This window comes from Pipistrellus hanaki, assembly GCF_964339955.1.
Source record: "Pipistrellus hanaki genome assembly, chromosome: 1".
In the NCBI taxonomy this organism is placed as follows: domain Eukaryota; kingdom Metazoa; phylum Chordata; class Mammalia; order Chiroptera; family Vespertilionidae; genus Pipistrellus; species Pipistrellus hanaki.
Window position 1 is genome coordinate 50371639 of NC_140503.1, and position 121896 is coordinate 50493534.

Genomic DNA, 121896 nt, shown 5'->3' on the forward strand with positions numbered 1-121896 from the left:
AAAACTTCTCATGTATATAAACATTTCTAGAAGGTCTATCATCCATGATTTTCATCAGATTCCCAAAGAGTTTAAAAATATTAAGGACTACTGTTTTATGTTTTCAGTTCTGGTATATATCCTATATAATTAGAACTAGGTCTAATATGCTAATTAGACCAAATGGCAGAACGACCTTCCAAAACGACCAGTGGGCAGGAGGCGGGGCCACAAGGCAGCCTGGACTGCGAGGGCAAAGCCCCTTGCACGAATTTTGTGCATTGGGTGGGCCTCTAGCTAAAATATAAATTAAGATATATCTAATTCTTATTCCAGAGTTTAGGTTTAATTATTTCCAGCACATCCACCATTAGTTTCATAAAAATCTTGAGTTCAATAGGCCTTAACTCAGCTGTGGGGGCCCTACCTGAGTCTTACAACACCTATTCCAATACTCCAGAATGTGAATGGAGAACACCAGATAAACAACATTGCTAGCAAAATGTTCTCTTAGCTTCTTTCTGTCTAGACGCTTTGTACATTACAGAAGCCTTTGGTAATTCTATGCTTTGTAGGATAACATAGAGACACACTTTTGCAAGTAAAATACCATATCAGATAAAGAAGAGAGAGATATGTCATGTGTAAGAAAATAGACTTGTTCTGCAGTGCCATTTGAGGACACTTTATTTTTTCCTTTTGACTTTTGGTTTACTTTATTCCTCTGTGTACTGCAACTATGTGCCAATTAAGCTCAGATGTGATTGGTTTATATGGTTCTTGCTTGTAATAAAATACCAAGTTGTAGGCAGCTCTATCTCTACCCTTAAGTATCTGGATGTCCTTTTGAAAATCATCTAACTTCTCTGGGGCTAGGGTCCCTTATCTCCAGGCATGAATGAGGACATTGGATTTTATTAAATGTTATCGCAAGTTCCCTCCAGGTTGGTAGTTTTATGGCTTTGTATTTCTAGGAATGCACCTGTGTTTATCATTCTTAAGTTGATGCAACAAACTCCTGAGGAGGAGAAGCACTTTATGTTCATTCAGGATGACAAAAAGTAAATAAAAGAAAAAACATTGATTGAGCACTTTTGGCAACTGGGAAGGATGCCTCTTCTGGAAGCCTTCCTTCCCCCAACTCTTCTCCCTCCTCCTGAAAAAGACTGACTGGTCAGATTCCTCTGCAGGGCTGGTCTCCCCAACTGCCCTCCCCTGCAGGCCTGGGTCCCCCTCAACTGTCCTCCCCTGCAGGCCTTGCCACCCCCAACTGCCCTCCTCTGTCACCCCAGTCACCCCTAACTGCCCTCCCCAACAGGCCTATGTCCCCCAAAACTGCCCTCACCTGGTCAGGGCTCAAATTTATTTGATATACAGAATCCTCTACTGTACTGTGGAATCTGTGTAAATTATTATTTCAGTTAGTGATCCTTCATTTCTGTCTGGTCCTTCTTCATGTCTTTGAAAGTCTCATTAGGATCCTTGAGCATCCTTATAAACATTGTTTTGCACTTTGTATCTAGCATTTTGTTTGCTTCCATTTCATTTAGTTTTTCCCCCCTCAGAAGATTAGAAAAAAGATTTCTCTTTTTTCATTTGTGACATGTTTCTTTGTCTCGAATTTTAGCTGCTTCCCTGTACTTGTGTCTATGTATTGGGTAGAGTTGCTATGTCCCCCGGAATTGGAAGAATGGCCTTGTGTAGTAGGTGTCCTGTAGAGCCCAGTGCCTCAGCCTCCCCAGTCATCTGAGCTGATCATTCTAGGTGCATCCCTGTGTGGGCTGGGTGCACAGTCTTGTAGTTGAGCCTTGATTGCGATTGTCATCACTAGGAGGAGTTGTCTGGGGGTCTGGTGTGGGGTTGGGACCCCAATAAAAGCCTAATATGCTGTTGCTTGCTTAAGAGAATGTAGTAAAGTCTGAAGCCTGAGCCAGGGCAGGCCATTCTTATGGAAAAGCTGCTGCAAACAGCTTAGTGAGGCTGCAAATTGGATGGGGTAGGGTCTCAGGGAATCACCAGAGCAGAGTAGATAGTGTGAGCCAGGTTGATGGAAACTCAGATATGACTGCCAGTCAACTCTGCGACAGGAGAGGCCTCAGTACAGGAACAATCATTCCTGCGAGCACTCCTGCCTGGGAGAAAGACACCCCTAAGTTCTTGCTTCAATGCCAGACAATCAGTTCCTCCCCATATATCCCTGGATCCTTCCAACTCACTGCCACAGCACTGGAGCTCAGAGGGAGTGGGACTTTATAATTTCATGCACTGGCCCTTTAAGAGGAAGTGCCTCTGTGTCACTCAGACACAATCTCTGCTGGTTTTTATAGCCCGAAGTTACAGGGGCTTATCTTTCAAACACTGGAACCCTGGGCTGGGGGTTTGGTATGGGGATGGTTATTCTGTATTTTAGTTGCAATTTTGATGTGGTTATGGGAGGTGGCAAGTACTAGCATTTACCTATGCTACCATCCAAAATTAACAACTTTTGTGCTTCAGAGGATACCATCAAGAAAGTGAAAAGACAACCCACTGAATTGGAGAAACTATTTGCAAATCCTAAATCTGATAAAGGCCTAATATTCAGAATATATAAAGAACTCTTAAACCCAACAATAAAAAGATGAATCACTGAGTGTACACCTGAAACTAATATTGTATGTCCTCTCTGATAGAAAAATTAAAAAATAAGTAAAGAAAAAAAAAAAGAACAACCCAATTAAAGAATGGGCAAAGGATTTGAATGAACATTTCTCCAAAAGAAGACAAATGGTCAATAAATGCATGAAAAGATATTCAACATCATTAATCACTTGGCATACGCAGATCAAAACCAAAATAAGGTATCATTTCACACCATCTAGGATGGCTATAATTTAAAAATGAATAATCACAAGTATTGGCAAGGATTTGAACAAATTGAAACTCATATACACTGCTGGTAAAATATAAAATGATGTAGCCACTTTGGAAGATAGCTTGGTCACTTCACAAAAATTAAGCCTAAATATAGAGTTACCATATGATCTAGTATTTTCAAAACTGAAAATGTGTGTTCATGGAAACACTTGTACACAAATATTCATAGGAGCATCCTATCTAATAAAAGCCTAATATGCAAATTGTCCCTTCAACAGGGAGTTCAACTGCTCGCTGTGACAATCACTGACCACCAGGGGTTGGTGCGGAACATGGTGGGCATCAGCAACACGGCACTGGCCGCCGGTGGCAGTGGAAGTGCTGCCAGCCCTAGTGGGCACCGATGAAAATGGGAGGCAGCAGAATGGTGGCGCTGGTGAGCGGAAGGTGCCAGGCCAAGGCAGTGTGAGCAGGGTCTGATCATCCTGCGGATGGCAACCTGTGATGGTGACAGGGGCAGGCTGCCGCCTGGCTCCCAGGTAGCGAGGAAGTCAGGCAGGGGCGAATGAATCAGGCAGAGGGGAGCACATGAGGATCTAAGGGCCCAGGTGCTGCCCAGGGCCCAGAGGTCGGCTGGGACCTGCCCTTCCATGTTTGTGCTTTGATCACCAGCCAGGCCTAGGGACCATACCTGTGCACGAATTTCATGCACTGGCTTCTAGTTATTTATAATAGCTAACGAGTAGAAACAACCCTATTACCCATCAACTAATAAATCAATAAACAAAATATGGCTCAGCTGGTGTGACTCAGTGGTTGAGTGTCAACCTCTGACAGTTTGATTTCTTATCAGAGCACATACCCGGGTTGTGGGCTTGATCCCCAGTGGGGGCATGCAGGAGGCAGCCGATCAATGATTCTCTCTCATCATTGATTCTATCCCTCTCTCATTCTCCTTTTCCTCTCTAAAATAAAAACTTAAAAAAAAAAAATGTGATAACATCCGGACCGCTGGCTCCTAACTGCTCACGTGCCTGTCTGCCTGATCACCTGTAACCACTCTGCTTGCCAGCCTGATCAACCACAACTGGCCCTCCCCCTTCTGGCCTGATCACTCCTAACTGCCCCTCCCCTGCAGACCTGATCACCTCCAACTACCTCCCCTGCCAGCCTGACTGCCCTCAACTACCCCTCCCCCTCACTGGCCTGCTCACACACACACACACACACACACACACACACACTGCAGCTGGCTTGCTTGCCCCTGATTGCCTTCCCCTGCCGGCCTGTTCACCCCTAACTGCCTCTGCCTCAGCTCTGCCACCATGGCTTTGTCCGAAAGGTCGCCGGGTCTAATTAGTCTATTACCCTTTTATTAGTATAGATTGAGGAGAGAGAGGAAGAGAGAGAGAGAAAGAGACATCGGTTTGCTGCCCCACCCTTTTATGCATTCATTGGTTGCTTCTTATATGTGCCCCGATCAGAATCAAACCCACAACCTTAGCGTATTGGGTTAGCGTATTGGGACGATACTCTCTAATCAACTGAGCTATTCAGCCAGGGCTATTAACAGCTTCTTCTTCTTCTTTTTTTTTTTTTTTTTTTTAAATATATTTTATTGATTTTGTACAGAGCGAAGGGAGAGAGATACAGAGTTAGAAACATTGATGAGAGAGAAACATCGATCAGGTGCCTCCTGCACACCCCCTACTGGGGATATGCCCGCAACCAAGGTACATGCCCTTGACCGGAATCGAACCCGGGACTCCTCAGTCCCCAAGCCGGCGCTCTATCCATTGAGCCAAACCGTTTTCAGCTATTAACAGCTTCTTATATCCTCCTCTCTGAGCTTCATTTGCCTGCCAGCTTGATTTCTTATAGAGCTACGGCAGGTTTCCCACTGACCATATCATGGTTGATACAGTCATTTTCCTGCCAGGCAACTATATACTGGTTTCTGTTTTATTGAGTTATAATTGATGTATGACACTGTATTAGTTTTAGGTGTACAACACAATTTAATATATGTATATATTTCAAAATGGTTGCCGTAATAAGGTTAGTTAACATCATCACTTACATAGTAACAATTTTTGTGTGTGATGAAAACTATTAAGATCTACAGTCTTAGCAAATTTCAAATATATAATACAGTATTGTTAACTATAGTCACATTACATCCCTAGAACTTATTTATTTTATATTTTAGAGAATTATATTACTAAGTATGGTAATGAATGGTAAGTGAGAGTTGAATTTCTAAAATATTGGGCCCCATATGCTGGATATGAGTGAAAAAGACTGTTGGAATTTATTGAGATATATTAACAACATGTATACCAGAAATAACCGGACTGTGTAAGTTTTTTATTAATACAATCTTTTATGCAGATAAAGAACACGATATATTTACTCACTTAATAACATTAAACAGATTCTTGTGGGAACACAACTAAAATATGTTGAGAGTGTATTATTTGCTGGGCACTGTGTTAAGTATTGTCACAAACATGATCCAGAAAGCAATGCCTAAGAGAGAGACTTTTAATCTCAAATTGGACAACTGGGGCCTTTGAAAAGCAGTTTCGTTAGAGAGATGAGCCAGAGTTGGGAGGATTAAAGAGTGACTGGGCAAGTATGTGTTGACTCTTTTTTTCAGTCCCGCAGTAGAGGGAAAGATAGATGAGATAGCTTGAGGAAAGGAAAGGTAAAAAAAAATCACAGTAACTTAGTTTTTTTTATTATATAACATGGGCCCAATATAGTTTGGAAGAACAAAGAAGTATAACAAAACAATAAATAGATGTATAATCTTTAAATAAAAATAAACTATAAGTCTATATTTTCTGCTTAAATTATATCAAAGAAACTTAGATACTAACTTATTGGAAAATTAGTATACAGTTTAGATTTCTAACTAATCAAAGTATAGTTCCGGTAAGGGTAAAGAAAGAAGTCAAGGTCAAAAAGTGACTTTTCTTCTAAGGCAAATGTTTATTGAAGGGAAAGTATTGAAGTGATTGAAGTTACTTAGTACTGCTTAAAGATTAGTTTCCTTATCAGTAACAAGAAACTTTTGTTGATGTTGTTAATCCTCATTTGAGGACATTTTCCCAATGATTTTTAGAGACATTTTTAGAGAAGGCAGAGGAAGTGACAAAGAGAGAGAAACATCCTTTGGTTGCCTCCTGACCTGCAGCCAACGTACATGCCCTTGACCAGAACCAAACCCTGGACCTTCAGTCTGCAGAACTACGCTCTATCTGCCGAACCAAACCGGCGAGGGAGATAACAAGAAACTTTTGTTGACAGAAGTAGATTAGAAACTTAGAATAAAAGCAGGTGGCACTCCTGGTGATATAATATATAGCATGGTGACTACAAATAAAAATACTGTATTGTATGTTTGAAAGTTGCTAAGAGAGTAGATCTTAAAAATTCTCATCATAAAAAAAATTGTAACTATAGGTAGTTATCAGTTTGATATATATATATATATATATATATATATATATATATATATATTACACCTGAAATTAATACTATGATGTTATATGTCAACTGTGTCACAATAAAAAAATAATAAATTAAAAAAACATATAGGAGCAAATAAAAAATATCCATTCCCATTAAAATTGAAATTATGAACTTCATTTATATTTTAGGCTTTTCCTCCACACATTTGGCACAGATTTGCTGCACCCAGAGAAGCCAAAAGTCAGGAGAGGGAGTATGATTCACTTCTCTTCCCTTTCATTGCATTTCTACTGCTTCTCCCCAGCTTTATACATCTCTAAGGCTGCAGTGCAGAGCAGAGAGGAAAGCGGGGAAGGAAAACTTACCGTATTTTTCGGACCATAAGACGCACTTTTTTCCCCCCAGAAGTGGGGGGGAAAAGTCCCTGCGTCTTATGGTCCAAATATAGCCTACACATATACTGTAAAAAAAAAGTTTTTTTACTTGCCCGGCTCTGTGTGGTCTCTGTGTGCTTGCCCAGCTCTAAAATGATTCTAAATGCTGCTGTTTACTTTACAGGGTTGATTACATGTGTTTATGACTGTGATGTTGGGTTTTAATGCACGTAAAATATTTTAGGACACTATTTGTTTCAGAATCTTTTTTTCTTCATTTCCCTTCTCTAAAAACTGGTGCGTCTTATGGTCTGGTGCGTCTTATGGTCCGAAAAATACGGTACTTTCTAGGAGTTACATTACTACTAGATATTTACATTTGTCTCTTTCTCTCCTAGAGGATGTTTGGGTTATTTTCAAACCCTGCCATCATCACCACCGCTGCTGGGTATCTGAAATTCATCTCTATTCCAGCTGGTCATTTGTGATTTGTTCCATACACTTGAGGAATATGGGGGGCCACTTTGGGCCTCCTTGTACTGAAGCTTCCTCTCAGGCAGGAACTTAGACAACCGCAGGCTAACTTTCTCTCACATTATCCACCCAGACCTGATCATTGAGGAATGTCACAACTCCTGCTGTGACAAACTGAAAGGGCAGCTCCTTCCTAAACTATAGCCAATGGCCACTTCCTCTAAGGCCAGCTCTCCTCCTTCAGATTTTTCAGGTATAATTCTGACACCAGTCTTCTGTGTCCCATACACTGCAGGGATCACAGCTCTTCAAGTGGTTTCCCTAAGTTCTTCTTTCTTGCCTTAAGGTAAAAGGGAAGCACGCACAACCTCATGCTCTTGCCACCATTGTGGTGTAATCACACTTATAATTTACATAAAAGTCTGTGTTGTTTTTCATTTTAAAATGAAAAACAAATAAGATAAGGCACTTAAGGAGCCAACAACAGTGCTGGGAAGATAATAACCACTAAAAAAAATATTACCTATTATTGCTAACTATCAGTTTTCCTGAAAAGATCATCTATACAGTTGTTAAGAAATGGGAAAAAGTCAACTTTTAAAAGCCTAGATAGCTACACATCAGTAAGTCAATTCCCTTTATTAAATTATGATTTAAAATATTAAGGATTGTCCCCTGTGTCTTAAATTTTTACAACAGAGATGGTCTGACATATCTAAGGGAGGTCAGTACATTTGCAGAAGCAAAGAAAGTATTACCAAAATATGAGCAGCTATAAAGGAAAAACTAAACACACATGGGACAGCATTTTGAAAACAGCATTCAAAAAAAAAACCCAAAAAAACAACAACACCAGGTTAGGTCAATAGAGCAATTTTTGGTGCCATCTAAATACTTTTCTATAAACAAGGTAGAGTATAAGTAGAAGTTGCAATAGCCGTAATTGTTCCCTGCAGATCACACAATCGGCATAGAAGAAGCGATTTGGTGGGGTCTTAAAATGGCTGAAATGATCAGATTTCTGTGCTGGTGCTCATGCCATTCAGACCCAATCAGAGATATTCCTGCATTCAGTATCCATCATTCATTCAAAAAGTATGCACCTACTATGTGCAAAATGCTTTCCTAAAGCCTGTGATGAATATTAACAACGATGACACAATAATTGACCTCAAGGCATCCCAGTCTAGTTGTAAAAGGTAAACAGAGCCTGCTGTCTTTCAATCTAGAAATGTGGTGGAGAACTATGATAGGTAGGTAGACGGTTAGGTCCTTGCCATTAGGAGGAACATCTGCTGTTACTGTTCAATTACATTTTCAAATCCAAGATGTCTGTTTTCAAGTTTGTTACTGCTGGGTAGTAGATAAAAGATGCATACAGCCGAAACTGGTTTGGCTCAGTGGATAGAGCGTCAGCCTGGGGACTCAAAAGATGCATACAGTAAAAAAATTATTCAAATGTTGCAAGAGTATTTGTTTTAAGATATCATGTATATATTCATTTCTTATATACCAGGACACAAGGAATGCCCAATTTTTGAAGACACTAGTTTTTACTTCATTAGCTTATTACTTTATTTCCTCAATCAGTTTACCTCTCCCCTCATGGCCTGCAAGATGCAGAGCTTGGTAGATATATTCTAAGTCAGCATAATGCTCTGGCAGATGTCATTTCCTGTTTTCTTTACAGAATTTCTGCAGTACTTTCTTTAAATAATTTTTCCGCGATATAATCTATCTTCCTTTTTTGTTGTTGTTTTGTTTCCTCCATTTCTTTCTTTCCTGAAAAAAAGCCTAATCACATAACCCAGTAGAGATATAAAAATCCTTATTTCAGCACCTTCTAATCTGCTACTGAATTCTTCCCAGACCCATGATTTAACATCTGTGTTCAATATTCTAACCTACCAGAGGAATGGATGGAGCTCAGTTTAACATGCTTCTTTCAACCTGGGAGAGTAACTAAAAATAAGTAAGTAAATAAATAATAAAATAATTGAGTTTGTTAGCTTTCTGATTTAAGATTTTTATAATGTAAAAATTTTGACATGAATTCCCCAGATTTCAGAGTCACCTATATTCAAATTTAATCATAAAACCACCCCAAAGACAAATATAAATTACTTGTGGATTACTCAACCTCTGCTTCTCCTGATACAGACAATTGAGTTGATGTTGTATTTTACACAGTGAAAGGTGGCTAATGATTAGGTTTTTATTTGAGATATTGTAGCCCAAAGAGAAAGAGTACAGACTTGTTAATAACTATTTTTAATGTCATATTTAAAATAACTTTAAAATTGGGTCATACTGAGTGATGCTTGAAAAATCCCCAGCTAATTTTAATGCCCCAGCTTTAAATAATACTAAAACGCAATGGCTTCATCTTGAAAATTTGACAGCCAAATTGATACTAATTGAAGCAATGTGTGCAATTTTCCTGGAGTTCTAAAACAAAATGGAATTTGAAACTCAGCTACAAACTAGAATGACTATCAAAAAATTAGATGATTAGAAAATTTTACAAGACGCACTCATGTAATACAGCAGAGAACATGTAAATCTACAAAGCATTATATGAAACAATTTATGTGAATTTTTGAAAAGATATAATATCTGAGTGCACTTAGCAGAGATGATGCAACACCCTGAGACATGTGGGGGCCTGAATCCAGGATGGGACAGGAGGAGAAACTGATCCAGTTATAGAGTTGAGTCACAGGGGCAGCAAGAGAGTGTTCAAATGGCAAATTCACTGCTGATTCAGATTGAAATGTTTTTCATCCCAGTGGAAAAGGGTACAGAGACTAGAAAATAATGAAATCGGGAGAGGCATGTTTTTGGATTTCAGGGGCAGCAGTCTAAAAAAGCTTTGGGTTTATGGAGCACAGGATTCAGCCCCTCAGTTCACATGAATTTGGCTCAGTGCTCCTGCTCCAGAGGAGGAGCTTGAATTCTGAACAGTTGACTGAGAAAAATCCATTCCAGTTGCCTGGGATCACACACAGGGGTGAACAGAGGCTTCAGCGTTGGGGCATTTGAGAAGCCAAGCCACATCCCAGGCATGCAAAAACCCAGGACTGATCCCACAGTCCATCAGCTCTTGTTTGAATCTGATAAAATAGTGCCTTTTAGGTACAAAGATAAAAGCAATGGCTGCAAGATGGTGAAGACCCTGATGAGGCTAAAGGTCGTGCCTTCAAAAGAGCAGGGCCAGAGAAGGCAGACACCTATGAGTTCAGTCCTCAAGAAGTTATTCATGAAGTAGGGAGAACTGAGTACCCAAAAAAGAAATGATTTGTACTTTGATTGAATTCATTGCTTCTTATTTGATATATCCAGTTAGGACAAGAGTGGTGCCCCCTTCAGGATACTTGGTGAATTAATTTTTTAAACCCAAAATGTTATGAGAGCTAATAGTAATAACTACATTTACTGAGCCAAGCATTTTTCATTAATTATTTATAATGTTCTTTTTAAAAAAATGTATTTTATTGATTTTTTTACAGAGAGGAAGGGAGAGGGATAGAGAGCTAGAAACATTGATGAGAGAGAAACATGGACCAGCTGCCTCCTGCACACCCCCCCCCCCCACCAGGGATGTGCCCGCAACCAATGCATATGCCTTTGACCAGAATCAAACCTGGGACCCCTCAGTCCGCAGGCTGATGCTCTATCCACTGAGTCACACCAGTTTTGGCTATAATGCTCTTAACAAGACTTACAGCTATTTTATAGGCGAGGAAACAAAGACTCAGGTACAGTAAATGGTCCTCAGGCACTCAGTTAATAAAGTGTTAATCTGGGTCTGCTTCCAGTAAATCAGCAGAGAGGAATAGATTTACATCTATATCTATAAAACCCTAATATGCAAATAGACCAAACAACTGATCAACTGGTCGCTATGACATGTGCTGACCACCAGAGGGCACGCGGAACATGGCAGGCATTGGCTGAGTTGGGATGGTGGAGCAGGTGAGTGGAGGCGCCAGACCAAAGGGGGCACTGGTGGCTGTCATCAAGGTGAGCCTCTGGTGGTTACTGAAAACTCTTTGCTCCCACACACCACAGTCCCACTGGGTGCTCGCACCTGCTGCTGGCGTCCAGTGCTGGTCCTGATAGCCCCTCAGGGCTTCTCTCCCCCAGCAAGGGGTGCAAGAGGGGGACAGCCGCCTCTTGCACCCCTTGCTGGTGACAGCCCAACTCACACTCACTGTTAGCACCAGAGCCATCACTGTCAGCACCCACTGCCCGTGCCAGTCCTGCTCACACCTGCAGCCAGTGCCAGAGCCACTGCTCTCACCCACTGCCAGCATCCAGCACTGGTCCAGATCACTCGGTGCCTTCAGCAGGTGCAAGCACTGGCTGCCAGCCCCAATCACCCCTGAGGGCTTCTCTACCTCCCCCTGCTCCTGAGGGGCAATTGGGGCAGCAGCCGCTGCTTGCACCTGCTGCTGGAGCCAGCACCAATTGCTCTGCTCTGTAAGCAGGTGTTAGTGGGGTCGGGGCCATCAGGGCATGGGAGCTGTGGCAGCAGGAGCAGGACTGCCAGCTGGCTGGGGACTAGGGGCTGTGGTAGGATGGGGTGAGACCCGCCCCTGTGCCCACAGCAGGAGCCTCACAGCCCACAGTTCCTTTCAAGGTGCACGAATTTGTGCACTGGCCCCTAGTTATAGAATAAAATATGTACAATTTATAGCCAGTTAATTTAAATAAAATATACATATGTATATAAATTTACCTTAATAGATGTACTAGTATATGTAGTAAAATGAAAATGAAATATAGGCTTCACTACCATAATGTTCTAGTGTGCACTGGACCCTTTTCATTCAGATACTAGTGAAATCTTTAGATAATGTCTACCCTGTTCAATTTCTTATTTTCTTTTGTATCCAGCTTTTTACTCCCACAACTAGTCTACAGACAGACATATTACCCCAGTTCCCACACAAATTCTAAGCAAAGTAGAACTTGTGTTTAAACTCGGCTGGTATTCAAATTTTAACCTACATTTCCTCCAGGCCTTTGGGTCACACCCAAAGGATTCCATGGAGCCTCCTCCCAGCAACTCGCAAGGACCTGACATCAACTAATACCTAATGATAGGAAAAGCTAAGGAATGAGGTTATATTATTAGCTAGAATAAATAAAAATTTAGATGAAAATGACAGTCCTTAAAATAATAAAGGAGGTGTTATGGATGTCATACTGCGTCTATTTACAAAGAGGTTTTAATTACAAAGGTATATTCATAATTAAAATCTACTGTTCACCGGAAACTCCCTTTCTAACTAATTTTATTTCTTTATAAAACTGCTGGTTATTTCATTTTCCCAGTGAAATAATTAATGATTATAGCGACAGTTTTATATTTATAAGAATATATGTTCTGAACTATATTCCTTTATAGATATTCTAGCCCTATACGATAACTAACTTTTTCTGTATTTAAAGTAAAATAAATTTCTGGCTTTGACAATCCCATTTTTAGTTCCAAAGTTGGAGAAACCAGAGAGGACATGGTCTCTCTTTTCAGATTCCAATCTCATATTTTTCTCGGCTCTTTGTTGGCCAGATTTAGATCCACAGTTGTATTTTCCATTATTATATTATCTACCTTATCAGAGGAGAATTTTTCCTCAGGGCTGGCATGTATCTTCAGAAATCTCTTTCTTTTTATTAGATTCCACACACACAAAAAAAGTCCATTCTCAAGTTATTGTAACCACTACCATTAATTTGATTTGGTGGTTTTCTTTATACTTTTCACAGAAAATCATTCCCCCCTCAGAAATCTTGTCCTCTTTAAAATTGTGTAATATCTTCTGAAGAATAGTTTCCAAAGAAGTTTTGGAGTTTTGCAACATTCTCTAATCAAATGCTAAAGAAATCCAGCCTGATATAATAATTCTATAAGACCAGAGGTGGGACAGCCTGGGATCCATGCTTGAGATGAAATGAGGAAAATATTTCAGGAAAACAAGAAGAACTGAAAACACTCAAGATATGTTCAGAGGATGAGGGCACTAGTTTATATGGAGGGTTTGGAGAATGAGACGCGAGAGTTAAATCTGAAATGGAAATGTGGAGGACTTACATGCCCAGCTAAAAATTAGATTATTTTTCTGGAGTTAAATGGAAGTCTTAGCTGGTGTTTAGAAGGTGAATTGACATTATCAAAGATTTATTTGGGGAAGATGTGTGATGGCATGAAGCAGAACTATTAGAAGGAGGACTAATGACAGAAAAATGTTTGCAGTAATTTAAGCGTGGGAAAAGAAGGCCTCCTGCTCACCAGAGCAAAAATAGAAATGATAGATGGGAAACCCATTTCAAAACACAGGGCTTGTTTGGATGTGCCTGAAAAAGTTAAACATAGAACTGCCATATGACCCAGCAGTTTCACTCCTAGGTATGTACTCAAGAGAACTGAAAACAGGCATGCAAACAAAACCTTGTATACAGATGTTCATGGTAGCACCAAAAAGTGGGACCAATTCAATTGTTCGAACAACGAATGGACAAACAAAACGTGGCATAGTCATATGAGTTAAGTCCCCATTACTTTAAGAATTTTATTTGGCAAATAAAAGGAATGAAGTACTGGCACGTCCGTCATAGGTGAGCCTTGAAGACATTGTGCTAAGTAAAATAAGCCCTACGCAGAAAGACCAACATTGCATGGTTTTATGTATTTGAAATATCTAGGATAGCCAAATCCATTAGGGACTGGGGAAAGGAGATGAGGACGACTAAAGGATACAGGGTTTCTCTTCAGAATGATGAAAACGTTCTGGAACTAGATGGCGATAATGGTTGCACGTCTGTAAATGTACTTACTAGTAATCCTGGCATCAGCTTGCATTGTGGTTTGACTTTGCTCTCTGTGCCAACCTGCTTCTTTTTACCCCCCACCTATAGGTAGCAATCACACGGGTATTCTGTAATAAACATTTTGCACTCTAAAGTCTAACTGGAAGTCTGCTTCCTGGAGTACCCAGCCTGTAGCACCCAACATCCCCAAATAAAATGAAAGAGTGTAGATATTTTACTGAGATGGGGTTAGAGTGGTTGATGGTAGTAGAAAATGGGGCATTGAGTTCCTGGCATTTGAAATTTGCTCTTTTCCATATAAGGCTTCACTCTTAGAACTTCAGATGGTAGGTAGAAGCTCCCTTTCTCTCCCTCATTTTGAACATTTCCCTGTCTTTGGCCTACTCTTATTTTCTTCTGTACAGTCAACTTCCCCATTTTCTTGGGGTCCGCCTTCTTCTCTACAGAACTCACTAACTCCTAACTCCCACCCCTCTTGGGACTGATATACATCCATTGCATGAGCAAACTCTACCCGATCCCACCTCTGTATCACCTTTATGGAACGTGGGGGGCAAAGGCAACCAATAGAAACATGAAGTTCATGCTGTCTGCTGTGCCAGGTGAACATTTTCTACTCTCTGACCCAGGAGTTTTGTGTCTTCTGCCAGCATCCCAGAAACTGTGGAAGGCTGACTTTTAGCATGTGAGTACGGATCAACAGACCCTTTACTGCTCTTGACAGTTTTGTTTTGTCCATGGAAAGTGGAGGAAAGAGTATAAGTTGGAAGTGTCCATTCCAGCTGTGACTGAGAGTCTTCTAAGTAATTATAATCATGCGCCTATCTACCTTGAAGTGCAAGTTTCTTTAACACAATTACCCTACACAAAAAATTCATAATTATGTTGGTATTGCTTTGGTTTTATTTATTGCAAACTTGGGCTGTATGTTAAAAGAACATAACATCCTCCTTGACCTGGGTTAAATTACAAAGCATTCAGACATTAAGTAACAATAAGGGAAACTCTGCTCATATTGCTTTCCCCTATTCCTGAGCTCCTGTTCTGATTAAAGGAAGGAGAGTATAGAGTTGGGAACACTAGTGTTATAGTAATATATATATATATATATATATATATATATATATATATATATATATATATACCAATTTTGAGGTGATAATCAAATACCTAACTACAATTTTCCAATACACACTTATATGGAACTTGGTAAAAATGTTAGAAACTAGAGATGAAGATGTAATAATTTGAATGTCAATCACAACCTTGGCTAAAAAATACTACTTATTTTTTTTCTTTTTCTTTTTCTTCTTCTTCTTCTTCTTCTTCTTCTTCTTCTTCTTCTTCTTCTTCTTCTTCTTCTTTTAAATAATCTTTATTGTTCAGCCCTAACTGGTTTGGCTCAGTGGATTGAGCATCAGCCTGCAGACTGAAGGATCCCAGGTTCAATTCCGGCCAAGGGCACATGCCTGGGTTGCAGGCCAGACAAGAGTGGCAAGAAATATTCCAAGTGATGAATAGCAAGAACCTACAACCAAGATTACTCTACCCAGCAAAGCTATCATTCAGAATTGAAGGGCAGATAAAGAGCTTTACAGATAATAAAAAGCTAAAGGAGTTCATCACTGCCAAACCAGTATTATATGAAATGCTGAAGGGTATTCTTTAAGAAGAGGAGGAAAAAGAAAAAGATAAAGATAAAAATTATGAACAACAAATACATATCTATCAATAAGTGAATCTAAAAATCAAGTAAATAAAAATCTGATGAACAGAAAAGAATAGAATTAGGGGCATAGAAAGGGAGTGGACTGACAATTCTTGTGGGGAAGGAGGTGTGGGGGATGCGGGAAGAGACTGGACAAAAATCGATCACTTATGGATAAGGATGTGGTGGGAACCAGATGGAGAGGAGCTATGGGGGGGGGGGGAACAACTATAATAATCTGAACAATAAAGATTTTTTAAAATATATATTTCTTTATTGATTTCAGAGAGGAACGGAGTAGGGAGAGATAGAAACATCAATGATGAGAGAGAATCATTGATAGACTATCTCCTGCACACCGCCTACTGGGGACCAAGCCTGCAACCCAGGCATGTGCCCTTGGCATATGGATATACTAGATAAGAAATATAAATTTAGAATGCATGGGGAAAGCCAGGTGGAGGCCTCAACCTGTAGAGGAGTGGCTCCCCAAATCTGTGGACCTGTGGCTTTTCATTTACTAGAATACACATTTGCCCTTTAGCAAAGCAAACAGACATATCAAAGGTAAGGTTTGGTAAAAAGTAAAAGATTATCAGGTTAGGAGACTGCCTTGAGCCACCATTGTCTCGACAGAACAATTGGTGCATAGCTTTTAGCCCTTTCTAAAGCCCCAAGGTTCATCAGCCTTCTGATGGACCTCTCGCATTTATTATGCTACTTGTTGGTCTTTGCCTCCAGGGTCTTATACAGTGCCAGGGCAAGGAGGGGACTCCTCCTGGGAGTCCATTGTCCTATCTCCATGTCTCTTCAATTCTAGAAGCTTTCGGCTGCTTTTGTGCCAGTTTAGTGTCTGGGAATCTATGCTCCATCTGTCTAGATTCCCCGAGGGCATTTCTCTCTGGCTGCTTTTTTTTTTTTTTTTCCTTTGCTTTCTCCATGATGGCACTAGCTGAAAGCAGTACCCTAAATTTCTAAGCCCTGGGCCACACAGATCTTGTCATTCCTACCCTCAATCCAACAGAATATCCTTAGTCTGAGGTAGAACTTTGTTCTTTCCTTTTTCTTCTAAGACATGCTATGTATGCCTGGGAATTTTATTCTCCCTTTCTTTTAACTTCCCCTTTAAGTTTTCCTAAGGACTTACACTTTAGGATTGCAAAAGCCAAGGAGAACTGTGGGCTATTTCTGCTTTCCTTTCTGCGGCATACTGCCTTCAAGGCAATGATCACAGAGCTCCATGCTTGAATGGGAAGTAAGAAGAGGGGAAATTCAGAGCTGAAAACCCCATAGATTCATATCTCAAAATAGCTTCCAGCCACATAGATTTGGTCATAAGCTAAATAAAGATGAAACCATGAAAATTAAAACAATATTTTTTTATTTTATTTCATCAAATCCATTGTTCTATCATGCACTTTAAACCACACTTCTGCCATTAAATTTGTCAAACTATTTCAAACTATGATGAATTCATTTTCTTTAGAACTCACAAGAAGAATATTGCTATTTTCATTCTTTTGGCAATAATCATGGGCAATCTTGGGGCTAATCTTGCTCTTCAAATATTCTGATGTTTTTGTCCATACTTTTTTAAATTACACAACTAATATGTGTTCGTTATAAAGAATGTGTTTGGGAGCTTAATTTTGTATCATGTCAGGTAAGTATTTGAATTAACACTCTTACTGAAAACACCAAAAAATGCTGAATAAAATAGTTGTATTAATTAAGAGCACTGAAGAACTGACAAGATCATAAAAAACTATCAACCCCAAATCCAAGGGAAAACCAAAATCCAGAAAGACAAGTCACAACACCAAAGCCACTCTTTGGCCTGAGGGTTTTTATAATTCCTGAGAAACTTGAATTTGGTTTTGGCAAGCCTGCAGGGTGGTGGAGACACTAGACAAATCCCAAGAGGGAGGTGGGGTGTCTCGTAGGAAATTTACTCAAATTAAACTGAAGCCTCAAAAGGCTATGCTCTCGGAGTACAGATAAAACAAGTACATCTGCTCTTACATCTACTTCCGGGGCCTGCAAAAAACATTGCTTTGATCCTGAGAAGGCAGAAGAGGAGAAGGAGAAAAAGAAATTAGAACCTTCTCTAAGAATTTGTGATTACACAGCATATCCTTCCACGAATGTGAGCCTGGATTTATATCACCTGGTCGTCCAAAAAACCTCAAGCCATGAACTGGTTTTGAGATGGTCATGGACTGTAGCCTGGCAGAAGCAAACACAAATACTCTCTGGAGAAGCTACTGTGGTAGGCTGAATCACCCCTCCTCCCTGCAAAACAAAAGATGTCCATGTTCAAATCTGTCACCTGTGAATATGTCCCTTACTTGGCAAAAGGGACATTGCAGATGTAATTAAGAATCTTGAGATGGGCCCAAACTGGTTTGGCTCAGTGGACAGAGCTGTCGGCCTGCGACTGAAGGGCCCCAGTTCCATTCCGGTCAAGGGCATGTACCTTGGTTGCGGGCACATCCCCAGTAGAGGGTGTGCAAGAGGCAGCAAATCGATGTCTTCTCTCATCGATGTTTCTAACTCTCTATCCCTCTCTTTTTCTCTCTGTAAAAAAATCAATAAAATATATATATTTTTAAAATCTTGAGATGGGGAGATTATCCCAGATTATCCAGGTGGGCCCAATGTAATCACAGGTTCTTATTTTATTCCAGAGAGGCAGGAGGATCAAAGGCAGAAGTCAGAGTCATGGTAACTGAAGCAAATGCAAAGAAAGGGCCATGAGCCAAAGAGTATAGGAAGACTCTAGAAACTGAGAAAATAAAGGAAATGGTTCTGGTAGATTAAAAGCAGGGCATTGTTGTTTTCTCTTTCTTACAGTTTGTTTGGCATTTTTGCATTTTTATGAATAAGAAGGGTTAGTAATATATTTTTTATGATTTGAGAGAAGTATCTTAGAATGAGAGAACATTAACAGGTAAAGGGTAGGTAATCTCTAATTATGGCAGAAATGCCTTTTATTATGAATGGAGAACAATTGATATTCTCATACATAAAAACAGTGTCCTATGAATTTGACTAGCATGAACCCATACCATCTCATTATTCCTGAGTGAATCAAATTCCTCAACCTGTAGTTCCTAGGAGGGGGTACTGTTTAGGGGAAGAGGTATAAATTGTAATAGCCATAAGAACTGACTGCAAGCAGTTAGCCACACCAATTCTCACTACAAGTTCCTAGGTAAAAGATCGTATTTTCAAGTATAAAAAAATATTATCAAATTACTTTTTTATATAGATACTATAGATTTATTTTTGCTTTCCAATTATTTATTTATTTTTATTTGAGAGAGAGAGAGAGAGAGAGAGAGAGAGAGAGAGAGAGAGAGAGAGATTGACCTGTTGCATCCTGCACACACTCCAATCAGGGATTGAACTCAAAACCTGGGTGTGTGCCCTGACCAGGAACTGAACCCACAACCTTTTTGTGCATGAGACAATGCTCCAACCATCTGAGCCACATGGGCCAGGACACTTTTTCAGTTATTTTGACAACTGAGTGTTTGAACCTATATGTTAACCTCTGTTAACCAATGTTGTTTTAGGCATTGTCTTTTCATTTGCCTTAAAAGGATTCTATTTTTCTCTTTCCCATTCTATGGTATTTTAAGGCATATTTAGTATTTAAAAGCCCATATATTCAGAAATACCAGCACTTTTACAATGTTTAAGGTAAGATGCAAGCAAATCAGATGTCATTCGACCTCTTCAAAACAAGATTTCTCTCTCTCTCTCTTTCTCTCTCTCTCTCTCTCTCTCTCTCTCTCTCTCTCTCTCTCTCTCTCTCACACACACACACACACACACACACACACACACACATGCTAACCTGGAGTACCTCTCAACTCAGAAGGAAGGATCTTAAACCCAGTAAGTCCCTCCTAAGCTATAAATGCCAACTTTGCTTGGGTTTCTTGTTTAATTCTCTTACTGATGCCCCAACACTAATCTTTGGTTGAAGTTATCAATACTTTAGTAGACCTATGTCAGGCATTATGCAAAGAAAGGGCCATTCATCTGGCTTTGAAATAACATTGGTTTTTTCTAATTAATGCTCACTTTTAGGAATAAAATCAAGGTTGAGAATTTAAATGATTCAGCCAGAAACTGACAGATGTGGAAATTTATTCTCAGCTTCAATGATTCTGTTATGTCACTCTTCAGATAACTTTCTTCAAGACATCAATTCTCTGAAATTAAAAATATCCTGTTAGAGTTATGTTCTCTTGTATATTTGTGTGGATGGAGTTTCCTTTTCTTTCTTTCTTTATTTTTAATCAATCTTTATTGTTCATATTATTACAAAGGTTTCTCATTTCTTCCCCCCTCCACCAGGTTCCCACCCCACCCCCCGCCCCCTCCCCATCCCACATTGTCCTCATCCATAGGTGCACAGTTTATGTTCAATCTCTTCCTCCCTCCCTTTCCCCGATAGTAAATCCCTTTTCAGATAGTAAATCAGTTACTTAGCATTTTCTCATATCAATAATACCTCCACATGCCCAATGATACATTTCACACAAAAGACATTTCCAAATATGTCAACCAGCCTCATCCAGGCCCCACCCAAGGCACTCACAGATCAACACCCCAGCCCTATACTAACTCAACACATCCAGATCTAAGCCTTCATCACTTGATTCAGCAGACCTTCAAGTTCCCACAAAAGTTTCCAGCCATGTCTGAGAGGCAGCTGTGGGGCAGGGGCAGGCGAGGAGCGAGCTGTTCCGGGCCTGGCTGCTCCGGGCCTGGCCTCTGTTGCTCTGGTTTGTTCCACAACCAGCTGCTCCGGGTCTGGTCACTGCCGCTCCCGACCTAGTTGCTCTGGACTTGGCTGCTGCTGCTCCAGGCCTGGCCGCACCCGACCCGGCTGCTCTGGGCCCGGCTGCTCTGGGCCCGGGAAGTTTCCTTTTCTTATAAATCTGTTTGAAAATTGATATAATAGGCATAAGCTTGCCTTTATTTGTAGCAACCATATTCATACATTATTTTACTTGGATCATGTAATTTATTCTTATGCACAGAAATTATATCTGCCATTACCCTCCAATCTTTGCCTTTGGAAAGAATATTCAGAAGATAGGAGGAGGGTTATCAGTCTGATAAAATTATCCTGATTGAGAATATATATATATTTTCAAGGCTTACACAATGTGAGAGTTTAACAACAAAATAAATAACATCCTTCATTTCCCTGACACCAAAGGCTCTTCCCATAAGACCAGCTAAAGTTGTTAGCAAGAATCATATGGGGAGCTGGGCTGGTGTGGCTCAGTGGTTGACCATTGACCTATGAACCAGGACATCATTGTTCAATATACCTGTCAGGGCACATGCCCAGATTACAGGCTCAATCCCCCAGTGGGGGTTTTCAGGAAGCAGCTGATCAACAATTATTTCATATTATTGATGTTTCTATCCCTTTCTCCCTCTCCCTTTCTCTCTGAAATCAATAAAAATATATTAAAGGAAAAAAATCATAGGGGAAAAAATATCTCCAGATTATCTTTCCATCCTCTACTTTACTGTACAAAAACTTAATATTTCTTAGATGTTATAAAGGGTTAACATCCAAAACACAGAAGGAGCTCATACAACTTAACAAAAGAAAGACAAAAGATCCCATTAAAAAATGGGCAAAGGACTTAAATAGACATTTCTCCAAAGGGGATATAGAGATGGCCAAGAGACATATAAAAAAAAAAAATGCTCAATGTCACTTATCATCAGAGAGATGCAAATTAAAACCACCATGAGATATCACCTCATACCTGTGAATGGGAGGACAACCAATTGATGTGTCTCTCTCACATCCATGTCTCTCTCTTTCTCTCTATCTTCCCCACCCCTTCCACTTCCTCAGAAAATCAATGGGGAAAAAAAATCCTCAGCTGAGGATTAAAAAACAAAAGAATAAAGAAAGAAAGAAACTGAGGCACAGAGAGGTGAAGAATTGGTCTGAGATTATAAAACTGGCAAATGGTAAGGCTGGGATTTGAATCCCGCATTTATCTAAGCTCTGAAGCCCGGGGGATTTCCCTGAGAGTGAGCCTCAAGCCAGAGCAGCCCAGGAGTATGGATCTTTATTCAGATAAGAAACCAGAGGTTGAAGGGAGAACATAGCAGACTCTTCTCCTTAAAAGGAATAGCTAAAGTACCTTTAAAACGAGAGAATTGTAGCACCAAATGTCAAGCTGAACATACAAAGTCAGCTGCTTGGCAAGTTTCCGTAGACCCATGAAGATGTGTATTTGAACTATGAATTAACTAAGCTCTCAGCTCCTGTACTATTATTATGGATAAGCTCTTGAGTTTTCTTACTAGTCCCTTCTGCTTCTTCTTGAATTTTGCCTTTTTCCCCCCTGGGCCCAAATAATTCAATAACTCCATTCATAAACAAGTAATGGTTTGGCTTCTTTAGGGTAGGGACTATGCTATATGTTGGAGACACATAGAACAGTACCAGGAGCCAGGGGTGGGAAGGGTAGATGCAAGAATCTATAAGTATATAACGAGATAGTGTCTGGCAGAAGACTGTGGTGGTATTATAGGACCACAGAAAGGAGACAGCTAACTCAACCAGGTAGGTAGGAGTGGAATGGGGAAAATATAAGGGGAGACTTGTGAAAGGATGCAATTCTTGACATAGGATTGAGCCCTTCAGATGATAAGGACCATAACTAAGTGGGCAATACTTTTTTTGGAGGAAGAGAGTCACGCTATAAAGTAAGAGGGTGGCGAAAGCCTCCTCCGAGGGTCTGAGAACATAAATCAGTTACTGGAACTGCATTGGAACCTAAATGACCTTTACTTCCTGAGTTCTCTTCAGGTCTATGAAGTCACTTTAAGCATGTTTCTGGATTTCTGGGTGGTTACTCTGGATTTCCCAAAATAAGACCTGGCCAATTATCTGTTCTTATTGTGCCTCTCACTCTGGAGAGCCATCTGAAAATCTACCCAGTTTCAATAGGTTATTGCTCCTACCACTACTAAGCAACTATCTTGTCTTCTGTAAGCCTTTTCAGATCATCTTCTCACAGTTTCTGCTTACTCATTGCCTCTACTGGATGCTGTTGTCTAATGGTTTCTGAGATCTGCCTTCTCTTGTGTGTCAACTGCTGTTCTTACTGCCAACTGCCTAACCCTTTCTCTTTATCATATTTACATTCTCCAATAAAGAAACCATTTGTTAATTAATTATTAACCTCTTCTTTGGGCAAAACTCTTGAGGGAGGGAGGAAGAAAGAGAGAATATAACAGAAATATCAATTGATCAGTTGCCTTCTGTATGCACCCTGACTGGGGATCAAACCTGCAATCTGAGCGTGTACTCTGACCAGAAATTGAACCTGAGACCTTTTGGTGAATGGGAGGACCTCCAAGCAACTGACCCATACTGGCCAGGGCTCCAGTTTGGGGAATTTTTTTCTTTCACTGCAGTTCTACTTACTCCTCCCTCCCTCCCTTTCCCTCTCTCTCTCTCTCTCTCTCTCTCTCTCTCTCTCTCTCTCTCTCTCTCTCTCCCTCCCTCCCTCCCTCTCTCTCCTTCCTTCCTTCCCTCTCTTTCTCTGCAATTCTACTTATCAACACCCCCTTCCTCCTCCCTCCCTCCTTTCTCTTTTTCTCTTTCTCTCTTTCCTTCCTTCTCTCTCTCCCTCTCTCTCTCTCTCCCTCTCTCTCTCTCTCTCTCTCTCTCTCTCTCTCTCTCTCTCTCTCTCTCTCTCTCTCTCTCCCTTGCTCCCAGATGCTCTTACCTCCTTAATCTCCTGGCAAAATCTCAAGGAGCAAGGAACCTGAAAGGCAGATTGCTGGGCACAACTTCAAGGATAATAGTGACATTGCATTCTAAGGAGCTAAAGTCCAGGAGGTTTTATTTAAAATGCGACTGGTGCCCACTGGAGTTGCCTGAGAGAGAGATCCTGTCAGACAACTTCTTTATGCCTAGGAATACTCCCTTGAAACCTGTCTGGAATGAATGGGAGGGAGAATATAAGGACATAAACCAAATTAATAGACCAATAAATTATCTTGTCACATATTTTTTTTTTATTTGTCCCTGTATTTGTACTTCACTTTTTTTTGAAGAAGAAGAAGAAGAAGAAGTGGTGTTAGAAGTTTAAGTTTATTTTTTTTAATAAATCTTTATTGTTTATATTATTACAAATGTTCCTCTTTTTTTCTCCCCCTCCATTGCTCTCCTCCACCAGGTTCCCACCCCACCCTCTGCCCTTTCCCCACCCCACATTGTCCTCATCCATAGGTGCACAGTTTATGTTCAGTCTCTTCCCACACCCCCCTCTCCCCTTTTCCCCAAGAATCGTCAGTTCACTTCCCTTCCATACCTCTGATTCTATTATATTCACCAGTTAATATTGTTCATCCAATTTTTTTTTTTAATTTCCTTGGTTTTTAGATTCACTTGTTGATAGTTACGTATTTGTTGCTCATAGTTTTTATCTTTATTTACTTTCTCTTCCGAAAGAACCTCCTTCAGCAATTCATATAATTCTGGTTTGGCGGTGATGAACTCCTTTAGTTTTTGTTTGTTTGTTTGTTTGTTTTTTTGTTGTCTTTTTTTTGTGAAGCTCTTTATCTGGCCTTCGATTCTGAGTGATAGCTTTGCTGGGTAGATTATTTTTGGCTGTAGGTTCTTCCTATTCACCACCTTGAATATTTCTTGCCATTCCTGTCTGGCCTGCATGGTTTCTGTTGAGAAATCAGCTGACAATAGTATGGGTACTCCTTTATAGGTAACTACCTGCTTTTTTCTTGCTGCTTTTTTCTTGCTGCTTTTAATATTCTCTCTTTGTCTTTTGCTCTTGGAATTTTAATTATGATGTGTCTTGGTGTGGTCTTCTTTGGATTCCTTTTGTTTGGAGTTCTGTGCACTTCCTGGACTTGTAAGTCTAATTCTTTCACCGGTGGGGGAAGTTTTCTGTCACTATTTCTTTCAGTATGTTTTCAATATCTTGCTCTCTCTCATCTTCTGGAACCCCCATAATTCTGATGTTGATTCACTTGAAGTTGTCCCAGAGGTTTCTTACATTATCTTCAACTTTCTGGATTCTCTTGCCTTCTTGCTTCTGCAGAGGAGTATCTTCTGGCTATTTTTTAAAAAAAATATATTTTATTGATTTTTTACAGAGAGGAAGGGAGAGAGATAGAGAGCTAGAAACGTTGATGAGAAAGAAACATTGACCAGCTGCCTCCTGCACACCCCCTACTGGGGAATGTGCCCGCAACCAAAGTACGTGCCCTTGACCGGAATCAAACCTGGGACCTTTCAGTCTGCAGACCGACGCTCTACCACTGAGCCAAACTGGTTTCGGCGTCTTCTGGCTCTTTATATTCCAAATCTTTGACTTGATTCTTGCGATCTTCCATTCTGTTTTTAGGACTCTGTATAATATTTTTTATTTCAGACAATGTATTCTTTATTTCTTATTGATCCCTTATTATTTCTAGTTGATCCCTTTTCATCTCCTCATAGGTTTTATTGACCTTTTCTAAGAAATTCTTGAAAAATCTTATAAGCGTAGTTTTGAACTCTATATCCAATTGCTTTTTGTCCTCCATTTCTTTTGTTTGTGATCTATTTCCTTGTCTCAGCATTTTCTCAGCTTTCCTGAGTTGGTAGCCTTAAAAGTCTCTGTGTTCTGCTTGGATGGGGCGGAGTTTCAGGGTGGAGCCTACAGCCTTGGCTTCCCTCAGCCCCGCCCTATGAGGCTCCTGAGTCTCAGTATTCCTCAGGGTCCTTCAGTACTCATTGCAAGCACCTCTGAGAGAAAGGTGCCCTCGATTTTCACCTGCTACCAAAAAAGTCTAGTTTCTCCCCCAATGAGCCCGGAACTGGGGTTCAGTTCAGTTGGAAGTGGGATTGGAAGTGTGGTTCAGAGCAGTCTGGAGCTTTAGTCTCCTTCCCGCCAGGGCAATCCCATGGCACAGCCAACCATCCCTTCTCTGTGCACAATGTGTGTGCCTCCGGGACCTCCTTTCGCCGCTCCCCCGGGTTTCTGCCTTACAGCTCAGCTCCCTCTGTATGAGCCTGGGTCCCCAGGGTCTGGCCTAGAACTGGGGTTCAGAGCAGTCGGAACTGGGGCTCAGCACATTCCGGAGCTTTTATCTCCTTCCCGCTAGGGAACGCCAGCCAGGCACTCAGCCTCCCCCTCCTCTCTGGCTCTGTTCTCTCCTCGCATGCAGCGTGTCTCCGTACCTTAGGCTTTTACAGCTCCTCTGCTTTTCCTTCTGGTTTTCTCTTTCCTTCTCGTTGTAGAATTTCCAGTCAATCGACTTTCCTGTAGTTCTGGGTAATGTCCATTTTATATTTTAGTTGTATTTTATTGAAATTGTTGTGTGCGGCTGCGGTTAGGTGTTTACCTGTGCAGCCATCTTGGATTCTTTGTACCTCACTTTTAAAAAGATATATGAGCTGATATGTCTAGTGTTCCAATTAGGTTATGAACATATTGAAGATTAGAACAATACTGTGTTTACCACTTATTTTTAAATCTTTCTGAGGCCCCAGCAGGACAATGTGTACATAATAGGTACTAATATGTGCCTTGAAATAAACTGAGGAATCTGAATAACAGAATTTGACTAGGCTCTGCCAGTTCAGACTGCACTGGTGCTGACTTCCTCATTGTAGGGCTTGAGGGCCTTTTCCTTGTCACTTTTAGGGGTAGGCAAATATGCTTTTTCTTTACCTGCTTCTGTTCAGAGCTGCTGCTGGCCTGAATTTCCGAGATATCAAATTGGTAGTTGGGACCTTTCTAGCTGTAAGTAAAAATAAACACTTCTTTTAAAATGCAGACAGATGATATTAACTTGAGCCTTCTTTAATAAAAAAAGAATTGCGGGTCACAACACAAACATGTATGTGGTTCCAACAACAGTGGAAAATTTCTAAGTGAAATCAAAGCAGTACCTGGCATTCATTCTCATAATATCTTTCACTTGAAGAGCCAAGTACATTATGAGAACTTTATCCCGGTAAACCTCAGAGACAAATAAAGGAACCTGAGTGAAGTTCTTTTATAGATAGGACCACAGGGCCGGGTAGTGACAATATTGTAAAGAGCCAGATGCCTTGCCTAGTTAGGCTACTTTGCCTGAACATAATGCTGTTTCTTTTGGTTGCTGTTGTTTTAGTATATTTTTATTGATTTCAGAGAATAAGGGAGAGGGAGAGAGAGATAGAAATGTCAATGATGAAAGAGAACCATTGATTGGCTGCCTCCTGCATACCCCACATGGGGGATTGAGCCCTCAACCCAGGCATTTGCCCTTGATTGGAATGGAACCCTGGACTCTTCAGTCCACAGGCCAACGCTCATCCCCAGAGCCAAACTGGCTAAGGCCCTCTTCTATAATATTTTTAAAAACATACATATTTTATTGAATTTTTTACAGAGAGGAGGGAGAGGGATAGAGAGTTAGAAACATCGATGAGAGAGAAACTTTGATCAGCTGCCTCCTGCACACTCCCCACTGGGGATGTGCCCGAAACCAAGATACATGCCCTTGACCGGAATCGAACCTGGGACCCGTCAGTCCACAGTCCGACACTCTATCCACTGAGCCAAACTGGTTAGGGTGCTCTTCTGTAATCTTACTTTCTCTTTTATTGGCCCCCATTCTCTCTACCTCACTTTTTCTGATGCTATTAAAATAACGAAGACACAATTATATTACAGCATTGGAACTTACTATACAGCTCTTCTAGGAATACATGCATTTTGAAAGCCATCAGCTTAGACCAAAGAAATTAACCATTACTTTCTGATATGAAGAAATACTTTTTTGAAGGTGAAAAGCCTTCCTCCCTCATTCCCTCCAGTAATAATAACATGTGGGTGATTACATATTCCTCTTCCAGCTCCTAGGAAAAGTTTGCCATGGAAAAAGGCAGAGGAAGTAATGATCAAGGGGAAAGAGAAGGATAAAACATTTTGTTTTTATTTCTAAGGGGAAAAACAGGAGAATAGGATAAAACCTTATCTTTTCTGCATCTGTAAATGACCATAATCTGTGAAAATGAAATGTACACTTTAAGCACTTAACCAATATTTACCACTGACAAAAACCTATTTTAGGCCTCATCTTTTGTCAGAACAATCATCACTAATAATATAGAGGAAGTCTTGTAGAATGGTCTCCCTCTCCTATACACTTCACTAAGGATCCGAGCATGGAGCTAACACTGGGCCATGCATTACTCACACAGCCCATGTGACCTGTCACGACCTCACAGCACTGCTCATGCTGCTCTTGACCTGAAATTCTCTCCCCTCAGTGCCCTGCCAAATGAACTTCTGTTCACCCAATGAGACCCAGTTCAGATGCCGGCCAACAGGCTTTCTCAGGCAGCTCCTTTACCCCGAGCTGGACCAGTATCTCCCTCCACTATGTCTCTCTAGCATTAGTAGACACAATTCTGTTTCAGAGCTCATCATCTTGTAGAATTAATATATGTTAATATGTCTCTCTGCTCCAAAGAATGTAACCTACTACAAGTAGGAACCGGGTCTCTCTCTTTCTTTATATTTTCTGTGCCCAATACTATTATGCATGTTAAATGTAGGATACATGAATATGCTATAGTCTGGACAGTATAAAAAGTTTACAGTTTCATAAAGGAGACAAGGTTTATAGACATAGGAGAGGTATAATGTATTAGGCTAAGAAAATTAGATAATTACCCATTTCAAAAAACATTTACTAAACACCTAGGAGTAAAGAATTATTCACTAGGGCTACTAGAATAAATACATAGTCACTACCTTTGAGGTTGCTCACAACCCAGCCACCTCATAGATTGTCTTTATGTGTATTGTACAGCACTCCTGTGGTTTAGATATCAATTTCCATGTTGTTCCTCATAACAACCCTGCGAGGTAGGTCATTATTTTCATTTTTATAGAGATGTAAACAGAGGGTTTGAATTCCCAAGTCTTCTGACTCCAAGACTGAAGTCTTTCTTTCCCACTACATCAGTGTTTCTCAAAATTTTCCATTTCCGAGTACATTTTTACAGAGAGAATGGACTTATATTCCTCAGGGTTGGGAAATAAAAGCTCAAAAAAAAAAATCTAGAGTGTAATCTTAAAATTCATGCTTACTATGATATTTTCCATTATTTCTCACTGAGTCAAACAGAAGGTCTGAGAAAAATAAACCCCGTTGATTCTGGGTCCTTGAAGGACCTTCGTACAGGGTTTCAACACCAGAGGGAAGCACATACAATTTCAGAAGCACATGGCTACGCTGCTACCTTTATTCAGGGCGTTTAGGTTTGGCTGAGTCCCAACACAAGATTTAAGTAAGGTAACTTCATCATGTCTTTTTTTTTATTATTATTTTTTATTTTTTAAGGTTCCCAGTGGCATAATTGTATTTGCAGCCATAGACTATAGCAGCATGTACATTCTGCTCCCAGGTACTGAGCAATGGGGTTTGGCCCTGTCCTCCCTGCAAGCGTTCTCATTCTGGCAATCAGATCTCTTCGGTCCAAACTAACTGCCACCCCTCTCGTTGCCAATGGAACCTAAAGAAGTCCCAGAAGTCTCCTACTATCTGCTGCTGGCCCCTGAAGGCCCCAAAGGCTGAACAATCTCCTCTCTTCAGCACTGCCGCTAGAGGGCAGCTCAGGGTTGCAGCTGTGCCGAGCCCTCTAGTGGCTGCTGGGGTGACATGGTTCTTCTATGGAACCCATAAAAAACTCAAAAAGTTGTACTCAGGAAGCCAGCCTAAGTGACACCCGGTAGCGAACTTTTTAAAAAAGTTTTGGTTCTCAGCTTCGCTTTTTTAAGGCCTCTGGCAGGTCTCCGATACATTACCTTTCGTGGATGAATCTCCCACTGCCTAGGATTCCCCCTTCCCAGGGCATGGCAATGGAGAGCCATCCTTCTCTCCGGGTCAGGTAAAAAAATAGAAGCTGGGAGACTTGGCAACTTCCCCCGGTGCCTTTTTACTTCCTTCATCTCCCCCACGAATACAGAGCTTAGACATACATTCAAGATTTTTTCAGTATAACCATGGCTTGCAGGTTCTGGAATTAGACTTCCAGGCTTCAACGCCCTGGCTCTTTCGTTTACTAATTGGGTAACTTTAATAATGCTATTTAACCTAAGCTTCCGTAAAATATGGAGACTACCGTAGGACCTGCAATATACAGTTTGGGGAGGAGTAACTTTGATAATGTATGGAAAGTGCTAGGTCTGGCACCCTGAAAGTGCTCACCATTAGCTATTTTTATTCTTCAAAGCTTCTGTCTGGTGCACAGCAGGTCTATCAATGTGGTACAGGAAAATACTGTCTTTACCCAGGACTCCGGGCACAAATGCAAATGAATTCATAAACAACTTTCATTTTCCTAAAGTGGCCATGCTAACAGGTTAATGGAAAAGGGGGCCTGCTTGTGTGAAACAATCAGTGCAAAGGGTATTCAGGGTGCAAAGGAATCCAAGAGGGAGGCCTGGATTTTGCACACAGGTGTCCTGCCCCCACCCCCATCCCTTTCCTCCGCCCCCCCCCCTCCACCTCCCACCCCCCAGCCCCACCATGTGCAAGCATTCAGGGTGAATCTGGGAGTGGCGTCTAAGTGCACAGTGGTGCAAAAGTAAGAGGGTTTCCGGCCAAGGAAGTGAGCTGAGCTCTCTCCAAAGGCCAGGAACCCAAGCCAATCAGATTCCCCGCCCACCAGGAGTCTAAAAGGTGGCAGAGCCTCATGGCCCAAAGTCCAAGCACAGCAGGAAAGTGGCCAGGGAATCTTTGTCAGGTAGAGAGAGACCTGATTAGACACTGTCAAAAAAAAAAAAAAAGTTAAAAGCTGAAAAGCTCCTAACACCCACGGGCCCAGAGAGAAAGGTCAGTGAGAGCTTAGCAGCTGTTCCATCTGGTGCCAGGGGCCTTGGCTGTTGTCTTCCACCCCGGGCCGGGCCGTGCAGGCCTCCCTGATGAGCCCCACCTAGAAAAGCCAATTCTGCTCTTAAAGGGGACTTGCTTGTTTCTGGTGGGGGATCTTCTTCCTCTGGGTGGGCAAAGCTCTCTCTTACCTATGAATGGGGAGAGGAGAGGGAAAGGGGCAGAGAGTGCAACCAGGGGGGTCCCACTGGCTCCAAAGGAAGGGGCGTGTGGCCTGGAGCCTGCGCCTCCCTCCATGTTGAGAGAACCACCACATGCATGTATGTCAGAGGCAGGCGGGGGCCTGGGCTGCCAGGGACCCTGACAAGCCGCGACTTGAGCCGTGTGCCTGGGAGCCTGGGCTGGCGTGAGGAGGGCGGGCCGTGCCGGGAAGGGGGTGCTGCGGGCGGCGAGGGGAACAGCATGGGCGAAGGCACGAGGGAAGGAAGAATGGATCTGCTGCGCGTGGAGGACGGCATGGAGACTCCCCTGATTGGCGCGGGGAGCGCGTGCGGGGGGATGGCGGCCGCGGTGATTGGGCGGCCGGAGTGGTGCCAGGTTTGGAGGCTCCGAATGCCCGGCCGAATGGGGAGCACGCAGCCCGGCTCCCCACGGGCGGCTCCCGGCCCGGCCCGAGTCCCCTCCAAGGTGGTTATTCATCCCCACGGGGGCTTTCTGGGGGGCTCCTGGGAAGCCCGCTCATCACCTGCTCCAGGCCCCCCTCCATGTGCCCAGCGGGAGAGCCACCCTCTCCGGTGCAGGGGAGGGGCGGGGGGGGGGGTCATGTTGATTAATTTGACTTTCCTTGCTTTGAAGATGGGGGGGAGAGAAATCCCATTTCCAAGCCAAATATTAAATGTGGTTCCTCCTCCTCCCCCCCCCCCCCCGCCGGCACCTCCCCCACGCTTCCCGGCTCCCCTCCGCCCGCGCGGCCAGCGGCCTCCTCCCCGCCCCGCGGCGGCGCGTCCCGGGCCCGCCTGGCCCGCGCCGCCCCCCGCGCCCGGGCGCCCCCTCCCCGCACCCCCCGCGCCGCGCCGGGCGCCCCCCGCGCCCCGGGCCCGCGCCCCCGCCCCCCGCCGGCGGCCGCGCGGCCGGTGCGGTGCCGCCTGCGCCGGGCCGCAGTGCGGCTGCGCGCACGGGCTGCCTCCGGGCTGGCAGCGCAGCGGCGGCCGCGCGGCGGCGGCGGGGCCGGGAGCGAGCGGCGGCGGCGGCGGCGGCGGCTCGGGGAGCGGCGCGGCGCGGAGCGGAGGAGCCCGGGGCTGCAGCCGCGCGGGGCTCCCGGAGGAGAGCGCCCCCGGGGCCGGCGAGGAGGGCCAGGCCGGGGAGTCCCCGAGCAGCCATTCTCCTTGGATTTGGGGGTGCGGGCACTGCTCGTCGTCTGACGCCCCCTCCTCGCCGCCACTGCCACCCCCAGCCGCGGCCGCTGACGAGAGGGGGCGGCGGCGGGGGGCTGCGGGCGCCGCCATGCCTCTCCCGCGGTGAAGCGCCCCGGCCGGCTGGAGCGCCTCGGTCTCCCCGGTGATGTCCCCCAGGCGGCAGGCAAAGGCGACTCACTCGAGCCCTGGGGTAAAGGCCTAGCTTATCCAGCTTCCTTCCTTCCTCCTCCTCCTCCTCCTCCTCCTCCTCCTGGTCCCCTCCCTCCCTCCCTCCTCCTCCTCCTCCTTCTCGCCCCCTTCGACCTCCCTCCCCGCCTCTCCCCTCACCCTGCCCCGCGCCCCCATCTCCCCTGCTCCCTCCCAGCCCTCCAGCCGCGATGGCAGAGGAACAACAACAGCCGCCGCCACCGCAGCCCGATGCCCAGCAGCAGCAGCAGCAGCAGCTTCCCCCCGGCACCCCCGGCCCCGGGGTGGCCCTGCCAGCCCTTGTGCCCGGGCTGCCAGGGACAGAGGCCAGCGCGCTGCAACACGAGATCAAGAACTCCATCTGGTAAGAGGATCCACCATCGCGGGGCGGAACAGCCCGGGCGCATTTCTGCTGCTGCAAAGGGGGTGGGGGCGGCGGGCAGGGGCAGAGGCGGCGATGCATCCATTGAACGTGGGCATCCAGGGTCGGGTGCACGTCTGTGGGGCCCGGGGAGGTGTGGGAACCGTGCATCGGCCCTGGGGCTCCGTACATCCCTCCCCAGGGCTTTTACCCCCCCTCCATGGTGAGGGGTGATAAACACATTATTTGTGGTTTTCACTGGTGTGCAGAAGGAAGGAATATGGGTCGACGTTCAGTCATCTTGCAGGGTGATGGCATGGGTTTGGGGCTGAGGAATGTGAAACGTGTTTACTCCTGGTTGCATGCAGTCACACACAGGGAGGAAGAAGTGTATTGTTGAATTTCCACCAAACAGACATTGCGCGTAAGAATATTAATAGGCGGCACACAAAACCTGATGTGTGTCTCTCTCTTCCTTTCGGTTGGCTTAGCTGCTGTCGCTGAATGTTTTCTGCTGTTGCTTTATTCAGAGATTACATTTCCCTTCCAAGGAGTTCATTCTTTGCATTGATTGTGAAGAAAAGGCTTCTTTGGTATAGGGTTTTTTTTGTGTGTTTTTTTTAAGGTGATGGTTTACACTGTAAAGTGATTTTTTAAATTTAAAAATATATCTTTAAAATAAATGTTTTACCATTTCGTGTGTCTTTTTTAGAAACCACAGGTAAAATGCCCTTTGCAATATTCCTGTACTTTTTTTTTATATGAGAATTTCCAATATTTCCGCATTAGATTAAACTCTGAAAGACTGGTGCCAGCCTTTTAATAATTAAGTACACCGAGTTAAAGTCTATCCTTTTTAGAGCCATTGCAAATATTCTTTGAACATGAACTTGCATTTTTAAAAACTGAATTTTTTTAAGTGCAGTGCTATTTTAAAAATGGGAAGCAGTATTTGGAATTTGGTGTAAGAGACTACTTTTAATAGAACTTTTAAAATAGAATTAAATGTGGTATAAAAAAGCTCTGATTTTAAAAATGAAATCTTGCATGTCCAGCATTGAATATGACTACTAGATCAAAACTCCTTTTATATTGCAATTTAAAAAGAAATGTATTATAAGATAACGGACATTGCAGTACAATATTTACACATTTGAAAACAGTGACAATTTCTAAAATACAAAATTAAGGTTTGTTATATAGTAATTTTTATTATTTTCCTGGTGTACATCCATACTGTCAAGATGCTGATATGAAGTAGGTCAGTGCAGGCTTTAATAGTCTTATTCTAGAGTAGTGGGAAGCTGTGTACCTTGCTTTCAGTTTTAATTTTAAAATGAAGTTTAAATGCTTTAAAGGTAATTTTTTTATTTTTTATTTTTTTTTTACTTTGACAATAGTCATGTTGTGGCAACTTGAATAGGTCAGAAAAATAGTAATGTGTGTGTACTATATGTGTGTGTGTGTGTGTGTGTGTGAGAGAGAGAGAGAGAGAGAGAGAGAGAGAAGGCTTTATTCTTCAATGGATACACTCAGCTCCCTATTCAAGCTGTAATTTAAAGGAAGAGATGGTTAAGCTTCTGCTCCCCAGAAACCAGAGTGCCCCCATCATCCCTCAGCAAGTTACTTGATGTATCTTAAGTGTCCCTGAAATCATCACTAAATTGAATAAGCACTTTGGTTTTTTCATTCAGATAAGGGGCACCCAAATTAAAAAAACTAAAATCTTTTAAGAAAGACATATTTAAAAAGTTGAATTAGTAATGTATATTTTGACTTATTATGAGAGCAATGGGGGAAAAAGAACCTTCGTTTTATAGTATTTTAAAAATAAGAGTAAGTTGTATAGATAACTGAACTGTTTGAATAATAATGATAGTGGAGGCTCTTTCTGGTGAATCATGTGATTTAATAATTCTTTCATTGATAATTTATGTTTACACATCCATTACAATTTAACTGCACTGACTTTAATGTGAGAAATCCTGTCCTGAAGCATAGTGCACTTGAGTTTTTGGTACTTGCTCTGGAAAAATAATGGCCAGCAAACACTTTAATTTCCAAATGTACAATTTTAATCTTTATTTTAAAATTATAATGGCACACTTACTGGCATTTAATGTTCATCTTTAGAAGTCCTATTTGCAAAAATGGTTTCTTTATATTATATTTAAAACTTTGTAAAAACAGTGATCATAAACAACATTAGGAAATATATGTAACGTATAGTCTCATATCTAATGTTTCACAAGACTGGATTTATAGATTTATCAGGTAACTATATAAAGACATTTAAAAGTGAAATACCTGCCGAGACCGGTTTGGCTCAATGGATAGAGCGTCGGCTTGGGGACTGAAGGGTCCCGGGTTCGATTCCGGTCAAGGGCATGTACCTTGGTTTCGGGCATATCCCCAGTAGGGGGTGTGCAAGAGGCGGCTGATCGATGACTCTCTCTCATCGATGTTTCTAACTCTCTATCTCTCTCCCTTCCTCTCTGTACAAAATCAATAAAAATATATTAAAAAAATAAATAAATAAAAAATAAATAAAAGTGAAATACCTTCAATACCATCTATGAAATATGGTGTCCTAAGAAAAGTATATGAACTTTAATAGCTGACAACTCGATTTTGAAAATGAAATTTCCTTTAATAAACACTTCCATAATTATTCAAAGTGTAAGTATAAGGTTTTTTTGGGATACCATATATATATATTAAATTAAAATCTCTTTTAATAGATAAGATTACAATTCTTTAGGTATCTCATTTTACATTTCTTGAAGTAACAATGCCTTCTTACCAATTTTTTTTAATCACCTGATAATATTATGAGAGATTATCCATTTTGTTGCTTCCTATATCAATCTGTGGTAACATTACTAATGACAATTTAAAATTACATTAAGCAGAAATTGTTAAATGAGTTTTGCATTTGGGTTGATTCCAGAGTATATTGGACTTGCAGATCACAAACATGTCTATACTTGTTCTCCTATTCTGCAAATGTAAATATAGTAGGCGATGTAAGCCGTTAGCTGGACAATAGAGTTATTTATTATCTCAGTTCATAATTATTTGTTCTTGTTTGTTAAACTAAAGTGCTGTGCGACAAAAGTATGTCCATGATCATTTCAAGCATCAAATTAGTCTTTGAAAAAGAAGATTAAGTATTCAAAGTTGAAATGATGGTACTTAATGGGATCAGAAATTATACCCCTTAAGAATTGGAAATAGGTATTTTAAAGATAGTTCTAGAAAATAAAGCTACTACTAACTTGATAGTGGTTTATATTTAATGTATTTATGGCTAGCTTCAAATGAAGTCCAAGCCTGCATGTACCTTTCTTGACCTTCGTCATTCCTAATCCATCCATAGATTCCAGCTCACTTGTACTACTTGCTTGAAAGGGGATTTATTTGCATAGTTGTGTTTAATACTGAATGTAGTATAAGAAATGTCATGTATATTTTCTAAGCAATAGAATTATAATATAAACTTTTCATAAAAAAAGAAAACTACTAACCTGTGTCCTTTTCATAAATGCATATTCATAGTGACAACCTAAAACAAAACCACAACCTAATCCCATTGCAAACTTTTTTTAAAAAAATATATTTTATTGATATTTTACAGAGAGGAAGAGAGAGGGATAGAGAGTTAGAAACATCGATGAGTGAGAATCATCGATCAGTCGCCTCCTACACACCCCCTACTGGGGATGTGCCCCCAACCAAAGAACATGCCCTTGACCGGAATCGAATCTGGGACCCTTCAGTCCGCAGGGCGATGCTCCATCCCCTGAGCCAAACCGGTTTCAGCAAATTCAGGGATTCTTAAAAGAATTAGTGGTTATTAATTATTGTTTTTACTTATGTAACTTTATTTTCAAGTAAGGCCTTGTAAACCATTTCTTAAAACAGTCTTAGAAGGTGTGTCATTGTTCTACCCACTTAGTAAGAGTGAAATTGAATGACAAGTAAAATTCCTCTGATTCATTATCAGACCCTGGAAACAGTGCGGGGACCAGAGCTCCTGTCTGTCTTTCAGTCTAAGTCTCATAGATTTCCGAATCTGGCACGTTTTAAATTTACAACTATAATCAAAGGAGAATTACATATGTGGGCCGTTTGGGATGTTATCTGAATTCTAATTTAATCCCAAATTGAGCAATTTTGTTTAACTTTCTTATTTCTCAGTTACAGTGAGCAAAGTATGGTGATCCTAAGATTTGCATAGTGATTCCATGTTAGTCCTAAGTTCTGTCCCCTGTCCTAGAAGTTAGTAGTTTTGTCCTTGGCTCTGGGTCAGGCAGCTTATTAACTCTGTCTGAGAAACAGTTCTATTTCCTTCAACTGCGGTGGGAAACATTTACTGCAAAGCTCCTAACTGTAGAGTTTACTTTAACCGTAGCCCATGATCTTCATTTTACTTTAAAGTTAGAGACTGACTAGAACATCCACTGGCTTTCATATATTTTCCATTAATTGGTTGACACGCTCTCTGCCCTGAGCTCAGTCTGTCTTACGTATCAAGCGCACCAAAGACTAAAGGTGCTTTTTGCTTGTCTGTATTGAGGCCAGCTGTGATGGTTGTATCCCAACACTAAGTGTTTCTGATTCCAGAAAGAAGGCAGTTCCTGTTCTCCTCTATGATTTGAAACTGATGAAATTGTCTGCTCTATTGACCAGAAAGGCAAGTTAAGCAATTTCAAGCCCCTTGACTTGCTGGCCTTGATTAGCTTAGGCAACGTGTGTGTGTGTGTGTGTGTGTGTGTGTGTGTGTTTATGTGTGTTTATGTATGTTTGCATAAATAATTGACCAATTTGCTTTCCCTATTGGGAGTTGTCTTTAATACGGTGACAACTGATGTTATGGACAGAACTGATTTAGTTTCTGTGTCACTGTTAGTTTTGGTCCTATTGTGGGAAATGAGCTTCACAGTGGTAGAAAAGACAGACGTGTCTCATTTGTTGTGAAACAGGCTTTGAATAAAAACTTATGTCTAGTCACCTTTGATATTAGAAAAATAATGTTGCACATTTAAAGTGTTCAGATGAAAATAGTTAAAATAAATGTTGACATTTACTCAAATTGGAGCACTTTGTGCAAGATCATTGTGTAAGTACTTGCCTGAGTACCTGCTCTATATGAAGTACTATGCCAGAGACTGCCATCTGAGGGATGTCCATTCATTTGTAATATTAACCTAAGCAAAAATGTGCAATAAAATATCTCTTTTATTCAGTTAGGGATCCAGGGAAGGAGGTGACAAGTGCCAGAGTGTTGATTGTGGAAAAAAATAGATCTTAGTTTCCTTGTCTAGAAAACTAAAGGTTCATATTAGATGACCTTGAAAGTTCCTTTAGGCTAAATTATGATTCTTGTCACTAAATTAATATTCACTACAATAATAAAGCATACCATAAGCACAGTGAATACTAACAGCATTACTACTCATATGCAATTCAGCAGAACATTTCCAGTGGATGGATTATTAGGATTTGTCAGCCTTCCCTGGGTTCTATCTCTAGAAGACTATCTGAAGGTGTTATTCACTTACTGTTACCAGGTGCACGAGTTCTTTTATGTGAAATTCAGTCTGCAAATATTTACTGGGAGTTGTGGCTGACTATACAGAAATAATGTGTGTAAGGCTGTGCTGTATCCCTGTCGTCGGGAAGTACACTAGTTTCTAGTTGAGAGATTGCACTGGGGGGTTGGGTGGGGGTTTTTGTGTGCTTGATTTGTTTATAAACTGGTGCTCAATTCTTAATAAACACCTCAAACAGGAACTTTTTTCTATACTAATGATTTAATATTTTTAAGGCAGTGTGTGAATATTATATTGTAAATGTGGTTATGTAAATAAGGAAGGTGTGTATTCTTTTTAGAATAATTCAGGCTAGGGCAGACGTTTTTTGTTTTTTTTAAAATATATTTTATTGATTTTTTACAGAGAGGAAGGGAGAGAGATAGAGAATTAGAAACGTCGATGAGAGAGAAACATCAACCAGCTACCTCTTGCACATCCCCTACTGGGGATGTGCCCACAACCAATGTACATGCCCTTGACCGGAATCGAACCTGGGACCTTTCAGTCCGCAGACCGATGATGCTCTACCACTGAGCCAAACCGGCTTCGGCTCGGGTAGATGTTTTAATGTGCAGTTGTGACAGTATTCTTTAAGAACAAGACAGTAGGATGGTTACTACTCCATATCTCCGACAAAACTAGACCACTCTTATCCAGCTCCTCCCTTTTCTTCAGTCTTTCTGTATCTAGTCTCTTTCTCTTTTGCCTTCTCAAGGGTTCTAAGAGTTGAGGTTAAAGATGAGCAGCATGGAGCCGTAGGAAGAAGAATCTTCCTGCCTTGGGCAGGATAGTAAATGAGGAACAATAAGCTCTGAAGCCTTAATGCACTTGATTGCTGACTATGAGATTAGGGTAGTTAATACCTAATTTTAACCCACATGAATAAAAATTAAAATGGATTATTTTTTTTCTTGAGACATTTACTTTTTTTTCTGTTTCATGGCTATGTGTGTCCAGTTTATAAGAGGAAATAGAAAACAATGAGGTTTGGTTAATTATGCACACAGTACCTCTATCAGGCATCTATTGTGGTAACTCCTCTATACATTACAAAACATTGTGTGGGTGGTGACGTTTTGTATTTGTCATATCATAAAACAAACTGAAAGCACACATATATTCTTTGCTACTTGAATCTCCTTTTAGTTTTTGAATTCAAAGTGTGAGAGGTCAGAGTGACAGATTGAAATCTGTTAAGTCTTAGAATTTTGGAAGATAAGAATCCATATGATGTGAAACATATATATATATATTTTTAAACAGAATTTATTCATAATCTGGATTTGGATAGAAAGGGTTTATGTGGCAAACGATACTTTCTTACTCATTCCAACAAAGCATTAGCAAATTCACTTAAATTTGAATGCTAAATTAATTAATTAGTGATGCTTACCAAGGGCATGGGAATAGGAAGTGATGGTAGTACATATGCTCTACAATATCTTCCCCTTTCTTTCTGAAATCTGTAATTTTTAGAATTTGAGTTCTATTATAGGTATAGCACCAGAACTATTGGTTATCTTAGAGGGTATTAGTCCCTAGGGCTATCGTGTTTATATTTATGATACCTAAATTTAAGATATAGACATTTTTCTACTTGTATTCTTATATTTTATGGCTTTCCTACTTTGGTCACCTGATTTTGCCAAGTAGCTACAGGATGAGAATAGGGGATTACTGTATGAAGTGGCTACTTCAGTTTGCACTATCCATACCCTTTTTCTTTGCTTTCATTATCTTGATTCTCTAATTATATGCTGGTCTCTTTACCTGCTACCTTAAAAACCTTGCTCTTTTTTCTATTGATATAAGTGTCTAACTTGAAGATCCAGCTAATGTGCTACCCTTCAATGAAACTTTTTCGAACTGACAGGGAACATGACCTGAATTGTATAAATTCTTTTTTTTTTCTAGGAGTTTAGACTGGCCTTACCTAAGATGAGTCTATTTTATTGAATTTTTTACTGAATTAATGAAATATTCCCTATGTAAACCTTTCTAGTATGTAAAGTTCATAGGAATTCAGGGACTTCATATGCTTGAAACAAAGCAATCACTACATATTAAGTAATTTATAATATGACCATAAAATATTGTGCCGTAGCCAAGAATTTGCCTTTTTTTTTTTTTTGCAGTATATATGAAATTTAAAAAATTTAATTTGACAAGAGTATCACTTCAGTGATATCTGGCTTGGAATAAAGTTAGTATTTCTGGGAATTTGGGAAATTTATTTGAATAAGATGCATTAGTTGATGTAGTAAGTGAATCACTTCCCTAATTTGATTACAGTCATTAGATTTATGCAGTGTGATCTAAAAAATTAACTGTTAGATTAGTAAATGCTTAATTCCTTTTTCTGAAGGAGGAGGTATTACAAGGAGTGTGTGGCCAGTATAGAATTTGGTAGTATAGAATCTATACACACACATTTTAAAGAAGTGAGATGAGGTCAAAGACTAATACATACTGAATTTACAGAAGATAGAGGTCAAGGAAAACTGAATTCAGTACATTGTATTTTGATATCTACTATATACAGGCATAGGAAAATTAAAAAGTAATAAGATACTTTCTCTACCTTTGTGTGGTAGTTGTGTGTATCATCAATTGAATCTAACAAAAGAAAGATTTTATTAATGCATTGATGGTATAATTAGAAGAGAGAGGGGTTCAGTGAGGGCATAATATTGTTATTGGGAAAATTCAAGATGGTGGCCTTAACAAAAAATCAGGGGATGGGCTATTGATCCAAATACATTTATCAATATGCTTACTAAGGAATCTTTATTCCCTCTAGCAGGAATGACATTAAGAATTGTTGTTAATAGTAAGCCTTGTTAGTAATGAGAATAATTAGAGAAAAGTAGCTTAGGACAAAATTTGCCTGACCGAGGAGTGGAATTTCTACCAGTATCAATCCTTTTCCTAAGTTTTACTGTACAAAGGTAGAGAATGAATGTAAAGTAATAATGGAGAAGAAAAAAAGGTTGGGGGTGGGTGGGAACTCAGGCAGAGGACCAGGAGCCGTCTAAGCAGCCTTGCAAGAGGACTGTTCCCTGAATTGCCTCTCAGTGATGGACAGTGCTTCATGAAGAGTATTAGAGTATTTGGTGAGGGGTCCTCTCAGTCAGCCCATATCTCCACTCCTGTATCTTGGCACCTGTGGCACCTACCTGTGTACTTATCCATTATCAGAGGCAGTTTATGTTTCCCCTTTTGGATTCATCTCTTTCCATATATTTATGGAATTTGTTCTAACATATACCCTGTTTTTGTCAGCATTATCTAATTGTTTTTTCCATTGGCTGCTTTTCCTGTTACTTTATACATTCATGTGACGTCCTTAAAGCAGCAGCAAACAACCTTGGAGAAAAGGTTTTGCAGTAAAACAAAGAGTTGATCTCTCAGTGACCTAAATAGTTCATCATAGTCCTAAGAAAAAAATGTCATTAGGTAAGTGAATTAATGTAAATACTCATAAGATGAAATACAAACAGTTAAAATGCAAAACATTTTACTGTCAGTGATAAAAAGAATAAAGCAGAAAACTTTTAAAAATATGTTCTTATTAATTTTTAGAGAGAGAGGAGGAATGAGTTAGAAACATCAGTTGAGAGAGCTACATCATCAATCAGCTGTCTTCTGCACAACCCTACTGGGAATTAAGCCAGCAACGGGGGCATATGCCCTGACTGGAATCAAACCAGTGACCTCTTGGTTCATGGGTAGACATTCAACCACTGACCAACAGTGGTTGCCGGGCAGGAAACTACTGTTTTTGACCACTAAGAAAAATATTTTAAGAACTATAGTAACCATTCGCTAGCTGATCTTGTCCAGGGTTTTACAGTTTTCCATATTCCTTTCTCTTCCCTCCAGTCTCAATTTCTATCCTGCTGTACAATATGTAAGCCCACTCATATTTTTGGTGGAGTAGGTGTGAACATACATCATACAAGCGTCAACTGTTTGCACTTAGGTGGTAGAACAATGTATGATATTTTTCACCCTACTTTATTATATTTTCCAAGTGTTTTTGAAGGAGCGAGTGTTATTTTTAGTTTGGAAAAATACCCAAACAAGTAAAATAATGCCCTTTGTCTGTCCTGCTGCTTTTCCTTTTAGCTGAAGTCTGTCCACTGAGCTTCCACCCACACACACTCATAGATCTTCTCTCTGCTCTTGTCCCTTTTAACTCTTGCAGTCTGGCTTCCTGCTTTTCTTGCCAAATCAGTGGCCCCTTTTCAGTCTTTATCTTTCATTATGACTCTAACTTTTCTTGTCATTGATTTATTTGCACTTTTGAAATTCTCATTCGTTCCTTTTTCAGAGGTGCCTTTGTATCAGCTACTCTGCCTGGCATTGGGGATTCTCTGAGCAAGAATGTGAAATCCTGTTTCATGTACCTTATCTCTAATTGATTGACATTTTATTTTTCCTGCTCCCTTCCTAGATGCTCTTTAATTGTGAATATCCAGACACTTATTTCTCAGCCATCTATTGTTTTTCTCTTCACGTTGCTAAAATCAAGAAATAGTTGGGTTGGGCTTGGCCAGTGTGCTTATTAGCTGGAGTGTGCTTATTAGCTGTGCACTAAAAGGTCTCGGGTTTGAGTCCCTGTTAGGAGGGCACATATCCAGGTTGCAGGTTCAGCCACTGTAGGGGTGCACATGGGAGGCAATTGATCGATTGGTATTTCACTCTTACATCAATATTTCTCTCTCAAATCAATAAAATCATGTCCTTGGGTGAAGATTAAAAAAAGAAGGAATTTATGGACTGAACAGAAAACTCTACCATATCTACTCATTCGTTCTCCAGAATACAGGGAATGACCACTATTATATTGAACTTGGCATTTTCATGATAATCTTTCTTCTGTGTCATGGTGCCTTGCTACTTCAATTTGCTTTCATTTCCAGTTCTACTTTTAGTGGTAGATGTCACTGTTCCTTCAGTCTATCTGACTGGCGGTATTGATTTTCATACTTGATTTTTCTCTCATTCTCATGCCCAGAATTTTAACAAGTTGCCAAGTTTGCATTGTCACTTACGTTTCCTTATTTTTTTACTTATACTCCAGGACCATAATTCAGTGCTTTACCATTTCATACCTGGATTATTAAGCAGCAACATAGCTGCTCTCTGCTCCCCAACCCCCACTGAACTATGCTGTATATTACTTAAATAAATCTTCTAAAATATCCTTTTTTCATGTAGTCCCCTCCTAAAAACATACAACTTCACCTTACCCACCATATCATGTCTAAAATCAGGTTTCAATGTGAGTATAATCTAGTCTAATACAATCAATCCAACCCTATTTCTTGCAGTTAACCAACATTTAACTCCACTTCAGTCCAGTGGACACTTCATTTTGTAGTTATGCTTTTATTCCTGCTTTATACTTTTGTGGATTCTCCACTCCCTGTCTCTAAAACCTACTTAATCATGTTTTAACCATTTTAAATTATAGCTCAAATTACAGTACTTTGAAACATTCTTTAGCTATGGCTAGTCTAAATTGGCCCTTTCTTGATCTCATGTATAGTGAATTCTGTACAATTAAGTACTTAAACACTTTTAATATTTTTTAGTATATATATTTTTGTCATTTTATATTTTTAAATTACAGTTGACATACAAGATTATATTAGTTTCAGGTATACACTTGTGAGGTGGATGGGTGGTGCTCTGATGTGGTCTGAAGCTCTCCACCAGGTGCACTAGCTAAGGGGCTTCCCAGGAGGTGCAGGTCAAAGTCAGCTACTACCTGTGTTCTGCCTGGGGCTACCTAGCATGAGCTACAAAGCGATCTGCAAATGGCTGCTACTTACGCTGGGCTTGGAGGTGCTCAGGAGAGGTCAAGCTGCAAACCAGGGCTTGCTGCTGCTAGCTGGGCCTGGGTCCACTTAGCAAGAGATACAGGGAATGCCGAGACTAGATGCTGCTTGTTTGAGAGATTTTAGGAAAATCTGAAGCTTGAGCCAAGACAGGCCATTTATAAGTAAAGGAGTCAGCAAGCTTTCTCTGCAAAGGACCAGATAGTAAATATTTTTGGCTTAAATTTTTTTTTTGCTTTGAGGACATAGGATCTCGTCTCTGTTGTATCAGGAAAGTAGCCAGGGACAGTATGTAAATTAATGGATGGGCAGATTTGTTCCACTTGAAGGATTTGGCTCTTGGGCAGCAGTTTGTGGATTCCTATATCCCATCACTGGGAAAACTGCTCAAAGAATACGGATAACCGTTTCAATCTTCACTCCCTTTTATTGACAAAGAGTAGATGATAGTTATCTGCTTAATATTAATTATATTGTAATTCTCCCTTGGATAAACCCAGGATTATGTGGAAGCATATTAGAATGCAAACTGAGTGAGGAATACTCTTAAGTCATCTCCCAGAGATGATGATAAAGTATATTGACTTTTGGTTTATGGTCTGACACATAAAAAGCTTGGGAGGCCTCACTCCTGTCATCACTAGGAAAAAAGCTGAACAAACTGAAAATCAACAACTCTTCATAAATGCATCAGAGAATTGAGGTTGCAGGGCCCTGGAAAACGGGAGGCAGACAGGCAAATAGAGAGAATCGCTACTTACAGATAGCTGGCAGAAGCCCAGGAGTAGAAGCCCAAAGCTAAACCACTATAGATAGTAGCACTGTAAACTATAATTTGCTGGAGGCACAGTGTGAGCTAACTTGAGAATGTCCCGGAAGGTGTGTGATTTTAGGGAAATCACACACCTTCCTGAGTTTCACCTCCTGGAGCCAGGTTTTCCCCTGTGATATGTGAGAAATATCTTTATTTTCTACTTGGGGGGAGGAGGAAAAGGGTGACAGAGGTAGTGGGAAGAGGAAAAAAGTAACCACCCTATATAATAAAGAGGTAATATGCAAATTGACCATCACTCCAACACACAAGATGGCTGGCAGGAGAGGGCAGTTGTGGGTGATCAAGCCAGCAGGGGATAGCAGTTGTGGGGAACCAGGCCTACAGGGGAGGGCAGTTGGGAGGAACCAGGCCTACAGGGGAGGATAGTTAAGGGTGAGCAAGCCAGTAGGGGAGGGTCATTAAGGGCGACCAGGCTGGCAAGGGAGGGAAGTTAGGGGTGACAGGGCCAGCCAGGGGAGGGCAGTTAGGGGCAAACAGGCTGGCAGGGGAGCAGTTAAGTGTCAATCAGGCTGGCAGGGGAGTGCTTATGGAATGATCATGCTGGCAGGCAGAAGTGGTTAGGGTCCATCAGGCAGGCAGGCAGGCAGGCAGGCAGGCAGGCAAGCAGTTGGGAGCCAGCAGTCTTGAATTGTGAGAGGGATGTCTGACTGCTAATTTAAATGGGCAGTTGGATATCCCTCAAGGGATCCCAGATTGGAGAGGGAAAGGCTGGGCTGAAGGACACACACACACACCCACACACCCCGTATACGAATTTCGTGCACCGGGCCTCTCGTCCTATATAATAAAAGGCTTATGTGCAAATTGACCGAATGGTGGAACGACTGGTCTCTGTGACGCACACTGACCACCAGGGGGCAGACACTCAATGCAGGAGCTCCCCCTGGTGGTCAGTGTGCTCCCACAGGGGGAGTGCTGCTCAGCCAGAAGCTGGGTTCACTGCTGGAGAGGGCAGCAGCGGTGGCGGGAGACTCTCCTGACTCTGTGGCAGCACAAAGGATGTCCTACTGACAGCTTAGGCCTGTCCCTTCCCTCCCCACCATCGCCCCACCCTAAGCGGCACTCAGACATCCCCTGAGGGCTCCTGGACTTCAGGAGGGCATCTGCTGGGCTGACGGATCCCCAGGTTCATGATTTTCGTGCACTGGGCCTCTAGTTTTGAAATAACCTAGAGCTCTCTTCTCTTTAACAAGGCTTGCCTTAAGGGAACCTGTTTTACCACAGTCTAACCAGCTGGGGGATGGGAAATACCCAGCTCCAGGCCTCTCTAATTTTCCATGTGGGGGAAGGGAATCACAAGATAATAGCATCCCTTGCCCTCACTTTATCACCACTTTATTTTTTTATTTTTTAAATATATTTTATTGATTTTTTACAGAGAGGAAGGGAGAGAGATAGTCAGAAACATCGATGAGAGAGAGTCATCGATCAGCTGCCTCCTGCACACCCCCTACTGGGGATATGCCCGCAACCAAGGTACATGCCCTTGACCAGAATCGAACCCGGGACCTTTCAGTCCCCAAGCCGACGCTCTATCCATTGAGCCAAACCGGTCTTGGCTATCACCACTTTAATAGGTATAATAATAGGATAACTGATGAAACAACCATAAATCTCAGACTAAGCTTTAATATGAAACAGAAATATGGACATTGGCTTTTGTTTTGGCCTTGATGAAGACAAGATTGGACTTTTTCATGGCAGAATGGATGGAGATGGGAAATTGGAAACCCAGGAAGGGAAGCCTTTTATTTCCATCCAAATAAATCTTGCCACATCACAGTCTTCTGTGCATGGGTCTGTGAAATGCTTTTCTTGGAATCCTGTAGAAGAACATGATTTCCACCGATATTACTAGTATACTTGTTTTGCAAGAAATGTTAGAAGTTCTGATATAAAGAAGGAAACTGATATAGGTCAGAAACTCAGATCTATATAAGGAAGAGTGAGGCCTGGCTGGTGTGGCTCAGTTGGGTGAGTGTCATCCCTGCACCAGGAGGCTGCTGGTTTGATTATCAGTCAAGGGACATAGCTGGTTTGCAGGCTCAATCCCCAGTAGGGGACACGCAGGAAACAGTCCATCCACATCACTCTCTCCTTGGTGTCTCTTCTCTCTCACTCCCTCTCCTTTCCCCTCTCTGAAGTCAATAAAAACATATTAAAAAAAAACAAAAAACGTAGAGTAAAAAGGAATAAGTGAAAATAAAATCTTTTTTATATTTTCTTGATCTAACAGATAAATTTGTTTTTCGTGATTATTAGCTATGGATAAGTGAAATGAATGATAGCAGTGTTATAAGAGATCAGGGGAGGAATTGAGCATAATTTTAAAAGGTATTTGCACTAACGGTGAAGCAGTATAGTGTTTGAAATGTGGAGTTGGATTAGTTATAAAAGAACATTGAAAACCTAGAGTAACCCCTAAAATAATTTTGAAAGTAAGTATAATTAATATTTTAAGAGACTAGAGAACAAAGAATCATATAAAATGTAGAATAAAATCAGAGAAGGCAGAAATAGAAGTCAGAAAAAAAGGAAAATGAATAGTACATAATTACAAATATGGTACATATTAATCCTATGTCAATAATCACTTTAAATGTGGATGTTCTAAATATACCAATTAAAAGACAGATACTATCTACATAGATTTACAAAAAATACAAGACCCAAATATATGTAGTCTACAAGTATATCATTTACAGACTTTGGCACTTCATAATTTAGTAACCAATTATTTGTAACATACTTCAGAATATTTACTATGATAGTTGCAAGCAAATGGTGAGGTAATTAAGGTATAAAGAACTCAAGGGAAAATGGCCATATTTTGTGCCCAGTTTAATGTATAAATTATATAATTTCCTTCATTTAGAATTAATTTTACAACTAATTATTTAGCACTTCTTATGTAGATTCTGTTTGTGTGTGTGTGTGTGTTTAAACTGTGTGAATAATGTACACACCATTAAATTTACCTGTTTTAAGCATGTAATTCATTGATTTTTAGTTATGCATTCATCACCATCATCTGGTTTTAGAATGTTTTGATTTCTTTTTAAAGCATTTGAAAAGTGAATTATATTGACTGACTGGATTGATTAGAAGTGGAAAGGTTATTTAATTATATCATTGAAGGTTCAAAGGCAATGGGAGAGAGAATTTTTGTTTTATATGTGAATGAGACTTAATAATAGGTCATGGGTTTTTAGAAACTTAAAAGATGAAGTTGCTTTTGATTTTTTTTTTTTCCTCTGAGGTCTTTCCTGAAGTCTTTATCATCTGTGGATCAGGCTTTCATTACTTTAGATGTGACAAAAAGCTCTCTTCTATTTAGATAGTTACTACTAAAAAAATTAAGGAAATACTGCTTTGAGCTTCATTATAACTGGCCAAATACTGTGTGAGTCTTCCTCTGGCGCACCTTATTTTTAGACATTTCTACTTCAAGTATTTGTAATTATAGAGCACAATGTGAGCTGTCACTTTTCTGAAACATTTTTATACAGTGAGCTGAGAGTGCTTTCTTAAATTTCTCTTTGAGATGGTAAGAAAATTTCTCTGCCAAGCATGAACACTTAACAAAATAGTTACTTTAAAAACCTTGCATATATGTATTTCCTCACAGGCAGGGCTCATGTTAATATAGTACAAGATGTTTACAAGCGGATAATTTAGAACTTCCTAGTTTGTCTTCCTAAATGTTTCTCTATCTCTTTTGTTTTATTGTCTTGCTCTCTCTTATTCTTATCCTTTTTCCCCTCTTCTTTTACCTGTTTCCTACCCCCTGTATTTAAAAAATTATATAATTTATTAAAATGTCATGTCTGCTTTTTTTATATTTATAATATAAGTTGATAGTTTTTTATTTGAAAAATAGGTTATGCAAAATCATTTTAGTAGTGTAGTGTAGTGTAGTATAGTGTAGTGTAGACAATGTGTGAATCAGCAGACGAGTTTAACAGGAGTGTTCTAGGTAATGGTGTGCTTACTTTAGTCTGTGACTTATCTCACATAGCATAATACCATCAAGTGCATGCATGTTGTTGCAAGTGGCAAGATTTCATTTTTTTTTATGGCTGAAAAATATTCCATCATATATATCATAATTTATTCATTCATCCATTGAAGGACGTTTAGATGGTTTTCACATTTTGTTGGCTATCTTGGTTGTTGTAAATAATGCTGCAATGAACAAGCAGTGCACATATCTTTTGAATTAGTGTTTCTGTTTTCTTTGGATACTCAGAAGTGGGATTACTGGGTCATACAGTAGTTCTATTTTTAATTTTTTGAGGAACCTCCATACTGTTTTGAATAGTTGCTGCAAAGTTACATTTTCAACTTAACAATGGTGCTTAAGGGTTTCCTTTTCTTCACATACTTATCAGCACTCATTATCTTTTGTCTTTTTTTATAACAGCCATTTTGACAGGTGTGAGGTGCTATCAAATTGTGGTTTTAATTTGCATTTTTCTGAGGATTAATGACATTGAGCATCTTTTCATGTACCTGTTTGCCACCTGTGTGTCGTCTTTGAAAAAAATCCCTGTTTAGATTTTCAGCACCTTTAAAAATATATATTATTGATTTTTTGCAGAGAGGAAGGGAGAGGGATAGAGAGTTAGAAACATCAATGAGAGTCATCTATCAGCTGCCTTTTGCACACCCCCTACTGGGGATACGCCCCAACCAAGGTACATGCCCTTGACTGACTGGTATCGAACCTCGGACCCTTCAGTCCTCAGACCTACGCTTTATCCATTAAGCCAAACTGGTTTCGGTTTCAGCACATTTTAAATTCGATTGTTTGTGTTTTTAATAAGGGCTCTGACTCTTAAGTAAAAGAAAACTCCCTCTGGCTTTTCAGAGTGCAGCTCAGGGAAATAGAGCCCAAACAGAGACCAACAATCGAGCAGGATGGAGTAAATAGTGATTGGAGTACATGACTGCTGAAGCAAGTGGAATTTGGGGTTCTAGAAATGAGGGAGATGCTCATAGAAAGAGCTTCAGAAATCTCCTCTGGGGTCCTCAATTCTTTGGTGAATTACTGAACTCCACATGTGTAAGTCTATTTTCAGGAACAACTAATGGGTCCTGAAAGTCAACAGGAGATTCTGGAGGTTACACAGTGCTAAGAGACAGAATTTCAACTAGCCAGATTAGAAAGTTTTTGCTGAGCAACTTAAGCATTACTTGAGACCCCAGAAAGTCATATTTTAGGACTAAGGCTAATCTACCCATAGAGTAAGAGCTATTTTTAGACCCATTCTAACAAAGCCCCAAACTAGCCTTCAGATGGATCAGTTGAGCTGGCAGTGAATTAACTTCATGAAGAACAAAACCGACTTTGAAGGACCTCCAGACATTCAACAACATAATACCTACAAAGTTTAGCTAAATAAAATATTATTAGACATAATGAAGAAGCAGGAAAGTGCACTTATTCAGAGGGGGTAAAAGACCCAGAGATGGCAAAGATGTGGGTTTAGCAGGCAGATATTTAAATTTTTCTCTGGTAAATATGTTCAGGGATTTAAAGGAAAAGACGGGTATGAGCATGCACAGATAAGGAATCTCAGTAGAAATGGAGGTTTAAGTAAGAATCAAATAGAAAAAAAACTAGAACAGAAAAATTCATTATCTGAAATGCATAATTCACTGAATGCATTTAATGGGAAATTGAAGGGGTAGAATATTAGAGGGATAGAATATGTGTGTAAATGGAGTCCCAGAAAGAGAAGAGAGAGTGGAGCAGAAGAATATTTAAAGATACAGAAGTTGAAAGATTTTCAAATTCGATTAACATCCTTAGAGCTGCAGAGGTCATCAAACCCAAAGCACAATAAACACAAAGGAGGGCTTTAGTCAAGAGGGCAGAGTAAGTAAACGCTGTGTTTGCTTCCTCCCATGACCGCATCAAAATTAGAACTAAAGTACGGAACAGACATCGTAGAGAACCGCTTGAAATTTAACTGAACAGAAATCCTATAACTAAGGATATAGAGAAGAAGCAACATCGAGATTGATAAGAGTTATGGAGACACAGAATGGGCTAATTCCACACCCACGTATGATGGTTAAAAATCAATAGGGTTTGTTGGCTGCAGTGGTCCCCCTGAGGAGAGGATTTCAGTGCTGGGAAGAGAAGTAGTCCCCATAACCTTTGTCTGTGAAAACTAGGGGAGATTTTGGCTGAGACAGAGGCTGCTGGAGTCCTAGGTGTTACTTTTTAGTTGTTGTTTTTTTCATCCTCACCTGAGGGGAGATACGTGTGTGTGTTTCCATTGCTTTCAGAGAGAGTGGGAGGAAGAGAGAGAGAAACATTGACGTGAGAGAGACAATTGGTTGCCTCCACCCAGTATGAGGACAGGGAGCAAACGTGCAACCCAGGTACGGGCTCTTGACTGGGATCGAACCCGTGACCTTTCAGTGCATAGGCTGACTCTCAAACCACTGTGCACACTAGCCAAGGCCCAGGTAATACTTTTTATTTGTACTTTTTTAAAAAAATCTTTATTTTTTAAAGTTTTACATATGTCCCCATTCTCCCCTATTGACCTCCTCCAGCCTGCCCCCCCCAACCCTTCACCACCCTATTGTCTGTGCCCATGGGTTATGCATATACTGTAGGCCAGCGTTTTTCAACCGCTGTTCCGTGGCACACCAGTGTGCCGTGAGATGTTGCCTGGTGTGCCGTAGGTGCAGACAAGACAAGAATTTTATAATTTTTCACTATTTTGTTTACTTAATATTTCATAATAAAGTAATTATAAAATACTTTCTTTGTGTTTATTTGATTCCTATTCAAGAGAATTACTTTATATATAGTCAATATAGGCACAGAGTTAAATTTTTTAACATTTTCTAATGGTGGTGTGCCTCGTGATTTTTTTCATGAAACAAGTGTGCCTTTGCCCAAAAAAGGTTGAAAAACACTGCTGTAGGCATACAAGATCATTGGTTGATTACCTCACACCCACCCACTCTCTCCCAGCCTTCCCTCCAAGATTCTCCATTCTGTTCCATGCTTCTACACGTTACTTTTTTTAAATGACAAAGGTTAAAGACAGAGAAAATCTTAAGCTACAAGAGAAAGTTCATTATCTACATGTGAGCTCCCATAAGACTGACATCTGATTTCTCAACAGAAGCTTTGAGGCTACAAGGGAGTAGCATGAAATATTCAAAGTGATGAAAAGCAAGAACCCAGCTACGTTATCATTTAGAATCGAAGGCCAGATAAAAAATTTCCCAGAAAAGATAAAGCTAAAGGAGTTCATCACCACCAAACCAGTATTACAGGAAATTTTAAAGGGACTTGAAGAAGAAGAAGAGGAAAGAGAAGAAGGAAACTTAAAATATGAATAAAAAATAATAACTGCATATCTATCAATAATTACTTTAAATGTAAATGGATTGAGTACTGCAATCAAAAGTCTCAGGGTAGTTGAATGGATAAAAAAACAAGACCCTTAATATGCTGTCTACAAGAGACACTGCAGACCAAAAGACACACATAGACTGAAAGTAAAGGGATGGAAACAGATATTTCAAAAAACTGGAGTAGTAATACACCAAACAAACTAGTCTTTAAAACAAAAGCTATAACATGAAAAGAAGGACCCCACTTCTGGGTATTTATCTGAAGAAACCCAAAACACTAATTCAAAAAGACATATGCACCTGTATGTTCATTGAAACATTATTTAGAATAACTAAGTTATAGAAGCAAACTAAGTGTCCATCAATAGATGAGTGGATAAAGAAGTGGTACATATATACAATGGAATATGACTCACCTATAAAAAAGAATGAAATAGTACCATATGCAACTACATGAATGGGCCTAGAGGGTATTTTAGTAAATTAAGGAAGACAGAGAAAGACAAATTTCACACGGTTCCACTTATATGTGGAATCTAAAAAAATAAACTCTTAGCTACAGAGAACAAACTAATGGTTGCCAGATAAAATGGGGGTTGGGGGGTGTGATGAAAAAGGTGAAGCGAGCCCTAGCCAGTTTTGCTTAGGTGAAGCGAAAAAGAAGTATAAATTGCAACAGTCATGGGGATGTAAAGTACAGAACAGGGATTATCCTATATAATAAAAGGCTAATATGCAAATTGTCCCCCTAACTGGGAGTTCAACCTGGAGTTCAACTGGGAGCTCGACCGGGGGGCGGGGCCAGCTGGCCAACTGCCCTCTTCCCCTCCCCTTTGTCAGCACCGCCCCAATTGCGCACGCCCCCCTCCCCACCTGTGCATGAATTCATGCATTGGGCCTCTAGTAGTCAATACTATCAAAATAGCTATGTTTGGTATCAGGTTGGTATTGGACTTATCAGGGTGATCATTTTGTAAATTATATAAATGTCTAACCACTATGCTATATATCTGAAACTAATATATTATAATATTGAATGTCAACTGTAATCAAAAAAAGTTTTTAATTGGTAAAAAATAAACACAAAGGATGGTATACTAATGCATCTCAAATCAAATTGCTGAAAAGCAAGCATAAAGAGAACATCTTAAAAGTAGCAAGAAGTTGGGGAAAGACATATTGCATTATACATAGGGGAACAGTAATAGGGATGAACACGGACTTCTCATGAAAATAATAGAGACTGAAGACAATGGAGTATATTCTTTAAAGTGATGAAATAAATAACCTGGAATTATAAACACAGCAGAATATTTTTCAGCATTATAAGCAAAATAAGACATTTGCAGAGGAGCAAAAGCTAAGAATTCATCACTATTGGACTTCACAGGAATAATACTAAAGAAGTCCTTCAGGCTAAGGGAAACACCAGTCAGAAACTCAGTTCTAAATGAAGGAATGGAGAAGGCCAGAACTGATGTTTGTATTGGTAAATATAAATATTTTTTCTTCCTTATTTTCTATGAAAATTCTATAAAACATTGCCTTAAAACAAAAATTGATTGTGCATTTATAACACAAAGAAGTTAAAAGCACGGCACAATGGCACTGAAAATAGTAGGAAGGCAGGTTGAATTGCATTGTTGTAAAACTTGGAAGCCATATAATATTAACTAAAGGTAGACTGGTAGGTTAAGGATATATATTGAAAATCTCTAAGGCAATCATTAAACAAAGTGTTATGGCTAAAAAGCCAATAGAAGTGATAAAATGGAATACTAAAAAAAATACCAGATGAAGCAAGGCAACCATATTAATATGTATCTTACATGTAAATTTACTAAACACTTCAGTTACAAGGCAGAGATTTTCATACTGGATAAAAATGCAAGGCCCAGTTATATATCTATAGGAGATGCACTTTAAAGATACAGTTTAAATATAACGGGAAGGAAAAAAGCTAATTGTGAGAAAACTGGAATGACTCTATTAATATCAAACAAAATACTCTTCAAGACCAAGTGTATTACCAGTGAGAGAGAGGAACATTTCATGATGATAAAAGAGCCAATTCATCAAAAAGACAAAATCTTGAATATGTATTTGTGCCATATAAGGGAGCTTCAATAAGCATCACACAAGACCCGATTAAACTAAAGAAGAAAAAATGAAAATATTGTAGTTTTACCAGTTAATAACTGAAGAATTATTATTTTTAGCTTTTTATAATAAACTGCCATATGGTGTCAACCTCTTTTTCTCAGTGTCATCCTGGTCACTAATTTTTTTTTGGGGGGGAGGCGGGGGGGCGGAACTAAGTTTCTTCACTACTTTACATTTGTTTATTCAGTTTTAATATGCATTAACTCTGTAATTGTGCAGTTAGGTCTTTTACCTGGTATTGGTAGTGAGAAAATAGGTTTGTAGATTTGAATTTTGGTTCTTATCTTCTAGATTTGATTTCTTTGTAACTCATTTTATAATTAAGATATATAAAATACTATATATTGGCACTCAATACAGGATAGCATTATTATCTGGGAGAGTTTTTGTTTTATATTATTAGATATATACACTGAGTGGCCAGATTATTATGATCTCTGAATGGGTAATAATCTGACCACTCAGTGTATATCCTATATAATTAAAGGCTAATATGCAAATTGTTCCCTCGACCAGGAGTTCGACCAGCAGGCAGGCTGGCCAACCATCCATGTTTCCTACACCTGGCCAGGCTGGCTGGACCCCACCCATGCACAAATTCATGTACTGGGCCTCTAAAATACACACACGCGTGCGTGCGCGCGCGCACACACACACACACACACACACACACACACACACTGAGTGGCCAGATTATTATGCATTCAGAGATCATCATAACATCATAATCTGGCCACTCAGTGTATATTTTTTGGTTTGTCTCTTTTAGATGGCTCTATTATTAGAGCCTTCTTGTTGTTCATTGCACATACTATAAAACTTGGGTCTCTAATTCCTTCCCAAATGGAGAATAACTGTACTTTACTTTGTAGTCCCTCCTTCCTTTTATATACTACAGATCTATAAACCAAGCTTACTGTGTTTTCTCAAGTCTCCTAAGCAGTATATTCATAAGCCTAGCAGTATATTCCCCAGCTGTGGTTTTCCAAATGGGCTATTCACAGCTTAGAGGCACTAGGCTGCTTCTGTTTTTGATTGAAGACCTAGGAGACTAATGATGTGGACAATAGTCATAAGTCAGTGAATTGTTGAAGGACTCATTGTTTTAGGGCTCCTCTTTTAGAGAAGGTATAGGGAAAGATTAGTTTAAATCTCAGTCGTAAGGGAAGAAGACAGGAACAAGGAATTTGACCTTTTTAATATGTGAATAATTGAATCTGAGGATTAAACTCTGTGCTTTTGCTCATCCTATATAACAGAAGGCTAATATGCAAATTAACCAAACAGCAGAATGACTAGTCACTATGACGCACACTGACCACCAGGGGGTAGATACTCAATGCAGGAGCTGCCTCCTGGTGGTCATGTGCTCCCACAGGGGGAGTGCCACTCAGCCAGAAGCCCTGAGCCAGGCTCATGCCTGGTGAGCACAGCGATGGTGATGGGAGCCTCCTGCCTCCGCAGCAGTGCTAAGCCCTCAGTTGGACATCTCCCAAGGGCTCCCGGACTGTGAGAGGGTGTAGACTGGGCTGAGGGACATCCCCCACCCCGAGTGCACAAAATGTGTTGTAATAGACATTGGTGCTGGCTCATTGCTGGAGAAATAGTAAAGACGAAGGAAAAACAATGACAAATTGGTTTGGCTGAGTAAAAGAATATTGATCACGTCATTTACACGAGCTATTTAGCATTCATGCCTAAATACTTTGCCACAAAAAAACCAATTATGCATATCATTATATTTGTGTCAAATTAAAATTATCAAATAAATTTCACGTCTTGCAGTTCAGTTAATGTGTACTCAGACATCCTAACTGGTAGTCAAGTTACATGGAAATATGGACATTGACACATAGTTTTAAATGTTTGGTGTGAAAAATAAAGTATTTGTTTTAAAATAGTTTGTGGATCAATCACTTGTGCCGTCAAGAGGAAGCAACCACACAAATCCAGAGTATGTAACATTCTGAACTCATCTGTGCTGGGCTCTTTGCAAAGTAAATAACAGGAGGAGAAGGTAGAAGGACTGTTCTAGACAAAAGATACAGGAGCCACTTACAATGCATGAATCTGGATTTGATCTGTTCTGGGATAAAAGCTCTTTAAGGCATTCTTGAGATAATTAGGAAAAATGTGAATTCTGAACAACATAATATTGTGGAATCATTCCTGGGGAAACCTCATTTATCATGAGACCTATGGATGAGGAACAGCCTGTGAATAGGCCACCCTGAAGTAGATACTGCATGCCCTGCTGACATCCTTACTGAAACCTCATGAGAAACCCACTGAGGCAGAACCCTCCCACTAAGCCACTCCCAAGTATTGACACACAGAAACGGTTAGATAACAAACATTTGTTTGTTTAAACCACTAAGTTTTTAGGTAATTTATTATACAGCAATAACTAATATATACACCACATTTTATGAAGCTATTATAATCTTGGCACCCAAACAGATAGAATATAAAAATGACCTTTAATTCTATCCAACTCAAACGTAGGAACAAAAAGTAAAAAAATAAAAATAAAATAAATAGAAAATTGGAGACAAATGTATAAAAAAGGTATAATAAATCTTAGCTAGCTTGAGTTTATTATTGAGTTCAAGGTTAATCCATTAGAAAATTTATTCATAGAATTTTCCACTTTAACAGGTGAAAAATGAAAAATTGTTGATTATCTGAATTGATGCAGGAAAAGAACTTTAATAACATTCAATATCTGTTTATGATAAAACTCTTGGAAAGCTAGGAATAGAACTTACTTAATTTGACAAAGGATACATACCTATTAGTGAAAAAGACTTATAAGACACCCTTTTAAAGTTAGAACCAAAATGGGGATGCTTTTTATTACTATATCCACATTTTACAAAGTTCTTAACATATCAGAAGTAAGGGAAAAAATAAAATAAGTAAAAGGAATAATTATTGTAGGCTAATATAATAGCTGTGGTAAACTTATTCTGCAGAAAAATTACTGAAATTAAGATAAGCTGGTAACAGTCTTTTGCATTTGTATATACAATGATAATTTTATGTAAAATGTAATTTGTTGATTTAGGAGAAGAGAAACATTAATTTGTTGTTTCACTTATTTATGTATTTATTGGTTGCTTTTTGAATGTGCCCTGCCTGGAGATGGAGCCCACAACTTTGATGTATTAGGGTGACGCTCTAACCAACTGAGCCAGGCCAGGACTTGTAAACAAATCTTATTAAATAGAGATGTGCGAGTCTGTTTTTAGAAGATTTTAGGACCTTATTGAAATACTTAAAATAATTTAAATCTAAATAAATGGAGAAATATACAAGTTCATTGAAATAAAGACTACCATAAATACTTTTAAATTTCTTAAGGAGGTCTACAGAGTCAGTGTAGTTTTAATTGAAATAGTGTTTTTCAGTACACCACACAATGGAATTTTAAGCTTTTTGTGGAAGAGAAAATGGCCTAGAATAGCCAAATGCTCTTAAACAAAGAAGAGCAGAGTTTAAAAACTTAACAATACCAAATGCTGAGACTAATTACAGTTATGATTACAGTGTCAGTGGCACAGGATTCTAATTTTTCCATATACTTACCAACACCTGTTTCATTGTTTTTGTTTTGTTTTGTTTTTAAAATAAATTTTTATTAATTTCAGAGAGGAAGGGAGAGATGGAAATATTAATGATGAGAGAGAACCATTGATCGGTGCCTTCTGCACATTCAGGCATGTGCCCTTGACTGGAATCAAACCTGCAATTCTTCAGGCTGCAGGTAGATGCTCTATCCACTGAGCCAAGCCAGCCAGGGCTGTTTTCGTTGTTTTTTTGTTTTGTTTTGTTTTTTGATGATAGCCTTTCTGCTGACTCAAGGTGGTATCTCATTTTTTAATCTATGGACGTCCATTTGTTGAAGATCTATCTTTCCTCTGTGAAATTGCTTTTGCACCTTTGTCAAAATTCAATAGACCTGGTGCTCTTTTCTGATCCACTGACCTAGGTGTCTATCACTCTGCCAATGCCGTGAAGATGTCAGCTTCATAACATGAAGTGGGAGGTTTTCTCACTTGTTTTCTGGGAAAGATTGTGCACAATTGGAGTTAGTTCTTAAACATGTGGCAGAATTTTTTTAGCATTTCTGGGCATTTATATTTAATTCTAAAGTGTTCTTAATTTTTTCAACATAATGAAAATGAAAGGATAAGTCACAAACTAAGAGGAGATAGTTGCAGCACAACTGAAAGGTTAGTATTTAAAATATATAAAGATGTGTAAAGAATCTAAGTAACCTTAAATTCTTTACACATCTTTATATATTTTAAATCTTAAATTCTTAAGATTACTAAGAAAGAGAAACAGGCAAAAATTTGGGGGAAAAGCATAATCAGGCATTTCATAAAAAGGAAACAGGGTAATAGTAAATAATAAAGCAGCACTTGAACTTGGATTGTTAGTGCTCAGGGGAAGACAAATTGAGACAGCCTTTTCATGCCTGCCAGACTGACAAAAATTAAATGTATCCTACTACTGGCAGTTATAACTATCTATCCTGAATACTTTGTTAAGTATCAACTTCATTTTATGTTTTCTCTACTTAGTTCATGCAGGGGGAGCGTTTGTCCAGATTAGCGATTTGGAAAGATCACAGAATACCTTTTGGTGTGTTTTCTTTGTTTTACCCTCCACAAACTTTAGAAAAATCTACCTCTTTTGGGAATATAACTCCTTTTACTCATACTGTTTTAATTGATAAGTTAAACAGTAACTTACCTTATAAGTTTTTTGACTCTTTTTGTTCTGGACCATGACTGTTTTAGATGTTTCTGTGTACATTAATAATTCTCGTTGCTTGGTTACTTATTTAACTTTGTGCTGTGAAGTTCACCAAGTTTGTAAACATGCCTAGTTTCAACTGTAGCAGTTTTATAATCAATTTAACCACTCCATTTGATTCTATAAAATTTCTTTTTTAGTTTATAGGAGCATAGGGCCAAATGAGATGTTTTTAATATGATTTTAATTAAATTTATTTTTTATTTTATAGCCATAATTATTTGAATGCAGGAATAGGGTGAATATTATAGCTTGATAGGCCTTTTATATTTGACCAAATTAAAAGGGGGTTCCTGATCAGTTAGTCCTTAGAATTTGTGTTAGAATGTTAGGAACTAGACCCTCAAAGCTAGCCCAGCAATATTTATTCTTAAAGTCCTTACCAGTAAAGCATTGATTTTCCCTGGGCTTATGGGAGTAGTCCTACCTGTGCTTCTAGATCATTATTTTCCAACTTGGGATACTAGTTCAAGATGATTTGTGAAAACAGTTTCTGTATTAAATTAATTGGAAAATGCTGCATACTATAAACCTTTTTCTAACCCGCCCTAAAATGAAGAGTCCCATGATAGTCCCATGAATTAAGGTCTAGAAATAGTTCTGTAGTGATGGGGAACCTAGAATATGTTTAATTTTATTTAACTCCACGATTCCTAAATTTACTTTAATATCAGCTACTTTTCCCATGGGATACCTATTTCTATTGGGAGGAACAGGCCTCACTAAATGAGCTGTAGTCACTGATGTATGCGTCTAACTTTGCCGTTCTTTGTTCCAGATGGGTGGCTTCCAGCATTTTCATACACTTTATGCTTGACAGCTGTCTTCTGCCTGTGTTACGATATAATCCCTTACTGACTACAACATATAAATGCTTTATCATCTTTGCCTGCGATTCTTGGCTTTAAGTGAAGGACACTAGAATATTCGCTCTGACTTCTTGTGTGTGGAGGGAAGGGAGATACCAAGATACTGATCACTTTACTGTTTTAGTAAAATCTAGGAAGCACTTACTCAGCATGTATTATGATGGAAAGCAGTCTACCCAACAGATGGACAGTTTGATATACTTTTTAAGGAGTAGGTCCTATTTTTAAGGAATAAGTCCTATAATTATTGATAATTAATAACTGATAACCTGTTTCATCTCTGTATGCTTGCCTCTAAGTTATCAAACTTTCTTACATTCTTTTAAGTTTAGCCCATGGGATATACTGTGCCATAGACCTACATTGTCAGTACCCCAGCCACTAGCTCCTTGTGGCTGTGGCTAAACATACCAAGATGTGTGGTTAAGTATAAAATACATACTGATTTCAAAGTCTTAGTATGAAAAAAGGATCTAAAATATTTCATTGTTGTTACATTGATTACATAGTGAAGTGGTAATGTTTTCATGTATTAATAACATTATATTGCAATTAATTTCATTGTTTTTTACTACTTAATGTGACTACTAGATAATATAAGATTACGTGTGTGTCTTAAATTATATTTTTGTTGGAGAGTGTGACTATAGACACTATTCCCATAAACTGACAGTTGTTGGAGACAGAACCTCATTATTTAGGTTTTTGTAAAGCTAGCTTTCCCAGGAAAGATCTCTGTTTTTGTTATGAAACTTTCGGCCTAAGATTAAATGATCCTTTATTCCTGTAGTGTCTTTGAAGTATCCCAAGAAGAGATTATTACCAGACCTTCCTATGTGGAATTATACTTTAGACATAGGAAGAAATATGGGAAATCTAGACCTTTCATGCTATGTCATTAATAAATTATTTTACCTATTTCCCTTGATAATTCTTCTATCTTTTAAAAAATATTATTTTATTGATTTCAGAGAGGAAAGGAGAGGGAGAGAGAAAGAATCATTGATCGGTTGCCTCCTGCACAGATGCCCTACAATGGGTGTCGAGCCTGCAACTGGGCATTTGCCTGGACTGGGAATCAAACTGTGATCTCTTGATTCATAGGTCAACGCTCAACCCCTGAGCCATGCCAGTCTGGCAACTCTTCTATCTTTAAAATATATCAATTTTGTTATCTTCCTCTTTAAAGCATCTTTTAAACCTTGAGTAATCTTTGAACTCCTTAGATAACCTTCTGCTCTATAGATTGGAATGTTTTTAGATCAGGCTCCCTGCTTTTGTTTCTTTTAGTGCTTTGGGGAGAGAATTTCAATATTAACTATGTTTTTCCTTATATTATGACAAAAGTCATATGATTCTTGGGATTAAATGGAGGACAATAGGACATCAAATTTGGCGGCTTTGGTTTTTTTGGAATAGCTATCAGGATATTGAACCTTCCCTATACTGTCCAAATAAAATCTAGGAAAAAGTAGTAAGTCATGTCTCAAGAGTAAAGGCAGTATACACGGGTCATTTCAACTTCAAATTATTCTTTTTTATTATTATTAATCCTCACTGGAGGACATTTCCCTCCACTGATTTTTAGAGAGGGAGGGAGGGGAGGAGAGAAAAAAAAGAAACAGACATGTTGAGAGAGACAAATTAATTGGTGTCTCTGAATGCACCTTTGGGGCTAGGGATCGAACCTGTAACTCTTTGGTGTGTGAGCTGACATTCTAACCACTGAGCACACCAGCCAGGACAACTTTGAATTATTCTTGTTGCAGTTTGCATGAGACATTAGCATAATTTCTAATCTGCATATCAAGCATCATTGCCTGAGTCTGACATCTTAGAGGAAATTTCATTTTAACTTTGGTCCTCTGTAGCCATTCCGTCTTTGGTTTTCTTCCTTTAGGAGGATCTCAGTAAAGTGTCTGATAATAAACACATAGTTTGGTTGAATGCTTTTCAGTTTACAGACAGCATATTGTTGCAAGTATATTGGTGGCACATAAGGTACATCCAAAGAAAATAGGTCAATTACCTTTATTCCCGTGCTTTGTTTTCTAATTTAAAGATCTGCCTTATGCCCCAGCTGATTTGGCTCAGTGGATAGAGCATCAGCCTGTGGACCAAAGAGTCCCAGGTTTGATTCCGGTCAAGGGCACATGCCAGTGGGGAGTGTACGGGAGGCAGCCAATCAATGATTCTCATCATGATGTTTCTCTCTCTCCCTCCCTCTCCTTTCCTCTCTGAAGTCAATAAAAATATATTTAAAAAATAAAGATCTGCCTTATCTCTGACCCAACTTTCTCATAACGTACTTGAGATACTAAGCTGCATGCCTGTGTAATTCTTTTTCTGAAACTCTGCAGTAGGGGAAGAAGAGTAATTTTCCTTACTGGGCTGGCCACGTGATTCTCTCCTGCTCTGTGTTTTAGTTTGTTTTTAAAAGTTTCATATATTTATTATAAAAATTCAAACACAACAAATAAAAGGTGTAAAATGTTTTTTTAAAGTATGAAAAGAAAGTAAAACCTCAAAATCTCATCTTCCAAAGAAAAGAGTCATCGTTATAGATGGGTCTCTATGTACATGCACCTGCCTCATTTTTCATCTCTTTATTTTTTGGGGCATTGTTACCTGTTCTGTCACCAGATAAATATACCTGTGTTAGGAACCTGAGGCTGCCTCTTCGGATTAGCACTAGAGGGCATTGAAGCCCAGCAAAGAGTGTAAGACTTGGAAACCAGCCAAAACCTTTATCTTGCTCACTTACTGGAATACCTAATGCTTTGTTGGAGAAGGAAGTTCCAAAATAATGAGACCAGAGCACAATTTTTCCCCCTTAATTAAATCAGGTAGAATAGTAGAAGTGGTAGACAATGGGGCCAAATAAAAATCCATGTATGATCTTGAATAAGTCATTTAACCTTTTGATTCTCAGTTTCCTTACTGTATATGAAAGGCTAAGACTAGATTTATTTTTATTTAACATTTACTAAGAATCTATTACTTGCTCGTAATTGCCATATGGCCATTATAGAAACTATCTTATTTAATTTTCACAAAAACTTTGGAGCAGATGTCATATACCTGAAGAAGAAAACATTTCAGGCTTAGGGTAGTGGCAAAATTAGAATTCTTTTTTTTAATAAACAATGTGTGGGTTTTGTTTTGTTTTGTTTTGTTTTGTTTGCTGTATTTACCATAGTGTTTCTTACTAGATAAATTTCGATAAATTTGAAGGGTTCTTTTTAACGTTCAAAAGTTTGTATGAGAAAAATGCCTTTATAATATTTGTACATTTGAATCTTATTGGTTCTGGATTTTTATTATCAACCTGAAAATCTGTTTGCATTGAAAAAAAGGGGCAAGTAGATTGAGACCAGAGAAGAGCAAAATTTGTTTAATACCCTGTTTCCCTAAAGTACAGATTTTTCACAGTCCTTTTATAGCAAATTTTAATGGCAAGATTCATCATTTGGAGCAACCAACAATCAGTGGCTGTTCAGAAAACACGATTATCCGTAACTCAGTAGACATTGGTTATAGTTGGTGAATCCATAATTCTTAGTTTTTTATATAAAACTGTTCGTCATATTTTTAATTAACATGAGTTTTTTAGGTCTCAAACTGTAGGACCTACATGGTTGATGTGCTTTGCTTTTCTTCTTTTTAAAAAATCTTTATTGTTGAAAGCATTACATTGGTTCTCCCCGCTCCCCCAAACCCCCAGTAACCTCTTCCAGTCCGCTTCTGTCCTCCCCCCTCCCACCCCGGGCTCTCACTACCCCATGGTCTGTGTCCATGGGTCATGCCTATATCCTGCAAGTTCATTGGTTGATCTCTTCCTACCCACCGTCCCCTCCCTTCCCTCTGAGGTTCAACAGTCTGTTTATGCTTCTTTGACTCTGGCTGGGTCTGTTTTTGATCATCAGTTTATTTGGTTCGTTAGATTCTACATATGAGTGAGAGCATGTGATACTTAACTTTCTCTGACTGCCTTATTTCATTCAGCATAATACTGTCCAGGTCCATCCCTGTTGTTGCAAATGATAAGAGTTCTTTCTTTTTCATTGCTGTGTAGTATTCCATTGTGTAAATATAACATAGTTTTTTTTATCCATTCATCTGCTGATGGGCACTTAGGCTGTTTTCAAATCTTAGCTATTATGGTGAATTGTGCTCTGTGAACATAGAGGTGTGTATATTCTTTCTGATGTGTGTTTCAGATTTCTTAGGGTATAGTCCTGGAAGTGGGATGATTGGGTCAAATGGCAGTTCCATTTTTAATTTTTGAGGAAACTCCATACTGTTTTCCACAGTGGCTGCACCAGTCTGCATTTCCACCAGCAGCATATGAGGGTTCCCTTTTCTACACATCCTTGCCAACACTTGTGGTTGGTTGATTTGTTGATGGTAGCCATTCTGAGAGGGGTGAGGTGATATCTCATTGTCATTTTGTTTTGCATCTCTTGGATGATTAGTAACTTTGAGCATTTTTTTCATTTGCCTCTTGGCTTTCTGTATGTCCATTTTGGAGAAGTGTATATTTAGGGCCTTTGCCCATTTTTAAATTGGATTGTTTAGCTCCCTTTTGTTAAGTTGTATGTGTTCCCTATATGTTTTGTTTTCTTATCCAATCAGCTACCCTATGTCTTTTTACTGGTTCATTTAATCCATTTACATTTAATGTTACAATTGATAAGTACCTGTTTGTTGTCATATTTACCCTTAGTGTTTGTGTTTCTCTTTGCCTTTCTCTTTCTTCTTTTTACAGCAGTCCCTTTAGCATTTCTGGCATTACTGGCTTGGTTGTGATGAATTCTCCTAGCCCTTTTTTGTCTGTGAAGCTTCTGATCCCACCATCAATTTTGAATGATAGCCTTGCTGGGTATAGTATTCTTGGATTCAGTCCCTTGTTTTGCATCACTTTGTATATTTCATTCTATTCCCTTCTGGCCTGGTGTGTTTCTGTTGAGAAATCAGCTGCTAGTCTAATAGGAGATCCCTTGTATGTAACTTTCTGTCTCTCTCTTGCAGCCTTTAAGATTCTTGCTTTGTCATTGGTGTTTGTCAATTTAATTATGATATGTCTTGGTGTCAGTCTTTTGGGATTCAGTTTGTTTGGGACTCTGTACTTCTTGGACTTGGATAGTTTTTTTCTTGCCAATATCAGGGAAGTTTTTTGTCATTATTTCTTCCAGGAGATTTTCTTGCTTTTCTTCTTCTCCTTCTTGTATCCCTATTATTCTAATGTTGTTTCGTTTTGAGTTGTCCCATAGCTCCCTTAGGCTCTCCTCTTGCTTTTTAAGTCTTCTTTCCAGTAGCTGCTGCATTTATGTGTTTTTTTCTACCTTGTCTTCTACTTCACTGATGCAATCCTCAGCCTCTTCTATCCTACTTTTTAAGCCTTCCATTGTGTTTTTTATTGCAGCTATATCGTTCTTCATCTCCTCTTGGTATTTTTTCATGTTGGTGACATTCTCATTCAGCTCCTTGTAATTCTCATTGAGTTGTGTGTAATTGTTATTGAGTTGTGTGCATTTATCCTCTAGCTGTTTAAACATCTTTATAACCATTACTCTGAATTCTGTCTCTGATAGACTGCAAACTTCGAATTCATTTAACTCCCTTTCTGGTGATTTCTCTTTCCCTTTCCTTTGTTGATTGCTTTTTTGTCTTCCCATGTTTTCCTTTAGCGTTTTAACACATTTTTGCGGGAAACGAGTGAACTCGTCATATCGTTTTTTATACCAAAGCGCAGGAGACGAGTTAACTTGTTTTGTTCCACTAAGTGGTGGGGCGCGGGAAACTTGTAAACAAGGGCGCCAAAAGGGTGACGGACTATGCATTATCTATTGTCAGTGGTACCCTATGCGTCTACCTGCTGATACAATAAATTTGGGCCCGAACAAAAAAAAATAGCCATAAAAATAAATAGCGGTAAGTGGAAAGATATCACTGTGAAAGAAATGAAGAAGTTTTTGGGGCTTGTATCGGGTCTAGTAATAATGTCGTTTTAAAACATTCGTTTAAAATCTTGCTTGGCGTTGACTTGTATTGACATAACCTTCAAACACGTGGTATCTACAGAACGTGTGAAGTGCAATTAACAAGTTTTGCTTGAAAAAGTTTGTGTTTGGTTTGGTTTTTGTTGCAAAACTAGGGCTAAGAAGATGGCAGATGAAGAGCATATTCGGCACTGCATGCTTTACGAGTTCCAATTAGGAAGAAAAGCAAGTGAGGCTGCAAAAAACATCTGTAGTGCTCTTGGTCAAGATGCAGTTAGCGCCAGAAAATGCCAGCGTTGGTTTGAGAAATTTCGCGAGGGAAATTTTCCGTTAGATGACAAGAGTGGTCGAGGCCGTGTGTCCAATTTTGATCAAGAAGCTCTTCAAGCTCTTTTGGTGCAAAATCCTCAAATTACCCAATAAGAGCTTGCGACGACTTTAAATTGTTCACAAAAAACAATTTCCAATCAATTGCGTGCACTTGGCAAAGTCCAAAAGTTTGGAAAATGGGTTCCTCATGAGTTGACCGACAACAACCATAATCAAAGAGTCACAATTTGCAGTTCGCTCCTCTCTCGTCAAAACCGTTTGCCGTTTTTAGAGCAAATTGTTACCGGAGGTGAAGAATGGGTGCTGTATGTTACTTTGAAAAGGCTGCCTCAATGGTTGGACAAAAATGAGGCTCCGCAGCCCACGCCAAAACCTGACTTGCATGCGAAAAAAGTGATGTTGTGTGTTTGGTGGAATTTTAAAGGAATTCTTCATTATGAACTTTTACCATCTAACCAAACCATTACAAGTGCAGTGTATAGTGCCCAATTGGAAAGGTTAGCCCAAGCTTTAATTGAAAAAGAACCCGCGCTGATTAATCGGAAGGGCGTAATTCTTCACCACGATAACGCACGACCGCATACTGCAAGAATCACTGCTGAAAAACTGCGCCAGTTGGAATGGGAAGTTCTCCCTCAACCTGCATATTCTCCTGATATTGCCCCTTCCGATTACCATTTGTTTCGTTCTTTGCAAAACTTTCTTCTTGGAAAAAAAATTTAATGAAGAATGCCTCAAAAATGCAATGACCAAATTTTTTGCATCAAAATCACAAGAATTTTACAACAGAGGGATTAAAATGCTTCCTGAGCGTTAGGCACAAGTAGTAGAAAACAACGGCAACTATATTGTTGATTAAATTTTGTTGTATTGTTTAAATAAATTCGATTTAAAAAAGTATTAGAAAACGACATTAATTATTACTAGACCTAATAATACTTATGGGACAGGTACGTAAGGACCAAAGAGATGATTATTGGAGCACGGAACCCTGGATGGAGACACAGTTTTTTCCAAAAACGATGAGTAGAGACAGATTCCGTCAAATATGGAGGGCCTGGCATTTCAACAACAACGAAAATGCGCAAGACAACTCAGATAGACTTTGCAAAGTCAGACCATTATTGGATTTCTTTCTTCCCAAAGTCAAAGAAGTTTACAAGCCTATTCAGCAGTTGTCTTTAGATGAAGGCATAGTACCGTGGAAGGGAAGATTATAATGCAGGAAAAATTATAAAATATGGGATTCTGGTGCGTATGGTATGCGAAGCAATACTGGCTACATATGCAATTTCGAAATTTATTGCGGTGAAGGAAAGAGATTAATCGAAACAATTCAAACATTGTTATCTCCTTATACAGATTTATGGCACCATGTATACATGGATAATTATTACAATAGTGTTCAAAACAGCGAGATACTCTTGGAAAAAAGAATCAGAATTTGCGGTACCATACGGAAAAATAGAGGATTTCCGGATTGTCTAAAAACGGTTTCATTGAAAAATGGTGAAACAACTTTCAGAAGGAAAAAGGATAGTTTGCTGCAAGTCTGGCAATCAAAAAAGACAGTATTTCTCATATCCAGCATTCACTCTGCTGAGATGAGGGAGAGTCAAAACATCGATAGAAGGACAAGACAAAAAATTATAAAGCCAAATGCTCTGATCAGTTACAACCCATACATGAAAGGCGTAGACCGGACGGATCAGTACTTGTCGTATTATTCAATTTTATGCAAAATGGCTAAATGGACCAAAAGAATAGCTATGTACCTTATAAATTGTTCCTTATTCAGCTCATTCGTAGTATATAATTCGGTTAATTCGGCTAACAAAAAGACGATCGCGGGGGTCCGGGCGGGGGGCGATGATCACGGGGGTCAGACGGGGGAGGGTGAACCGGGGGTCCAGGCGGCGGCGGGCGGCGAACCCTGGTTCTGGGCGGCGAACGCGGGCCTCCAGGCGGCGGGAGGCGGGCGGCGGGCGGCGAACCCTGGTTCTGGGCGGCGAACGCGGGCCTCCAGGCGGCGGGGGGCGGGCGGCGAACAGCGAACGCGGGCGTCCCGGCGGCGGTCTGCGAACCCGGGCGTCCCGGCGGCGGTCTGCGAACACGGGTGTCCGGGCGGCGGGCGGCGGGCGGCGGGCTGCGAACAGTGAATGCGGTGTCCGGGCGGCGGGCGGCGGGCGGCGGGCGGCGGGCGGCGGGCGGCGGGCGGCGAACCCTGGTTCCGGGCGGCGGGCGGGGTCCGGGAACGCAGGGACGCGCCAATCCAGGCACAAGTGGAGGCGAGGGGGGTGGGGGGGGGGGCGGGCGCGAGCTCACAGACACCCGCACGCTCACCAGGGTCTGGCTCAGGAGCCAGTCCGGGAATGCCGGCAATCCAGGGTTTTATGTGGCACCAGCAGAGGCGAGGGGAGGGGGGGGGGCGGACCGCAAACCGGGTTTGTGGTTGGGGAGGGGGAGTGCACTTAGCTGCCGCGATCAGCGTTCCTTTGGATGTGGAGGTCCGCGACTCTGCAGCTGCTGGTGGTGGTGCTGGGTTTCTAAAAAAGGCCCCCCCCCATACGTTTTGGAGATTAACCCCTTATCAGATGTGTCGTTGGTAAATATCTCCCATGTAGTGGGCTCTCTTGTTATTTTGATGGTTTCTTTTGCAGTTCAGACGCTTGATGTGCTTTTCTTTTGAAAAGGAACTGCTAAGGAACCCCTCCTCCCCCTTCTCAGCTTTTTTTTTTCCTTTCTCAGCTTTTAATTTTGAAAAATTTTAATTGTATACAAAAGGGGAGAAAATACAGTGAACCCTCATGTCCATATTCTTCAGCTTCATCAGCCAGTCTTTTAGCTAATATTATTTATATATAACCCCATATATAACCACCACTGATTATTTTGAAGGAAATCCCAGACATCATATAATTTCATATGTAAATAGTTATGATAGGAATTCCTTAATATTAGCAAGCATACAGTCAGTGCTCATATTTCTGTCTCATTTTTTGTTATCTTTACAGTTTGTTTGAATCAGTACTCATATATTGCTATTGGTTAATATCTCTTAATCTATAGATTTTTTAAATTTTAAAAAATTTTTATTAAAATTTAATTTTTTTTTTTATTGTTTACTAGAGGCCTGGTACATGGAATTCATGCATGGGTGGGATCCCTCAGGGTGGCATGCAAAGATTGGGCCCCAGCTTGCACCCCAGCCTTGCAGCCCTACCCGACAGCCTGCCTTGGCCTGGCGCCACCCCCTCACCTCTCCACCATCCTGCCTCGGGGAGCAGTCCATCTGTGCCGGACCCCCTGCCTGGCTCCCTCAGTGTCTGGGAGCCGGGCAGCAGCCCCATCCCCCACTGCTTCCGCTGGTTGCCATCTGCAGGGCAATGCGTCAGGATCGGGCCTCCCACTCGGCTCTCCCAGCTCCTAGGAGCCAGGTGGTGGCCCCGTCCCCCACCGCCACTGCTGGTCACCATCTGCTGGGCGATCAGTGGGCAATGAGGCCCCCGCTTATACCTGCCTTGCCCTGGCGCCGCCTGCGCACCTGCTCTACCATCCCACTGTGGTCCTGCCCGGTTGTGGCCCATGGGGGCCAGCAGCGCCTCCACTGCCACCCATTCCCAGCACTCGTGTCACTGACGCCCGCCATGTTCTGTGCCAGCCCCCGGTGATCAGCGCACTTCATAGCCAGTGGTCGAACAACTGCCCCAGGGGACAATTTGTGTATTAGGCTTTTATTTTTTTTTAAAATATATTTTATTGATTTTTTTATTTTATTTATTTTTTACAGAGAGGAAGAGAGAGAGATAGAGAGCTAGAAACGTCGATGAGAGAGAAACATCGACCAGCTGCCTCCTGCACATCCCCTACGGGAGATGTGCCCGCAACCAAGGTACATGCCCTTAGACCGGAATTGAACCCGGGACCTTTTCAGTCCGCAGACCAACGCTCTACCACTGAGCCAAACCGGTTTCGGCTTTTAGGCTTTTATTATAGAGGAGGATTTTATTTACTTTTAGCGAGAGAGGAAGCGGGAGAGAGAGAAAGACAAGAATGTGAAAGAAACATTGATCCGTTGCCTCCTGCATGTGCCCTGACCAGGGATTGAACCTGAAATCTGGGTGTGTGCCCTGACCCGGAATCAAACCCACTACCTTTTGGTGCATAGGAGGGTGCTCCAACCAACTGAGCCGCACCAGCCAGGGCAGATGTGAATTATTTTTAAGACAACAGACTAAATAACGAATCAAAATGTCCAGATGGGGGATTCGGGGTAGTTTCTTTTTTATAGTGTTCTGGCTATCCTCTTTTCTTTTTTATAGTTTTTTTTGTTTTTTTTTTTTGTTTTTTTTTTTGGCTACCCTTTGTAGTCTTTATAGAATTAGTCACCATTGCTATAGTTATTTTTCACAACTGTGCAATTTTGTTCTCATTTCAGCAAACTAAAAGTGAACGTGTCACATTTGTTACAGATGAATTTAAGATAGAAATATGTTTTAGTATACAAAAAGGATCTGAAGTCAGTAAATTTTATTTATAGGAGAGTTTGATTTTTCCTGGTAAGGCTAGAATGTAAGAGCTTTTTACATTTGATAAATTGCATTGTACCTTCCCTACCTCAGATATTTTTTGTGGGTGAAGTCTACTATCTAGTGTCACAGATCTCTATTTCTGCAGTACAATAACTTTGAATCAAATACAGGGAATCCCAAAAAATGTATACACACTTTAACAGCTAATAACTCACTTAATTTTCACTCCTTTTCAGGTTTAACTGATTTGAAATAATGGGTGAAGCCAGACTAAGTTTTGAACGGAGAAAATTATCCTAAAGTGCCATTAGACTTTTTCTTTTATGGGGACCAAAAAGATAAAGTTTACAGCACAAAACTGGCAACTGTCCACAAATTGAGAGCACACAAATACTGAGTGAGTGATTCTTGATGTTTGCGATTCTATCACTTCACATTATCAGTGGTGCCTGGACCAGAACGGTCATCAGTTTAAAAACAGGCACTGACAACAGAAATTACTCATTTCTGTACACTCTGTTAAATTTTGAAAATGAGCTTTATGTTAATAAACACTGACTTTATAATCATTTAAAGTGTGTATACATTTTTGGGGGGACACCCTGTATATGGGGATTATGAGTCACTCTGAATCCAGACTTGAGGACACCAAATGAATGTGGAAATAGCATTGAACTTTTGGATGGAGGCCAAGCCTGGTACTGGAAGGGATGGGTGGGATGTCTTAGAATTATATTATCTGTGATAAACAGATAATTTATAAACAATTTGTTGAAACAGGGAGATAGGTTCTGTAGTGTTCTTTTAGGCATGCTGTTACTTACAATGTATTATATACTATGTATGTATGTTTGGCTCAAGACTTTATTTAATTGTATCATGTTTAACTCTGAAAAAGGGGAAATATTACATGGTATTTTTGTGTAGTGTTTCTGTGAGGTAAATGAAACTAAATGGTATTTTCTGTTTGGTTTGATTTTTGTTGTTGTTTTTAAACACATGCTTCCTAAATTTACTGTCTTGTTTAGGTCCACTTATTAAAAATGGTTTCCTCCAACTTTATTCTGTAATTTGATTTATCTCTCTTCCTTTCATTGTTCCGTGCTCTCCTTATTGGTGTGTTTTCTCCTTTTTCATAAGATTGAGGTTTATTTTATAATATTGGGGTGATCTGACTTGATAAATAAAAGCTTGAACTGATTTAGAAGATGAATGATTAGCATTATCAAAGGGTGGGAAGTGGATTTGGAAGGGCAAACAAAATAGCTAGCCCAATAGTTTTAATTTCTAAGACATCACACACACACACAGTTTTTGTGTTTTACTTTTGTGAGGATTTACCTTTTTTTTTTCTCTTCAAAGAAGGGATTTCATGCCCCCTTTTAAAAAGAATACTCTGTCTTAATTGGATACCCATCTAATGTATTTAAGAGAGAGGCACAACAAGCTAATAAGCAGCTCTTTGCACATGGATAGGGCTTATGTTTTCTGATTCAGTAGGTCTTGGTTGAGGCTCACAAATTTGCCTGTCTAACTAGTCCCAGGTAATGCTAGTCCAGATACCTTACCCACTTTGTTAGGGAATGCTCTTGAGATTCACATCTGTGGAAGGAATGGACAGGAAAAAAGCAGAGAGAAAGTTAAGCTGCAATGCTGGAGAGTTCTGAAGCCGGACTGACCCCCTCAGAGCTGCCCCATTTGGGACACAGAGCTGTGCCTTTGAAACGTGGTTGATCAGCCACTGGATGTGGGCTGTCTTTGGACGAAGATGTGACCTTACGGAGTGAAGTTTTCTTCAGCAGAGGCAGTCCCCAGAGGGGCTGACAGCTGAGGGCATTCTGCTGAAAGCACTTCCAGCAGCTGGAGGACAAAGTCCTTTCCTGAAAAGGGGAAATGGGGCAGTATATTACAGAGGCCACACGTGCTCTTTCCTAGCTAACCCCCTACCCCATCCTAGGACAGCCATTTTTCTAATTTTTCTTTCATCATAGATTAATTTTGCCTGTTCTAGAACTTCATAAAAATGGAATTGTACATAATGAACTTTTTCTGGAGGTGTCTTTGGCTCAGTATAATGTACACCATTAATGTTCTGTGTATCAGAGGTTTTTGTAATTGCCCAGTATTCCATTCTATAGATATATCATTTTATCCATTTTTATATTGATTGCTGTTGGATTGTCTCCAGTTTGGGACTAAAGATTAAATATTATGTGAACATCCTTATACAAATCTATTTTGGGGACACACAGTGTAATCATTTCTTTTGCATAAAAACATAGGAATAGAATGGGTGTGTTATAGAATAGATTTATATTTAACTATTATTTTTTATTGCCTTTGAGAGGTAGAGAAACATTGATTTGTTGGTCCATTTATTTATGCATTCATTGGTTGAATCTTGTATGTGCCCTGACCTGGGATTGAACCTGCAACCTTGGCGAATTGGCCCCTCTCCGGCTTGACAGCTGTGCTCTGCTCTGCCTGCTGTTCTCCACTCTGGTCTCTCCAGACATCTTTGGAGTTTAAACTTCTATGTTTCAGCTCCAGCTGGGGAACTGTAGTCTTCAATGGAAAGGGAAAGTGCTCTCTGTGCCAGAGGAAAGCTGACTTATATGGACAGAGGTCCCCATCCTTGGTCCCTGATTGGTCCATCTCATGCAAAGAGGCCTCCAAATCCTTGCAGGTCCAAAAAGCTCTGTCCTGATTGGTCAGAATGTAGCCTCACTGATTGGTTGGTGAAAATGTTGATGGGACTATAGCTTTGCAGCTCTGATTGGCCAGAGAAAGCCTCAGTACTGTTGGTTGAAATACTATTTCCAGAACTCCTTTATAAGAGCTGGCTCAATGGCAGGAACATAGTGTGGAAGGCAGGCAGCTTAGTGCATGCTTCTCCCTGAAGTGTGGTTTGTATGAGAGGCCTCTGTTTAGAAAAGGCTACTAGACTCTGCTTTTAAATTCGGGCCCAGTTAGCCACCGGGCATCTTTATTGATAGGCTATCGTCTTAAGATCCACAGTTGTAGGAATTCATTTAATATTCTGGGTATAAGTCTTTTATCAGATATATTAGAGGCTCAGTGCACGAACTCTGCAAGGGTGGGGTCCCTTGGCCTGGTAGGTGATGGGGCATCTCTCCCAGTCCCCACCTGGGCCAATTGGGGCTGGTTGCTCTAGGGCGTGGGGAGGGGGGGGGCGGGTAGGGCCTGCGGGAGGTTGGCTGAATTGGGGGGAGGAGGGGGTCCGTGGAGTTTGGCCGGCCGTGGGAAGTTGGCTGTGGGAACTCACTGACCACCAGGGGGCAGCTCCTGCATTGAATGTCTGCCCCTGGTGGTCAGTGCATGTCATAGCGACTTGTTGACCAGTTCAGTCTTAACAGTCATAAAGGTTGCTTAGTCATGTGTGTGTGTGTGTGTGTGTGTGTGTGTGTGTGTGTGTGTGTGTGTGTGTGTGTATATATATATATATATATATATATATATATATATATATATATATATATATATTCAACTCCTATTCATCTGATGCCTTGATGAATAGGAGTTGACTTTCATTTTGATGGTGGCTAATTTATTTTTTTTTAATGCTATTGCTTCTGTACCCTAAGACACTTTTGTGTAGTCTCAGGTCATGATATTCTCCTACGATTTCTTCTAATTACTTTATAGTTTAAGCTCCTGTGGTTTATTTTATGATCCAACTCAAAAGTTTCCATAGAATGAGGTATATTAATCTGTTTATAGATATATCTAGATATTCCATCAGCCTTTGTTGAGAGTATTTTTCTTTATGCCTTGAACTGCTTTGGTACCTCTTTTGCAAATCAGTTGAGTAAATAGAAGTTAGCTGTCATTCATTTCACCTTTTCACTGCATATAATGTCACTTTAGTCTGGCTGCCTTAAGATTTGTGTTTTCATTCCTTTAACTGTGATGTAACTATGATTTTCTTTTTAATGATCCTACTTGGAATTTGCTGAGCTTTTTGGATATGTAAGTTTACATATTTCATGAAATTTGGGGAAGTTTTGGTTATTTATCAGATATTTTTCAGTCTCATCTCTCCTCTCCAGTTGTACAAAAGTACCACTTGATATTGTATTACGAATCTCCGAAGCTCTTCTTATTATTTTGAAAATCTTTCTCTTCCTTAGATTCAGTAAGATGTCTTGATTTATTTTTAGTTTAGTGAGTTTTTTTTCTGCTGTATCCGATTTTCTGTTAAGATAACTCAATGTATTTTATTCATTTCAGATATACTTTTTAGTTCTAAGATTTCCATTTTGTGTTGTTTTCCCCCCATAGCTTCCATTTCTCAGCTGAGATTTCTCCCATGCATACATTTAACATGATTATATTTTATTTTATTTTATTTTAAATACTTGAACATATTTATAATGCCTCATTTGAAGTCCTTGTCTGCTAATTCTGACATCTAGATCATTTAGGATTTGGTTTCTATGAGCTGTTTTTGTTTTTCTTTTACTCTAGGTCCCTTTTTTTTTGTTTGTTTGTTTATCCATTATGATAGATGTTGCTTGTGTAATGCACATTGTGGGAAATATATTGTAGATTTTGGGTTTTATTATTTTTCTCCCATGAGTGTTATTTTTGTTGTTACTGTTGTTCTGGTAGATAGTTAACATGGCTGGATTCAACCTCCCAGCGTTCTCTCTCCTGTGATAGGCAGCAACTGAAGGCTCAGCTCAGACCTCTCCACCTTCTGCTGTTGCTTTTTTTTGGAAACCTTGGAGTCTTCTCTAAGTGAAGTTATTCAAACATTTGGGCTTACGTTGTACAGAGATTTTGAGGCACCTTCCTTCCTGGGATTTCGTCTCACTTTACAGCGGCTCTGGCGGCCCAAGCCTTTGTCCTCTGGCTCCTCTGCTGGCGAGACAGCAGATTCTGCTTCAGTCCTGAGCGATCACTGCTGTGCTGGCAGATGAGTGCCCTCAGACAACAGCCTTGTAAATACAGATCTTACCCGCTTCCTTTCTTTTAACGATTCCCTCTAGTTGCTATCTGCTTTTGGTCACTCTTTTTTACCTTAACGTTTGCTTTTATATTTTGTCCACATAATTGTCATGTGTGGGAAAGTTACTCCAATATAGCTTAATTATGCCATTTTCCAAAGTAGAACATTGCAGTATTGAACCATTATTTTATTTTGAGTCATTCAAAGCATCCAGTATTCAAGGTGTAAAGTTTGAGGTTATTGGTTGCATTAACTGAAATGGGATTTAATGCTAATTTTTATTTACTCTATAGCTATATGCAAAGGCACTTTTTATGGAAGATAATTTGGTTTGCAGCATCTTTTAAAATTATATAAACTACTGTGTATCTAGACTTTCGCATGTTTTCATTGCATTTTTATTTTATGTAACAAAACCAAATGACTTTGTTCAATTACTTTACACTAGCTTCATTTGTATTACTAATATATATACTGACTTTAATTGTGTTATTTATTTCTAAATATATTTTTTCCTCCAATTGATTACCATCTGAATCTTTACTATTACTTTTATGTCTGGGGAATCCTTTCCTGGTGTGTGGTGCATATGTATGTGTGTATGTGTATACACATGAGACAGGGTGGGAGAGAGTATCTACTTTTTAACGAGTTTTTAGAATTATAGATAATATTATACCATTATGGCTTTTAAATGCTAAACAAATCATTGTCCAAAGCAGCAGGTATACAGTAAAAATTATAATTCATTGTAAACTCTGTGTCCTGTATCTAAGTATAATACAACATTTGCATTTTTACATATCATTGAAAACTTGTTTATTCAGAGCATCTGTTAAAGTGATATTATATAACAACAACAGGTTGTCTGTAGCAGTGAATTCAGAAAACATTCTGATTATGCTTTGGGATTCAATATAGTACAGTGAATAGTAAATAGATTGGTGTTTGTGCGTGTGATTATGCGCGCGCGCGCGTGTGTGTGTGTGTGTGTGTGTGTGTGTGAAAAATACAGTTTTAGTATGCAATGCCTGATCTTAATAAGGAGTTTTTACTTTTTTTTTTTTTTTATAGTATGGAAGACTAATTACCATATCATTCTTACTAATCTAACTTTTTTTTTCTTTCAGCAAAACTGTCCAATCTAAAGTGGACTGCATTTTGGTAAGTAAAATAACTAATCTTAATATTCTATTTTGTAATAAGGCTTTTACTTTAAAATATATTGTTCCTGAGTCAGTATTTTTTTAAAATCTAACTCAATTTTAGTGAATGCAACTTGACATTTAATTGCAAACTATATGGCTATAAGCTATCTACTTTCCTATATTTCATCAATAATTAAATCACAATCTGAGGTAATTGTATTCTTTTGAAACTTATACTAAAGATCACATAAACATTTAATAAAGTAGATGTTTATTTTTCTGTTCTAATAATTTTAAAGAATTTGTTTAAAGATAGACTTAATATGTTTGATAGGTTAGTTTTGTTGTGATAGCATATATTGTCATATTCCGGTTGCTAGATTTTGGGAATTAATCCCACAATAATAGTTTAAATTTAGGTTATAGTTACAGAGCTCTAACAATTTATTTAAATGAAAGCTTTTTAAAATGTTCCATGGGACTCTGGCCAGGTGGCTCGGTTGGTTGGAGCATCATCCCACACACCAAAAGGTTGTGGGTTCGATTCCTAGTCAGGGCACATACCTAAGTCACAGATTCAATCTCCAGTCGGGGCACATATGGGAGGGAACTGATTAATGTTCCTCTCTTATGTTGATGATGTTTCTCTCTCTCAAAATCAATAAAACATATCCTAAGTTGAGGAGTAAACAAAATGAAATGCTTCATGAGTTAGTGGTTTTTTTTGTTAGTATAATATACTTTTCATGTTTGGATTGTTGGTCATTAGGAATTAAAGCCACCATAATAGTAGTTTAAATTTAGATTGTATTTTTAGTTTCTGAGATCTTCTTATAAACATGTAAGGGAAGCAGCATGCAGCTACTAAGGCTACTGGAATAGAACTGACTTCTTTCATGAAATTTCTGCTGATGGAATATCCTTCTGTTCTAGAATATTCAATGGTTATGCTGCTAGATTACATCAAGCATCACTATAGTTAGTCTTCTTGCTCTACTTGTGAACAGAACTTTCTTATTCGAGTCTTCTTATGAGCTAACTTTTTTTTTGTGGAGAAGGGAGGCTGTTTAGTGTCTGGTATTAAAACAGTACTTGATATCTTATACTATTATTAGCTTGGTAGAGGCCCGGTGCACGAAATACATGCACTTGGCGGGGGAAGGTTCCCTCAGCCTGGCCTGTGCTTACTCACAGTACGGGAGTCCTCAGCAGATGTCTGAATGATGGCTTGGGCCCGCTCCCCCCAGGAGCAGGCCTAAACCAGCAGTCAGACATCCTCAGTGCTGCCACGGAGGCGGGAGAGGCTCCCGCCACTGCTGCTGCGCTCATCAGCTGTGAGCCCGGCTTCTGGCTGCGTGGCGCTCCCCCTGTGGTAAGTGCACATCATAGCGACTGGTCATTCCAACTGTTCAGTCAATTTGCATGTTAGCCTTTTATTATATAGGATTAGGTTCTAGGTGGGTGAATGATTAGTAAGTTCAGAGGGAAAGATGTAGCTGGATTAGCTCTGTGCTTTTTTTTAGCCCAATAGTTGAGAAAGTGGACTTTATGGGGATGTTTTCCCCTTTCACTTACTTTTTTTTAATTTTTTTTAATTTTATTTTTGCCTCGCAATAACCCTTGGAAGTAGGTAATCTTGTTATCTCCCTTTTACAAATGATGAAACTGGTGCTTTTGCATATACTTAAAAATTATTGTTGAATACCACCTACTTGCCAATGCCAGATATAAGTGATACAAAATAAGATAATTCCCTTGCTCTCAAGAAATTCAGTATGACCCTGGCCGGGCGGCTTTGTCGGTTGGAGTGTCGGCCTGTGCACCAAAAGGTTGTGGTTCGATTTCCCGTCAGAGCACATACCTAAGTTATGGGTTCTTTTCCTGATCAGAGTGCATATAGAAGGCAACCGATCAGTGTTTCTGTATCACATCAATGTTTCTCTCTCCCTCCCCCTTCCCCTTTCTTTCTCTCTAAAGTCAATAAAAGCATATCTTCCAATGAGGATAAAAAAGAAGAGAAAAATTCAGTCTGTTATCAAAATATATTCAAGAGTGCTATTAAGACTTTGGAAGGTGGTGACTGGGATATTTTATCAGGGGCTGTTGACATTTTAATGACAAGTCATCTAGTCCATATTAGTTGGTTCTTCTGTAATTTCAGCGGTGACTTGTAATTTTCTGAATGTAGGTTTTCCATATGTTTTACTTAAATTACTTTGCTTAAAATAAGTATTTCAAGATTTTGGATGCTATCATGAATGGCATTTAAAAAAGCTTTGTTATCCAGTGTTTTATTGCTAATATTTACGTTGACCTAGTATTCTGTAAACTTATTAAGCTCACATATTAGATCTAGTAGCTTATATGAAAAGTCCTTTAGATTTTCTACCTACTTAATCATATTGCACATGAAAATCATTCCAATCTAAATGCCTATTTATTTTTCTCACCTTGTACTGCTAGGACCTCTAGGACAATGTTGAATAGAAATGGTGAGAGTGGATTTCCTTCCCTGTTGTCAATCTTAGGGAAAACCATTCTTTCATTCACCTTACAGTGTGACATTAGCATCATCTTTTTCGTGGATGCTCTTTTGAAGTTGAGCATGTTCCCTTCTATTCCTTTTTTTGCTAAGGGGAGTTTATCATAAATGCTTGTTGGATTTTATAAAATTAATTTTCTGCACTTTATCAAAATAATCACATGGTACTACTCTTGTTTGTTATTAATGTGGTAGACTACACTGAATTTTTAAAAGTAAACCATCCTTACATTCCTGTGATAAACTTCATATGTTGCATTATACTTTTATATATTGCTATTTTGGATTTGCTATTTTTTTTAAAGACCTGTCTGTGTTAATTAGGGCTTTTGAGCTGCTGTTTTCTTATAATGTCTTTTTCTGTTTTTGGATATCTGGGTAATGCTGGCGTTTTGTAATGAATTGGGAAGTGTTTTTCCATTTTCTATTTTCTGAAGGAATTATTTAAAAGTATTACATTTCTTCTTTAACTGATAGATTTCACTAGTGAAACCACCTGTGAGAAAGAATTTATAAAGCTATTAAATTCTTCTATTCTTAATGAAGTTTTGATATTTGTGTCTTTCAAGGAATTTGTTGATTATTGTGGTGTTATTAAATTTGTGAGTATAACATTGATAATATTACCTTATTGCCCTTTACTAGCTATAGGATTTGTAAGAGTTATCTCTTATTCCTGATAATGGCCATTTGTATCTTCTTCTTTTTTTGTTCTTGATCAGTTTACCTCCAGGTTTAATAATTTTATTGATCTTCCCTTATAAACGAAGTTTTGGCTTCACTGATTTTCCTCTTTTGTTTTTGTCAGTTTTCCATTTTGTTTCTTTCCTAGTATGTATTATTTCTTTTCTTCTGCTTACTCCTATTTTAACTATCAAGTTTTTAAATTATTAAACATACTACAATTTAAAATATTAAAAAGTGTTACCACCTTCAGTTTAGGCCTTGTAGAAACCAGACATTTGCTAACATATTGGGATTTATTTTTTGGAATTCACAGTTTGACAGAAGAACAGAACTTGTCACAAGAGCATCCTTCCCTTTTCCTCAACTTAAGAATGCCACTTCCTTTCCCTGAGAAGAGATAACTGTCCTAAACAACCCACTCTCATCCCAAGTACAGACGGAGAACTAAAACTTTTTTTGTATAGATTCAGGGAGGATTTAAGCAAGTGAAGTGGGACATACAGGCCAGAAACCAAGGGAAACTGATCAGCAGTTTAGCAGAATGGCTCAGAGCTAAGGCTGTGGGATGAAAAAGACCTGAGTTTGAATCTTTGCCCCTGCCATTATTGCTGTGGTTGATTCTGGACAGTTTTAACCAAATTTCTGTAACAAACCAAAAAAGGAGGTAAGAGTGCCTAATCTGTTGAGTTGTGAATGCATATTAAATGAAATAACTGGTGTAAATGCAGGGCCTGGCACATAGAAAGTATGCAGGGCAGCTTCAGTGAGGTCATTGCGTGTATGTGTGATCGGATGGTGTGGATCTAATTGACTTAATTGTTATAAATTTATGTTTCTAGAAGTTTAACTTTAGTCAAGGGTCATATTTTATATTCACCTCAGAACTTACTTTATGGAACCACTGAGAGGAGAGTATTGAATCCCTCAAACATGGGAAGCAGAAGAGGGAGAAGGTTGGGAGTCACTTGGCTAAGGCCATCCAGGAAGCCAGAAGGCGCATTTTATACCGATGCCAGTGTCTACACTCCATACTCCCTCCCCTCCTTCTTTTCGATTTGGCTCAGAAACCTTTTCAGAAAGCTTCTTTTATCTACTAGGAATGCATTCAGCTGCAGATAAAAGAAAACTTCATTTATTGGTGGTTTAAAGAACAGTTCATGTCACCCAATAAGTCCAAAGCTAGGCATTCAGGAAGTGGTGTAATAACTAAGCATTGCTACCAGAGTCCTGTGCTCTTTCTTTTTTGCTATGTCATCTCTGTCCTGTTACATCGTAGATGGCTGCTGCACTTCCCCACCTTTTGTCCCAGGAAGACGGAAGGAAGGGCAAAGGGCTTTCTTCCAGGGAAGCTCTGTCAATATTTTCAGGATACCTGCTTTTATTTTGAAAACCCACTTTAGGAATTCAGAGTAATAACCTCTAGAGTAGTGATTTTCAACTGGTGTCCCGAAAGAATTTTTTAAAAAAACTGCAATACCTGACTATTTAGTTAAGAGCACAACCTCTTTCCCCTTAGATTGTCAGATTTTAAAAATGACAACAGCCAACACAATAGCCGACAAATGTGAATGAATCAAAAGTACACCTATTTTTTTTTTTTTTTTTTTGGTCAGATCAGCAAAAAAAAAACAAAAACGTTTTTTGTTGTTGTTGTTTGTGTGTGTGTGTGCTGCAGAATTTTAGTAAATAGTTTATGTGTGCCATTGGATGAAAATGGTTGAAAATCACTGTTCTAGAGTAATGTCATACAATGTCACTTGGGTACCCCTAGCTGCAAGAGAAATTAGAACATAGAGTATTTTGCTTTCTAGCCTATGTATCAGAGCAAGATACAGAGGAGGTGGTTAACAATATGTATGGGTCCAACCTGTATGCTATACCTGCTTTCATGCCCCTACTTTTATGCACCCCCATAAAAAGTTCTGTACCCCTATTAAAGCTTTTGCCATATATGCTAATCACTAGGTTCATTTTTCTTCTCCAAAAATCTTTTGGAAGTAAGGACAGTGTTTTATGGCTCTGTGTCTCCAGTGCTTAGCACAGTGTCTGGTATATGGAAGACACTCAGTAAATAATTGAATGATTATTCACAAATAACTATCAAAAAGAATGTAAAATATACACGTGATATCCTCTAAACAAAGAGTTTCTTTACATTCATTGTTATGATTATTATTAGCATTTATTGAATATTTATTACCATGTTTCACCATTTAGTTCTCATAATTTGCCTGTGAGGTTAATCTGTTATCATCCTCATTTTACAGATGAAGAAACAGGCTCAGACATGTTAAGTAACTTACCCAAGGTCATAAAACTTGCTAATTGGTGGAATTAGGCTTTTAATCCAGAGACCAGAACCCAGGCTTTTAAAAACTATGACATATTATGTCATTTTTTAAAATGTCTGAAATATGAGCTTACCTGTGAATTTTTAAAATTCTACTTTATTTTATAATCAAGAAAATGTTTCTGAAATTAATTTTCCACCTTTAAAATTGATCTGAAATAAAAAAATTAAAAGTTGGCTTTAGCTTACTGAATTTGAATAATGAGTAATTCTAAATGCAGTCTGTTTTTTGCATGCAGGTTGTTTGAATGCCATTTTTAAAACTTACAGTATGCTCAGTAAAAATAGCGCAATAGTTTTAGTTATTCAAATTATTACAGTTGTGAACCTGTGGCACTATGAAATATGCTAAAAGTGAAAATATAAAATTGTACCTATGATATTTTTAATATGTATTTTTATTGATTTTAGAGAGTAAAGGAGAGGGAAAAAGAGAAACATCAATGATGAGAGAATTATTAATTGGCTGCCTCCTGCATGCCCCCTACTAGAGATCAAGCCAACAGCCCAGGCATGTGCCCTTGGCCAGAATCGAACCTGGAACCTTTCAATCCGCAGCCAAATCGGCTAGGGCTGATTTTAGTTAATTTTAATCATAACCAACATGTATTAAATTCCTTTAGTTGTAACAATTTTAGATATACAATATCATTCTACATTTGTAAAGCTGATCCCATTGTATTTCTCATAACCAATGTAATAGTCAAAGTGTAAAACCTTACCCTTAACAAGTTCAACATTAGAGGATTAACTATACCCTAGCAGAGTTTGAAAGCTGATCAATTCATATTAACTAATCTTTATATCTTAGTTCAGTTAAGTTAGTCTTACTTGATAGCCATAGCAAGGCCTAAAAGTGAGAGAAATAATACTTAATGTTTGGTGTAGAAAAAGTTTGGTGAGAGTCAACCACAGGAGGATGGGAAATAATAATTCGTTTCCCAAAATGTGGTTCTTGGAAGAGTCTTTCCATAGGATGTTAATGTTGTGCAAAAAAAAAGGTTCTAAAAATTAAATGTTTCATGAACTCTGGAACAAAAGGTGTCTTAAAAAGCTGTTATTAATATGCCACTATATATCATGAATCTTAGAAAGTATTCAGTGTGTTCCAAACTTTTCCCCCTTTGATAGCTGGTGATGTAGGGCCTACTGTTTGTGAAGTGATGGGTAAAATCCAGAGGTAAGTTTCTAGAGTAGAGAAACTACTTCTCACATGTTACCACTCAGAACTATCAGGGGATGGTGAATTTTGTGTTTCTATTACTGTGTTTTAGATTTTTATATCACCAGGAAACAATCTTCCCACCAGTTTGAATATCCAGATCCCGTAAATTGATTAGTTTTGCTTTGGGGTTATTAGAAGTGATAATAGTTAAAAGGGCAAAGGAAAATGACCATGTGTTTTGATTTCCGTTAGGAAAGGCTAATGCAAATAGTAAATAACTTTCTACCTTTCAAGAAATCAGTTGAAAGCAAGAAGAAAAATATTTCTGTTTGATGGACTAGTCTATTCAACAGCAATCCTGGTATGATTATAAAAGTAAGAGTAGACAATCTTTGTTTACTTCTTCTCCCCACTAGCTGGAGAAATAAAAGATTTAAATCCAGGAATAGAGGAGGCTGCGTATTTTAAATCTATTAAGTTCATATTTTAAACCTCCCAGGAAAAGTGTATTCTGCCTATTTTTAGAGCTCTGTAAGTGACCAATGTTCTAAGAAAGGACTCTTACATATTGCCAACTACTTCTAGGTTTTAAAAAGTGCAGTATTAGCCTTTTTTGGTGACTTTGCATAGCTTAATAAAACTATTGCTTTACAGAGAATGCTGTTTTGCACCTGGAAAGTCAAGTAAACTCACTGGGGCAAAAATTGAATGTCCACTGAGTTTCTTTGTCACGGCTGAGTGTATGAGCTTCCTGGCTTGTCAGCTCTTCTGGGATAGAGTTTATTTGTGAGAGCTGACCAAAGGAGGACTTTCTGGGATTATCATTAGGAGAGGAAAGTTAAAAGCGATGTGAGATTGCCAGAATGCCAGTTCCTTTTGGAGGTCTACAGAAACCTGGAACTAGGTGACAGAGGCCATCATTCAGATTATTCAGTAGTGAGATAGGTTCCCTCCAAGGGAAAACTCTCAATAGGGTCCTCTGGCACAGGAATACAGTAGGAAACTCGAAAGGTTGAAATTGTGTTCAATCTGTAGTCAGTGTATCTGATAGGTCCTGAATACTAATTAAGTAATCTTTAGGGCCGATGCTTTTTATCCCCTACCCCCACTAGAACAGTTTGTCCTCCCTAAGGAAGCAAACAAAAATTAACAGCCTAAGCCATGTTCTATAAATTTTTTTTCTTCTTTAGAGGTCACCCAAGCTTGTTATTAGATAAACCTTAAGAACCAACTTTCTGGGCACACATGTTGTCCATTACAAAATGTAAAGGCTGAAAAGCAAATCACTGCAGAGCTACTACCTATGCCCTCTGAACAATCCTAGTAAGCTGGTAGAAACAGGTGAGGGGAAAGCAGGGCAAGCAGTCTGTCTGTAGAAAGTCTGTTCATGTATCTTGGATATCTATGTGGAAGTTCAAGAGTACCTGGCTTCTCACCGGGCTCATATCTGGAATGCTGCAATAACGAATATTCCCTGGGTATAACCTTTCTAGTGTCATTTCATCTTGGTTTATGGCATCTTATTCATATGGCTTGCTCTGAATCTTAAGTATATTTCAGAGATCCTGGATTCTAAAACATATGGTTTCTCAGATATGAATGGCAATAACAAGCAGGCTTGGTCCAGCTAATCAAATAGTCTAGTGCTTATGGCTCTGGAAGAACTCATTCCTTGACCCTATAGATAAGAGGAGCTATACTGGAGACCACAGACTATATTTCAAATTTCAAATTGGTTGCCATATTTAAAAATTAAAATTTCAGCCAAAACCGGTTTGGCTCAATGGATAGAGTGTCGGCTTGGGGACTGAGAGGTCCCGGGTTCGATTCCGGTCAAGGGCATGTACCTTGGTTGTGGGCATATCCTTGGTAGGGGGTGTGCAAGAGGCAGCTGATCGATGACTCTCTCTCATCGATGTTTCTAGCTCTCTATCTCTCTCCCTTCCTCTCTGTACAAAATCAATAAAAAATATATTTAAAAAAATTAAAATTTCAAAATTGGGAGAGTTCACAGAAAAAAATGAGATGTCTGGTTTCTCTTGAAAACTTAAGACACAGAGTTCTTATTTCTATATGACCACAGTAGAAGTTATTCCTTTAACACAGGATAGATATATACTCTCCAGTCTTCTCAGACCCTGACATGTGTTTACCTCCTCAACATAGATATTTTTGTTATCTACAGTCTACGTTAGCCATTTGCATTACCTGCCTGGCATTTGAGGTTGTGACCTCTGTGTTCGATTCTTTTGGGGCAAGGCTCTTCTGAAAGCCACAGGGTTGGGGAGCTATCATAGTGTTTATGAGGACAGAGAGTGAGAAGGAAGCTTCTGTTTTTGTCTCTGTTAGGTGGCTTTTCTTTACTCTCAGTTCTTGCCCTCGCTGGCTGTTACCACAGCCAGTCCATAGGAAGCCAAAGCAGGGTAGAAGAAAGAATAGCAACTCTCTTGAGTCTTTCGCGGCGCAAAACATTTTTTATCTTCTTACTTCCATGAAGCCTTTCTTGATAACTCTTGTTTAAATTATATCCCCTTCCAACACTTTTTTTTTCTTTTTTAAAAATATTTTTATTGATTTTAGAGATAGAGGAAGTGATGGGGAGGGGAAGAGAGAAACATCATGTGAATGTGAAAGGGAAACATCACACTGGCTACCTCCTGCACAACCCCTACGAGAGATTCTGCCCCAAACCCAAATGTGCCCTGACCAGGAATCAGACTGGTGACCTTTCAGTGCATGGGAAGATGCTCAACCAACTGAGCCACACTGGCCAGGGCCCAGCACGTTTTCTTTATAGCATTTATCATCACCATGTAACATTTTTTATGAGAACCAGACTAGTATTATTAGAATGGGACTTTCTAAGGTAGATTACACACTCTCAGAAGTAAAAATGTCACAAAAACTAATAATCTGTATACCATTTGGAGGGTATTTTAAAACTTTTATAGCCGAGACCGGTTTGGCTCAATGAATAGAGCGTCGGCTTGGGGACTGAAAGGTCCCGGGTTCTATTCCGGTCAAGGGCATGTACCTTGGTTGCGGGCATATCCCCAGTAGGGGGTGTGCAAGAGGCAGCTGGTCGATGACTCTCTCTCATTGATGTTTCTAGCTCTCTATCTCTCTCCCTTCCTCTCTGTAAAAAAAAATCAATAAAATATATTTTAAAAAATAAAATAAAATAAAACTTTCATAATACATTAAGCCAGTGTTTTTCAACCTTTTTTGGGCAAAGGCACACTTGTTTCATGAAAAAAATCACGAGGCACACCACCATTAGAAAATGTTAAAAAATTTAACTCTGTGCCTACATTGACTATATATAAAGTAATTCTCTTGAATAGGAATCAAATAAACACAAAGAAAGTATTTTATAATTACTTTATTATGAAATATTAAGTAAACAAAATAGTGAAAAATTATAAAATTCTTGTCTTGTCTGCACCTACGGCACACCAGGCAACATCTCCCGCGGAACAGCGGTTGAAAAACGCTGCATTAAGCCGATGAGGTTTTTTATCTTCACTATGGGAGGACACCTCGGGGTGTGGCAAAAGTAGGTTTACAGTTGTGTAACTGTTTATTTTTGTACAAAACAGTTTATTTTTGTATTAGTGGCCCATTGCACGAAGATTCGTGCAATAGGCCTTCCTTCCCCTGGCTGCTGGCACTGGTTTTCCTCCAGCACTTGGGGCCCAGGCCTTTGCCCTGGTCGGAGCCTCCAGTCTTCACTCCAACTGGAGCGAAACTCCTGTAAGCTCCCTCTGCTCCCCACCCTCCTCCTCATAGCAGGCATCCTGCCCTGCCCAGCCACTCTGCACCTGCTTGTGTGCTGCCCAGAGGCCCCCATCTTTGTTGGGTTAATTTGTATTCCCACTCCTGATTGGCTGGTGGGCGTCGCAAAGTGACGGTAATTTGCATGTTTCTCTTTTATTCGTCTATATTACTATTTAATTATTATTTTTCATACAGCTGTAAACTTATCTTTGCCATACCCTGTGTAGATAATGTTTTTGTTTTGTTTTATTTTTTTCTCCTTGTTAATTTTTGTTTCATAATTATAAAAAATACTGTAACCATTGTCAGCTAGCTTTCACATTCATTTTATTGTCTCAAAGAGGAGTAGGTAAGGATACAATGGAAATCTCTCACTATTACCTGAAAGAAACTCAATTTTCATTAATACTGTATTCAGAGATTGGCATAATAAATAAGCATGTGCTCTGGTAGACAACAAATTAATTCTTACAGCATTCTAGTTTTTCTATCTCTTCTTTGTAAGTCATTTCAAACTTACAGAAAAGTAGAGTAGGAGAGAAAGATAGGAAAGCTTTACGGGGAGCAGAGACAGGAATTAAAGAACGGACTTTTCCTCTCTGGGCCTAACCTTTGTTGAGATTGTAGCTTTATAATTTTGAAGAATTGATTAGAAATTCAATTTTTTGGAAGCATAGTAGTAGCTGGGTTCTCATCTTTTCTTTCCATGCTGAAAGTTAAAAACTGACTAGAATGGTCCAAACCTCCTTCTCTCTAGCACCCTAATCCCTATCCCCAGTCACTGGTGCATGTGTGTCTTCTCAGGCAGCATACAGAAAGAAACATTGATAGTTACCAGAGTGATCCAGAGAAATATTACATGATCAAAAGGATGGTCGCTTTTTGGAGAATTTACCTATGAGCAGAGTCTTCTCCCTGTTTCACAGGGACACACATCTGTGGGTTAATGAACCCTCTTCCTGTCATAGTACCTTGCTCTGTTAATATTTTAGCAATATGCTCTTGTCTCCACATTTTATTTGGTCTTTAGTCATTTGGGTACTTATGTAGCCATGAAACTTGTTACCTTGTTATTCATTATTTCAGTTTCATAGGTTCAACTTCCTTTTTTATTAGTAAGCCCTAGGCAGGGTGGGGCGGGGTCCGAACCATATTTTGGAACACATTCATAAAAATGACCACTGTTTAAATACAATTAATGCCCTTGGCAATCTCTTTAACTTAAAAAAAAAAATACATAATTTAATACATTCTCGATTTTAGGTACAGAACCTTTCCAATACACACAGAATTTTCTCAGAAATATCTTACATATCTACCTTGGAGTGTGAATTTTTCAGTGTTTATATTGCAGTCCCTTAGTGCTCCTTGAAATCAGAATTCCTCTAGGCTTGGTTGAAAAGGGTTTTTGTTTGTTAGCTTTTTTTTTTTTTTTTTTTTTTTTCAGATGGTTGTGAATTCTGTACGTTACCCGGCAGAATTAGTAAGAAGAAAGTGAGAAACAGATTTTGAGTTTTGCTGAAGTTTACTTGTCAGCCTTGCTATGCCATAGTAACGGATGTCTTTTAAATGAACTTAGATCACATTCCTATCTCAGAACATTTTGAACAATTAAAACCATTTTCACTTTACATCTAATTTAGTAGGTTTATACAGTAAATCCTCACAATGATACTAGTACAGTAACAATTACTTTTTGCATTTGGTTTATATTTTTTGAACTGAGAATAGAAAAAAGTTTCCCCTTGTATTTTTATAGTAGGTAGCTCTTAAAAAAAAAAAAAGAAAAATTCTCTCTCTCTCTCTCTCTCTCTCTCTCTCTCTCTCTCTCTCTCTCTCTCTCTCTCTCTCTCTCTGACACACACACACACTATATCATTCTCATAGCAAGTTAGGAAACTAAAAATTAAGAATTCTAAACAAAAAGCATTGACAGAGTCCTCATACCTTGACCTTTATCTTCCTTATTCAGTCATGTGGAAGCACAGCTTTCACGACTGATGGGCCTGAGAGAGTACATGTATATCAGGCATGTGGATTGTTTCTGTGAATTAAAGAAAGGCCATAGGGTAAGGTTAGACGTTCCCCTTCTGGTCCTTCCATCAGGGGAACTGGTGAAGAAAGAGGCCTTTCCGTAACTATGCTCCTGAATTAGTGTTACCTGAGGAGAAAGATAATCAGCATTTTTTTCACATTTTATTTTTATAGTTTACAAAATCAAGGGCAGACAAAGTCAAATGCGATTATCCTATCAATGGATACATTTTCCCTCCAGGCAAGGTAGCATAACTGAAGAAACAGTCAAACTGGATAATTTAGGCTTCTGGATTTTAAGCTGACTGTTCTCAAATTTAAATTAAAACTTTTTAAAAAACCTTTTTTGATACCAGTTTGTAAAGTGAAGTATAAAGATCTAATTATGATACCTGTTGGTTATCTTCCATCGAATCTCAGCCATTGTCAACCTGGACCTTTCTTTGAAAGGTGTGTATGCATCTCAACAGGAGAGTTTCCGGTGCTTCTGGAAATAAAACCAATACACCTTGCATGTAATTTCACTGTCAAGAGTTTGCATGGAAACCTCTCTATTATGTCTTTGATTGCTATTTTCTTTATAAGCATTAGCTCTTCCCCAATTTTATGACCTTGAAGGAAAAAAAAATTTAACACTTGAGGGAAGTGTCATAACAGGAAATGCATCACTGCAAAGAAATTTATGTCAAACAGGAGAAATCCTTTTTTTATTAACATTTGAGAAATTGATTCAAGATGGTCTCAAAAAACAGGAGCAGATCTCCACTATACTGTATTCTATGCCAGTAAAGAGTAGGAACATATTTCCTTACCATCTGTTTGAAGGTCTTCAAGTTTTAGTAATAAGACATAAAAATTCTCACTGGTTCTCTGCAACCCATCTGGTATGTATTGACAGTTCAGAGACAGATGTCCTACACAGACAAACAGAAACACTAAAAATTAACTCTTTAAAACATGGAATATTGTTTTAGGTTTTTTTTTGTTTGTTTTTTTGTGACAGAAGACAACATGTAGAAAGTTATATATTTTATTCCCAGTTCAACCTGGGAAAAGCCTTTATTTCTGACCTATTCTGCTTAGATTGATTCCTTTTCTTTCTAGTAGCCTAATTATTAGAAATATTTTCTAATTTGGATTTAATTAATGGCTCAGGAGGAAATTTCAATTATTTTGCTCTTACCCCGAGGAAAGTCAATGCTAGTGGAACATTGTCTTCAATAACTATACCCAAGTCTGATGCTCACATAAAAATCTAGGAGCCTTGCTCTTATGGCGTATCTCCCAAGTTAGCAGAGGTCACCAGGCTAAATATTTCCTAAATTTCTTTAAATGCTTGCTTTTTCAAATAAAAGATTCTATACTTGTTGATAGAATTGAATTATAAACTCTCCTGCCAAATTTTATTTTAAGCAATTCTATAATTCAGAATATTTATGTAATATTTATGTACTTTGGAAATTGCTTTTAATTCCCCAAAATTCTCCATTTACCACTGTTTTACATATTTGAAAACTAATAATCAGTTTGAATGGCTTGCTTAATGTCACAAAGCTAGTGAGTGGCAAATCTGGGATCAGATACAGGCCTTCTGGTTCTATATCCTATACCTTACCACTGTACTCCTTTGAATAAATTAGATTTGAAGGGTCAATCAATCAAGCTCAAGTAGCAGCTGCCTCATTCATCTATAATATATAATAGAGGTCCTTTATTTTTGTTAGCTGATAATTTATCAGTAGGATACTTACTACTTAACCTCAGATTTATAAAAGTTTCATCAAAGCTGCTTTATTCTGTTAATCAGCTACTGGGCAATATTCTTATATGAAAAGTTTCTGTGACGTAAGTTCAAGGAGAATCAGTGCATCTTTTAGATGGAGCATGAAAAATTAGAAGGGAATCAGTGAATTCTTCAATAAATTATACTGGGACAATTAAGCTAGCCCTGTGGGAAACTTTTAATTAGATCCCTCCCTTCTTTATATGTTAAATTCCAGAGAAATTAAAGACCTGCACACCTAAATGTGAAAAACAAAACTTTAAAAAGATAATAGTGGATATCTTTATGACATTGGGAGAGGGAAGGATTTCAAAACAAGATGCAAAAATCACAGATTATAAATGAAAAGATTGATATATTTGCCTGGAAATTATCACATGACTCAATAAACAAAATGAAAAGATAAGCTATAACTAGGGGAAGATATTAGCTGCACTTACAACTAATAGAGGATTAATATATACAAACTACAGAATAAGTATCCATATATATATACCATATATATATATATATATATATATATATATATATATATATTTTTTTTTTTTTTGTCCCACTTTTAAATGTGCAGTTCCTTGAGCAGTGGTTATCCAGATGTGATCCCATGACCAGCATGACTGGGAACTTGTAAAAATCGAGATTCTCAGGCCCTCACTCCTGACCTACTGAATCAGAACCTCTGGAACTTGGAGGTGCAGTCCTACAATCTTTAAACAATCTCCCCAGGTGTTTCTGATGCATTGGTAAAAATTGACAGCCATTGTATTAAATTCAAATGATAAATAATATGAAAAGATACTCAGTTTTATCATCAATCAGAAAATGTAAAATAAAACAATCAGATTTCCTGTTTCCCTGAAAATAAGACAGTGTCTTATATTAATTTTTGCTCCCAAAGATGCGCTAGGTCTTATTTTCAGGGGATGTCTTATTTTTCATGAAGAAGAATACGGTACACATTTATTGTTAAATGAAAATAAAGGAAATGTATTACCTGTATACTGTACGGTAGTACGGTAGTTGTCAACACAAACCAGACAAACTGTGAATCCTACAGTATCAAGAATTTACTCATTTCTTCAATGACAATCATGTCATCATCTTCTGGAACATCATCATAACAATCCAATTCCTGAATTTCCTGGTGAATTTCTTGTGACTCCATTTCTTTCAGAATCAGTGCACCAAATATCTCATGTTTAGCCTAGGGGGGGTGGCTATTTTCGGGGGGATGCCTTATATTTCACTCAGAAGGAAACCTGTAAGTAGGTCTTATTTTCGGGGAAACACGGTACTTTGGGTAATTGTATCCATAAGATTAGCTGAATTTAAATCTTAAATTTTAACAGGAATGTAGAGAAATTATAGTATTGGTGTAGGAAGTATAAACTGGCATAACAGTTTTGGGGAGTAATTTGGAAAAACTCAATAAAATTGATGATGCATATCCTTTATGGCCAAGTAATTCTTTTAGGTACATATCATAGAAAAAACTTTAAAAAATAAATCTTTACTGTTCAGATTATTACAATTGTACCTCTTCTTCCCCCCCCCCCCCACTCCATAGTCTCCTCCAACCGGGTCCCACCCTTACAACCCTCCCCTCCCACCCCCCGAGTCCTCATCCATAGGTGTACGGTTTTTGTCCAGTCTCTTCCCGCACTTCCCACTCCCCTTTCCCCCCAAGAATTGTCAGTCCACTCCCTTTCTGTGCCCCTGATTCTATTATATTCACCAGTTTATTCTGTTCATCAGATTTTTTATTCACTTGACTTTTAGATTCACTTGTTGATAGATATGTATTTGCTCATAATTTTTAATCTTTACCTTTTTATTCTTCTTCCTCTTCTTAAAGAATACCCTTCAGCATTTCATATAATATTGATTTGGTGGTGATGAACTCCTTTAGCTTTTTATTATCTGTAAAGCTCTTTATCTGCCCTTCAATTCTGAATGATAGCTTTGCTGGGTAGAGTAATCTTAGTTGTAGGTTCTTGCTATTCATCACTTGGAATATTTCTTGCCACTCCTGTCTGGCCTGCATAGTTTCAGTTGAGAAATCAGCTGACAGTCATATGGGTGCTCCCTTATAAGTAACTAACTGTTTTCTTTTGATGTTTTTAATATTCTCTCTTTGTCTTTTGCTCTTGGCATTTTAATTATGACATGTCTTGGTGTGGTCCTCTTTGGATTCCTTTTGTTTGGGGTTCTCTGTGCTTCCTGGACTTGTAAGTCTATTTTGTTCACCAGGTAGGGGGAGTTTTCTGTCATTATTTCTTCAAGTAGATTTTCAGTATCTTGCTCTCTCTCTTCTTCTGGCATCCCCATAATGCTTGAAGTTGTCCAGAGGCTCCTTAACACTATCTTCATATTTTGGATTCCCTTCTTCTTCTTCTTCTTCTTCTTCTTCTTCTTCATCTTCATCTTCATCTTCATCTTCATCTTCATCTTCATCTTCTTCATCTTCTTTCTTCTTTCTTCTTTCTTCTTTCAAATCTTTAACTTGATTCTTGTGATCTTCTAGTCTGCTTTTGGATCTCTGTATATTATTTTCTATTTCAGTCAGTGTATTCTTAGTTTCTAGTGTTTTTTTTTGTTTTTGTTTTTTCATATCCTCGAGGGTCTCACTAAATTTATCAGCCTTTCCTGGAAAATTCTTGAGAAATTTTTAACTGGTTTTGAACTCTATTTCTAGTCATTTGCTTTCCTCCATTTCTTTCATTTGTGATCTGTTTCTTTGTCTCCGCATTTTGCCTGCTTCCCTGAGTTGATAGAGTAGCTTTGTGTGCTAGATGTCCTATAAGGCCCAGTGGCTCAGCCTCCCAATAACCTGAGGTGGACAATCTTGGTGAACCCCTTTGTGGGCTGTGTGCACAGTCTTGTTGTAGTTAAGCCTTGATTGTTGTTGATATCACTGGGAGGAATTGACCTCCAGGCCAATTGGCTGTGATGATCAGTTGTGTCTATGATGGAAGAACTTCTGTGCTGGAGATACCCTTATGAGGCAAGACTTGCTTCAGCTGGGCTTTGGTGCTCACTGTGTCTGCCCTCCGAGTGTGTCCCTTATGGATCTGAGGAGTTGTAATCTGGATGGTCCTACTCTGACCACTGGGTACACTGGTTCTTGGATCTCCAAGAAGGTGCTAATTTAGCCTCTGCCTGCAGCCACCCAACAGGAGCTACAGATATATCTGCAGATTCCTCTACTTTGTTTGGGTTTTGGAGGTGCCCAGATGAGACCCAGCTGTCAAGCAATTCAAACTGCTGTGGAGCCTGGGGCCTTCTTTTGGATGTTTTGGGTCTCTCTGACTCAGTTGCAGTTTTTTAGGTAAGTTTAGATTTCAAAGAACCAGGTCATTCATATGCAAAAGCCTCTGTGAACAGCTTGGATGGTTTGGAGTCTCAGGGCAGAGCAAATAGCAATGGCTTCCCATCAGCCCTTCCCTAAGAGGTCCTTGGGTTTCAGTGTCCCTTGGTAATCGCTGCAAGCACTTCTGAGAGAAAGCCATCCTCGAGTTTTGCCCGCTGCCAGACAGTCCTGTTTCTCCCCTTATAAGTGTGGGTCCCCAGAGTCTCGCCCGGAACTGGAGTTCAAAGCAGTCGGGAGCTTGTGTCTTTCTCCTGACTGAGAAAGCCAGCCATGTACTCAGTTGCCAGCCCTCTCTGCACACGCACGGGTGCACAACTGAGTACCTCTGCCTTCCACAGCTCCTCTGGGTCTCAGTGTGCTTTCTCTTTCCTTCTAGTTATAGAATTTCCACTTAGCTAGCCTTCTTGTGGTTTTGGTTGATGTCTGTTTTGTCTTTTAGTTGTAGTTTTGAAGTTGTTGTGTGAGGCAGCAAGTTCAAGTGTTTACCTCTTCCGTCATTTTGGTTTCTCTGATTATGTGTCCAGAAAAACTCTTGTGCGGTGACATAGCAGTTACAAATAAGGATATTCATTGCGAAAATATTTGAAATAGTGAGATTTTTATAGTAAGTAATTTACTTATTAGAGAAATGAATAAACTGGTCTCAATCCATATAACATTATTGTATAAATCTGTTTAAAAATCAAACAATTATGAACTAAATGTGGCAAAAATTAGCATCTTTTAAATATGGATAGTGATTCATGTGCTTCTACTTTGTAGACTTCCTTTTAAATACTTTAACATTTTGCATTTTAAGTGGAGTATTAAAATACTAAAAGCATTCCCATCTGGCTCTGTTTATCTTTCAAGATTTTCCCTCAAAAGGTGATTGAGTTTAGACAAACCAAGTTTTTCAGTCTAGTTGAGGGGGGGAAGGTATAACCAGACACTGAAATCATTTTTAAAACAATCAGTAAATGTGAATTTATTGAATTTTTTTCCTGATTAATTGCTATGGCCCAGAGTAGAGGGACAAAGAGGAATATTGTAGGATCGTGTGTAAAATAGTTATTAGAGTTTAATTTTTCACTAATATTTTTATTAATAGTAGTAAAGTAAAAGTTTAGTGGAAGAGAGCATGAAGGTTGTTGTGTGTTCTAAACTGGTATTTCTCACTTTTTTTTTTTTTTTTTAGATCATGCCTATTTTTATAAACATGAATATCATATATTCTTGTTTAATATAATTTCAAAATAAGTTAAATATTCTAAAAATGAATGAATGAAAGCTTTTCTTAATTACAGAGAAGAACCCTTTTCTTCTCCCCACATTTTTATCTGTATATATAAAAGGGACTTTTAGTGGGCTAGGCTATGCTGCATAACAAAATAAGCCTGAAGTATCAGTGGCCTAATCACAAAATTTTATTTTCATTCACATTACATGTACTGCACAAGTCATAGGAGGCCCCTGCTCTACATAGTCCCTCAGGAACTTTATTGACAGGCACATGGCTTCAAAATTGCCACTAAGTGGGGAAAAGGATAGAAGTGACACATTGATTTTTAACTATGTCAGCTAAGAAATCATATACATCACTTTTGCTCACTTCAGGGCCTACGCTAACTGCAAAGGAGGCTGAGAAATGTAGGTGAGCAAATGGTGTCTTAGGTGGAAGTGGAGTTCTTGCGATGTCTTGATTAAAAGAATTTCCTGAGACTCACACCGGAGGATGAGTAGTATTTTTTCGGGTGGAAATAAGCCCATGTGTTTCCAATGTCCCATTTCTTTCCATCTCCCTAGGGAAGCAGTTCAGTCTTGTCTTCAGCATGGCCAAAATAAAGGCCACTGCCCATAGTTTCTGCTCCATATTAAAGACGAGTCCAGTCCAGCATTGTGCGTGTGGCACGTGGCTGCTAAGGCCACGGTGGCTATGGAGAGAGAACGTGTGGTCAAGAAGCAAGAATAAGAGAGAGGGAACTCTGGGGATTTTAACCGAGCTTCTTCAAACTAACCAATTAACTTCCTAAGATTCCATGCCCTTCTAGCCAATCCACTGTTCCCCAGACTGACGGGCAAGCACCTCTCCTTTGCCACTCCAGCTTCTGCGCGTGTGCCCATCTCCCCGTCTCTCTCCAACATTCTAGTACAGATGGGGGAAGGGAGGGTGCTAATCCTCTCGGGGGAGCAATGCTGGGTGAAGCTGTAGCTTCCTCGTAAAGCTTCCCAGGTGAACGTGCTTACAGTGTCTGACTTCCCTTTGCTTTCTTTCCTTTATTAATATTAACTAGCTAATTATGGCGATAACAATGGGATATTTGATGGAACACTATTTGTATCCCATGTAGCTCCATGCTACTGGTCTTTGTGTGAATATTCTTCATCAGCCATCAGAAGAGAATGAGATTGAGTGGTAGAATTTCAACACCAAACTTCACCTCAAACCTCTAAAAGTAACTTGATTTTGTATACCTTGCATTGTACCTTTATTTTCCTCTGGATCACATGATATCTAAGTGAAGATTGAATCAGGTAGTTAGAAACAAGCTTTTCTGTCTAGAATGAGAAAGATTAAAGTATGTTTAGGTCATTGGCAACAGTAAGTCTATAGCATGGCTGTGTTTTTATGGGCAGAGGTTCGAAAAGTTTTATATAATAAATATATGCTTACTAGAGGCCTTGTGCATGTAAATTCATGCATGGGCAGGAGGGGTCCCTCCGCCTGGCCTACCCCCTCTCACAATCCGGGAGACCCCAGGGGTGGGAGGTGACCCGACAATGAAGGGAAGGTGACGCCCCATCACACCTCTGCTGCTGTCATTGCCAGCAGCACAAGCCTTTGGCAGCCCTGGACGGCTGGGCAGCCGCCATCCGAGGCTTGCCTGTGCCTTGGGTCAGCCCTAGGCGGCTGGGCAGCCATCAACCGAGGCTTGCCTGCCCCATGGGCAGGCTCTGGGTGGCTGGAGGGCAGAGAGGACTGGGGGACTCTGGAGGCAGGCACACAGCCATCTTGTGGCTCTGGATATCGCCATCTTTGAGGGTGTGGCAGTCAGTTAGCATATTCCCTCCTTATTGGCTGTGGGCACCGCCATCTTTGCAATGGCGTGAGGGTCAGTTAGCATATTCCCTCTTTATTCGATGGGATGTGAATGGTATGATGACATGGGTCTGCTTGCTTATTTGGAGTATTATTAATTATCGTCATACTGTGCATTATATCTCCACGGCTTATTCATTTCTGGAAATGTTACCTTTTGTATCCCTTTACCCATTTCACCTCCCTCCCCTCAGGCCACCACCAATCTGTTCTCTGTATCCATTTAGCTCCTTGTGTAGGGGGTAGGAATTGTGGGAACTTGTTTGTTTTATTTGGTTGGTGGTGGTGGTTGTCATTTAGGTTCCACCTGTAAGGGAGAAATATAATATTTATCTATTTCTGTCTGATTTACTTCACTTGGCATGATACCTCCAAGGTACATCCTTGCTGTCATACATGGAATGGTTTTATTCTTTTTTATGGCTGAATGAATATACTGTCTATACTAAAAAAAAAAAAAAAAGGGTAATATGCTAATTAGTCCAGGAGACTTCCAGATGTCCTTCTAGACAAAGTCACGGTGGCAGGGCCAAGGCAGAGGCAGTTAGGGGAGATCAGGCCAGGAGGGGAGGGGAGGGAAGTTGAGGGCGAGCAGGCCAGCAGGAGGGCCAATTGGGGTGAGCAGGCTGGCAGGGGGTGCAGTTGTGAGCGAGCAGGCCGGCAGTGGGGGACAGTTGGGGGTGATCAGGCCAGCAGGGGCGGGGGCATTTGGGGGTGGAGTAGGCTGGTCAGGGGAGCAGTAGGGGTCAAGCAGGCTGGCAGGGGATGGTTGGTTGGGGGTAAGCAGGCTGACAGGCATAATGGTTAGGGGCTGGCAGGCAGACAGACAGCCAGGAGAGCAGTTAGGAGCCAGTGGTCCCAGATTGCAAGAGGGACATCCATCTGTGGAATCAGGCCTAAACTAGCAGTTTAGGGGTTCCAGGTTGGAGAGGGTGCATGCCAGGCTGAGGGACTATTCCCCCCCACACCCTGTACATGAATTTTGTGCACTAGGCCACCAGTCTTACCTAATAAAGAGGGAATATGCCAATTGACCATCAAACCCTCACAAAGATGCAGCACCCACAGCCAATAAGGAGGGAATACGATAATTGACTGCTATGCCCTCAAAGATGGCGGTGCCCACAATCACAAGATGGCAGCGCCCAGTCCCCTCAGTGCTGCCAGGCACTTGCCTCTGGAGTCCCCTAGTCCCCTCAGCCCTACTGCTGCCCAGGGCTGGCCCGAGGCACAAGCAAGCCTCGGATGGCAGCTGCCCAGCCGCCCAGGGCTTCCCGAGGCTCAGGTAACCAGGGCCGGCCAAGGCTTGCGCTGCCGGCAGTGGCAGCAGCAGAAGTGTGATGGGGCGTTGCCGTCCCCTGATTGCTGGGTTGCCTCCTGGCCCTGAGGGCTCCAGGACTGTAAGAGGGGACAGGCCAGGCTAAGGGACCCCCTTCCCCCCGCAGTGCATGAATTTTCATGCACCTGGCCTCTGCAAACTGTGTGTGTGTGTGTGTGTGTGTGTGTGTGTGTGTGTGACATTTTATATACTATATATATATATATATATATATATATATATATCACATCGTATATAATATATATATTACATTTTCTTGAACTTTGCCCATAATGATACTTAAAGGGTTTTTTTGTAACGTAACCTACTTTGGATTTAATGTGATAGGCATTGTTAGCAGTAAGTGGTTGATGTTAATGATGTTCAATAAAAAGTATTTTAGGAACTATATTTAAGACAGATTAAAGTGGGGAGGGGTTAGTGGCAGGTTAGGCATTTTAATAATTTGAGAATCATTTTAAGCTCCTTAAGGGCAAGGATAATTGTTGTGTTCATCTATGTATTTCCATCCTTTGTATGTGTTGTGATGTGCCATATAAGTTTATTGTTTCTATAAATCATTTGTGGAACATGGCAGAAGCTAAACTGAATAAAGGAACAAATGAATTCTCCTTCACTAGAAAGAACAACTAACTAATGGCATAGACTAATGTGATAGCTGGGAGAATATGTGGGAAAGAATTAAGAGGGATAAATAAAGGATTAAAGTGAAATGCATAATAAAGCTAAGCAGACTCCGAAACACTGATCACTGGGAGACTAGAGAAAAAAAGGCGTTAAGTAACAATTGAGAAAGGAAATGTCAGTGTGTTTAACTTTTTTTTTCTTTTTCTTTTTTTTTTTTTTTTTTAAAGGGGAGAGTTATAAGGTTGTTGCTGATAAATCTATTAGAGTGAAAGCTAATTGAAAATACTCCATAGGTAGTAGAATGAAAAAAAGGGGGAGGGGGGGACTTAAGAGCTATTTATACATAATTGATAGATTAAATTATTTTTGGACAAATTCTAAAATTAAGCTATTTTGTGGATGAATTTTAATGAGAATAAGAATAGATTAAGTTGTGATTTTAAGCTTTTCTATAAAAATTGGATCTATGTTTAAGCTGTTTTATTATGTAAGAATAAATTCTGCCACCACAACTTTGAATAATGTGCCCACATTTTCATTGGCAATACAATTAATTGCTATCAAAATTTCACTATGGTATTTTTATTGTAATAGGATTTATAGCATATTTAAAGCTATTATTCTGTGGCAAACTCAGCTGGGAACGAAAGCTATATGGTCCTGTAGGTAGCAGAAATTCTTTTAAAGGGTACATTTATAGACAAAATGACATAGTTACAGAACAGTAGCTATAGGGAATCATGTAGCTTGGTTCTCCAAGAAGCAGCCATTATTGCAAGAAGAGAATAGTTAACATCTGCAGAGTGCAGAAAGGGTTGTTGGTTGTACTTCAGTGTTTCTAAACTCTGTTCCATCCACAGGTGACAGCATCATTTAGTCACATGTTCTGGGTTTTTGAGAATTAGGAAAGGACCCTAAAAATTTTCTCATCTAGTTTATGTTGTAAGGCTAGGTTAAGACTAACTAATAATAAATATTCTCTTGACTCCCAGTCTAATACTTTTCATTCTTTAAATGTGATTAAAAATGGCAAACTTTGTCCATAGTTTTATTTAGACCTAGAGTATGAACATTAATAGGAAAGTTCCATTTTTTTCTCTCTCTCTCTCTCTCTTTTTTTTTTTTTTTTTTTTTACATGCAATACACTTATCAATCATCTTAACTATTATTTTAATGATGAAGGGGGGGAAAGACTAGATTTTGTTTTCTTTGGCAGGTGATTCATTCAATCTGGTTTAAATTTAGTATTTTATTTTTAACTGATGTTAATGAATTATAAGACAAAAACAATGTTTTTAAAATGATCTTTCTTTTCAATCCTTTGTAAACAGCAAGAAGTTGAGAAGTTTACAGACCTAGAGAAACTCTACCTCTACCTTCAGCTGCCTTCTGGTCTCAGCAATGGAGAGAAAAGGTATGTCTGCTTGTCTTTGCCTTAACTACAGTGTCTACAGGACATCCCTAAAATCACTATTCCTAAAATCCTCAGAAAACAGAGTGGCAAACAGTCGATCTTTTTAGTTCTGGATCATATTTGGTTAAGTGTTTACTTACTGTTTTTGCTAATTTGTGTTACTGGGTAAATGCTGTGGAATGCAGTTTTGGTTGTATTTTATAAATAGATTAATATTTTTATGCAGTATACAGGGATTGTGAAAATTGAAAAGAATACCAAAGAATAAGTACATAAGATTGTGAACAATAAAGTAACTGCAAAAATTGTTTAAGCACTGTCAGGTGAGTATATCACAGAATATTAAAAAGAAAAAAGTGTAGGTGCCCGGCTAGCTCAGTCGGTAGAACATGAGACTCTTAAAAAGAAAAAAGTGAGTTGCCTATAGGAAACATGAATTTCTGATAAATGTAAGATGTTTTAAGTGTGTGGGGGTGTTACTATATTTTCATATCAAAATATTGTCACATCTAGAAAATTTTGAGTCAGTGGTGGTTCATGCATTAATGCTCTTTAAGTTTCTATACCGTTATTAAAATATCTCTCATAATTAATTTTATTCACATAATTTATACAAAGAAAATTCTGTTACTTTAAAATTGTGTATAAAAATAAAAGGAATTAAAAGTTTGTTGTTTGTACCTCATTTTCCTTTGACCAAAATTTATAACTATTTTAGTTATTTTCTGTCCTAGAAAATTACGCAGTATCTTCTTTAAAATTAAATAAAATATTGTTATAGTTAGCTGAGATTAATATCAGAATCAATAGAGGAGCTTACTCTATCTTAGGTGTCTATTTCATGAAATTAGTTTATAAATACGCTGTCATATAATGAAAACTTATGATAGTTAGTGGTGGTGCTGGCCTGGAGAGGGGACCTAGTTATAGGAAGGAATGTAGGGGATATTTGTCCTTTTAAGGTCACTCTGGTGTGGAATACATTCTGGAGTATAGAGGGCTTTCGTAAGACTTCAGGGTAGTTACTTGGGAATGCTAAGCAAATAGGAAGTAAAAAATTGCTTCCATAACTTCTATTTTAAAAGTTTGATGATTTGGCAAGTAAACAAGCAAGTAAGTGAGCAACTACCCACTTAGAGACAAATTTGGCCAAAACAAATACTTCATGTTGCCAATGCTCTGTCACCTCTGCCACTTTAAAAATGGCGAGGTGGGCTGGAACAGGATATTAACTTTAGTCCAACACTAGCTGCAGAAAATGGTCCACAATCACAGGTGGATGGCTTGTGTATAGATGGCTGGGAATCCCGTTCTGTGTGCATGTCCTCAGTTAAGTTCGGTCATTTAGAGTGTGTTCGCACACAATTATTTAGTGGAACATTATCTCAGAAATTCTCAATGAATTGCTATCTAGTTCGGCTAAAACGTGTTTTTGTTTTATGATTAGTGATCAGAACGCTATGTCATCTAGTCGGGCACAACAAAAGCATGCCTTTTTCTGGATTCGAAATACTCTAGAGGAACATCCTGAGACTTCACTGCCCAAACAGGAAGTCTATGATGAGTACAAGTAAGTATTATGTATATATGTCAATTATGGTGATGTATTAAAGAGCTTAAGTACTCTATTTGGCTACCGTGATTTATCATTGATGAATATCACTGTGGCATATAGAGTTTAACTTATAAATTGATGATATTCCCTGCATCTCTAAATTTCTCAGGTAGCATATGAACAAAGGACAGGATTACTAAATAAAAGGATCTTTCTAGAGTTCACCTAGATGACTGAAGGCCTGTTTGAGGTTAAGGGACAGTGGCATAGGATTGCTGAATAAAAGTGTTCGGGTAGAGTTCTTAAAGATAACAAGAGGGGTATGTCTAGTGTTAGAAGGAAAGTGGAAGGCAGTAAAAAAGTCAGTGCATACAGGAAAACTAAAACATGTTTTTTTATATTTACAAATTTTATAAATCCAAATCTTTTGTGTGTTTTTTAATTTTTTTGTTAATTCTCACCTGAGGACATTTTTCAGTTGATTTTTGGAGAGACTGGAAGAGAGAGACATTGATGTGAGAGAAATACATCGATTAGTTGCCTCCTGCATGTGCCCCAACCGGGGCCAGGGATTGAACCTGCAACCCAGATATGTGCCCTTGACCAGGAAACGAACCCTCAACCTTTCAGTGCTTGGGCCAACTCTCTAACCTCTGAACAGTAGTGGCCAGGACATGAATTCAAAACTTTTTAAGTCCTCTGTAGAAAAAGAAAAAGATAGGTTTCTGGGGTGTTGTGAATTACTTAATCATGGATGAGAGGGTTTATTCAGTGGCTTGCACATATTAGACACTCAAATAATTTTGATTATATAGGTAATTTCTTTAAACACATGGCAAATTATGTTTTTAGGCAATGTATAGTCAAATGAGAGAAGCGTGTGGAGCTTCCACATGCTATAAATTCAGTGGAAACAGAAACATTTTCTTCTTAGCACCTGTTGTGCTGTTAATTCATTTTACTGTGCTATGTCTCTTATAACACACATATTATTTGTATGCATATATACTAATTATATATAAACAAATTCATATTTTGAGCAGCTTATTTATTCATATTATGTAGAAATCATAAGCAGCTTTATTTATGAAAACTTGCCTAACCTTTTCTACCCAGTTTGATATTATTTAACAAGTTTGCCTTCTCACCTGCTATGAACCATGCATGGAATCCGAGTTCTAAGCTTATATCCACCACTAATTTTGTGACATTGGAAGAGTCACCTAACTTCTCTGGATTTTAATGTTTTTATCTAGACAATGGGGATGAAGTCTTTCATAACACAAATTCTACTATCAGTATGAGGGATCAGATTCCACTCTAATTACTCTTGATATTAAATTAGTGACTATGTGAAAACTCAGTAAATAAAGTATTTTGTTGTTGTTAATCTTCATTAGAGGATATTTTTTTCATTAATTGTCTTTTTATTTTTTATTTTTTATATATTTTATTGATTTTGTACAGAGAGGAAGGGAGAGAGATAGAGAACCAGAAACATCGCTGAGAGAGAGTCATCGATCAGCTGTCTCTTGCACACCCCCCACTGGGGATATGCCCACAACCAAGGTACATGCCCTTGACTGGAATCGAACCTGGGTCCCTTCAGTCCCCAAGCCGACGCTCCATCCATTGAGCCAAACCGGTTTTGGCTCATTAATTGTCTTTTTAGAGAGAGTGGATGGGAGCAGGAGACAGAGAAAGAGAAACATCAATTGAGAGAGACACATCGATTGGTAGCCTCCCACTTGTGCCCGACCAGGGCCGGGTATCCAACTTGCAACCCAAATACATGCCCTTGACTGGGAATTGAACCCATGACCCTCTGGTATGCAGACCGACGCTGTACCCATTGAAAAAACACTGGCCAAAAAGTATGTTCTTAATGAAATATTTTTTACTCTAAAATAGCCAGACTCAGATATAGTACTATAATACATATAGTATTATACTCATGATATTTCTCTCTCTCTCTCTGCTCCCCGGCTCCCCTTCCTCTCTCTAAAAAGCAATGGAAAAAATATCCTCATGTGAAAATAAACAAAAATGGGGCAGGGGATAAAAATTCAGATGAAATTGCATTAGTTCTGTTTGCCAAGCAAATTGATCATCTTGACACTTAACTTTGCCAATCTTATACCTACCACATCTACCAAATTAAAAAAACACATGGGTATCTATATATATAAAAGCCTAAGTGAATGGCCAACAGGCTGACCAGCCGGTAGCTATGATGTGCACTGACCACAAGGGGGCAGATGCTCAGCGCAGGAGCTGCTGAGTTGTGGTGACTTGGTAGCTGGGGTTCTCGAGTAACGCACCCGGAACCAGAGAGGAGGGAGCCTGATTCCAGGGTGTGTCACCCGAGAACCACCTTCCCACAATCTGGGACCCTTCGGGATGTCAGAGAGCCGTTTTTGGCCCGATCCCCACAGGCCAGGCCAAGGGACGTCACCGGTGCATGAATCTGCACCCGGCCTTGAATACTAATATAATGAAAAAACATCAGAAACTAAGCACAGAGAGAGAATAAGAATGAATATACTCTCTCATTAGGCTCATTGCCCTGCTTCTCTTTATTTGGCATCAATTTTTTAGGCCCATCTGTTCATGTTGTCATAGGAGCCAGTGGGTAATGGTTTTTTTGAGTTTGGTGGGATTTTGTATATTGTTTCTTGGGTTTTTTTGGTCTTTTTGTGTGTTTCTTTAAAGTTTCTTGTCATTTTAACTATGGCATACTTAAAGTTACATTACAGTTTAATGTGATTCTTAAATCTTGTTCATTGTAATGAGAATAAAATGGTGAGCCAGATATACGGGGTGGGTAAAAAGCAGGTTTGCAGTTGTGAGTGCACAAAACGGAGTTTATTCTTGTATCGTTATTTATTGATTATTGTCTTACTCGTTTGTATTACAGCTATAAACCCTACTTTTGCCCACCCCTGAATCTGGCCACTGCCCTGATTGAGGAGACAACAAGGAAATTTGCTGTTAGATAGTTATAAGGCATAAGAAGAAGAAGAAAAAAGAGTACACTGATAGGAAATGTGTTTAGGGTGGGGCAAGAGGGCATTGCTTTAGAAGAGATCCTTTCAAAATCATAACATTTAAACTGGAAGGATAAGAGAAATAATGGTCCAGGTAGAGGAAGCAACGTGTGTCTGGTTCCTCATTCACATTTTCTCTCTGTGCTGGGTTCAGCCTTAGAGATGGCTGATCTAACTTGCTACCATAGTAGTTATGACTTAATACATTTCATTTGAATTATCAGCACCCAAGAATAGTCAGCCCTTCAGATTATAACTTAAATCTTGATCTCTGAACCAGAGTATTTAATTTAGCCTCAATTATATAATGTATCTAAATATGTCTGTAGAGGGAACTGTAATATGTGTTAGCTCCTCTCCTTTCTCCCTGCTTGCCAGCATTATTGGAGATGTGTTTGCTGGGCAACTCTTCCCCTCCCCACCACCAGGGGAGCAGGTTTTGGTGAGATAGGTAGGGCATAATAAAGAAAATACCCATGTCTCCAGACCTACCCCTTTTTCCTACTTCCTGAAGATCTTCCATTTCAACTGCTTGTGTTCAGGTCACTTTGGGAATGTTGCCAGGATTCTTACTCACCTGTCTATAAGATCTCAAGTCCCAGTTTCAGTTAATTTTGCCCTGCCCATGAGGCCTTCCTGTTGTTTTCCTTTGTTCTTCATCCTAAATCTCTCTCTGGCTCTTCACCGCATGTCTTCATCAAAAAATTGCTCTGGTTGATGCTAAAACGTGTGTGGGGCGGGAAGGTGGAGTGAGGGGGTGACTTGACTGAAGTACTGGGAATGCCTCTGACTTCCTCTTTGGCATGTCTCAGGTAATGGTTCTCCCAAAGGCCAGCAGGTGTGAGGAAGGCTTTGGTGGCCAGAACACGATGTGGCCTCAGCCTGCTGCTAACCTGGTAGAGGAGGGTTTGTCCTCTACCCATGGCTGGCACCGTTAGTAACAGGACACCTGGTTCCAGGAGTAATTAATTAGGACATAGTTTGTTTCCCTGGTCTCAATTGAAGTTACTGCCTTACAAAGTACTTTTTCCTGACAATACTAAGAATGGAGGACCTGTGGACCTGCCCTCTGTGGCTTCATTTTTTCTCTTATGGGTAAAATGAGAGTGTTGGTATAGATGACCTCTAAGGTCTCTTTAAGTTTTAATATATCATGTTTCTATTTTAAACCATGTAGTAGTTTTGTCTCTAATATCTGGCATACATGTGTTTATATTACAAATTGTCCCAGTATGTGAGCTTATATATATGTGGGAATTTGTAACCCTACTGTTTGCGTTGGATATACTCATTTCTGAATGCAGGGTTATACCACCAGTATCTCTTCCTGAAAGCTTCTTGGATGCTGTTGAAAGCAGCAGTACTGACTACCCGGAGAATAAAATAACCTAACTAACCCTGAGTTATCTCTAGAGAAGAATGACCTTCTAGCTGTGAAAATTGTGGTGAATCTCTTAAAAATGTGTTTTTCACTTTGTCACACGCATCTAATTGTGTTGCAATAGCACTGTGCTGTGCAATTCGGAGTTCCGTTGCTCTAACCGGCCCTCCTTGTTTTGCAGGAGTTACTGTGACAATCTTGGTTACCACCCACTAAGTGCTGCTGACTTTGGAAAGATCATGAAAAACGTCTTTCCAAACATGAAGGCACGTCGTCTGGGCACGAGAGGCAAATCGAAATATCCTTTACCAGAATGGATGTTCGTAATCTCTCTTACGTTTCCACTTATTACAGATCATCTGCTCTCATGTTTCAACCAGTAACCATATTTAGAAATAAACTTGAATCTATAAATACAAACAACTCAAAAGAACTTAGTAGGATAATTGCAAATATTATTTTCCTAGCTACGTATTAACTGCAAGAGAAATAACAAATAGTGGTCATTAAGATTGTGATAGATTTCATCTTATTCTGTCATTGTAATATCCTCTTAGTGGTCTGATCGTTTCTTCAGTGGTGAGAATTACTGAGGCATGCCACAGTACAGCAATTGTAAATTATCAATAAAAGTGCAGAAAGGTGTTAGCTTACCTTTTTTCCTTCCTCTCATTTAGAAGCATAGGATCTCCTTTGCAAAATATATAACAATAAAAAAAAAAAAAGTCTTATGGAACTTACACTGGAAGATTCCTGCTCTCTGTAGTTTTCAGCCAACTGTTTAAAGCCTGTATTACATCCAAAGCTAGGTCCCTCTTGTGATGGAGAAATACTTAGAAGCAAACAGAAAAAAGGAAATGAAAATTAAGGATTTATTAAAGTTCTTCCTACTCTTGGAAGAAGGTAGAGGGTCTCTGTATCATATTAGAAGTCCTCCTTCTCTCTCTGCTCAGCTCCTGGCCTTTTTCACAGCATAAACATTCACTGCTCTGGAGAGAGGAGAACAAGGGGAAGGGGGAAGGCTGCTTTTCTAAAGTGGCTCCAGGTGTTCTTCAACCGCTTGTTACATGACCTGCCCCCCGTTTTCTGAGTACAGACAAAAACGTCTTGATGTGTCTTTGGCATGTTGCAGGTGATAATCCTGTGTGTTTCAGTGGAAAAAGGGAAATGAAAAGGTTAAAGCCCTTGTGACACTCAGAGTTGTTTCTGTCCTGGTGCCCTGGGCTGAAGTTTCCCTTCTCGGTTCCAGGTTTCCATCTGGGTATTTCTTTCCTCTGACCTGTTTGTTACTGATGGCTGACACAGCTTATTAGAAACTTTTATTCATTAAATTTATAACAGATGAGAATTATTTTGTTTTATTTAAGAAAGTAACATTCTGCAGACTATTCCCATTTCAAAGGAGTAAAAATCCCAAGTTTATAATATTAAGGTTTTTCTTACTGAAAACTTAGAAAGTAGATGTTATTTCATTCTGATTTTATTTTCATTTCATATATGGTTACTTCTCAAGTGCCAATTACATAAGCAGTTCATTTAATTTGGAATACTTGAGACCTTAACTGTTCATTACATATTGCTACAGTGGACTGAGAAAAAAAGCTCTTGTTCATATGCCAACACTGCCCAATCTTGACTTTCACAAAACTGGAGATGGGGTAAGAATTCTGCCTTCTCTTTTTAATAAGTTGAATTATTCCTTAAAATCAACATTGAAATGCATACTGCATAGTCTCATTTGGATAAAACCAAGAACTCTGCCTTTTATTGAATAAGTGAGAAAAAAAAAGTCAAATATGACTGAAAAATGTTAGTGTATATGACTTAAGTCAACACGACTTCTGAAATTAAGGAGAACAAGATAGTACTGATGCACAGTACAGTTCTAAATGTACTGATATGTAAATATATCTAAAATATATATATTGTCAGGAGAAGAAATTAAGTTGTAGAGTAATATGTATATTATAAATATTTTTAGAATAGGGAATATGACTAGTGGTCAGAAAAGGTTTTAGAAACATTCAAAATATCTGTTAGTCTTCGTATATGCTCACAAACATTTTTTAAAGTATTTTTTAATTGATTTTAGGGAGAGGAAGGAAGAGAGACAGAGAAACATCAGTGATGAGAGAGAATTATTGATCAGCTGCCTCCTGCAGGCCCTGTAAAGGGATTGAGCCTAAAATCGGGGCATTTGCTCTGACCTCAAATTGAACCCTGACTTTCTGTTTCACGGGCTGATGGTCAAGCACCGAGCCACACCAGTGGGGTTTACTGTAACAAGCATTTAAACGGTATATGCACAATGCTGGTGATGGCAGTGGGTACAGGCATAGGCCCTTTACTTACAAGACTCTGATATGCCTGCCGACAGGCCACCTAATGATACTTAGGCCTGACGGATTTAGATCTTCTAATTAAGAATACGTATCTTTAATGTGCTTCCGTTTAATTTCCCTGAACTTTCTCTTAAAATTTAACGTTTTCTTTTCCTTCTGTTCAGTTGGAAGGCCCCGAACCTTCCGGGCAGCTTCAAAATATTGACGAGGAGGTCATTTCTTCTGCTTGCCGGCTGGTGTGCGAGTGGGCCCAGAAGGTGCTCAGCCAGCCGTTCGACACCGTCCTGGAGTTAGCCCGCTTCCTCGTGAAAAGTCATTACATCGGCACCAAGTCCATGGCAGCTCTGACCGTAATGGCCGCAGCGCCACCAGGTACAAGGCGGAACTGGCAGAAGCGTTACTGTCTTTGGAGCGGTCAGCAAAAGAAGAGTTTAGCTAAAGAACTTTTGTCTTTTCAGTAGTATTCATACTAGTTCACTCTATTTCACTTAACACTAAATTCATATGGGTTTGTTGAGCCAACAAAAATAGTAACGATAGTCCTATTTTAAAGCATGAAGCTGTAGTTATGCATATTGCTCTTCTGAGATATGAAACGTTTAAGATTTCCCACCTGATATTAACTTTTCCATTGCTGTTTTAAAATTTGAAGAGTACATGTATGTACTTTTAAGTATATACGTGTACCTAAATTAGTAAATATTAGGTAAGATTAAATTTTAAAGTTACTTGAAAGACAACTATCCCAGAAACTAATGCTTATAAAAATAAATAAATAAATAAAAACTGATCTCTGGACAATGTGTGAGATGCCTTAATCTCACAAAAATAAACTGTATTTCTGATCATAAATTCCTAACTGGGCAGGTCATGGTGGGTAGTCATGCTCCAGGCCTATAATTTCTTCAGTAAATGGTTTTAAGCCAGATCTAGGTCATCTAGGTTAACACACCTTTGAAATAGTGGAAGTAATACCCTTGGGTGGGGGTATTAACCTTCAAAGAAGCACATAATCTTGTTAATGCTCCTATAATTCAGTCTCTGCCTTGCTTTCTCCCACCTTCATGTACTTCCCTCCTTAATTTCAAATGCATAAAAGAAGCTGCAAAACTGTTATTCCCCCAGAGCAGAGGTCTTCAAACTACGGCCCTCGGGCCACATGCGGCCCGCAGAGGAGTCTGATCCGGCCCGCCAGGTTTTTTGGGCAGTGAGCGCAGCCGAGGTGTTACAGTAGGGATTAGTAGTTCATATAGTCCGGCCCTCCAGCTCTCGGAGGGTCCGTGACCTGGCCCCCACTTTAAAAAGTTTGAGGACCCCTGCCCCAGAGTAACTTGCTCCCCTGCATATGTGGTCAGTTTTGCTCAAATAAACTCGAAAATCCAAAAAATAAATAAACTGTATGAAACATTACTATAAATAATAAGGATGGTTTTTAATATGCAAATGAGCTTTCTCATTCCAATAGAAACTTTAGAATTGACAGTATCCTCGGAATAAATAACTTCTTCCTAAATTAATAGTTATGTATACTATCAGATTAAATTTTTATAATGTCTCATATAAGCCTAAAAAAGAGTAATTTATGTTATTACTCTAGGAAATTATAATTTCCATGAAAAAAAAAGTGTTAATATGAAACTTGTTTTCCAGAGATGATGATTCTGATTATTTATTGTAAATATCTTTAAATTTACAGAAGATTTATGTCGGCCAGAATTATAGTTCTAAAATAACTTCACTCTTTTATCTTAATCACTTTAATAATTAATATTTTTCATTCAGTTTATACTTATCAGAAACTTTAAAGTTCTGTGGTGCGTGTGTGTTTATAATTGTTTTGTCCTTTCAACTTATGGTCAATTGAGGACCCACTTCAGCAAAATAATCTCTTTCTGGAGCCTTCTCATAATTTTTCCCATTTGCAAATACTTACACATGGGCAGGAGAGTGCTTGGGCAGCCCTGCCTAGCTAGATAGCTTGCCTGTGTCACCTCATTTGTTCTCCCAGAGGCTCTAATACCTTTGGAAGTGATTGAATTCACCTTTATCCTTTGAAGGTGAATTTGTTTTTTTTATAAATTTAGTCTGTACATTATATAGAACAGGTTGTGTTACAAATGTTCTTTTGTGAGTCAGCTGCTCGGAACTCCTTTCTGTCCAGAAACCCTGGCAGGAGGGATAAGACAGCTTTGAGCCTTTGGCAGGGACTTTCAAGGATGCAGGTGCCCAGAAGCCAGAGCTGAGACGCAGGGCCAGGAGGGAGCCCTGCAATGTGAGCTAGAATTGAAGAGAAAAAAATAGTACTTAGGTGATAAACGGGGATGAGGGCCCAAAAGATGAGTGATATTGAGGAGTGGAAGAGAGCTCACAGTCACATCTTTCTCTCCTTTCTGTCTTCCATTCCTCAAGTTGTTAACAAAACAATGACAAGCAGAGCTAGGGCTGGGAAAGGAATGGCAGGTGTACCAGCAGGATGGGGATGTCCTCTCATTTCTTTTCCTCTGTTTTTCACCAGCCACAACTCACTTTCTAATGACCCTAATGCCACACTGTGAAATGAGCTTTTAAAAAAATTGTGTAATATGATCAACTTTTTTTAAAATTTATCTCTTGCCTGTTTCATCATTCCCTTTTCTCAGTGTTGATCCTCACCACTGCAGTAAAATGTTTTCTCCGTGACATTTTTTTAAAATATCTTAACCTCAGTCTTATTAAGAACCTGTTCAATTTCTCATAGGTCTACTGGAATAATTAATTATACAGTAGCAGTTAAAATAGTAGTAATATCATTTTTCATGAATTTCTGGTAGAATTAAAAGCTTCCCATACAATATTTTTCAAGATATGGATGGTTTCAGCAAATAATTATTGAGTGCCCCTCATGGGCTGAATATTAAAATCATAAAAATTCGTGAATTTCTATTAGAGAGGGAGAGAAGAAAATTTCTGACATCGACCGATAAAATATAAAACATGCTCTCTTGCTGTTTGTTTATCTGAGCTTCTGCATATTTATAGCATAACTCCTACTCTTCAAAATCTGTTATTGGTTGAACTAAACAAACCATATTTTAAGGTGTCCCACTAAAACGGTATTAACAAATGTTTATAAATCGGAAGTATGCTTTATAAAGAAATTGTGAGTTAAAATTTGCTGGTTTTTGTTGCTTTGTCCAGTAGAGGGGTACATACTCAAAGAAATTGAGCTGTCTTAGAGGGAAGGTGGGTGATTGGGTGGGAAGAGATCAATCAAAGAACGTATATGTATATATGCAGAATCCATGGGCACAGACAATAGGGTGGTGAAGGCCTGGAGCACAGGAGATTGAGGGGTGGGGGCAAAATAGAAGGGATCAATGGGAGAAAAGGGGGACATACCGTATGTAATATTTTCAGCAATAAATATTTTTTTTAAAATAAAATTAAAAGAAAATGAGCTGTAACTGCCTTTTATGGAAGAAAGTATTAACTGTAACTCTCCTTTTTGTTTATTTTCAGGAATTAAAGGAATTGCACAGCCTTCTGCTTTTGTACCTACAGCTGAAAGTAATTCCTTTCAGCCTCAAGTGAAGACTTTGCCATCGCCTATAGATGCTAAACAGCAATTGCAACGGAAAATTCAGAAGAAGCAGCAAGAACAGAAACTGCAATCCCCTTTGCCAGGAGAATCCTCAGCAAAAAAATCGGAAGGCACTACAACCAGTGGAGTGGCCAGTCTTTCCAATGGAAACCCTGCTATCCTGTCCCCTCAGCCCATTGGCATCGTCGTGGCAGCTGTCCCCAGTCCCATCCCGGTAATTCCATTGAAGGGATTGGTCTTTTGCGGGGGGTGGGAAATCAGTCGTTTAATTTAAAAGTGGCACGTGAGAAGGAGGCGGGTATAGGAGAAGGTTCCGTCATACACTGGTTTTGTGACCACAGATAGATTCTGCCTTACTTGGTTGCCTTTCATGCAGAATACATATACCTTGTTGATTACAAAGTGAGCTATGACATGAACATGAGTGAGAATGCAAAGGTCCAGAATTTATGAAATATGTAAGAGATGAGTCATTTTCAGAGTTTTTCATCTCTAAACCAGAGTGATGCAATTGCAAACTTTTTTTGGTTTAAACTGTTTTTGTTTTTTTTTTCTTTTTAACATGCAGATGGAGCAAAATTTAATGTGTGTTGATGATACTTTAACAAAAACCTAGCTCTGTGGCTTGCTGGACATAGGACATTGGGCAAGTCCCTTGGCCACTTAGCTACTTGTTTCTTTATCAACAAATAGAAGTTGTGTTTTCCTTTCCTGTCTCACACAACTGAGGTTATGATGAAAGAGGTTTTTAAAATAAGAGTGCATCTTACTAATAAGACAAGGTGGTATTTTGTTACAGATGGTATTACAAAGGAGATATTTTATCTTTTTTGTTGTTGTTCTTATCATCTTATAATGCATGAACTACCTGTAACTATCTTCTTGCACTATTCACTGTAGAGCAAACTTGAAGAGACATTAGTTTTATATGAAACCTTCCCACAGTGGTTTAGTTACTAACGTCCAGGACAGACCGTTTATAAGACAGTCTCCTGTGAGTGAGTCATCTTATTGGCACAGACTCAAGTAGATAACCTTTATAGTTATGTGTTTCATCAAGATTTTTATCTCCTCTTCCTATAATCTCCTTAAAAAAATCATTGTCTTAGCAAATATTCATTATCTTAATGTTCTTATATATTATATTTTGTAACTATATTGTGTTTATGTTACATTTATTAGAATATATGTCTGATTTTATAAAACTGATCTAGAAGAACTCTCATCTAATGTAGGAACTGTCTTTTTTTTTCTTTTTAGCATAGCATTTGTAAAAATGCCTTAATACTCTATAAATATGTGATTTACTGTTTATATCCTACACTTACTAAATCTGATTTTTTTGTTTCTCACTTCTTAATAGGTCCAAAGGACCAGGCAGTTGGTAACATCACCAAGCCCAATGAGTTCTTCTGACGGCAAAGTTCTTCCCCTCAATGTACAAGTGGTCACTCAGCACATGCAGTCTGTGAAACAGGCACCAAAGACTCCTCAGAACGTCCCAGCCAGTCCTGGTGGGGATCGCTCTGCCCGGAACCGCTACCCTCAGATCTTACCCAAACCAGCCAACACCAGTGCACTCACCATTCGCTCGCCAACTACTGTCCTCTTTACGAGCAGTCCCATCAAAACTGCTGTTGTACCCACTTCACACATGAGTTCTCTAAATGTGGTGAAAATGACAGCAATATCCCTCACACCCAGCGGCAGCAGTGCCCCTCTTAAACATTCTGCCTCAGTGAACAGTGCTACAGGAACAACAGAAGAAGCAAAGGCCTTTCCACAGATCAAGAACGGTTCTGTTGTTTCACTTCAGTCTCCTGGATCCAAGACCAGCAGTGCCGGGGGAACGTCCGCTGTGGAAGTCAAAACGGAACCGGAAATAGCCTCGGACGAGCATCCCGTACAGTGCCAAGAGAACGCCGACGGTACTAAAGCTCCTAAAACAGCGCCCAGCTCCCTTTCCGGACAGAAAAGTAATTCAGATGGAGCAGTGCAAAAACCTTCGAATGAAGGTGTCACCGAGACAAAGACAACTAAGGTGTGTGACCAGAGGACCAAATGTAAGAGTCGCTGTAATGAAATTCCACCAGGCACTTCGACAGGCAATAATCAAAGCACTATCACTCTCTCAGTTGCCACTCAGAACTTAACATTCACCAGCACCAGCTCACCATCTAATGGTGACTCAATAAATAAAGACCCTAAATTATGCACTAAAAGCCCAAGAAAGCGACTGTCTTCTCTACTGCAAGAGCCCCAGGTGCCTCCTGTAAAGAAACCAATCGTGGAACAGCTTTCTGCGGCTTCCATAGAAGGTCAGAAAGCAGGCAGTGTTAGGAAGGACCAAAAGGCTCCGCATTCAGGGCAAGCAGAAAGCTCAGCAGCAGGTGCTCCGATGCCTAGCATGGCATCAATAAACGTCAACTCACACGTGATGGCAAACACACCCCTGAATTCTTCTGCCCTTATTACCGGTGACTCAGCTTTGGAACAGCAAACACCATCATCATCTCCAGACATAAAAGTAAAACTTGAAGAGAGTGTCTTTCTCTTGGACAGCGATTCAAAAACAGATGGCAGCTTTAATCCAAGCGAATGGCAGCAGATGACTAAGGATCCTGGGTTTGTGCCTGCTGCCTGCGAACAACAGCACGACGTCAGCGTTATGACACTTCCCGAGCACCCTGACATCAATGACTTAGAGAAATCTGTCTGGGAATTAGATGGACTGCCCCAGGACACATACACCCAGCAGCTCCATAGCCAGCTCCAAGAATCTTCTCTGAACCCAATACAAGCACAGTCTTCAGATCCGTTACCTCTGCAGTCCGAGCTGAAAGAGTTTGAGCCTTCCGTTGTTTCCCAGACAAATGACAGCTACTTTCCTTTTGATGACGAACTCACACAAGATAGCATCGTGGAAGAGCTGGTGCTTATGGAGCAGCAAATGTCCATGAACAATTCTCATTCTTACGGTAACTGCTTGGGAATGACCCTCCAGAATCAGTCGGTAACTCCAGGAGCTCCAATGTCATCTCACGCCTCCAGCACCCACTTCTACCATCCAATCCATAGCAATGGCACTCCGATCCACACCCCCACCCCCACCCCCACCCCTACTCCGACCCCTACCCCAACCCCGACCCCAACCTCGGAAATGATTGCTGGGTCTCAGAGTCTGTCGCGGGAGAGCCCCTGCTCCAGGCTAGCCCAGACCACACCTGTGGATAGCGCTCTAGGGAGTAGCCGACACACACCCATCGGCACTCCGCATTCTAACTGCAGCAGCAGTGTCCCTCCCAGCCCTGTTGAATGCAGGAATCCATTTGCATTTACCCCGATAAGCTCCAGTATGGCTTATCACGATGCCAGCATTGTCTCAAGCAGTCCTGTGAAACCGATGCAAAGGCCCATGGCCACACACCCTGACAAAACCAAGCTTGAATGGATGAATAATGGGTATAGTGGGGTTGGTAACTCATCGGTTTCTGGCCACGGCATCCTGCCAAGCTATCAGGAGCTAGTGGAAGACCGTTTCAGGAAACCTCACGCTTTTGCTGTGCCTGGACAGTCTTATCAGTCCCAGTCCAGACATCATGACACTCACTTTGGTCGTTTGACTCCTGTCTCTCCTGTGCAGCATCAAGGTGCCACCGTAAATAACACCAACAAGCAGGAGGGGTTTGCAGTCCCTGCCCCTCTCGATAATAAAGGAACTAATTCATCTGCCAGCAGCAACTTCAGATGCCGGAGCGTGAGCCCTGCTGTTCATCGCCAACGTAATCTTAGCGGGAGCACCCTCTATCCCGTGTCTAATCTCCCCCGATCTAATGTGACCTCCTTTGGGAGCCCAGTCACCCCGGAAGTTCACGTTTTCACAAATGCTCACACAGACGCATGTGCCAACAACATAGCTCAAAGAAGTCAGTCAGTCCCATTGACGGTCATGATGCAGACAGCCTTCCCGAACGCTCTTCAGAAGCAAACGAACAGTAAAAAGATAACCAGTGTTCTGTTGAGTAAACTGGATTCTGACAATGATGATGCAATGAGAGGTTTGGGCATGAACAACCTGCCCTCCAATTACACAGCTCGGATGAATCTCACTCAGATTTTGGAAACTTCCACTGTTTTCCCTAGTGCCAATCCTCAGAATATGATCGATTCCAGCACTTCTGTCTATGAATTCCAAACACCATCTTACCTCACCAAAAGTAATAGCACCGATCAGATCAGTTTTTCTCCTGGAGATAATCAAGCACAATCAGAAATCGGAGAGCAACAGCTGGATTTCAATAGCACTGTCAAAGACCTGCTGAGTGGCGACGGCTTGCAAACCAACCAGCAGCTGGTGGGTCAGGTGGCCTCTGACCTCACGAGCACTGCACCCGATTTCTCTAGTGACATCAGGTTGTCTTCTGAGCTCTCAGGCAGCATCAACGATTTGAACACGTTAGACCCAAATCTACTGTTTGATCCAGGCCGTCAGCAGGGACAAGATGATGAAGCTACACTGGAAGAATTAAAGAATGACCCATTATTTCAGCAAATCTGCAGTGAATCCATGAGCTCTATGACTTCGTCGGGTTTTGAATGGATAGACAGCAAGGACCATCCTACTGTTGAAATGTTGGGTTAAATTGTGTTTTATAATATGTAGCACACTGTATCTAAAGACATATGTATTGTATTTGTCTTAATGGAAGTGCCTCCCGCAGCAGAAACACTTACTATTAATTGTGACATTTTCAAAGTTTGCTGCAGAAGTGGTTTCTTCTTCAATAGGAAATGGTTAGACTCGCCTCAGTTCTTAAAAAGTTTCTGAAAAGACAGTAGGCTGTAGAAGAACAATTATTAGGTTTTAAATTTTATAATGTTCCCCATTTTAATCACATTGTTTGCTAGTAAACATTTGACTAACCAGCTTTTACAAGAGCAGTCTAGATCTTTATTTTGTATAAGTTCATTTTAATTAATCGGTCAGTCTGCACAGAACTTAGAGGAAACCATTGATTTTAGACATAAGCTTTTTGTTGTTGTTGGCATTATCTTTTAGATATGAAATCATAGATAAGGTGAATTGTAGGCAAGAAGTTCTTCCTTGAAACAGGGATAATATTCAGGTTACTTTAAGTATTTAGGCTTGAAGCATAGAGCTACTGTAGAATGAGAAATCTCTAGGACTTTCTGGGACTTCAGTACCATTTGCACCTGCAATGAAGGGCTTAAATAGGAAAAATATAACGAAAAATTCAATATTGATTTAAGGAAAGCAAAAGCTGCACTATAAATTTTCAAAGAAAAAACTAGTAGCCATTTATATTTGTGACCTTGCATTAAGCTTATTTTAAAATGTTGATTTTAATATGGAGCCAACATACATTCACATACAAACACACAAAACAGACAACTCCAAGCATTGTAATTTAATAGAATAAATATAAACGTATTAAAAATTATTTTATGTTTATTATTTGGTAACTGAAGCAGGGGAATTGAAAAGGACAATGAAGCATTTTCTGTTTCATTACAATGGCTGCATGCACATATTAAAATTCTATTTAAAATTTATTTTGAAGTTTTAATTATAATATTCTTAAGTCCTCAACTTAGCAACTGACTCCGTCACTCCTCCTGAATGTGGTAATACTGTTTGATCATGAGACCTCTTTGAGAACAAGCAGGAGGGAAGTAACATAAAAACCTGAACAAAAACATTTCACCACCTGAGGTCTGAAGCCTCAAACCTTTATATTTGTGATAAAACAAAGGGGGATATCAATAGTACTTGAAGAAGAGGAGCATTTTATTACATGCTTAATTTATTTATTGTGATAACCACAATTGCAAAATAAGCACTCAGGATTTGTTTTAAAATGTTTCTCTCCATGGCTCCCATTTTGTTTTATGAATAATTGTTTATGAATTTCACATTGACACAAATCTGCTCACTAGTTGACAGCTCCGTTTAAACTGTTTTCAAGATTACTTTGAGAAAGATTTAAAAATTTCCATTAGGTTTTCAAGCTAACATTAAACCATTGTTATTCTACCTGGAACCTAGCTAAGTTTTCCTTTACCTCAATTAGTAAGTCAATCAGAAGACTACAATCAGTGACTGTTTAACAATTGTGATGAAGGGTTTAATTTAATAAGGTTTCATTGTTCACTAAATTCGCAAGGTAGGGTCTTAATATATTTCGATAAATAAATGGTGCTAGGGTTGGCTCACAGGTTTATATATCGTTATGTCCTAGTTATTGGCATTTGTGTATGTTTGCTGTTATCTTGATTTAATGATCTGTTAGATATTTTTTTCTTGATGCTAGTTATTTCTTCACTGTACATTGAGACACAGCACTACTGCACACCAAAGTATGCAATACCCAAAGGAAACTGTGCGATTTCTTATAACAAATGATGGGAGCCTTTCTATAAGAGATACTCTGAAAAGGAGATTTTGAGGCCATTCTAATCCCATGTTTACATTATTAGCTTCCTACTAATATAAAAATAATGGAAAATTTTTGATAAAAAAATATAAAAACTGGAGGATTTTTAACCCCTGTACAGTATTGCAGCAAACACTTTAAATTTGGTTGAATTCGTCCAGCAAACTTTCTGGGGTTCATATATTGCACTAAATTTGTTGAACCTGTGGTAGGCACATCTCTTAGGATAAATGCAACCAATACAGTCCACAGATTAAACTTTTTAAATGTGTTTCATTATGAAAAGACAAAATGTCATCAAAGTGACAGATAAAATTGTCTTATGTAGCAATGTGCATTGATCTCAATGAGATATTTCTATTTCTTATTCTCTTACATGAGAATATTACAGCAGGAAGAATTAAGTTTAGTTTGCTTCACCATGTTAATACATGATCACAAAATGTGCATGAGTGTTATTGACTTATCTTGTACAGTACTAGGTATTCCTGTAACCACTTTTTTTTTTTTCTTGGCTGTATTGGAACTGGTTCAGTGTTAACCAGGCAAGCATAGTTATTCAAAAGTTATTTACTTTTTTATGTTTACTAATTCTGCTTAGTTATTGTTGAATATGTTCTCTTTTCAGGTTATTTTCGTTGTTTTGATGTTTAAAACATTTTGCATACTGTTATCATGATAAGACTTCATGAAGTAAATAATTTTGCATATAATTGCAATAAGCACTGACTTTTGAACTGAAAAGAAGGAAAGTGTTTTGTGCAGTGCATCTGAGGTTCATATAAGAGTCTTGTACAATAATGTGCTTAACTACACCATACATGACAAAAACAAGCCCTGTTTCATGTTTCATTTAGTGCAAAGTCAGATTTCCCCAAAGTTTTGTTGTCTGTTGTACCTGCTAAAACTACAGTAGTTGAATATTGCAGTAGCATTTCAGTTCTCTTTTTTTATTGAAAGTGCTCAAAAATTGTTTTTTAAATGTTTTCAAACTCAATTAAAAACATTTTATATTAAACTGACTGGATCATAAGGTGATTTATGGGATCTATTTTACTAGTATATAGGCAGCATGCCATTTTTTATACAGATCTGATGCCATTCTTCCTTCGAGCTCAGGAAATGAATTAATCAGTACAAGGCCCAACAATGCTGCTAATCTCTCTGCTATTAATCCAGCGGGATACACCACTCTTACTCATCAGAACTGTGCTGTTCGCTTAGGATTTATTACCAAGGAATGGCACATGGCATAGAGTTGTATGGTGTGTCCCCCCCAAAAAAAAAAAAAAATTTTTTTTTCCTCTGGCTCATCTATAGAATGTTTGCTTTGAAGTGTTAGCCTATGGATCTTTGAAAAGAAAAATAATGGGGGGAGAGGGGGATTGAGACTTTTAAAGCACAATTGTATTCAAAAGTCATTCAGGCAAACCCAAAATACAGATGGTAAGTAATGAATTTGTAAATCATAACCTGAGCTGGAGGTCTGGAAGCAGGAAAGAGTAGTCAGAAATTTCAACTCCTATAGAGCAGTGTTTCCCAAACTTCTCTCATGATGAGAATCACCTGGTGGAGTTGTTAAACCACAGATTCCTGAATCCCAACTAAGAAGTGCTAAACTAGAATTTTTGAGAACATATAGGTAAAATTGCATACCTAACTTAGTGCTCTGTCTATAACATCTGTCTTAGAGCACTAGTTAAGTATACAATTTTACCTATATGTTCCCAAAAATTCTAGTTTAGCACTTCTTAGTTGGGATTCAGGAATCTGTGTTTTAACAAGTCCACCAGGTGATTCTCATCATGAGAGAAGTTTGGGAAACACTGCTATAGAGTAATGAAACCAGGGTCAAGATTGAGACTCCTCTTAAAACGGATGAAGCAACATAACTTGTTATAGGGACTGTGACCTATTGTAGCCAGGGCCTGAGCTAAACAGCCTGCTTGTCTGTGTAGGTCTGTGATAGCCCTTCTGCCACCACAGGACTGGAGCCCTGAGTGGACGGGTGGTGGAAGCAGTTATAGAAGAAAGAAGAGGGATTCAGAAGGAGGAGGTGAAGAGCAGGAAGACTCCCAACTGATGAGCCTCAAACCAAAATTCTGAAGAAAACGAAACCAATCCTAAGAATGGTAATCGGCAATCACTCAAGATTAAAATAATGAACTACCTAGATGTTAATTTAAAATAGGTATTTTAGGATTATCAGCAACAATGGAAAAAATTTTAAATACTCGAGAACAGATAAACAAGAAACAAACTACACTAATAAAAGAGAAAAATGCTAATTGACCAAACC

At 39.4% G+C, this 121896-nt stretch overlaps 1 protein-coding gene across 1 annotated transcript; it reads left to right on the top strand.

Annotated features, from left to right (window-relative positions):
- Positions 1–31840: 31840 nt before the first annotated feature.
- Positions 31841–120612, top strand: RFX7 (regulatory factor X7). The gene is made up of 10 exons (XM_084875336.1): positions 31841–32208; positions 32383–32568; positions 77052–77085; positions 101155–101237; positions 102685–102807; positions 107402–107518; positions 108794–108878; positions 109727–109934; positions 113061–113356; positions 114506–120612. The coding sequence occupies exons 2-10, from the start codon at positions 32396–32398 to the stop codon at positions 117782–117784; spliced, it is 4398 nt and encodes a 1465-aa protein (XP_084731462.1). The 5' UTR covers positions 31841–32208; positions 32383–32395; the 3' UTR covers positions 117785–120612.
- The last annotated feature ends 1284 nt before the right edge of the window (positions 120613–121896 follow it).

Coding starts and splice junctions, on each gene's coding strand:
- RFX7 (XM_084875336.1), top strand. CDS start 32,396: ATGGCAGAGGAACAACAACAGCCGCCGCCACCGCAGCCCGATGCCCAG. Junction 101,238..102,684: donor CTCAGCAATGGAGAGAAAAG/GTATGTCTGCTT, acceptor TTTTATGATTAG/TGATCAGAACGCTATGTCAT. Junction 108,879..109,726: donor TTCACAAAACTGGAGATGGG/GTAAGAATTCTG, acceptor CCTTCTGTTCAG/TTGGAAGGCCCCGAACCTTC.